A 144,179-nucleotide genomic window follows, 5' to 3' on the forward strand; every position below is an offset into this window, starting at 1 on the left:
TGCATATTTCCTTATCGCATCCTTGGGGGATAACCATAAACCATATCCAGCTTAAAAAACAAAGAGCGGGGGGGGGGGGGGAGATTGCTTTAATAAATAGCCAGATAAAAACAAAGCCTTACTCTATGATCTAGGCCTCACACATGTTTGTTCTAAGCGCCCAAACGTTATCCAGTGTTTCCTAATTGAAAGCTGCCCACACAGATACTTGGGGGAATTGAAAGAGAGTCTTGGTGCGAAAGTAGTCAAAAGGAAAGTGATCTCCAGTTCAAGCATGCTGCATTTCCCTCTTTGAATTCATTTTAAAATGTTCTCAAGCCAAATCTCCAGTCACTTTTAAAACTAAAGTTCTGTTTGGAGTTTTCATGGGGTCAGTTCTTGGGCAAGGCACTCTACAAATAAATAAATTCACCACGCGAGTGTTCAAAAAATGTGCGCACACTTCCAGTGGGGGTGGAAGCATTTTTATTTTCAACCAGGTGCTGTTTTAGAGGAATTGAAAACTTGAGGCATATGGACTATGTGCTCAGCTAACAACTGTCAAGTTCAAAGCAGCTCACCATGTCAGTAAGTATCAAAGGCCACCTCTTACAATTGCTTGCCAGACTGCATGGTAATGATATCTACTAGGATAATTCCCAAATTTTTCATAGATCAAAAGCAACTGTAACACGCTGCTTGCATTTTTTTTTAGTAACATAGGAGCCTTCTTAATTGACATGTCAACTCTACAGCTGATCAAAAGCTTTAAAGTATTTGTGTGTGTGTGTGCGGTTACAAAATAAACTGCTATCCTATGTGGAATGTAGTTTATATGATTTTCAGACTAGACTGTCCTTCGTATATTTAAATGCCTGCACTTAGGAGAGTATTCGTTTTTCCACTAGTGCAAGGATTGTTAGTGCAGGGGAATTTCTACCCCTTCTCCTTCCCTTGCATGTGCCCCATGCTAACCCCAAATCTGCTCTGGTTGGGGGAATCTGATAACGGATTTAGGAGGTGTGCAGATGAAGAAGAGATCATTCTATTGTGCAAGGAGAAATCCTGGTGCTGAACAGACAATCTGCTTAGCACCACATTGAGTTAGCCCTTATTGTACAACTTCAACTTTGATACCAAACAGTTGGCATCATGTACATAGAAATAGTCCTGATGACTCTGAAAGGTGCTTCACATAGTACAAGATCCTGGCATGTGGGATTTTACATCATTTTTGTGGTGAAGTTCTTGAGCAGGCTTGGGGAACCATTTGGGTGGAGGCAGGAATGGTACTGAAGGTCAATTTTGACAAGTGGGTGGGGCCAGCCACCAGACAATCTCCTGATTTCATAAGGACGTCAGGTTCAAGGTGTTTTGAAGTCCCAGAGATGGGACTTCAAAGCACTTTCCAAGGTGCTGCTAAAATGAAAATTATTTTCCTTTATTTTATCAGTTTTTGATGCAAACTCCTCCTTGCTAAAACAGAGGAAAACAACACTTTGAAGCATTGTCCGAAGCTGTGGTGAAGCAGCAGTCACACTACTCCAGAAATGGATGAATGATCCTTCTGTCTCGAGTGCACAAATTGGGTATTACTGTCTGGAGGGTGATTTTGTCCTCATGTTGTGCTTGTGGACTTTCCATTGGCATCTGGTTAGCCATTGTGTAAACAGAGTTCTTGACTAGATGGGACTTTGGTAGGGATTGCTTTATATGTGTATGGAAATGAACACAATCACCCAAGTGGAGATATACATTATAATGTCTCTGAGAAGTTCATAAAAATGAATTACCAAAGCTGAGAATCGGGAAAATCCGGCGCACTAATATTCTTTGGAAAGACTTCCCCATACTTCAAGCAAAGCAGAATGAATTATCTTTTATCGCAGATAGGCACTCGATGCAGTCATTCTTTCATCAAAATGTTAAATAGGCTTGTTGTAGGAAACGCTACTTGCCTTGAACATCTTTGATTTATAATATTCCTACCCGGCATATAAATTTCATTAAGCAAGACAATGTTTACTGAAGGTGCATTCCAAACGAAAGAGGAGCAGTAACCATTATGCTTGCCATTTTTATGAATGCAGGAGATTGAGCAATCACAATGCCTGAATAATTAAATGTTGTTTATGCCTTTATTTTCTCCCATCTTCTTGCCTTAGAATAAATCTCGGTATCAAGATCCCCCTGCAGGCACTTGGCCTCAACATACTTGATGAGAGCAAAACAAACAAATAAGCTTATCTTATTATACCTATCCTGAATTAGCAGATAAATTTACGTGCTGCATTATTTTGTACTCTTGCATGTCACTGAGTTACCCATCCTCCATAATATCGTGGTAACAGAGGCTGGATAAATCCATGAAAGTTAACCACCAAGCCCTGGTTCATGCATTAGCTGACTGGTGTGCCTGCTTTCCAGATGTCTTCCAATGTAGGTGGCATGCCATACTGAAATCTGAGTAGCTACTCACTTTACACAATCCTTCAAAAAGAGTTGAGATAATGTAAACTGAGTACCTGAATGACTAGGCTGAAGGAAGGAGCACAAACTTATGTGCTCTACCACTGAGGAACAGTTCCTTCTGACTCCCAGTGCCATAGGTAAAAAGAAGTGCTTTTCACCAGCTTAGTCTGGTATGCCAGTTGAAGCTCTATCTTCTCTTGCAGGAAAGCCACTGTAGCTATCCTTTTGATATGTTACACAATGGGTCCCCTTAGGATCTCCTCCTCCCCTTCCAAAATGTTAAAGGTGTCCAGTACAGAAACTCCTGGACCAGTTTGTCACTTTATCCACTCTGGAGGGATTACCATGCCTATAAACTTCATCCAGTTTGTCAAAAGGGGGAGGGAGCTGTTTTTTATTTTACCATAGTAAATGAGGTGTGTGTGTGCCTGTGTGCACACATTGCTTTGTTTCCCCAAAACTGATTTGGCCTCACAACCCAAACTAAAAAAATTCCTTCCAGTAGCACCTTAAAGACCAACTAAGTTAGTTCTTGGTATGAGCTTTCGTGTGCATGCACACTTCTTCAGATACACTGAAACAGAAGAAGAAGTGTATCTGAAGTGTGCATGCACACAAAATACCAAATACCATGCATGCTCATACCAAGAACTAACTTAGTTGGTCTTTAAGGTGCTACTGGAAGGAATTTTTTTATTTTGACTATGGCAGACCAACACGGCTACCTATCTGCAACAACAACCCAAACTGTTTTCCAAATCGCTGGATCAGAGACTGAACTGAACCTTGCGGTCAGTGCACATCCCTTGTGGTTACTTCCCATTGCATCGCTAGCCTTTGACTTAGAGTGAGTCTAGAGTGGGAAGTTACTGGTATGATATAGGAAGTAACCATACCCCAATAGCTCCTGTGCTGTTCAGTTAACATACCAACTAGAACTTGATCTACTTCCTGCACGTGTGTTTTTCTTGCCTGGGTCATTCCTACCCAATTAAACGTTTCTTCTCAGCAGCCAAGATACTGTTTTTATTACATTCGTTGTGACTGGACTGTCTGCTTTTAAATGTAATTCATTGTGCACCATCCAAAGAGCTGGCAGTCCGGGAAGAGTTCTCTCTAAATGTCTCTTGATAATGTGGCCATGATGGATTTTCCAGACTGCAAAACGAATCACACAATTACAGTAACAAGCTCTTGAACATGCCACATCATTTGCTGTGATGGGAAGATAATGGGATGTGGTTTTGTTGTAATAATTCTTAATTCCCTTTGCAGTTGTCCACAGAGTGGGAATAGGAAACTAATGCCAAGGGGCCTCAATCCAGACCCCACAGGTTTCCCATGCAGCCCTAAGTACAGCCCTCAATCCTCCCCCCGAACTACTCAGCAGTTCACTCCCATTTTCATACTTTTCATGTACAGAAGAGCAGTTGAAGTGCATATGAGAAAAGCTCTTGTCAAAGTCACTGGAACAATTATTGTGTCTTCATGTAGTGATTTAAAAAGTACTATCTTTTAGTATATGTGCTGCCAAAGCGAGCACTTTAAAAGTACTGTCTCAGTGTTTCAGAGAGCCTGAGATGGCAAATGAAGAGAGTACCTATCCAAAGTCCCTTTCTGTTGGGTAGGGAAGGGGAGGAGGATAAAGAATCCTTTCACCATCTCAGCATGTGAGGGAATGAGTGCTTAGATATAATTAATGTTTTTATTTATTAGAGGATCCTGCTTTTCATTATCTGATCCCAAAGAAGTTTCAGAATTAAACAAACAGCAGCAACACAAAACAAAGAATAAAATTACTTGCTGAGAATGTATAATCGTGACCAGAAAAATAAGGATTCTTATCCAACATGAAATTGAGTTTTGTGTACAGACACTTTGGCCTGGCAATGAGATCAAGTTCTTTCTACTTTTCAGAAGAACTCCTCCCTCCTGCTCAGAGAGGGGAGTGGGGTGGGGGAGTAATTCTGGTTCTTTATGCCTCATAGTCTTTAATTAGTGCTTTTTGTTACCCTTGAATGGGTCTGGTCAGATTTTGGTATGCGTGAATTCAATATATATGGAGCATTTGCAGATTACAATGTTGATTACCGTAACTCTGACGCCTCAGGAAGAAACAGTCTTTGTCCAATATCTATTGATCTTGCTGTGAATGAACACAACAATGTTCTCTAAATGCCTCTATGTTGGATCATCTGGACCCTATTTCCTGACATGAAAGCATTCAATCACACCTGCTTTCCTGCATATTTATGATATTACCGGGAAGTCTAACTTCTGTCAAACTGAGGTATATTTTAATTGCTAGGATTCTAAAGTCAAGCTGTGGCAACTTTCTCCCCATGCATATATCAGTGTCACTAATATTTCAGGATTGAAATATTAGGATTGAAGGCCTATCACTTTTCTCCATGTGGAATCCGCCGTATTAGTCTAGAATGTCATTGGCTGCATTAGAATCATAGAATCATAGAATCATAGAGTTGGAGGAGACCACAAGGGCCATCGAGTCCAACCCCCTGCCAAGCAGGAAACACCATCAGAGCACTCCTGACATATGGTTGTCAAGCCTCTGCTTAAAGACCTCCAAAGAAGGAGACTCCACCACACTCCTTGGCAGCAAATTCCACTGTCGAACAGCTCTTACTGTCAGGAAGTTCTTCCTAATGTTTAGGTGGAATCTTCTTTCTTGTAGTTTGGATCCATTGCTCCGTGTCCGCTTCTCTGGAGCAGCAGAAAACAACCTTTCTCCCTCCTCTATGTGACATCCTTTTATATATTTGAACATGGCTATCATATCACCCCTTAACCTCCTCTTCTCCAGGCTAAACATGCCCAGCTCCCTTAGCCGTTCCTCATAAGGCATCGTTTCCAGGCCTTTGACCGTTTTGGTTGCCCTCCTCTGGACACGTTCCAGTTTGTCAGTGTCCTTCTTGAACTATGGTGCCCAGAACTGGACACAGTACTCCAGGTGAGGTCCGACCAGAGCAGAATACAGTGGCACTATTACTTCCCTTGATCTAGATGCTATACTCCTATTGATGCAGCCCAGAATTGCATTGGCTTTTTTAGCTGCCGAATGCAGCTAAACATACCATCCACCATTAACATACCATCCAACTTTTTCCAACCCAGAGCCAGGACATGTTCCCTGGCAAGTCACATGACCTGCACCTCACTCTTGTCCAAAGGGAAAAAAGTGTGGGATATATTTGCCACACGAGATCGCAGCCCTGAAGAAAGCACTTGGGGGGAGAGCACAGTGTGAGAGCATGGCACCCAAAATGTTCAGAAGTCTCACATGAAAAAATTGAATGTCCTGTTTTTTCCAGGGCACTTGGAAGGTATGTGATCCAGACTACACTTCATTCTACCTTCATAACATTTCCTTACCTGTTCATTTTCTCATTTTATGTGATCTTTCACGACACAGTGGAATTTAGCAAAAGTTTACTGCTCATATCTGTGTTAACTGCTTCCAGAATCCCCCCCCCCAATGCCCTTCACTTGAAAAATTGTGGGAATGTATTAATTTGCAATCATTGATGCTACTGGTTTAATAGATTTGAGTTATCAACTGTTAGCTGTAAATAACACAATTGTTCATGTGATCTGTAAATTCATCTTTGGGTGCACACAGGAATTGTTTTCTGATATGGCTTAGGAAGGTTTAAAGTGTCATTATTAGATGATAAGAATTAACTTGTCTTAGTGCATTTCTGTCTAAATGTTATTTTCAATGTCTTTGTTGAATCATCTCTCTTTCTAATATTAGTTCCTGGAAGAAGTTTCTCTGTTTCTGAAATTTATGCAACACCCCTATACAAATGGATGGAGCTGTTGAATCCCTTTTATTTTTCCTCCTTAGTAATATCCAGGCTATCATGGATGGTGGTTGTTAGACATACCTACCTTGGTAATGGATTACATGGAAGTCTAGAGTAGAACATTTTGAAAGACATGCAAGCTAACTAAAATGAAGAAGACTGAAATTGCAGACACACTGAGTCACATTGATATGTATTGATACTGGCAAAGTAAAAAAACCCCAGACTGATTTCTAGAGGTGTGATTGTGTTAGTCTGTTGCACCAAAATCAGTGAAGTCTCATGTGAAACCTTGAAGACTGAGTCACCAGTTATGACTATGAATCTATGATTCTATGACACAACAATATGGGTAGTAGTAATACTAGCACTAACAGCTGGAACACCTGGGAGGCTGGGAGAACAGATGTACCATTATGTATAATGACATGTCATGGGGATGCTCAAATGGACTCCCTTGTCCAGCACCCATTCACAGAACAGGTGAGGCAGGTTATATGGACACTCCTCATGACATGGGACAAGTGAGGCTACAACTTAGTGGTGAAGCAGTTGACACAGTGCTTCCATTAGGGTGGGTCCCCAGGTATGGTCAGAAAGCAGCAGATACCACCACCTTGGTGAAGCTAAGTAGGTTTGGAACTGGTTAATACCTGCATGGGAGACTTTGTGGGAACCAGATGATGTCACCTTGAGTTCCATGCTAGAAGAAAAGTGGTATATCATTATAGGAAAATAATAAGTTATAAATAATAATACATTTTTGGTGAGAACTCTGTGTTTCCCATAACATCTAACACCAACCAAATTTGTTTAAAGATAAATATCTTTTGTTTAAAGATGGAAGCACTGGGCTTGTGTGCAAAGTCCTAGCTATGCTATCATTTTAAACACTGCAGCTCTCTCTTTCGCTGCTTTAAACATAATTAAATGTTCTTAGGACCATAGCCACATTTGGAGACATCATTGAAAACAAGATGCTGCATCTCAGGAGCTTATCTCAGCACCCACATCCTAGCGAATTAATCTTTTCAATTGCTTTTTCTCGCCTGTCAACTTTTTATGCCGGTGTTCTCTCTAAATGAGGTGTTTATATGCATCACCCTTCAGTTAGCTTTAAGCAGATGTAAAAGCTGTGTGACATTCTTTCTTCTTTTTTAAGAGACTTTGCCGGTTTGGCATCTCCATAGGAGGAGAAAGGTTTAAAATAGTGTTCCCGACAGGAGAAATGATTAATGGCAGGATCTGGAAATTGTGTTGATGTGGTTCACATCAACTGTACCATTGTGTTTACAGTGGCTATGTTAATGAGGCATCAGAAAGGTGCAGCTTGTAAAAATGTTCTACACAGTTAAAAAACTTAAGAAAGGAGGAGGGGGCTTTTCAAACTTCTAGACTCTGGAAGCTACAAGTTTAAATGCAAATGAGATAGCAAAATCCCATGTTTCATTTTCTTTCTATCAGTCCTGTAGTAACCCATTATGCACTGTAGCTCATCACCATCCAGCTCTATTAGTACACTGTGGGCATTCCAGGGGCAGGAGCCAACTAAAGAGGCCTTGCACAGATTTTCCCTGAAATTGACTCTGGGGAGGGGGGTTGTGAGAACCTCCAGAGCAGCACGGGGGGAGGGGGGGAAGAAGACAGGGAATTGTTCCACCTGGGAAGCTTAAAAGCTTGTCCTGAACGAATCATCAAGATGGTCCAACACCCCTTATGTTTACAATGATTCCTGAAGTTTTTTTTGAAGAGTCTATCCAAAGCAACTGTGGGGTCATAGAATCATAGAATCATAGAGTTGGAAGAGACCACAAGGGCCATCGAGTCCAACCCCCTGCCAAGCAGGAAACACCATCAGAGCACTCCTGACATATGGTTGTCAAGCCTCTGCTTAAAGACCTCCAAAGAAGGAGACTCCACCACACTCCTTGGCAGCAAATTCCACTGTCGAACAGCTCTTACGGTCAGGAAGTTCTTCCTAATGTTTAGGTGGAATCTTCTTTCTTGTAGTTTGGATCCATTGCTCCGTGTCCGCTTCTCTGGAGCAGCAGAAAACAACCTTTCTCCCTCCTCTATGTGACATCCTTTTATATATTTGAACATGGCTATCATATCACCCCTTAACCTCCTCTTCTCCAGGCTAAACATGCCCAGCTCCCTTAGCCGTTTCTCATAAGGCATCGTTTCCAGGCCTTTGACCATTTTGGTTGCCCTCCTCTGGACACGTTCCAGTTTGTCCGTGTCCTTCTTGAATTGTGGTGCCCAGAACTGGACACAGTACTCCAGGTGAGGTCTGACCAGAGCAGAATACAGTGGCACTATTACTTCCCTTGATCTAGATGCTATACTCCTATTGATGCAGCCCAGAATTGCATTGGCTTTTTTAGCTGCCGCGTCACACTGTTGGCTCATGTCAAGTTTGTGGTCAACCAAGACTCCTAGATCCTTTTCACATGTACTGCTCTCAAGCCAGGTGTCACCCATCTTGTATTTGTGCCTCTCATTTTTTTTGCCCAAGTGCAATACTTTACATTTCTCCCTGTTAAAATTCATCTTGTTTGTTTTTGCCCAGTTCTCTAATCTGTCAAGGTCGTTTTGAAGTGTGATCCTGTCCTCTGGGGTGTTAGCCACCCCTCCCAGTTTGGTGTCATCTGCAAATTTGATCAGGATGCCCTTGAGTCCATCATCCAAGTCGTTGATAAAGATGTTGAATAAGACCGGGCCCAAGACAGAACCCTGTGGCACCCCACTAGTCACTCTTCTCCAGTTTGAAGAGGAACCATTGATGAGCACTCTTTGGGTTCGGTCAGTCAGCCAGTTACAAATCCACTGAGTGGTAGCAGAGTCAAGACCGCATTTTACCAGCTTCTTTACAAGAATATCATGGGGCACCTTGTCAAATGCCTTGCTGAAATCAAGGTAGACTACATCCACTGCGTTCCCTTCATCTACCAGGCTTGTAATTCTGTCAAAAAACGAGATCAGGTTAGTCTGACATGACTTATTTTTCAGAAATCCATGCTGACTATTGGTGATCACAGCATTCCTTTCTAGGTGCTCAAAGAAGCTCATTAAGTTGTAAAATGGATATGAATAAGTTTAAGATGGTCATGGTTGACATTTGCACCTGAAGGACCATCTTCCCTTATATAGGCCCCACTATGCCCTTCTGTCCTATTATCTGTGATTTGGTTTATCTGTTTTAAATGGATTTATTTTTGTAAACTGCTTTAAAAGTGGTACAGAAATATTATTGTTAACACGACCATTAAAAAGGTAAAGGTACCCCTGCCCGTCAGGGCCAGTCGTGACCGACTCTAGGGTTGCGTGCTCATCTCGCTCAAGAGGCCAGGGGCCAGCGCTGTCTGAAGACACTTCCGGGTCACGTGGCCAGCATGACGAAGCTGCATCTGGCGAGCCAGCACCAGTGCTGCACACGGAAACGCCGTTTACCTTCCCGCTATACAGTGGTACCTATTCATCTACTTGCACTTTGACGTGCTTTCGAACTGCTAGGTAGGCAGGAGCTGGGACCGAACGACGGGAACTCACCCCGCCACGGGGATTCGAACCGCCAACCTTTCGATCAGCAAGTCCTAGGCTCTGTGGTTTAACCCACAGCGCTACCTGCGTCCCTAACACCACCATTATTATATGCTGTATTTGGGTTCTGGGCATAATTTTCCCTCTGGTGAGACCGTGTGGGAAATCAGTATTTTTTGAATTTATTTTATTATAGGGCTGCCATATTTCAAGAAAATTGAAATATGGCAACCCTATTGGCATCAAAGTTCTTGAGATTTTTGAGGGAAATAAACCTTTTCAGAATTCACCCAAAAAAGGCAAAGAGTGATACTCAAACACATACTTCTTGGTTCTGTTGGCAAAAACACAGACATTTTGCCAATTTTTCAAAATTCCCCCCAGACACCAATTTAGCCATTGGGATCCCGGACATGGATACCCTATTTTATCAAATCTCAGCTATTTGCTTGTGGAGGATTATGTGCATTAGGTTGTAAAGTTGGGTAGCAGTAGGTGAGCAAAATAAATCGGGGATTTTTAGTGGTTTCAACCATTTGTTAGACTTAATAGAACATTATTATGAAATTACAACATTATGGCATTTGAAACCCAAATTGCACAATCTAACAATCCTAGATGTGGTCAGGCAGGTGTATGTTGATAGGGTCTTAAGTTACTAAGCCTGTTGCATTTGACCTCACACCTTTCTTGTTGGGGAGCAAACAGCCTTTTAAATAATCTTATAAATGACACTGTGTTGTTTCAGATATGATGTTGGCAAAAGTCTGGGGGACAAAACTCCAATAGCTGTGAAGGTCAGTGTCGCTTGTAATTACATAGCTTCTTACCCATTTCAGGTCAACCTGACCTTATTGTTTATGCCACTATCTGAAAGGCTTGGTGAAGCTGCCAGACAGCTGTTTGGGAAGTGAAACTAACATGCAGGTATGTTCCAAAGTGCCACTAGAAAAGAATTTAAGCTTCTACTCTAAATATATGCGCAGATGGCATGGAAACTGCCAGTTAGAAGGGACTGTATTATAATCTGAATGATTTTTGAAGGTAGATGGTGAGTACCTGCACATTCACCATAGTCTTTACACTGGTTTACACACACACAATCACACATGAAACAATCACACATTATTTTTCCTATTTATCCCTGCCTTACCTTCCCATGCTTTCCATGTCAAATTTTAGTCTGCAGCCTTCTTGGAGCAGGGATGTGTTCGCTTACACTCTGTAATGTCATACATCCTGATGGTGATATAGCAGTAGCAGTCATAGGAAGAGAGGATATTTGTCACATGAAAGTCAATATATCAATGGTCCCCCTCAACAGAGGTGATAAATAGCCCACCATTGCTGACAGTCATGTAGATAAAATCTGGACCACTTTAGGATTAAATTGGTTCCCAGTTTCACTTGGCACGTTGTTTCCATTCTGTCCATAACTGTGTGTTTTATCTTTGCTGCATAAATACTGTAACTCAAACCAGCAATTTGTTCCAACGCCAGTTTGCTTTGTATTGGTTATTTTATGTACCTCAGATTTCCCCAGCAATTAGTTGAGGCTGGGAAAAATTTCCGTAACCTCTCATTAAAAGAGTGCAAACAAGTTAAATATTTAATTATGATGAGCACTGCTCCAAATGGCTGTGCAGTTCTTCAAATGGTTGAGTGGACACATTTTGGGATGCTGCCTAGTTGGCAAATAGTTTCTGCCTCCATGAACAAAGGGGACAGGATGCAGTGAACATCTGATGTGTTAAAATTGATTTACAGGAAAGTGTCCTATCTGGGACTGTAGGTAAGCTTTGATTTGGCAATATGCAACTCATTAAGCTACATGCTCCAGGTTGCATTACTGAGTATGTGTGAATCTAGCACAATGAATGATGCGATATCACCATTAAAATAAATCGCCTCATTCAAATACTTTTTGATATACTCATTTGACTTCCTCTCTGCTGGTCTTCTCCATCTCCTGCCTCCTCCAGATTTACCAAAAAATGTGCCAATTTCCCCTGAATATTATCTTCGTAGTCACTATGTCTATTTGTGTAATGAACCACACATCTGAGTTTTCTGAACTCTAGCGTTTTGTCTCATAATCCCGTCTACTGAAAATATAGTTTCCGCCATGGTACACCATGACTCTAGGGTAGAGGCTAAAGATTCCAAATTCAGGTGTATTACTATAAATATGTGCACAAGCACATGTGATGCTAACAAAAGGCATTGAAATGGGTCCCCACTCTAGTTCAGACTTTCAAATGCATGGGCCTTCTTTCTCCACAGAGAACCAATCAGTTATTGATATCCATTGTTTCTGAAGGTTGTATGCATTGTTTCTGAAGGTTGTATGGTTGAGAAGTAATAATACTAATACTAATGATAATAAACCATTAATAGAATCCAGCTGAACCCTAATAAATTCAAAGAGGAAGAGACCAGTGATACTGAAATGGCAGAAGGCCAGTTTCGCTTCACGCTGTTATATTGAGCAAACAGAAGACTATGTATGCTAAGCTATAATGTATGTACATGGGCATCTTTCAGATGTATGTACATGGGCATCTTTCTAATACGTAATTTATATTGTAGGGCAAAAGAAAGTCTTGTGCCTTTTAACAAGCTATGTAACATCAAGCACAGCTAGTAAGTAGTTTGACATCTGCCATAACATTTTGTCCTATGAACTGCCCAAGGTTGTTTGCTCCATGCTTTATCAAGGCAACACGTTTGGGGATTTCTGTGCTGACTTTTAATGTTAAGTGCCTGAAGGAGTTATCCATACAAAGATTTTTAAATCACGTAAGTTGAAGAGATCCAATCTGGCAAACTTTTAAGAAGGCCCTGACACAATAGAATTATGATTTTTCTACCTTGTGGTATGACCTTTATTTGAGTTTTTTTCTGGAAAATGGGAGACCATGAACTTGAAACTCATAAGAATATTGACAAGACTGGTCATCATTCAGAAGTCCTCTAAAAAAAGAGTGTCTTGTGATTTTATTGGTGTAACACACTTTCCAGTCTTTAAGGACTTTGCCCAGTCTCTAAAGATTGTTCAGTCTGCTTCCCCTACAAAGCTGTTTAGCACTGCTTACAAAAGGTTGTTGTTGTTGTTGATTAAATTTGTATTCTGCCCTTCATACGAAGATGAAGCAGGGAGGTTCTCAATATAAAAATACAAAATGAGAACATGTTGTAGTGCAACATTACTTTAAAAACAGCCTGAGGGCGGGAGTGTGGACTATGAGGCTGGAGAGGCAGCTGGGCAATAGAAATGGAGAAATCCTCTTTTTGCTTTTTGGCATTACTTTCTAAGTAACTACCCACTTCTCATGACACACACACACACACAATTTTCTGCAGGAGAAAGTCATGTTAAGATCTTAAAAGGACATTTGGGCTACACAGTTAAGGAGAAAGGATATCTGAAATGCAAATAACACCCAGAAGGCTATGGAGTTTGCAAGATGCCAACAAGTTACTATGTGGTTAAGTGTAATCTGCTGCTTCCTCCTTTTTCTGGACCTGGTCCTTTCACCTGTGCCTTGGAGCTTGAATTGCAGCCTAGGTATGATCTTGCCAAGGCTTATCTTCTAGTACTGATCTTATAAAAGTTTCAAACACCCTGACAACCTCTCAAAGATGGACAAGGCTGCCCCTACCAAAATTCCCTTTAGCGAGACAAAAACAAAAGCCCTTCCTTCTTTCCACAGACTGTGGGCGTCCTCCCCTGTTTGACATTCTACAAGACCATTCCTCCCAATTACATGACATTTTTTATGGCAACATCTCTAGTTATTGAGAAAGATTTCGTCTTATTTCTTTGCATGTGAAGGTTGGATTTTGATTGCCTGATTTATTCTTGCTTATGATTCCTAAATGGATTTTCAGAACACCATTTATGTTCATTTTTGAGCACATATATATAAAAAATATCTATGGTAAGAAACGTTAATGGGATGTTTATGTGGAATAGAGAAGAGAAATGGCTTTGTAATATAAGTCTGCTGTCAAAGTGCCACCTGATGACAAATAACTGGTCGATAGTGGGCTGTAACTTCTTTGATCTTGTCATAATTCTGGTGACATCCTGCCATATCTTTGCTTTGAATTTTTAGATATTCGTAAGTCAGCTGTGTGTTGAAAATAGAAACTTCTGGTGGTGATAAAGAACACATATATTCAAAAGCACTTGCTGTACTTTTCCATTCTCTAGACCTAAAAAAACTTAAGAGGAAGCTCAGAGCAGTGCTGAAATTAATATTAAGAAATATTCAAAATATGGTAAAGTTTCCAAATTCACTCTACAAACTTTGTGCAGCGCATTCTGAATTTGCATTTTTCAAAAGTTATTTCATTTTGTTACACATAGCAATACAGGTGTTTGAGAGTCACAGAAAGAAGGCTTGCATGTTTGACATCATATGGTCCACAAGTTAATAAAGAAAATGATGCAGAGCAGAAAAATGGTTATTGCAGGAATCTAGAAATAATCCTACAATGAATAAGATAATGATTCAATGGAAGCACAATGGAGCGGTTAATAAAAAGTCATGGGATACAAACAAATCCAGATAAAAACATACTTTTCAGGAACTTGCCAAACCTAAATTTGTCTTGTGACATAAATAATGAAAGACCACCATGTAGCTACATATTCTGTAGGTTTGTCTTTACCCCTGGGAACTCATAAAGAACGAGTATGTTTTTTCAGATATTTTGATAAATGGAGCCTTCTTAAACCAAGTAAAAAGGGAAAATGCCATGTTAGTCCTCCATCCCTGAACAATGGTTAGACAAGTGGTGACAAGCACTGCATTTTGCTTGACTTTATCCTCCCAAAATTTGAATAAGACTTACTTACTGTCATCCCTTGATCATTTTGATTTTGACCGGCTTGAAATACAGGGTCTCATAAGCTGTCAGTTCCTGAAATACTGTCAAAGACTCAATGGGTTGGATCAAACTACCCATGGATGGGACTTTACTCATGGGATGCTCTGCTGGAGGAAGGGAGGAGCAACCATTTTTATTGAGTCTCCACCCCCCTGAAATCCCCTGTCCCCACCAAAAAGGGACGCTTGGAAACATATGGGGCAAACCCCGCCCTCTCAGCGATGCTGCATATGCAAGGCACAGTCTCTGACCAATACATGATTAGCCTTATTCTAAAAAAAAAAAAAAGTCTGACTTGCTCATGTAAGGGCTTCAAAGAAAGGGGCAAGAACTCTGACCAGGCTTCCTTTCCCCATTTTGGAAATGCTGTGTGTGGGTAAGGCCTGTCATGTATGCCTTGTGTGCCTGGTTCATGTAGCATTATTGAAAGGTGGAGCTTATGCCACACATTCAAACTTGCCCTTTTGTGTGTTCAGACTGAAAACCAGAAGATGACTAGAGTTACAAACTTGCAATACTAAAGGAACAAAGCTCACATGTCACAGAAGTGGTTAACTGAATGTCAGCTCATACTCCTTCACACTGTTGTTATGAGGATAAAACAGGATAAAAATGTACTTTTACTTGCCCCAAGCCCTTGAAATAGAGTGAAAAGCTTTGAAAAGAAATGCGTGCATTCACTCCTTTAGTAGTTATGACTTATTAATATTTTGTGCAATCTACTGTAAATTCACTTAAATTAAAATTGAGCCAACTTGACCAATCCATTTCCAATTCAGGATTGCTCGCTACAATTGAATGTATATTTTAAGAGTACAGTGTTAAGGGAAATGCTACCAAACCATGATACAAAATTGGTACCATTTGTAAGATTATCACAGCAAATTCAGGAGGGGGGAAATCAGTGAAGTACCTTGAAGACATGATATTGGCACAAAAGATGTAAGATCTGAGGGAGATGATTGGTAGCCTAATGTACAAGGGATTCGTTCTTCAAAAGAAACATCTGTAAGTGGTACTCCCTCTTGCCTGGATGGCCGATCAATGAACATTTGCATTCCAATAGTCAGCTCTTGTGAAAATAAATTGAATAGCATTTTAAGAGGCTGGAAAAAATGTATTATGTAAAGGATCTTTTGTTCTCTAAGTTCAGCAAGATCAAATATGCGATGATAATAAATCTTTTAAAAATGGAGGTGGAGGGAGAACAGGGAAACGTCAGTTTTGACTAACCACTATTTTATTCAAAGTGATTTTAAGTGAAGTCTCAAGTAGATGCATTTATTTTATTATGTACCCCAGAAAATCAGCATCTTGAGATAGGCATTTTATGGTTTGTAAAGACTTCAGCCCAAATGTACAGTGGTACCTTGCGTTACATACGCTTCAGGTTACACACTCCGCTAACCTAGAAATAGTGCTTCAAGTTAAGAACTTTGCTTCAGGATAAGAACAGAAATCAGGCCTCGGCGGCACGGTGGTGGCAGGAGGCTCCATTAGCTAAAGTGGTGCTTCAGGTTAAGAACAGTTTCAGGTTAAGTACGGACCTCTGGAACAAATTAAGTACTTAACCCGAGGTACCACTGTACAAGGATGCAATTCCTTGTAAATCAGCTTCTAGAGGAGGTGTGGGGAAAGCAAAGGACACCCAGATGTTGCAGAGCTACAATACCCAGCATATCGGATCATTGGCCATGCGTGTTAAAGCTGAATAGAGTTGTACAGTAGTTCAGCAACATTTGGAGGGCCAAAGGTTCCCCACCCTTGTTCTCTAGGAAGGTGCCTCCTCCCTTCCTCCCCTCCCTTGCATCCCTATCTTTCTGGTAGAAGAAATCCTGGCATTCATCTCTTGATCACACTGGATTGCCAGTGTGGTATGCCTGCCTTTCTTTCCAATCATTTGCCCCTCCAGGTAACGGTCCATTCAATTTCCCCCACCCAGCTTTGGAGCACTCATTCTCCAAGGCTGCAGTAGGAAAGACTGTGAGGTTTGGGTCAAAATGCACCTGAGACATTTGTGATCCCACTGTTTAAGGGTATGGGTATGATCTTGGCTTCCATCTAAACAAGCTTCTCATCTGAAGCTCTTTTATTTTCCCTTTTAGTTCTTGTAATAAACTTTACTGCATATAGCCAAAGAGCTTTGAAAACCTCTCATCCATTCACGGGACGAATGAATAGTTTGCAAAATGACATGTACATTGGCAAAGTATACAAAAATGAAAACCTATGCACTGTATTTACTGCACATAAAACTCAGGTCAGTTAGTAAGTTAGAATCATTAGCAAAACTTAGCTGGTCACATAAAGTAATATGAAGCTGTTTATCTAATAATAACTGGCACATCATCTTGAGCTGTTTTATCCAAATACTATAAAATAATGCTAGATAATGAATTTCCCTTGGGTCAGCATATAGTGGGCAGAATAATAAAAAAGTGAGTTATATCTTCAATATGATTACATCCAAAAGCACATTTTCTGTCCTGCTGTGGGATGCCTTTATACTTCTCTTCAAGATAAGCAGATGGCATTACTTGGCATCTAAGTTTTATAAAGGCCCATGTAACTGGGGGGAAAGTCAATGTTTGAAATGAATGTGCCCCACTAAGATCTTTTTTGATCACAGCATTCCATTGGGAGAAGTGCAGATGATTAATGATAGCACAATCTTTCTGTGCATCATAACCAAAGAAACAATCCCTCAGGGCACAATGGCAGTCTAAGGCCAAGGAGCATTTTGGCAGCATTTAACTTGCCAATTTTTTTTTTAACACCCCTTTACATCACCTCTGAGCTTTAATTATTCCATCCAGCACAGTTTAGTAGGACTAGTAACTTACATGTCATTTAATCTGAACCAGTATCTCAAATAAATCAGGTCAGCTCTAGCTATTATAGATGGTAACCTGAGCCTAGCTGTAAGAAGATCCATTGCTGTACCTGTGGGAAATTCTGGGATGATGCTTAGGTTTTTATTTCCTGAAGAATTTCTCCTATAGAAGTCAACGAAACCTGTTTACTAGAACAGGAGAAAGTAATTACAGCTTGTACTACTAGCATAGGAAACATGGTAGAGTAGTATCAGTGGCAAGCTTTTCCTTTCAGTGATATGAAAACAACAATGCTGGAATTAATGGAGTCAAAGCTCCTGGTGTTAAGAAAATAAACCGAGTAGTTCATTTTTCATAAAGTGAAGAAGAAATACTGCTAATAGAAATGGCAGTGCTGGTTGGGAAGCCCAATGCTGAGGATTAACATAAACACACATCACTTCTTGAGGGTCACCAAACCTCCCAGACGGGCCTCAGAAACCTCTCTGTTCTCTTAGGAGTAAATAGGCTGGCATTCTCTTTCAAATCTTACCCCAAGTGGGAAATCAAGAGACTTTGACCAAATGTAGGGGAAACATTCTGAGAACAAGGAGACGATGTAACTGGATATGTAGATTACATCTATTTCTGTTAGGCAAGAAACTAATATATTACTTATACTCAAAGTGAGCTCTGCAAAATGAGGACAGCCATGGCATTCTGTCGCTCTTTGGCCCTTCTACAGCACTACAAAACCTCTCTACATCACTTCCAAATTGCCCCTTTCTGTGTGTCTAGCAGAAAATAAATTGTGCCTTAGAGTTATCTTCAGTTGCCAAATGTCTCCTTGGTGCCAGAGGCACCTCTATCTAATTTGGAATGCTCAAATCAAGCTGCTCCATTTTTCTCCAAGGGGATGGTCATGCTCTGGGTTAACTTCACATGACACACTATTTCAAAGGAGCAACTGTTTTATCATGCAGCTCTGGGCAAGCAAACTGCTTCAAGGGGGCAGAAGAAGGTGGCCAAACAGCATGCCTCAGCTATCTCTCAAGAAGTGCACATATATTAACTTCTAATTAGGCAGCTTACTGCAACTCAGCCGTCACATTGTTATTCCCAAGTATCTTAAGGATTTCAGAGGGGAAAATTGTGGCACTCAGTTGTATAGGATCCGGGGGGGGGGGGGGGAGATGGTTGCAATACAATAAAACAGTAAACCCATAGTCCAATAAAACCAGTTTAGCACAACTTCCAAAGCAGATAAAAATACAACATATCCTTAAAACTCCAATAAAGCCACAACCTGGGCTTTCCACTTGCATCAGTGCAAGTCATACGAGCTGGAAACTTGTAGAATCTTTTGGCAGACAAACTTCCACAATCAGAGGAGCTTCGTAATGTGCACACTATAAGCAGTTTGTTGTTCATTATGTGAAATTTATTTTTCTGTATGTGTTTATTTTCTTTGTTATGGACTTGTGTTTGAAGTACTGAAAATGTCTACAGTTTTTTGTAGAGTATACCATTTTTGTGTGTATAATACAACACCCCCATGCCCCACACTGTACTATGAACCTTTCAGAACTGGATGGAAAGTGTTCATGTAATTTTGAAGAAAATATTTTCTAAATGCTTTAGATGAGATTGAAGTAAGTAAATACTCAGAGAAGATGCACTGAAATCAATGGAGCTACTCTGCGTAGACTCCACTTGGAGTAGTGTGTCCAGTTCTGAGCACCACAGTTTTAAAAGAATATTGACAAGTTCGAACATGTTCAGAAGAGGGTGACTGAGAAGATAAAAAGTCTGGAAACCAAGCCTTCTGGTGTACATGTGAGGGAGTTGGGAATGTTTAGCCTGGAGAAGAGGTGATATGAAAGCATCCTTCAAGTATCTGAAGGGCTGTCACATGGAAGATGGAGCTACCTTGTTTTCTGCTGAGGCAGAGAGTAGGAGCTGAACCAATTGATTCAAATTGCAAGAAAGAAGATTCTGACTAAACATTAGGAAGAACTTTCTGATGGTAAGAACTGTTTGACAGTGGAATGGATCTCCTCAGAACGTGGTAGACTCTCCTTCACTGGAAGCTGAATGACCATCTATCAGGATTCTTTACCTGCAATTTCTGAATTGTAGGGGGTTGGACAATATGTCCCTTCCAACTCTATGCTTCTATGAGTATGACTTACTTGGATCTCAATGTTTTTTCTATACAGAAGCTTTTCACAAAGGCTTCCATGGTGAATATCATAGATTTTCTTGCTATCATGCCCTCAGTATTAAACAAATGCAAACTGTATTGAGGTTGAACTGATGTCAGAAGGTCAGAGCTCTTTCATGGGAATGTACCTTATCACTTCTCTTTCCCAATGTCTGCACAACAAGGTTGATTGTTTGCAGCTTTATCTGAGAAAAAAAGAAAAGTTCGATAATATCAACTGAGGAAGAAATAAAATTCTTTTTCCCCCAATAGAAAATCCTTGCGGTATTTGGTTTCTGTGTTCTGGAACCAATTTAGCTGTGGAAAGCCAAGGTAATGGAAACTATCTTAAAAATGGCAAATGCATCCAAGTTTAACTTCCTGTCTGCATGAATATCATTCTTATGGCTGTTTGTCCCCCCCCCAAAAAAACCCCTCTCTTGTTATCTCTGAACATAACTGTGATCTATACAATTCTCCCAGCACAAAAAGTGATGTGTTTGAGATATGCATTGGGTATGGTAGGCATTGTTCAGTAGAGTAACAAGAAATAACTGCTTTATTTGATAGCGGACACAAACAGTATCAAACTAATGGAAAGCATTCTGCTTTTGTGAATGTTTCCTGTTAGAAATCTAACAGGACAAAAATTTTCAAGCCTTTAAATCCCAGCAGCTTCTTCGGAAGTGGCCCAGCTTAATGGAGTGTGTGCCATTGACCTACCTGCAGCCCTGCTTCTCATGGCAACCTGGGTGGAAGGCGAGGGAGCAGGCAAATCGTAGCACCAATCTGAAACTGGCGTTATTGGACCCAGATTAGGCCTGGTGTCATTAAATGACAGTGGGAGACTGACTCAAGATCCGGGGAATCCCAGGCTGGCTTAGACCTTCCTCCTCTTTCCCCCTGTAATGGTTGCCTGTGTGCATCTACCCCTTCTCCCCAATGTTTGATTGAAATAATAATGAAAGCCTAGGCAAGGCTTCCAATTTGCTTTGGGGCCCAGATTCCGGCTGGTTTGGTTGCTGGTCCAATCAGGGCTGCTCCAAAGTGCTGAATCAGGAGCCACATCAGATCCGTAGGATAGAGTGTGAGGAGTACAATCCTTGTTTAAGACCCTTACTTTTGTTTTACATATTGTGTATGGCTAAGAACATGGAGTTGCAGATCTAAGGGAACAAAGCACTGTTTCAGGCAATCCAAACTTCCTTTTTGCCAAGCTGAAAAATGGTGGGGGGTGGAGGTGTTTCCCCATTCAGCCCTGCCAGCCTCTAGTGCCTGCAGAGTGATGCAGGGCCATTTCATCAGCACATATATCCCTATCCTCAGTGTAAGTTTTTTTTCTGAGGACAGCAGATGATAACAGAATAATATGGAGGAAAGCACTTCTTCATATAAGCCAGAGACCCGTGTCATGTAAGGGTTTATCTGTTAAAACTAGCACTTTCAATTGCTCCTGGAAACAAACAGGAAACTAGTGAAGATGTTTCAACACAAGCAAGATGTGATCCATTATGATGTCAGTGGCAATTTCTGAACTGCTTTCGTAGATATTGCTAAGGCATGGCTAGCAGTAGGCAAGTTATGTATATTGGCTTGAGTAGTGAAATAGTCTAGATTAGGTTTTGCTGAATTAGTTTTTCTCTGTTGTTTTCATTTGCTCCTATGGTTAATTGCTCAATCTGCTTTAAAATTAGCTTTCTTCTAATAATATATTTACAATAACAGTTTCAATTGCTGCCTTTCCAAAAACTGCTAGTAAAAGCTAAAATTATTTTCTTTTGTCTTTGCTATTCACCCCATGCTCGAATTATTCACAACACTATTCACACTTATGGAGGTTGAAGAACTGTTTATGGGAGTCAGCCTGGAAATAAAGATGCCTTCTGAGAACCAGAGGAGGAGAGGCTAGGCTTGCAGGTCTGCTCCTCATGGACCACATTGACCTACACTATTTCATCATCATCATCTTCTTTTTTTTGCTTCTTGTACAAGCAGATACTAACAGTAAGTCACAATTTGTCTATTGACAATTGAGACAAATGTTTCTACCCAACCAAACAGATACTATAAATGGAATGAGCGCATGCTGACACAGGAAGATGTATGCTTAAAATCATTGCCAAATAGTGAGCATCAGTCTTAGTCTAGGGGAGCTCTTGCATAATGTATAAATAGGCTAAGTCTTGCAATCTAGAGCACAGCATGCTACAAAATGTGCTTGAGCAGCAAGTAGCTCTAGATCGCTCAGCTGAGCCAGGCAGTACACCACAGGTAAACTGAAAACAGCTGGGATAGAAATATGCCAGCAATCACTGGGATACACTGGAAATAGTTGAAGGGAACCAGTGCGGTGCCCTGGTTACATTGTTAAACTAGGATCTGGTAGACCAGGGTTCAAATCTCCACTTAGCCCTGCAGCTCACTGGATAACTGTGGGCCAGTTACTGTCTCAAAGCCTAACCTACCTCACAGGCTTGTGAGGATAAACTATAGACCACAACTAACTCCTTGGAGAAAAGGCAGCATATACATGTAAACAATGTCGTAAAGCGCCACAAATATGCTTTGAAAGGAAAGAATTTGCAACTCGGCCTTGATGCTGAAAGCTCTGAGGACTGGGTTTTCAGGATTCTTAGCTCTGACTGAACATCTACTAAGCACTACAAACAAAAGAAATGAAAAGCAGATGAGTTTTGAAATACAAAATATCTCTGGGGTTTGGAGTTTAATTTTTTTCATCATGATCTTGTTTATAACTTGTAGAAACCATGAAACCAATTCTAGGAGTTCTCAGTGTTCAGCTGACTCAAGAATGTCTGAAAGAACTCAGGAAGAGCAATCTCACCTGCCCCCGCCTTACACTGGGTTGGGGGAGTTGGGTTAGGCAGAGGTCTCCCTCTGCCCAAATCTCCCAGCTGAGCTGAACTTACCACTGTCTTGCGACTGTGTCAGATTCACTCACCCTGTAAGCAGAAGGATTACCATTGCAGTGGTGAAACTACCACTCTGCAAATTCCCACCAGTGGGAGCAGGGAGCTTATATATACAGTGGTACCTCGGGTTACATATGCTTCAGGTTACATACGCTTCAGGTTACAGACTCCACTAACCCAGAAATAATAGGTCGGGTTAAGAACTTTGCTTCAGGATGAGAACAGAAATCGTGCAGCAGTGGCTCAGCAGCAGCAGCAACGGGAGGCCCCATTAACTAAAGTGGTGCTTCAGGTTAAGAGCAGTTTCAGGTTAAGAACAGACCTCCAGAACAAATTAAGTACTTAACCCGAGATACCACTGTATTGTGAAATCTTGCCACCATCCCTCCAACATAAGGATGTTGAAACATAGCAGTACCCATGAGGTGGGAGGCAGTAAAGATGGAGTCTTTACTGAGGGGTCTGGCTGTTGTTTGGAGCTGTCCATTGTTCTGGGTGGAATGCACAGGTTCATTTTGTGGCCAAGGACAGAACCAGTGAATTTCACTTGGAGATGGAGGCATAGTCAAGTGACAGTTGGACTTTGTACATTCAGGAAATGGATGATCGTGAGTCCGCTTCCAGTCCCAGCAGACTGGATGTGTCCTGGGGATTGTTGGCACCCAGTAGAGCAGGCTTTCAACCTCAGCCCTCCAGATGTTTTTGACCTATAACTCCCATGATCCCTAAGTAGCAGGACCAGTGGTCAGGGATGATGGGAATTGTAGTCTCAAAACATCTGGAGGGCCGAGGTTGAGGAAGCCTGTGGTAGAGGCTAATTGCATGATATCTGCCACAGGCTAATTCCATTTTGCCTGTCTCTTCAAGGAGCACATATTGCAATGTATGCTCTCACTCTCATCTCCTGTTATGCTTAACATTAATCCTGATGGAGGATTCTGAAGAACTCAGAAGTTGTCTCACTGATTTGCAATATCTTGGTTGGTCCTAATAAAGAGATCACCCTACTGGGTGATTCTTCTTGGTAGCTCAAGAAGATCACAGCTCACCTAACACATCCTTCACGACTTTCCCTCCCCCTTTTATTTTTGTCAGAGCAATAATTTAAATCCTGCTGTTCTTTATGTGCATGCGCACAAACCCTCACACACAGAGCACAAATATTTTGCTTTCCGTTAAGGTTTATCTTCCAGCTTGGAAATGTTTGTTATCTCAAAGATGTTCTAGACATTCTGTGCCATCTTGCATGGAATGCAGACAACTCAAGTACTAAAACGTCCCCCAGGACATTTCTACAATGATATTTTGTGTAGAAAAACCATGTGTGAAGCTTTCACAGGGCTGCTGCTTCCATGAATCATTCTGATTACTCAAACTAATGGTGAATAACATGCAATTAATTCTAAATGACTGCCTTTTGTGAATATTTTCTTCTCCTTTTTTCTTTTCTTTTTTTGGTGCTGCCATGCCAGTATTCCATCAATCCTGACAAAACCTGTCCACTGTTTGGATCAAATGGATGACTAATAAAAATCTAAAATTACGAATAAAAATAGCAGGGCTACTGGTAATGCACTGTATTTTTTCCCCTCAGGTGGCATTATCATTTAAATAAAGCCATCCAGCCAAGCTGACAAAAACCTGGACAGAGGTTGAAATAGACTCCTGATATGATATTGGAACAACATGTAAAAGAAATTCCCAGGGAGTAACAGCTGTAGCATTCACATAAATGTTGCCACTGTGTGATGTTTCATAAATGATAATGGTCCAGTTATGGGCTATGTTCTGGCAATTTTGTTAGGCTTGCTCTCTGCCAAGACATGCCATTGAATAAGAATGCCTCCTTAGCAGTTCTGGCAAGCAGTAAATCTGTGCCATCATGTTTGGAATAGACACAGTCATAACAAAGGGCTTCAGAATAATTTGTTTCCTAGCATGCTATCTTTCTGGGCTTCTCATACATCCTTCCCTACAGATTTTATTTGGAATAATAGCAACAATGAGGTTCAGCTGCCTGGGGCAAACTATCAATTGAATCACCTGAAAGTTGTTTTTTTATTATTATTATTATTATTATTATTATTATTATTATTATTATTATTATTATTTAAAACAAGCAGCTACCAAACTTTCCCTTGTCCCCTCAAAAGGACTGACCAACTCAGAACAAAGCCATTTGGATACAAAGCAAAAATAATGAAATCAAAATGCTAGGCAGGTATCTCAGCAGGATATTACTAACCATTAATCTAGTCCAACTAATTGGCACTTGTAGAGGGCAGGATTTTTCAGCTACCTACCTTTTGAGTTTAAAAAGAAAAGAAAGCGATGTTTTAACAGCTTGCCACTGTGGTCTGGCCACAGTGCAACGTAAAGTGAGTTTGTCATGCTTCCAGCTTTAAAAAGAAAAAGAAAAAAGAATATATGGGAATGTGAGAGCATATTTCATATGAATTGCCTTGTAAAACCTTCCCATGCAAATTGTAATAATGTCACAAATCACAGCGGGGCTTGTTAGCAGCCTTTGGGACTTCTGTCTGAGAATTGGGTGGTAAAGGGGGAAAAGACTATATACATATGGGGCTTTAAAGAAATGGGTATATAAAGGTTTATTTAATATGAGTCAGGCATCAGTGTAGGACCCATTTTCCACATTGAGGTATATGGATTATTAATAATATGAAGAAAGTACAACTGATTTGTGTGCAAAATGCTGCTTCTTTTTTTAAAGCTCTCTAACATCAAGTTGTGGTGCCAGGTCCAAATCCAGAAGTAGCATTTGTAGATATAATAGTTTAGAGATGCTGCCTTCTTTGCCAGGACTTGAATTACCCACATTACCAGACTTTTATCCTACCTGCTTGAACACAGAACACAGAGCAATGAAAATCGCAGTGAAGAGTTACATTCATGTATATGGGAATAAAATGGTGGCAGAGGTGGAGAAATGGAGTTCTGGGCAAACATCAGTTGAGGTATGGTGGGATGCTACAGCTTCACCCCTGCCTGAGGAAATTTTGATGCAACAATGTGTCTGAATACAATAAGCTGAAGAAAGATGGAGCTTATATTTATTTTGTAGTGACTAAAGCATGGGTAGGCAAACTAAGGCCCAATCGCCTTCCAAATCCGGCTCACAGACGGTCTGGCCAGCAGTATATTTTTACATGAGTAGAATGTGTGCTTTTATTTAAAATGTATCTCTGGGTTATTTGTGGGGCATATGAATTTGTTCATTCATCCCCCCCCAAAAAAAAATAGTCCGGCCCCCCACAGGGTCTGAGGAACAGTGGACCAGCCCCCTGCTGAAAAAGCTTGCTGACCCCTGCCTTAGAATAAATCTCGGTATCAAGATCCCCTTGCAGGCACTTGGTCTTCAACATACTTGATGAGAGAATGCAAAACAAACAAATGAGCTTTTCTGATTATACCTATCCTGAATTAGCAAATAAATTTACGTGCTGCATTATTTTGTACTCTTGCATGTCACTGAGTTACCCATCCTCCATAATACTGTGGTATCAGAGGCTGGATAAATCCATGAAAGTTAACCACCAAGCCCTGGTTCATGCATTAGCTGACTGGTGTGTCTGCTCTCCAGATGTCTTCCAATGTAGGTGGCATACCATACTATAGGAAGCAGATTCAAAATACCTTGATTTTCCATAATGTCCATTGCCCCCTTGGAGACCCAAGTGTGTGTTTTATGAAACAAAGACTCCTCTTCCATCTCTGCTTCTCAATAAGCAAGTGGCCACAGCCCTTTTAAATGTGGGTATTTGTCCTGCAAATATTTGTTTGTTAGAGAAGACTTTAACACATGCTTTTAACTTTCACTCCAGTCTCAGCCTCACCTAGCTGCATGATAAACTAACAAAACACTATTTTTTTTTGCCATCTTCTCATATACAGTCAGTTTGGGGGCTGTTTCAGTTTAATATCTGCCGAGCCTTTATGCCACAGATGTTTCACAGCAGTAGTAGGAATGATTAAAACAAATCAATAAAAGCACAGGAAGGAAGCTGGCGAGTAGCACTCCAATTAAATACCACCCAACTGTCAAAGGTCCCATCCCAGCAACAGAGAGTAAACTCATCCATCTGCAAGTGAGTCAACTGTTTGCAGCCAACAAAAATGGCTCTTGCTTGTTACTGCATATGCGGACAGGGCTACAAAATGGCAAAAGTCAAAAGCTTGACTATGTTATTCTTGAATTAAGTTACTCACTTGCAGTTCCTCCCCCCCCCCCCGAAATCAAGGTCAGCTGCTTTTGTACATCTCCTGCATAGAATGAATAAGAGCGAAGTGCTATAATCATGCTTTTTACTCCTGTCTCAGCAGATAAGGCCAATTCTATACTTGCTCTTCCTTTTATTAGCTTGTTGGAGTGACGTAGGATAAAAAGCATGTGGTCTCTAGATGCCTTATTCCAGTACCCTCAAGATTATCAGTTTCAAAAGAAGCAAGCAAGCAAACAAGCAAGCAAGCAAGCAAGCAAGCAAACAAACTGGTGAAATTGCTGGGGGGAAATGATGTGGTTCATACATTTGACTTTGTTTCAGAAAACTAGACATGGTTTTTCAGGGTATAATGTGGACTCCTATGGTTGTTTTGCTTTGAAGTCCCCAACATCCAACTAACTCTTGGAAGATACACTTCTTCAGCAAAAACTATAGTCTCAAGCTGGAATATGTCACAGCAAGAAAATACAGTCAGACCTCAGAAGTAGAATGGAATCTGTTCCGGAAGTCCCTTTGACTTCCGAAACATTTGGAAACCAAAGTGTGGCTTTTGATAGACTGCAGGAAGCTCCTGAAGCCAATTGGAAGCCCCGTCAGACATTCAGCTTCCAAAAGAACAAATGAAAACGTCAGACATTCAGCTTCCAAAAGAACAAATGAAAACTTCCAGTTTTTGATTGTTTGGGAGCCGAAACGTTTGACTCCCAAGGCGTTCGGGAGCTGAGGCACGACTGTAACAGATTTTGCAACATGTTTATTATACATACAAGGTAGCCATTATTATATATAATAATAGATGCTTTGTAAGGTAAGCAAGTATTATTTGTCTCCATCTTAGACTGTGAAACATTGGTTTGCTGTGGCCAGCTAGTGAGTTCAGACAGGTCCTTGGGCTGTATGCCACTGGGAATTATTTTTTAATGTTTCCTCTTTTCATATGCTCAGATATTAATATTTGCATGGGTGTTTTTTTTAAAATTGTAATGTTTTATCCTATAATTGTTGCACTTTATACAGTATGTGTACTTGGTGGACTTTTCAACTTTTGGCTGAAATGTGGTTATAAATCTGCAAACAAATGAATAAAACAATGTTACCCGAATCTCCCTACCACATTTTGCACTTAACTGTCAGCCTCCAGCATGTGGCTAAATAAACTATGTGCAGCAGACTTTAAATCAAATTTGAACACACCAGTGCCCAACCGTTCTTCTTTAAGTATTTAATTATAAAAGACATGCTTGTGCTTGGATCGGCTTTACCATTAAACAAGATTTGAGATGTAATCGTTTGATTTGCAAAGCCTAAAATAAATGACCACTTTTTCTTAATGTGAAAACAGTGTTGCAGTGCAAACAAATGTCAGCAGTAAATTTTGAATGAGTAGGAATTTATGGAGATGGTAATAATGATGAATATATAAATACGCATTTAGTTCCAACAGGCTACTAGGTGCTTTATTAGATATATGACAATCGGGCCCAGAGCCAGCAAGCTAACAGTTTCTACACACATTTCATATTGACTCATGTGCATGGAGGCATCTTTATGAAGACAGACCACTACAACCAGTGAACTGTATCAAGCTCCTTATAAGGTGATCCCATGGTCCTGCTTCCTTAGGCTAATGTCTGCATGTAACCACAGCTGGTTTGACATCCCTGTCACAGGAGAGATAAGCAGAGTTTCTCTCAGTTCACCATTCATTGTGTACACTAGTCAAAGGCCACGGTGAAAGAGAAAGAACAATGGATTCATAATGAATTAATCAAACTATCAAAAGAGCAATGGTTTTAGTTTGAAATTATTTACATTTTCATTGTAAAAATATTTTTGCAATATTAAGATGTTACAATGCAACACAGGGCATTTCCCCATAATATACAGCACTCTACTCACCTTCAAACAAATGTACACAGAAGTCATCCACAGGCCTTCCCTATATAATATGGGGTGGTCAGGGATCCACCAGCAGAAAGATGCACACAAAGATGTCAGAGCCCATGCCTCTTTGCCCCTGTTCACACCTTGACTGTTTGAATGTTTAGGAAAATGCCTGTGCAAGCTGGTAGCTGCAGTCATGTTCTTAACTGGCAGCTGAAGCAATGAGCTGCAGAAATGAAGTAGAAACAGCCACCTCATAATAACCTTGCTGCCACCATAGAGTTGAAGGCATCTAGTCCATTCCCTTGCTCAGTGCAGGACCTACAGTGTAGGATGGGACAATAGCACTGCAGACAGATAGTTGTTCAGTCTTTGCTTAAGTCGTTATAGGAAAGGACTGGCCACCACTATCTCCTGATAAGATCTGTTTAACTATTTTCCAGCTCTTATGGTTAAGAAGCTTCATTCAATATTTAGCCCAAATCTGCTTCTCTGAGATTGCCATCCATTGGTTCTTGTCTTGCCATCCAGGCCAACACAAAGCTGCTCCCATCTTCTGCATGACAGTCCTTCAGATATTTGGAGTTTGCTATCATGTCTCTCCTTAATTTTTGCTTCTCCAGGCAGGAACTAAATGTGAGCAGGAACTAAAATGATTTAGAAACGGTTATATGTTGGGGAATCAGCTCTGGGTGTGACCAGTAGGGACAAGAAGCTAAGGAACCTACTAGTTACATTTTTGTGCATGGTTTGGTAGCAGGCAGCAGTAGAGGAAGCCACACAGAACCAGTGTGGTATAGTGGTTAAGAGCGGTAGACTCGTAATCTAGTGAACCGGGTTCGCGTCTCCACTCCTCCACATGCAGCTGCTGGGTGACCTTGGGCTAGTCACACTTCTCTGAAGTCTCTCAGCCTCACTCACCTCACAGAGTGTTTGTTGTGGGGGAGGAAGGGAAAGGAGAATGTTAGCCGCTTTGAGACTCCTTAGGGTAGTGATAAAGCGGGATATCAAATCCAAACTCCTCTTCTCGGGCACCTGGGGTGGTGCGCCCAGGGGCAGGGCGAACTGCCCATAGGGGCGAGGCACGCAGTGCCCTTAGGGAAAGATAAGATGGGGTGCACAGCACCCTTAGAGAAGGACGGGGTGTGCGGTGCCCTTAGGGGTGGGGCAGGGTGTGTGGCACCCATAGGGACAGGGTGCGCTATGGGGGCTGGGGCCTCAGCCGCCCTACAGCTGGGAGGAGGCAGCGGGCGGACATTGTGGAGCCTGTGGGCAGCCAAGATGCGTGGCTCGGGCACACTGCAGGCCCTGTGGTGAGTGCCACCCGCCATTTTGTCACCCCATTCAGTGGGGCACCTGGGGCAGATCGCACCTACCGCACAGTCCACACCCCCTGGTAGCAGGATTCCTTCTAATTCAGTATCTGTGAATCATTTGTAATCTTGCAAATACTACAGAACCTATTTCTCTTCTTCAACTGTTGCTTGTCAACCCCCACAATTAGCCATGAAAAGACAGCAGAAATGCAGGTCCAATATGCAGGGCTTTCAGAAAGTTATAATGTTCTAAATAAAAATGGAATGACAAATAGATTTATCTTCCCACAAGCAAAACATCTAGTAGTAATTATGCACATTTCCTATGCATCTCCATATGTTGCTGTGTATCTGTGAAGAAAACATTTTTGTAATGAAAATATAAATAATTTCAAACTGAAACTTACTCTTTTTATGGTTTGAGTAATGCACTCAGCAAGGAATCAGCTGTTCTTTCCCTTTTCCCATGGCCTTTGACTGGTGTACACAATAAGCTTGTGAAGTATAAGAAGCTCTGCTCACAGCTTCTGTGTCAGGGAGGTCAAGCCAACTGTTGTGCCCTAAACACACACTTATGGAGATCTTCTGTTTAACAATGATCTGGAATTCGGAGGACAGAAGAAAATGCATTTCCTGGGATCCACAAGTATTGTCTGAGCACTGTAGCATCTGGAATGAGTGGATGCTGGAAACTTGAGGCTAAGGATAACTCTAGATTATTTCTACAAAGTTATGTCACTTAAATATCCCAGGAGTGACACAGCAATATGATAGTTAGTGAAAGCCAATAACTACATTTGAACTCAACATTTTGTTAAATCACAAATGAAATCACAATAGTATTTCTGGTGTACCACCACAGGCTGCTCTGTAAAACCGAGACTAAGTTCCATTACTTCCAGAGTGCTTGTTTCCTTTAAAACTGTTAGTACCCAGAACTACTTAGCAGACCAGTCAATCTCCTAAGAATGGTATTCCGACTCCAATGCTCACTCCTAATTGAGTGATAATGATGGTGTGTGGGGGTCATACACTTCAGCTTGTTATACTTCCATGTATTAATAAATCAAGGAGGAGATTAGGTGCCATTTTCTTCCATTTTTCTACCTATAAAATGCTATTAGCAAATTACAGCCTTAGCATATCAATTACCTCTTGACTGTAAAAAGTAGATTTATGGATGACCAGGGACTTTGGCCAATTTCATCATTAGCATATTCAAGATATAGAAAAAGATTTTGAGAAGTTAAGAGTACAGACATTTCAAATCAATCATTGAATGCCAGTGCTTTGAATTTGCTAAAGATGAAAAAGACCAAAGTCATTTCTCAGCCATAAATCTGCTTTAAATTATTTATTTATTCTATCCTCTTCTCAAATTTTTTGCAACAGCTGAGATTAATTTTTTAAAAAAATTAAATGAAGTGGGTTCCCAGGAAGGGCTGAATCAACTATATGAATAGGGCTATAGCCCTTTTCAAGTATTCAGCTGAACATAGGAGGGTTAAACCTTTGTAGAATAGTGAGTGGCATGCACAAAAGCCCCAGCTCAATAGTCCCACTGGCATGGGCTCTTCTCTGCATTCAGATCTCAAGGGGGCTTCTGAGCATTGTTAAGTGTTATTGTTTAATTGTACATTGAAATGGAAAACAACTCTATGTGTATTGCTAAAGATTTAACATTGTAAAATTCCATTGAGCTAAACTAAATCTCTCAGAGAGCCTAGCAGTTAAAAAATAACCAAGAATGGATCTCTGCTTGCTGCCTTTTCAGGAGGTATTTAACTTAGATGATATGGGGCATTCCATTGCAGATCAACCATTTTGAATGTGTGAGTTAGTCTTTGTTTTCAAGCCACCAAAGAGGATGGTGTGTTAATGACTCTCTTTCCAGAAGCAAACAGCCTCCAGACTAATGGAGTCTGTGTGGAGAGAAAGAGCTTTGTTTTCAGTCCTGGATACAATAATTCCATATGTCTAAGATATTGTACCTATGCTAGGCTCAGCACATTATATTATGCAATTATCTTGATGTAACATTTTATGTCTGTTTTTGGAATAAGTTCTGTTAGTAAAGATTCTATGCACAGCCTCAAAACTCACAAATAGAAAAGTATCCATAGAAATGGGACAAGAAGATGGTGAAGGTACCTTTAATGAAACTATGCTCAGTGCAGAGTCATGATCCAAATATATAAGAATTATTTAATCATCAACGTGTCTCATGAACTAATCAGAGAAGCCAGTCAAGGAATCCTCTACCGCTCTGCAGGATATAGCTGACCATGCACAAATCAACCCTGATGCTGCAGAGGTTGGAGATCACCAAAAGCCTAAACCCTTTTAGATAGTTCTACATCACCATCATTCTGACCAGCAAAACACATCAATCCTGTTTCGGACCTGGCAGGCGAGAGAGGTCAGCTATCTAATGAAGCAGACCCACATAACCTGAATTTACATGCAGACTGCCTGAAGCGCTCCAGAGAGACAAGAAAAGCTCTTGAATCAGCCTTTAATTCACTGTCCAAGATGTCTGTCAAAGGGGGTTGGAAGATGGGCTCAAGCCGCAGCAAAAACAAAAACAAAACCCTGATTTATACGGATGTCTGCATGTAGCCTAATACACCAGTGCTCACCTAGTTAAGGTTACCTGTGAAACTTTCTGCAGTCAGAGAATTAGAGAAGTGGAGCAACAGTAAGGAGGGAATTGCGTGGATATTTTTTAAAATGGATGTTTTAACATCCAAAGTGTATTTGTCTGAATGTTTGTGAATAAGAAAGGAAGATCTGAAAGCTATTTAGATTATAGCCCCCCGCCCCAGCACACACCTTAGATAGTGATATGTGGCATGTAAACTTTCTTTCAGAAGCCGCATTGCTACCTCACAGTCTTGGAGAGTGATGAGACCAAAAGCAGTAAGAAAGTGGCTCTTTTCGCAGTCGTGTTTCTGTCAGGCATTTCCAGACTGTCAGTATTTAGCGGGAGAGATTCAGGCACATATTGGAAAATTTAGGTTTATGCAATCAAAGTGGACTAAAGCACTCTTGTCACTCTGGTGCCACAAATTCACATTGAGCAACAGCAACAACAAAACTCCTGACTTTCCGTGGAAAGGAAAGTGAGGGTGAAACGCTTTGAAAAGTGTAGAAAGATTCACTGGAAGATAAACCCTCTCCAAGCAAGTCAGGATACATTCCGGACAAATGCTCTTTGTTGAATAACCTCCCTACAAACAAATCATAACAACCACCCCTAGATGAAAAACAGATTCTCTCCCTGCCCCCACCCCCAGTTCATGGACTGAGCCAAAGTGCAGTTACCTATGTGAAGCAGGCAAGGGCAGAAGCATCTTCCTAGCTCTTATCGTAACACATTGCCTGTCGAGTTAATGAAATTACCCAGGCTGCTAATTGTTTGCAGATCCTTGCTCTTAATAAAGAAGTGGTTATTAGTCTAATACCTGTTTATGTCCTTGTTCCAGGTTGTATGGACACCACATGGGAAAAGGTAAGGAGGGAGAGGAGGAAAGTACCGTACTTCATCGCACAGTGCATAGTTAAACTATGGAATCATTGACAGGAGTCAATGATTGCTAGCAATGTGAATGGCTTTATAGGAGGATTAGATAAATTCATGGGCGCTAAGACTATCAGTGGCTACTAACCATAATGACTAGGCTCTACTTCCACTGTTGGAGGCAGCATGCTTCTGAATATCAGTTGCCAGAAACACCAAGAGGAGTAAGCGCTATTGCTATTGCTCTTGAATCCTGCTTGCGGGTTCCTCTTGGGCATATCGTTGGCCACAGGATGTTGGACTAGATTGACTCTTCTTAGGCAATCTGCATTTCTGAAGATACTGCACTTCAACAAATATTATTTGCATATTTGTTCCTTGGTCTGTTTCTAAAACAGCATGTGTCAATATGCCATTTAGCCTCTCCTGGAATATATTTTGTAAGCAGAAGAGCGGGGGATGAAACATTAAACAGCGTTTTATAGGTTTTTACCCCTCAGGTAGATAAGTAGTGAAAATAATTGCTCATAGCTTGTGAGATGTTGATTGTTTCCAAGAACATTGCAAACAAAGGTGATTGTCTCCCTTATGCAAATATTTACTTGGTTTCTGTTGCTTGCCATGCCCTCCTTCTTCCAGGGAAAATGCTTTCCCAGCCCAGAAGTCAAATACTCTCTATGTTTACACTTTTACAGTTGGCACCATGTCAGCTATTGCTGCTTAAGTTAGCAACCATTGGCTACGTAGAGTAGTGGTGTTAAAGCTGACCATGAGGACTTGTAAGAACACAATGTAAGAATATATATTGACGGTACTAGGGGGAAATGAGCATGGGAGAGCAGGTTTGCAACCTGGCATCTAAGCACAGTTAGTTTACAATTAGTGCTGCTGTTTGGATATACTGTTTGAAAAGCCTATTTACAAAGGCATTATATGATCAGACTTCAGCTCAGGATTTCATACATGTGAACTCATTGAATATTGATCCAGGTTATGTTTCTGTTGGTTTATTATTCATTCAGTTTTGTCATGAATGTTTAAACTCCAGTGCTTCAAACCTACATAAGAGGACCCTTTTGGATAAGACCAAATGCCAGCATCCAGCTTCCCCCAGTGGCCAACCAGATGCCTATGGGAAGCCCAGAAGGATAACATGTGCTCCTCAGCTGTCCTATGACTTTCAGTCACCTGAAATTAAATTTTGAGAGGCAATATACTTCTGAATGGCAAATGCAGAAGGGAGTGGGCTGGTGACAAGGCACCCTGGTTGGGAGTTTCCTTAAGGAAACTGGCTATTTCAACACTGCTGAAAGCAGGATGCTTGACTAGACGAACCTTTACACCAATCAGGCATTGATATTGGGCACATTGTGCTACTTCCACCTTATGTCTCATCTAAGGCTTGTGAGCCCATGATAGGATATGGGTGGGGAGGGAGGGAGGCAGCCACTAGCATTGTGAAGCAAGGAAAGCCTGCTCAACTGCTTGTACAGCCAGCTGCTTGACTCAAAGATGTGCAGGCTTTTGAACAAGGGCATTCTCATTTTTGAGTATGCCTTTTCAAAGGCTCGCAACTTTTCTAGACTGCCTCTTCCCAGTTCACTACCCAGTGCTGCCACTGTGCTTCAGGTAGAGATAACTTAGACCAGGGTTCAGGAACCTTGGGCCTGGGGGACAAATATAGCACTCCCGGCCGAACACTGCATGAAATTGGGTTGATAGCCATCTGCGGCCGCAGATTGACCACCCCTGCTGTAGAATATGAGATGTTTTGAAAACAGCTTGAAAGCAGCCTTTAATGGCATAAACATGTGGTTTGTGAAAGAAAATAAAGATGGTCTAGTTCGCAAGCAGCTTGAAATGCTATATTTAACTTTCACTTCAGAAGACAGATAATAATTAAATGAGCTGAACTGTATAGAGCAGGTTATGTGCTTCATAAAGCACTGAGTGGCAGGTTCAGAAACAAAATGCTTCATTGTAGCCTTGATAGAATCTAAATAAAACTTGCCCCTTTTATTTTGTTTTTATTTGCTACGTCTGCCTTTAGAAATATTCCTATTTACAGGAACAAAGAGAGAAATCCTTAGGAACTAGATCATCACATTTCTAGGAACTGTTATGAGGACCTACAGAAGATGGGTCCCTGTTCTACATGATTCTGCCTTACCAATGGCCTAAATAAGTTCAGAGGCTGCAGTATGAGATACTGATTTCTGTGTATGAAAATTGGAAATTAAAATCCAAGAACTACCTACCACCGCCACCATTCAAGGGCCAGTTAGGTCACATTAGATTTATTTTATGACATTTTCCTAAAAGAGCAAGGAAAAAATAATTTGTATATGCATGAAATGCAACACCACCTCTATCTCTTTCTGTGTGATGTTGTAACTGGATACATCAAAGATCTAATCCTATTTACATATGAAGGATCACTGGAAAGGAAATTTAATATTGCATATATTTAAACCATATTCAGAGCCAGGTGAAAAGCTCAGATAATAGATAAAATTTGCCTGAAGTCACTGGAAACATTCTCTGCTTCTGACCTTCTGATATCTGCATTTCTAAAAGACTGTACTTTTGTAAATTGTATGAATCTTTGTAATGAATTTTAGAGGACTTTTTTTAATGATAAAGGAGAGAATGCTTTTTCTCCCCAGTTCCAAACCATGCACCAGAAACTATGCTTTCCATGATGAATAAATAGAATAGAGACTCAGATGTGTCCATGAGGACTAGTACATTACCAGTATTTATTCTTGGGCTTCCATTCTAATTACAGCCATATGTCACACCACTGGCACAATGTCCGACAAATAGTTTGCTGTATTTAATTAGCTTCTTTTTTGTGATATATATATTTTGACCATTAGATTATGTGGTCTGTGTATTCTTTTTATAAACAATATGTTCAGAACAAGTCTTTTTCAGGTAGGTACGGTTGTACAGATTCAATAGCAATGGCAGTAATAAACGTCTTTTGTGTGTGTGTAATATATGCGTCCTCTTTAAACATGAAATAGACAATAGGTCCCTTAAGTCCACTGTGTATTAGGACACCCAGCAAAGCAGAGCCTCAGTGGATGAGTGAGTCAGTGAGAGAATGAGGAAGTAATTCAAACACTGACAGACATCATACTGGATAAAGAGGAAGTCAGTAAGCACACTCCAGAGAGGAATAAGCTGGCAACACTGAACATAAATTCCTTTGATCTCCAAATCACGTAGGCCCAGAAGATGCGGGAGAAAAACAAAGCAAAAATAAAAATAAAAATGAGCGCTTTGCTTTTCTCTCGCAGTTTCCTGGCTGTTGAAGTAATAAGAGTAGGAAGTGCAAGATGTCAAAGCTCTTTGAATAAACTGCTGGTTTACCCTTTTCAGCAAGTGTGCCACAAGTTAAACAGAAAGCGTTTGATAGTGCCACTCTACTGTGCATTAAAGTAAATGTGGAGCATCCTTCTGCCTTAGGGCGGTTTTCCCCTCTTGCCTACTGACCTCCAGCAGTGCCGTGTGGTAGAACCAAAAAGAAGTACAGGCTTGACAATGTTCCCGTAGACAGGCCCAAGGATGAGGTTGGCCACTTAGAATCATAGAATCATAGAGTTGGAATAGACCACAAGGGCCATCGAGTCCAACCCCCTGCCAAGCAGGAAACACCATGAGAGCACTCCTGACATATGGTTGTCAAGCCTCTGCTTAAAGACCTCCAAAGAAGGAGACTCCACCACACTCCTTGGCAGCAAATTCCACTGTCGAACAGCTCTTACTGTCAGGAAGTTCTTCCTAATGTTTAGGTGGAATCTTCTTTCTTGTAGTTTGGATCCATTGCTCCGTGTCCGCTTCTCCGGAGCAGCAGAAAACAACCTTTCTCCCTCCTCTATATGACATCCTTTTATATATTTGAACATGGCTATCATATCACCCCTTAACCTCCTCTTCTCCAGGCTAAACATGCCCAGCTCCCTTAGCCGTTCCTCATAAGGCATCGTTTCCAGGCCTTTGACCATTTTGGTTGCCCTGCTCTGGACACGTTCCAGTTTGTCAGTGTCCTTCTTGAACTGTGGTGCCCAGAACTGGACACAGTACTCCAGGTGAGGTCTGACCAGAGCAGAATACAGTGGCACTATTACTTCCCTTGATCTAGATGCTATACTCCTATTGATGCAGCCCAGACTTGCATTGGCTTTTTTAGCTGCCGCGTCACACTGTTGGCTCATGTCAAGTTTGTGGTCAACCAAGACTCCTAGATCCTTTTCACATGTACTGCTCTCAAGCCAGGTGTCACCCATCTTGTATTTGTGCATCACATTGTTTTTGCCCAAGTGCAATACTTTACATTTCTCCCTGTTAAAGTTCATCTTGCTTGTTTTGGCCCAGTTCTCTAATCTGTCAAGGTTGTTTTGAAGTGTAATCCTGTCCTCTGGGGTTTTAGCCACCCCTCCCAGTTTGGTGTCATCTGCAAATTTGATCAGGATGCCCTTGAGTCCATCATCCAAGTCGTTGATAAAGATGTTGAATAAGACCGGGCCCAAGACAGAACCCTGTGGCACACCACTAGTCACTCTTCTCCAGGATGAAGAGGAACCATTGATGAGCACCCTTTGGGTTCGGTCAGTCAGCCAGCTACAAATCCACTGAGTGGTAGCATAGTCAAGACTGCATTTTACCAGCTTCTTTACAAGAATATCATGGGGCACCTTGTCAAATGCCTTGCTGAAATCAAGGTAGGCTACATCCACTGTGTTCCCTTCATCTACCAGGCTTGTAATTCTGTCAAAAAACGAGATCACTTACACATCACTAAATGACAGAACAAAAGAGGGTCAAGTTTGTGTCAAATGGGCACATAGAATTGTAGTGTTGGAAGGGACCTCAAGGATCATCTAGTCCAGGGGTCGGCAAACTAAGGGCTGCGGGCCAGATCAGGCCCAATTGCTTACAGGATTTCGGCCCACGGATTGTCTGTGGATCAGCATGGGGATTCTGTTTGTTCGGGCTGTGCCATTTCCCCCCCCAGCGCCATTCCAACCCCCCCACACACCGTGGCGGTGCTTCCTCCCTCCCTCCTCCTGGCTTCTCCAAGTGCATGGTTTCCTCTAGACTATGCAATGCATAGATGGCAGTGGAAAGTCTAGAGCTGCAGTCTCACAGATCATTAACCAACTTTGTTTTAAAATTCAGGTGGAGTGATAGAAGCACTTGTCTTGGGAGCAGGCATCAGGGGTCTTTTACAGTAATGTACAGTGGTGCCTCGCAAGACGAAATTAATTCGTTCCGTGAGTTTTTTCGTCTAGCGAATTTTTCGTCTTGCGAAGCACGGTGTCGGGAAAGTTTTGGAAAAGCTTCAAAAATCACCAAAGTCTTCAAAAACCTCAAAAAAGGCTACCACACCGCGTTCTATGAGTTGCTCCTCGAAGTCAAGTCGCAACTGTATTAACGGTGTTAAGAAAAAGGAAACAAACTTGCAAGACGTTTTCGTCTTGCGAAGCAGCTCAAAAACCACAAAACCCTTTCGTCTAGCGAGTTTTTTGTCTTGCTAGGCATTCATCTTGCAGGGCACCACTGTATTAACAAAGGAACAGGAGGCTTTATGTGTAGGCTCAGTGTGTTTCAGAACACAGGCTCCTTCTTCTGGAGCAATATTAAACCCGGCTGAACTCTACTCTGATTGAAATTAATGAACCTAATTGAACAGTCTCATTGAAATTAATGGCCTTAAGTTAGCCATGCCCATTAATTTCAATGGGTCTATTCTAAGTATAACTAATGTTGGATACAGCCCTCAAAAACTGCGGAATGGCTGAAGCAGCTTTGCACAGGTTCTGCTGCCTGCCTGGTACCATGATCATTAGTTGACTCTTTTGAGAAGTTTCTCCTTTTTGCATTTATGTATAGCATACAGCATATAGCATTACTAAAATCACAATCAAGCTATATTATCCCTCTTAACCAGGGTGGAATTTTGAGTGGGAAACTGGTGGGCAGGAAAAAGGTAACCTCTTCAGCAATCCTGGTTCTGTTTGAAGTAGCATTCTCCCATGCCTGGTCTTCAAAGAAATTAAATCATGAGAAATCCAATCATGGATGCCCAATGTCTCACCTTATTTGGCTTCCTGCACAGTACCCCTAATGGACCATGACCCAGATTTGATCAATTACTCCATAAAGGTCATCTGTCCATTGGTAATTGTTATATGTTTTTAATGAATTTACGAATTACATATAAACAATGCCTTTAGCAATTATTTATAGATATTGGAAAGCCCTATATCTGGCATTGCTCCAGAATTCTAAGAACCGCTCCAAATCAGGGCACTTTTGAAAGCTTCTGCCCACCATATTGATCCATAATGGCTTCCTATTCCACCCAAACTTTGATGAAAACCTGTTCCTTGATCTCTGCAACCATTGTGCTAAATTTAGTTATGATATCTTAACAGGCGTCCAATTGCATAGTGAATACGTTCCAGAGGAAAGGTGTGAAATTTGCTATTAATATCAGTGCCTGCTTATTACACTGAATGGGTAGGAAGTGATGAACACACTGGATCACATTCTGAAGGGGATGAGAGAAGCAAATACAATCCTTCTGGTATGCCCTGGCATTCTGTTTCCCTATTGTACTGAAAATCTCTTTTTAGTAAAAAATGGCAGCAGTAAGCACAATGTGTAGTTGGGGTAATATAATCATACAATTGCATAGCTGGAAGGGGACTTGGAGGTCCCCATTCAATGCCCTGAATGTCATCTTGTCCAATGTCCTGCTCAATGCAGGGTGTAAGCGGTGTTCCCATCCAGTTCTGCTGAAACACTTCCAAGTAAAGAAGAGCCTACAGCATCCTAAGGCGATCTGTTCCACTGTCAAACACCTCTTACCATTAGGATATTTCTCCAAAAACTTATCCCTTGAATTTCCCACCATGAGTTCTAGGCATGTCTGCCCTCTGGAGCAGCAGGGATCAAGTATGTTGCATTGTGTTGGCAGCATTCTCTAGGATAAATAGACTAAGAATAATCTTTACTTGGGTCAGTTATTTATAACAGTAGTTTCCAATTAGCTAATTACTGAGGACCCCCTATTTTTCAAAAGCCAAGCCACGGAGCCCCTACTTTTGACAATTTTTATAACTCTATGGTAGTTACCTCTGCAAAACAATTTTTTGAACAAAATGTGGGGTAGCCCCTAATAAGCAAACGATTTTAGGAATACTGGAAAACAGACCATAAAATTTGGGTACATTCCGTAGTCTCCCAGGGGTCCCCGGACCCCTAATTGGGAACCACTGGTTTATAGCCTTCATGATAAAGGTTGATTTGAAAAATGGTATACTTAAAAGGGTGCTACTGTCCATAATTACTTAACCTATGTATAACACAGGAGTTATAGTCTAGGTTCAGAAACGAGACCACCTTTCACTATTCTGCTTAAAAAGCTATTTCGTTTCAATAGGAAAATGCAATTCACAGAAAATGTAAATGTGAGTATACAAATAAAATGTTCAAATGTCCTTGAGAGGACAGGACAGGTTAAACAAGAAACAAATAAATTTGAAGAATCCTATTTGCGTCCACTTTAAAATGACAGCTGTAATCATGTTTGTTTTATTCTGAATTCTTGTTTACAGACAAGGAATGTTTGGGTTTCATTTTGGAACTGGGACAGCAAGCACGCAAACGTACTGTCTGTATAAAGAATTATGATCCTTTCCATGATATTTTTTTAACAGTACATGGTTTATTTTTAAATAAAAGAGAGGCTCAGTATCTGCCCAGGACAAGCCCCTGTTTGTGGAACTGTTTGATGGACTCTTTTTCTAATAAAAGAATAAGAACAAGAATAAGACTATCCCTGACTGCAGTCACACTACACAAAATGTGTCTAATGGGGGAAAAAAATAGTTCCTGTTTGATCATCAGAATTGTGACTTTCAGTGTGGGTGTGAGTGCACGCACAAAACAAGTTATTTATTCCCATGGGTAGGGTAGTGGTGGAAAGGTGTGAAACAAACATATATTTTTTTAAGGAAATCTTTTTCTTTTTTTTTTTTTAAATTTTTATTGGGTTTTCACATTTTTTATAGACAAAAACAAAACACATAACACCAAAACAAACATAAAAGACAACAAACATGAATAGTTCCCGAAAATCTTATTTTCTAACCCTGGTCCTTGACTTCCCCCCACCCCCTCCCTTGCATCCCTATTCCCAAGTTTGTGTCAGCAAGTTAGTATTTCTTCCGTCTTAATATTAGTCCTTTTATAAAAACAAAAATAAGTTTTCCCTAAGTTGGACCCCAGTTCTCTTCCCTCGATTTCTCATTTTTTCTTGAATAATTTTCTTATTACTAAACCCCCTGGTCTTGAGTGTTGTTTAAATTTAGATACTTCCCTCCCTCCCATCCCCGCTTGGCGTCCTTTCCCAAGACATGTCCAAAATAACAGTTTTTAGCCTGGGTTCCGCACATCCGAGGCCCTCAAATCTTTGCCAGTCCCTCTCCGCCGGTTTTGTTGGTAATCCTTTTTGTCTGTCATCGAGTCTCGAAAGATTTCCTTAACAATCAATCCAATCAGTCCATAGTCTCTTCCCATATTTAAAGGCAGCTGCTGAGGAATTTCCACTAGGCCCGAGTCTTGATGATAGTCAAAATCAAAATCAAAGTCAAAGTCTATGTGGAGGCCCCAATTATACTTCTTTATTTCGAGTTCCTGGATTCCATAAACTCCCAGGGCCTCCACTTTCATCTTCTGTGTCTTTCGTAGGTTTACACTGGATTTAATCCAATAGTCTCCTTGCTTGTATTCTCCAGATGCCGGCTTCTGGTTAGTATTTTCCCACATAACTTGTTCTCTTTCTTGTTTTGTCTTCTCCTCTTCTTTGTTTATTATTTCAAATTCAGCTGTGGGTTCTTTCTCACTCAGGTCATCATTACATTCAGCAGAGCTACTTGTTTCCAAATCCAAGGTCGTCAATTGTTTACTCATAGCTGTAGTCTGCTCCTGTAAAGCTCCCACCAGTGAAAACATCCTTTCGATTTCTCTCAGTATCTTTCCACCCACAGCCATTGTAATTCCACAGAATTCCCCCTAGAGGGAATCTGGTTGCTAAATGATCTTTTCTCCAACAATCCTCTGTCCTGTTATTGTTTCTTTGTTTCCCACAATTTTAGTTCAATTGTAACTCCTTTTAATCCGGAGAGGTCTTAAGTAGCAATTTTTTCACTATTAACAGTCCATTTGACAGCTTTGACAGCTGTCAAATTCTGCTCCTCTACACAGGCTCCAAAGCAGATCGCTCCCGGGCCCGGGAGGGAGGGTTATTTGCCACAAAACAAAGTCTCTTTCAACACTCCACTCTCCTGTTCAAATTTGCCTTTCTAAATCTTGGAAGTTGCTGTCTTTTTAAAACTCACCCTTTACAGGGTAGGCACTCCAGCTTAGCTCTTGTATCGTTGCTCTGGATCGTCTGCAAGGGGGGGGGGTGGGGACTTCCTTTTGGCTCACCCCCCGGTCGTCTCAAATTCAAAGGATAAAAATTTTTAGAGTTCAGTTCCAGATTACTCACGGGTTCTTTTTTCAGTCCAAATTTCAAGGAAGGAAGTCAGCGCTCTCCAGTTATGGCTCGCGGCTTCGCTCAGCGGCGGTAGCGATCGACTCTCAGTGTCGCGCCGTCCCCCGTATCCCCTCCGTAGCCTTTAAAAAGGCTCATTGCGAATCAGGGGGGGCACTTAAGACACCCGCCGAGTCCTCAGTCCGCAGGCTTCCGCGCCTGCGGTTTTTAAGGGTCCCCGTGTCGCCGGCACGGCAAAGACCCATCCACCGCTGAGCCGATTCCCTCCGGAGCTCGGAGGGAATCCGCCATTCCTGGATCGCGCCAACCCGGAAGTCTAAGGAAATCTTTTTCCTGTCCCCAAATCTGGCCCTCAGTTCACCTCTTCCCAGACCAGAGCTATGTGGGGCTTTCCAGTGTCCAGGGCAAATGTTTTCCCAAATCTCACTCTTTAGACATATATTGTTCCCTAATGTTTATTCATCCCAGTGTCCCACCTCCTCAAATTCTGGAGTTTGTTTTCATGATTTACAGACATTTACTAAAAGCTAAACTACTTGAAAAGTTAAATGAGCCAAATGTGCATGTGAGTAGAAGTGTCACCCATGGGATCTCCAACATAAAGTCCTGAAATGAAGCATTCCATGGGCAGGTAGGAGCTGAGCTGGCCTGGAATCTACTGGATCCTGAGCCAACCCTACTGCCTCCAGGTGATGCTGTTGGGCCTGATCCGACCTGCCTGCTCACCCCGCATTTCTCCTGGGTGCTCACGTGTGGCAGGGCTGCAGCCAGTTTTGATTTCTGAGCCACATCTGTTCCCCCAAAACATTGCTTCCAATGGAATTTTCTTCAGAACTGCAGCAGGGGAGGGGGCAGTTCAGATATCCCCCATGCCTACTGAAGTCCTGTTAATGACTAGCCCCCACTCTAGCTGATGCTCTTTACATTTTTTAAAAACTGCATTTCAATATGTCAATGTGCATTTCACAACACATTGATTTTGACTCTCTAAGGCTGAGAAACTTTTGCCTATGCTTCTTGTTCCTTCCCCTTCCTTCAGGCTTTATTTGGTCAAAAAACCACAGACCTAGGTTGGTCAACTCTGTCTAGGCCTCTAAATACATCTTGGCTATGTCTCACGGTATGATACAGTGGGCTATTACTGCAGCTGGAAGCAAGCCCAGTAGTCCAAGTACGAGCGTCACTGTTGAGAGAAGCGAATCATTTCCTCCTTGGGTGCCATATTTTGTATTTGCTGTTTTTGCAAGAGTACTCAATATTATTATTTTTCCTTGTGCACTAAACCTCAACATTTTGTGCGAATGCTTTTTTGTTTATTTTTTTGGCAGACATTCTTTCTGTTGCTTCACGTTTGCTATCATCTGCAAGTGATTTGTTTTTAAAAAGTAAGATTAAAGTTCACATACTTTCTCTTGGGTCCTGTATTAGCTCCCACCCCCGACGCCCCCTCAACCCCCGACGCCCCCTCCTTTATTAATTTGGGGGAGGAAAACACTGTCTCTTTGCCTCTAGCTAATGCTTCAGTATCTGTTGAGCCAACTCTTCTCCCGTGTCCAATACAAGTGACCTTGGACTATGGTACTAGCCTCTGATAGGAAGTCGCATTTGTGGAAAGAATGTTTCGAAAACAGCATGTGGAAAGAAACAGAGCCTGATATGCACCGTTGAGGGTGGCTGCGTGCGTTAAGAAAATGCATACGTGTGAGAGATGGGAACTAAAGATGGGAACTTCCAGTCCTCAGCACATCAAGTCTGCACTGAATCTTCACCAATTAAAATAGCTCCTGAAGCTTTCCCATCACCAAAAATTCACATCCATATTACGTGCTACCACTGTGCTGTGATCTCATCAGCTCTTTCAAAACAGAACAAATTCTGATTTCCCTATCATGGGAATGGAGTGTTTCCCAAGGAAACCTGGATGTTGCAAGGTAAGAAGGATGATGATGTGGAGGAGGACTTTCAGTTGTGCATTTGAACTTGAGGACAGATAGTCAGTGGCTGCTCTTGCATCGTGCCATGTGAAATGCTAAAAGTGTGACTACTAGCCTTTGTCTCTGTGGTCAGAGGCACTATCCTTCTGACTACCGGTTCCTGGAAACCACAAGTGGGGAGAGTTCTCCTGTGCTCAAGTCCTGCTTTCAGGCTTCCTACACGCATCTGACCGGCCACTGCGAGAACAGGATGTGCCATTGGCCGGATCCAGCAGGCTCTTCCCTTCTTAAAACTGCCTATTCAAATGGTATGTGATGTGCGTGCATGCACACACATACATGTGGGATGGAGGTTGTGTAATAACAGTGCTGTTTTATTTATTTATAAGCCTACAAAGACCATGCCAACAATGACATTCATAGAGCACTAACTTACAAAATCCTAAAACAACAGAATGAAGAGAGCAGCAATATGAAAAAAACCAAAAACCAGCCAATATCCTTAAATTGTCACAGCAGCTCATAATAAACCATTAGAACCATTAAAAGCTTTGATGAAAAGAGTATTTGTAGCCTGGAGACTCAATAGCGCTAATGTAGCTGTCTCCTTCTTGCTATTTGGGGAGGGAACACTGCTGGGTTGTTATGTGGGATCCAGAAATCTTTCTTCCCTTTAGGGCTTCAGCTTCAAAAACTGTATTTTCCCAGCACTCAGAATGCAAAATTCTATTGCTCGACCAACATGATTCTTTTTTCATGTCTGGTTCGTCAGATTTGGTAATTGCTGTAGTGCTGATTCAGTATTATCATTTATTTAAAGTTTAAACAGTACCATCAAGAATGCACAGTGCTTTGCAGGGATTCAGTAAAAAGAAGAAGACAACAAGTCCTTGTGGCCAAGGAATTTTTACACTAAATGAAACAGAGGAGAAGATAACAGAAGGAGCCCAAAGCCTAGCAGCAATGGGGATATTGAGTCAGAGGCTACAGTGCTGTACCTAAGGAGCTAGACCAGGTTCCTGACTTAGTACCTGCTGATGTTAACCAGGAAACCCCTGAACCCAGGGCTGACAAGTAGGAGTCCCCTTAACCAGATGCCATACATCAGGGCCTCTAGAAATAGCACTAGGATCCTTATGGGTAGCTTACCCTGATGAACAATATGCCCACTGTACCTTGCCAGTCCAATGGTGGAAAGAGTGTATTATGCAGGAGGCCATGGGGCACAGGAGGAGTGCCTTCAGACCAGTAGGTTGGGCACTCTTTAAGAGACTCTTAGTTTGTCATAAGGAGCACAGCCTAGGAAAGATGGACTGGAGGCTGAGGCTCAAAAGGCCTCTGCTCACTTTCAGTGGGGCCTGTAGCATGTTGTTCAGTAGGAGCTCTCCATGGTGCTGCAACTACTGATATGCCTTCAGGGCCAGACTCCTGCAGGACCACCAGCACCAGCCCAGAGCTCCCTCATCCTGGCTGCCACCTCATCAGTCCTATACTGCAAACGGCAGTACTGCTACCATGAGGAATCCACTACCACCCTAACCCAGTCACATGATGCTGCTGGTTATTTCATTAATTTGTAAAATCCCATCTAAACATGTCTATCTTTATATATCCAACAACCATGTTTAAAATCTCCCCCATATTCCTAGAGCACACCTCCAGTAGACCTCCATTCATTTTCTGATCAATTTTGTAGCACCCTCTTGTATGTATTTAGATTCTTCGGCACTTATAAGATTCCACTGATTTACTTTGGTTACAATTTGAAACACTTCCTGCCTGCTCCACCCAGCTTCAGATTTTATCATCATACTGCTGGATTTTATCAAGTATTTTATACAGTTCAGAAAGAAGTTCTATCTGTCAAAAATAAATAAATAAAATTTAAAAAAATTGTCCAGTAGCACCTTAGAGACCTACTAAGGTGCTACTGGGCAATTTTTAAATTTTTACTTATTTATTTTGACTGCGTCAGACCAGCATGGCTACCTACCTAAGTTCTATCTAAGTTCTATCTGTGTTTGTTTAAGAGAAGTAATTCTTCCAATTTAGAAGAAGCTCAAAACTTGAACATTTCTGCATTTTATACAAATATCTCTTTTTTTGGGGGGGGATTAAATCCTCTTTGCAGCAGTTCTGTAACTTACAATATTTATTTCCATTCTTGAGAAAACATTAGACACATGGCCCAGACACATGGCCCAGTGAAATCTCAAAATCGCCTAATCTACCTCCCACTTAAATTGTTACAATTAATATATGATGTTAAAGGAGAAATAGGCGGTGCTAACATCCCTTTAAGCCTATCTCATACAGAAATAATGGCAGATCATGTCTCACTTTCTTGAATGGTCCTCCAATTTACTTTTGAGAGCCACATCCATTTAGTTAATAGAAACTCTGCTCGGTGCTTGGTATTTTTTAAAAAAGGTAATGTCAACTAGATTTTTATATTCATTGCTTCAAAGAATTCAGAAGTGCCACTAGATGATATCTTATAATGTTGGGTGAAGATAATCACCCACTTTTAACATGCCTCTGAATATGAGTAACTCCAGCTTTCTTAAAGTTTACTTAAAACCTATCCATACTAGTTTGCATAGTGCTTAACTTAAGTGTAGGAGTTTTCAATAGACTGGCCGAGAAAAGAAAGATGATAACTGACCCAGACCCTACAATAATCATCTGAGGCCCTCTTCCACAAGAGGTCTAGAGGGCAGCAAAGTGAGAATAGGCCTTTTCTGCAGTGGCTCCCCATTTGTGAAACGCTTTCCTCAGGAAGGCTCACCTGGTGCCTTCATTACATATCTTTAAGCACCAAATGAAAACATTTCTCTTTAACCCAGCCTTTGTCTGATTAACATGCAACATCCTTTTAAATGTGTTTGTGGGAGGGGGATTATTGGTTTGTTCTTGTTTTTATTATGTATTTTGTGCTTTCATTTTGTATTTTTATGTTGTGAACTACCTTGTGATCTTCAGATGAAGGACAATATACAAATTTATTAATGAATAAACAAACACACAATATGAAGCACCCATCCCTAACCATGACTGAAAGCTTTGAGGCCATATTCTCACCTGATGCATGCTAACAATCAGAGTTAAAAGAGTTAAAAGAGTTCATTAAGTAGGCCATATTCTTCATTGCAATCATAACCATATATACTCAGAAATAAATCCTATTGAATTCAGTGCAGTTTATTCCCAGGTTAAGGGGGCTAAGATTGCAGCCTAACCAATGCTGGTTCCAGTCTTCTAACACATCTTCTTCCATTTTCTGTGTGTTCGACAACTTTTAGTTCTATACTTGGTGCCAACGATTTACTTTGTTGCCAGAAATCTTACTAAACATCTGCAAAACCACCATAGTTTTTTATAATGAAAGCTAAAGATCATCCGAACCATGTCACCCACATACAAACAGAACGTTTTGTCTCATTCCAGTTTGAAAACCCTGAATGTATTTTTAGCCATGTACAATGAAGTGTGAGGCTACAACTCTCATCCCTCTTTGAATCATTGCTCCTAACAAAGCTCTTTTCTGTTAACCTTTTTGCTTTGAAACCTGCATACTCCTCTTCATGAGAATTAAAATGTAAATCTCCTTTATTTTTAAGTAAAAGGATATGAGCAAGCTTATCCTCACACAATTTCCTCTATAATTTGTGTAATTATTATTTTCAGATCAGATCTTTTCAGAACTTTTATAGTAATTTGCACTATAATTAAACACATTCAGTTTGGTGATACACTTATTTATATATCCAGCTAAGGCTGTTTTGTTTCATATATTTACATAAACAGGTATTTTTATGTTTGGTTCCCTTTCATGAGCACTCCACCACCCCCATTTTTCTATCCATACACACAGCCATGTCTACCTCTCACAGTCAATGTTCTTGTACTGGTGATAATTCAGGGGAACTATAGGAAAAAACAAACTGTTATTCAATGGGCACATTCTTATTTAGAGTTTTCTACTTCTTGCATATGATTTATCTTCTTCAAGATTCCCAGAATTGAGCCTTGAGCGCTGGCAACTGTCCCTTTCTTCATACCAGGGACTCATTAGTCAACAAGCACCAATAGCGCAAGCAGGCTAATGAGTCACACTGTTGATCCCTAAACTTGCCGCAAATAGGAAACTCTTGATAACCTAGGTATACTGTATTTGCTTGAGTCATAGTCCCTGGACACTACAGTTTGTGAAGACTTCCTTTCCCAACAATCCAATGTCTGCACTGGGTTCCTTTTGACCTCTGGGGTGAAGTCAAGGTCTAAGTAATGTCTAATACAATCTTTAAAAGTTTAGGCCAACATAGCTGAAATAAGAGATCATTTTCATATTCCTTTATGACTTCTCAGGTTGACCAGAAATGCTATCTTATCTATATGATCTTTAGCATATCATCTATGCACCACATAGGACTGAACTAAACCATCAGTCCTGACTTAACACTAGAAAGGCCACCTCTAGCAATGGAATAGGGCAGCAAAATTGAACTGACCTCTTCCTAACTGCTTTTCTGGTTTGTTCTACTGCTTTGTTCTACTGTGAATCTAAATCCGCCACTAAAATGATTTTTTTTTCTTTCTCCATTGGCAAAAACAGGAAAGTTCTTGTCTTAATGGGTCATATTACTGGACCCTCTTCAAGCAGGAAAATTCCATTCATGATTATTCAGAAGCCCATCTTTAATTGGGATTTTCTAGGAAGTGTGAGCACATGATTGCAGCCTATATTCTAGTACTTCTTGGTATTGTACTAAGATGGAATGCTTTGAGTGCACTATAAATAGAGCTGTCAGAAAATTTCTAATGTTGACAGAGTTATTTTACTCCCTGCTCTTGCTGAAATCCGGCCTTCTTTCAAAGCATATAAGCATTCACTTAAGAATTCTGGAAAAAATTCGAGATCAGATATAGCAGCAATGAATGAGTCCAGGGTAAGATGTAGAGGGCTATTTCCCTTTTAGAGACCCAGGAGACCCCCGCAGGGTGGGTGGCCCAAGCCTTAACCATTAGGCCCTGGGATCACACCAGGCTGTTTTGGCCAATCGGGGAGAGCGTCGTGATTCCTGGGGCCTATAAAAGCGGCAGCGCAACATGATTGGGGCACTTGCTTTTTGCTGCCAAACACCCGCCCTCCCTCCCTAACTTTAGGTCATGCTGCTTTGGCCTTGCTTTGGATTGGGTCGCCTGCTTTGGAGCAGGGGCTGGGTAGGAATTTTTCCATTTGGCAGATTGGTTGTAGGAACCTGGTTTTCACCTACCCACTTAGCAATCGTCACTACTTTGTAAGGTTTGGTGATTAGGCATTGGCTTATTGAAGTGTGTGGGTGGGGAGGTGCGGCCATCACCTGCCCTTCCAGAAATAGGGCATTCCGGTAAAGGAAAATGGGAGTCCTGGATCTTGTCTGAAGTCTGCTTGAGGGGCTAGGGCCATGCCAGAACCACAGGAACCCCGGGGTGAGCTTCGGTTGATCTTCATCGATGTTGCTCCCTTGTTTGGTGTTTACACTTTCAGACTGCCAGTCAGAGAGGCAGGAGTTGGTTATAGTCTCTGATCAATGCCTAGGCCAATACCGCTCAATTTGTTTTGTAATCAATAAAGTTGTGGCCTAAATTTTGCCTAATAACTTAAACAAAAATTTATGTGTCAGTGTGAAGTTATTTACAGGGGCAGGGCTTGGGGGCCTCGAAGTGCAAATGTGTGTGCATGCAATAGGGTTATATTTTGATTGCTTCAGATGTGTCAGGATGACTTTTTAGCTATTTCCTGATTTGTCTGCTCACTGAGAAACTTGCTATTATTTCAAACTGGAAACTGCTTGTTCCAAGTCAGGTCCATCTGCCCTCCATATTGTCCACACTGACTTATCAGGATTTCATCTCCATCTCCTGCTGTAGCTGTAGTCCTTCCCTAGAGTTTCTGTCTTGATTTCAAGTAGTGTTTGGCAGTGCATTTGAAATAGTAGAGAAGAATGAGTCTCTCTCTCTCTCTCTCTCTCTCTCTCTCTCTCTCTCCCTCCCTCCCTCCCTTCCTCTCTCTCTTTTTCTCCATCCCCCCAACTTTCATCTTGAGTCTTTGCAATAATTATCTGTAAAAACAGTTACCTTCCATTGTTTCTAAGATGGCATTACCTATAGCATCAAGTACAAGTGAATGTTCCATGGAGATCAGGGCTGATTTACTGAGCTGCATTTTATACACAATCAACTGGGAGTAAGTTCCACTAAACACAGAAGTCCTTACTTATTTGATTGATTGACACCGGGGGTGTGTGTGTGTGTCAGGGCAGTTCACAGAATAAAATCAAGATATAAAGCCACAAAATACCTAATAAAAACAAAAACAACAAAACAATAGACATGCATAGGATTGTGTTTTCTGAATTGCTCATATTGTCGTGAATTAATTCAAGGGACTTGTCGGCTAATACTAACAACACAATAGACATGCATAGGATTGTGTTGTTAGTATTAGCCGACAAGTCCCTTGAACTAATTCACGACAATATGAGCAATTCAGAAAATTGCACTTCTGCCAAAGCTGACATGAGGGAGGGCCGGTGTGGGTGAGTGCACAAGATCTGCCCCCTGTCATTGTCACATCTCTTTACTTGAGTTGGAGGGCAGCAGTCTAAAGTGGGGAACAATTTAGTACCCAGGGTACAAGAGGCTATATTACACTGCAACTCATAAAGAGTGTCAGGTATGAGGATGGAGCTAGCATACTCATCCAACAGCCCCTTAGCACACCATCAGAATGCCTGAAGAAGGCTTTCACTTTGGTGGATGTTAAACGCAGACATAAGAATCGTGCTCAGTCAGGTCAGAGTCCCATCTAGTCCAGCATCCTTGCCAACCAGATTCCTATTAGAAGCCCTGAGTGTAACAGCACTGTCCTCACTTGTGATACCCAGCAACTGATATTCAGAAATATACTGTGGCGATAGACCTGAGAACTCATATTTCCAAGTGGAGGCACATTTCTCAAAATACTGTCTGGAACTTTCATTGCTGGGAAGGTTTCTTTATAGTTGGGAACAGTAAATATAGCAGAAAACATTAAGTTCTCCTGCTGGTACAGTAATGGGAAGTTAGTCTAATAAAGTTTTGAAGAAAGAATGTCTAGCTTCTGGGATCCATTTTATTAGTAGTAGGGAATCAGTCATGTGGAAAACTTTTGGTAGATTGTTCCAGAAAGCTAGAAAATTCACAGAAAAAGGCATGTCTTCTGATAGCTAAAAAGAATGCAGTTAGCATAAAAATAGATTTGGAAGCTAAATACGAATATCAGGAATAGATATAAGAAAGAGAGTAGGAAAACAAAGTTATAAAATCACCTGTAGAAAATAAATAGTTGGCATTTTTAAACCAATGATACCGATTATGTTTTCGGGGGGGGGGGGGACTATTTGTGAATACATCAGTACAGAATGAATGCAAAACTGACTTGAGGTTATGTGGCCGAGAAGGTTTGAATGACTCATGAAGGTAATGCTGCAACAACATATTGCAGACAATCTAAAGAAAACTATGAGGTCCAGAAAGTAGCAGCACTAATTAAGCAACTGCTGGACTCACCATATGTTGTAATACTCCACATTCAGATTGCCATGGTGACATAAACTGTGGTCTTAACTCTACTTACCTGGGAATAAGCCCTATTGAATTCAATGAGATTGACTTCAGAGTAGACATGTTTAGGATTATTCAGTTATAATTACTGATTCCACATGCCAGAAAATTGGGCATTCAATGCTGAATATGAATTTAATGATTGGAAGAAACACTTGAAAATAATAAACTGGTAGTGTTTCAGGCAGTCTATAAAAGTATATAGATTTGAAAGGTTTATCCTGAAAATCATGACTGGATTTATTATTATTATTTTTTTATTCATTCATTTATTGAATTTATATACAGCCCTATACCCGGAGGTCTCAGGGCAGTTCACAGAACAAGATCAACATCACGCATCAAAGATGCACATCAAAGAAGTGTTTCAGTTAAACACATTGCAAACTGTGTATGAGAAATTGCGTTGGTAAAAATGGAACTCCATAGTACCGTCTGGTGTCCCAGTGTTATAATGGATATAAACAAACCCTCATAAATCACTGTCCCCTTCCACTGGATCAGTTTATGGCCCCACTACCTCTTTCTCCCATTCTCTGAGCCCTGCAAGTCCCTGACATCAGTTCTCTTCAGGTCTTAAATAAATGGGGGTGGGCATAAATTGTGAAGATGGCATAGAGGCTCATGTAGCAGCTTTCTGGCTCCTGCATTCTGCGAGGAGGCTGATCTGTGGGGGGTGGGGGAAAGGGGATGTTCTTCATCCATTCTGCCAAACACACTAAGAAGCTACCTTGTGATCAGAAATGTAGTGTAATCAGGGGTCCCAATTATGGGGATGATTCTAAGTGCTTTCAGAGAAACACATGACAAATCACCTTTCAGACTTCTCCCAATCAATATGTGAAGGTCAGGGTAGAACTGGGGTGGGTGGGGATGTGTGAGGCAGCTGTGTACAGCCCCATTACCCTTCCATGGTTTACTCATGTATGGGTAAATATAGAAACTAATTAGGACTGGAGTGAACATGATAATCTTTGAAAATATCTAGATCTGTCACAAAAAGATGGAGCACAGCAGATCTCTCAGTGTCACTGAAGGCAGTACAGTGGTACCTCGGTTTAAGTACTTAATTTGTTTTGCAGGTCCGTTCTTAACCTGAAACTGTTCTTAACTTGAAGCACCACTTTAGCTAATGGGGCCTCCTGCTGCCGCCGCGCCGCCAGAGCACAATTTCTGTTCTCATCCTGAAGCAAAGTTCTTAACCCGAGGTACTATTTCTGGGTTAGCGGAGTCTGTAACCTGAAGTGTATGTAACCTGCAGCGTATGTAACCCGAGGTACCACTGTACAAGAGAAAATTCAGAACTGTACTTTCAATGTGGTGGTTAGTTATGCACTGCCAAAAGAAGAGGTTTTGCATCATCCAAAAAGAGGACAATGCCACCCCCTCTGGCTGCATTATGCTGTGGCCTAGGAGCAGCATTTTTAGCTGGTCTGTTACGGCTCCAAAGTGCCCCTCAGAGAATGGGTGAAAACTGGTCATCTGATGTCATTTTCCCACCTGCCAAACAGCCTAGCAGGCAAATATTCATCCAGCTACAGCTGGATCCAATTTCCCACCCATGGCTTAGATGAAGCATGGCATAGGCCCTCCGTCTGTAATGCCCTCATTATCCCTTGGAGGCAGTTTGGTAAAATCAGTTAAGGAATCATTATCAGAAAAGGACAAAAGGGCAATTAAAGGTCAGAGCAGCATAGTGGTTGTAGCATTGGTTTCACTCGCTGATTTGATGCTTAGAATTCTTGGGAACATTTTGTCGGTCAGCCCAATTTCTTTGCTGGGATATTGCATGGAAAAAAGAAGGCCAGAATATTCTAAATAGTAAAGGATTGCACAATTATCTATGGGGCTCATAGATACTTTTTCCATAGAGATTCACAACCAGGAAAAGGACAAACATCTGTTAGGGAATATTTAGGTGTAATAAATCTTGCCTTTGGAGAAGGAATTAAATTAGACAATCCTTAGCATTCCTTCCAGCCCTATGATTCTATATGGCTCCATAATTTAATACTCACAAGACCCACATAATTTGGTTTGCAGGAACAGTCTCCGTTGAATTCAGTCAGAACTGACAGCAGCTTTAAATAATAGATCAGTGGGGTACTAATGCATACAAATCATCATCTGTATGCATTTTTTGCAGGTTTCTTCTGTCAAAAATCCCATTAATTTCAGTAGCTTTCCCCTTTGTCCCCTCAGTGGCACAATTTAACAAGGTTGGTTTTGAGAACAAAATGCTCTCGACTGCACTTTATTAAATTATACATATGCAACCACTTAGATAAACTAACACACTGCCCTGTTTATGCTATGAGCTCCAAAAGCCATGAGTAACAAATAAGAATGCATATTTTAGCAGATAAATACATCTTGTACTTTTCATGTTCTACTGTGTCTGTGATGGTCATGGGAAACATGCCATTGTGCATGAGGTTTGTTCTACTGAATTTGCAGATATATGTTATGTTTTGAGGACTCTGGACTCAGATGGGATTTCTGGAATGTGATCTATCCAGTCACATACCTGGTCTGCACGGCTTCCTGAATGGAGACACACAGGAAGGCATCCCTATTTTCTCAGCTGAATGTTTAGGATGTTCTTCTGCAATATGCAGTCATAAAGGAATAAGTTCTAGGACACACTCAGTTTATAGTGGCTGGATGGATCAGTGAGGCTCAACATTGCCCTATAATGTACTAAATGTGCATCTTAGAGCATGCCTTAGAATCCTTTATACCGTGTGCAGGGATTCTGTGACAGACAGGTAGAATTCCCTTTGTTGTTGTTTAGTCATTTAGTCATGTCTGACTCTTCGTGACCCCCTGGACCAGAGCACGCCAGGCACTCCTGTCTTCCACTGCCTCCTGCAGTTTAGTCAAACTCACGCTGGTAGCTTCGAGAACACTATCCAACCATCTCGTCCTCTCTCGTCCCCTTCTCCTTGTGCCCTTCATCTTTCCCAACATCAGGGTCTTTTCCAGGGAGTCTTCTCTTGTCATGAGGTGGCCAAAGCATTGGAGTCTCAGCTTCAGGATCTGTCCTTCCACTCAGGGCTGATTTCCTTAAAAATGGATAGGTTTGATCTCTCAAGAGTCTCCTCCAACACCATAATTTAAAAGCATCAATTTTTCAGCGATCAGCCTTCTTTATGGTCCAGCTCTCACTCCCATACATCACTACTGGGAAAACCATAGCTTTAACTATACGGACCTTTGTTGGCAAGGTGATGTCTCTGCTTTTTAAGATGCTTTCTAGGTTTGCCATTGCAGAATTCCCTTAGCAAACATTAATATGGCCAAGGTTCTCTGAAGGAAATGGTTAGGCCACGTGTACCACTCTGTTGTCAAATAATAAACTGTGTATCATGCCAACCATCTAATGCTGCTGAATGTCACCTGTCCAGATATCAGACACTGTTTCAGACTATTGGTCCATCTAGCTCAGAACTGAAGACAGAAGTGCCTGGTGTGCTCTGGTCCATGGGGTCACAAAGAGTCGGACACGACTAAACAACTAAACAACAACAAGCTCAGAACTGTCTACTCTGATTGGCAGCAGATCATCAGGGTTTCAAGGAGGGCCTCTCTCTGAGTGCTGCCTGGGGAAGCTGGAGGTTGAACTTTATGCAAAGCTAGTTATCTACCACTGATGTATGATCCTTCTCCTTTAATCATTTAATAGTGTACAGAGTATTTATTATCGCCTTTTGATCCGAGTCGTATTTGGTGTCATGGACAGGAAGGAAGCAGAACTTCTTTTAACTGTGGTAAAGTTTTGAATTGCAGCAAAATGCAGGGGCAGGACAGAGCAGTGGCAAGGATGGAGGAGAACTGGGGGGGAGGTGGCAAGTGCAGATGGCCTTACACCTGTGCTCCCCCCCACCAACAACCTAGTGCTTCCCTTTACACTGCTTCACCCCTTCCTATTCCTTTTCCAGGAGGATGGCAGTGCGGCAGAATCCCATAGGAGAAAATGCAGAATGCTCCCACTCTCCACTTTAAGGGAGTGTAGGTGTGCTTCAGTTTTTGACTGAGAAAAAGGAGGAAACTTAGGGGAAAGTGCATTAGATCATGGGAGGTGAGCAGGTTTGTGAATGGGTGGATTTCACGGTCATAGCGAGGGCAAAAGCTGTTTGTTCTTTTGTTAAGTCCCAGCTGGGAAACCATCCTTCTGCCTCCTCTGCCAGGAACCAGTTAGTTCTTCCATCTTAATTAAACTTAAGTGGCACCCTATTTAATGCATTTCCTGGTAACATCTGCAAATTACTCTTTATAGGTACAGAACAGCAGGAACACTTAAGTGCAAGCACGTCCCACAGAGGTAAACACCTGCAGGTCAGTTAACAGTCAGAAGCTTGGTTGTTTGGGATATCTGCTTTTTTGCTACACAAAGCTGATTCGTTATATATTTTTGTTTTGCAGACATTCCTGTTTTAACTATGGACCAATAAATTCAGTACTCCAGTTCTTAAAATGCATGCAAAAGCTTATTTGCTTCTCCGGTACCCTGCTGGCTGCAGTGTAAATCAGAAGCAATGGCTTTGAAATACAAAACTGATTACAGGAGTAGGGATGCCAAGTATAATTAACTTTCTCTTGTACTTAAATGATGAATCACTTTGTTCAAAGCTGTCAATAGATTGAAGCACTGTTTTTTCTTTCAAGTCCTTTTAAATTCCGACGAATAAAATAATATTATTTGCTCTCAAGTTGTAAAAATTAAAGGTGTCGGATTTGGAATGTAGTCAGTGCTGCCAGTTAAGAAGGCAGGGCATTGTAGAACACTGAAAAATGTACACTGTGAAATGTTACTTTCTGTATTCCAAGAGGAAGTATTATGTACTGACAAAAGGTGATCCTTCGGTAATTTTTCTCATGTTTTTATCTTCGCCCTGAGATCTTCTGATGAAGGGTGGAATATAAACCCAATACAGTGGTACCTCAGGTTAAGTACTTAATTCGTTCCAAAGGTCCGTACTTAACCTGAAACTGTTCTTAACCTGAAGCACCACTTTAGCTTAAGGGGGCCTCCCACTGCTGCCGTGCCGCCGGAACATAATTTCTGTTCTCATCCTAAAGCAGAGTTCTTAACCTGAAGCACTATTTCTGGGCTAGCAGAGTCTGTAACCTGAAGCGTATGTAACCTGAAGCATATGTAACCCGAGGTACCACTGTATTTAAAAAATGAGAGGTTGCGTATCTGAACATTCAACTCTGTACTCCAGCAGAGGACTATTTGTATATCTATTTTTTATGCAGGAGGGCCAGAAACAATCACCACCATGGGCTAGAATGTGAAAGCACCAATGCAAAGATCCTTGTAGTAAGCATGTCTACACATGCTTAATTCAAAAGTCAGCTTTCAATGTGCCACAAAATGAATGGTATCCGTGTGTCTCCAAGGATGTGCTGTCATGGTTGCCAATAAGCTTGGTTATGATTACGGATTTTGAACCTCCTGTTCTCATCACACTTCATACCTACCACTGATTTGGGCTGGTGGGATACTGCAGTGGCCCTTCCAAGAGTGAGTAGGTGTGAATATTTCGCTGCTTTTGCTGGACAGCTCCTTGTGAGAGAAGGTTTTGAGATGCACAGTTGTGGTGGAATGGGGACAGGCAAAAATTCAAAGATCAGGACTTCCCTCATAACCCGGTTAGGATGTCATGATAAATAGGGCAGCTGGCCTAAGGACATTAGAGTCATGTGGAAAGCCTATTTCTCACAACCTTCAGACTCCAACATGACTCTGACTGGATGTGTATGGACTAGGAATCAGGAAGGTGGTTTGTGCTGTTTTTACAATAACTTTGTTGGAGAGGAACAAGACTTGCATATCATTTGTGTTCCTTTTACATATTTGCTTTATATTATTGCAATTTATTTATTGGCTGGTTTATATATTAATAGTTGATAACTTCAGTGATTCTGTTTAATAACATGTTTCTGAATTGTTTAATTGCTGATATGTCTATTCATTCAATCATTACTTTAATTGAATTATTGATATATATATATGTTTAGAAAATATTTTTAAATATATCTATTATATCTACAGTTGCTAGAGAAACAGAACACTGAAGCCATAACCATACCAGCTCATAACAGGGACATTTTCTTTTGTTTTAGTCTCTCCCTAGGATTGTAGTTTTCAGCTAACTTGAAAGCACATTTTCAATGAAAATTCCAACAGCTAGAGTGATTACTCTCCCCCCCCCCCGAAGCTATTGGGTGAGCAGCTGTTGACAGAACACTGAATTCTGAAATTTAGGATAAACCCCCATTAATATATTACAGGCAGGAAAAAAAGATGAGACTAATTGCAGGAGTTTCAGCCAATTATCTATTCCAAATTCTTCATTGGAGCTACCCCTGAGGTTGGTCCAGAGGCTGCAGCTGGAGGAAAAGAGGGAAGCTAAGTTGCTTGTAGAGGCAAACTGCTACCTGCCTATCACACCTAGCTTGTGAGATTTGCACTGGCTGCTAATCTGCTACTGAGCCAAGTTCAAGATGCTGGTATTAACATATAGCATCTTATGAAGCTCTCGACCAGATTTCTTGAGAGACGGCCTTATCTCTTATATACCTGGTAGGTTGCTGCAATCTGTGGGAACGTTTCTCCTTCAGTTTCCAAAGATCACAGAAGCCCTCTCCACAGTGATTCAGAGTAGGGTTTTCAGTGTGGCTGCCCATGGTCTGTGGAATAGTATTCCTGTCAAAATACAACAGGCACTCATTATCTGCACTTCCTGAAAACAAGGACTACATTTTAGTTTTGACAGATTTTCCTACTTGGATAAATGGGGCTTTGCCACGGGAGTCTATTTTTTATTTGTTTGTTTGTTTTGCTTTGTTTTAAATTCATCTGCTGTTTTTGTGTTTTTATTGTACATTGCCTTGAGATCATTTTATAGCAGGTGAATAAAAAATGAAAAATAAATAAAAAGTAATATAAGGAAACTAGTAAAAATACAAGTCTATGGATACTGTGAAGGCAAATGCAGTCTAAAATAGGTGGGTGAAATCCTTATAATATTGCTAATGAGATTTAAGGAGGGAATGGGAGGAGGAAAATAGGAGAAATGTGCCAAAAGGGGTAAACCTACCAAGAAAAGCTGGATTCTTAAGGTTTTATTCTTTACTGGCATGGAACCACATTGCCATTTTTTCTGGTGCATTTCCTCCACCGATTCAAGTAGATTTTCTCAATCATTTTGCGTTATCTAGACACAGGTTCTGCCCCCAAGGCAACCTACGATCTGAAGTCATTCTCTTCTTACCATGACTTGGAGACGGCTCAGACCAATCCTCATTTGATTTACCTTGAACTCAAATTTGAACAATTGTATGAATCGTACATAAACAGTTAACTGCAATGTAATCAGCCAGCCGATAAGCATCCAGTGAAATCTGAAAAATAAGAGCAGGGAATAGTGTGATGCACTTGTAGTGTTTAGTACGACTAATTGCATGCATTTTTTGGAACTTCCTAGGGAGTTCGTGGGATGTATTATTGTGTTTTGTGTTAGCAGTATTGGATGAATCATCCCTGGAATAATTTATTTTGCACAGCGCTAACACAAATAGCATTGGAGGGACTGAGAACAGTTGGGCCGCATTATTTTTCTGTATGATCTTTCCCTCCTCTTTCTCTCTTTCTTTTTTGGTGTGTTTGTAATACATCAATAAGTGGCTACATGTAGCTTCCTGTTGAGATATAAACAAAAGCCACAACAAAATTAAGGCAGCTCAGGGAGTCTTTCTTGTATGTTTCTGAGAAGCAGAGTGTTTATCAAACTTTTGCTTCCTCAAAACATAAAACCTTTATTTACTGATAAAATTAAATTCTGTGGGTTGTTTTTTAAAAAAATTCATTTTAAAGCAGGGCTGACTCTGGAGTGCAGTAAGCAGTGAGGGATATTTCTTGGGTACTCTTAATGTAATAAATGTTGGGAATGCTTTCTTGGGATTGTAACTGCGGCAACCCTTGGGAGAACCATATCTCCTGTGGCTCCCCCAGGCATTTGTCCACACTGCAAGCAAGCATGTTAGGATGGGACAGGGTGGAGGAAAGGGAAAAAGGCTTGCTTTTCTGCTCTCCCCTCCCAGCACATTGCAGCTGTTGATGTTCCAGCTGCCATTGCTAGAAAGGGATGTTTGTACTGCAGTATCGGTGGTGGGATGGCTTTTGGGGGTGATTGTGGAAATGGATGGGTTCAGAGCCCTTGAATTTGTTTAGAAAAGTGATCCAAAGTTTAACAGATTTTTCTTTGTAAGGACTCAGAATCTGAGTTAAACGAAAGTGAGCTCCAGAAAGGTTGCCCTCTCTGGTAAATGAAGCTCTCCAGCAGACAACAATGACCTACTAGGTATATAAGGGATAAGGCGGTCTCTCAAGTCACGTCAATGGGGTCATAGACCACACCCACCTACCCACACCTCTCCCCACAATAATATTGTAGTAGAAATGCATACCTACTGTAAATGAGTCATAAAATTGTAGAAGGGGAGCGGCAATGGGGAAGGTTAGGAAATATGTTTTCTGTTCACAAGAATCATTGCCTAGAACTTCTCCAGTTTGGTTTCTAAGCATTAACAAGATGTTGATTGCACATTTCAAAGCTCCCGCCCCCCCAAACCCATAAAAGCAACAACTGTTATACAAATGAAAGTGGAGATTTTCTATATTCAGCACTTGTGCTCCAGCCATTAAACTAGATTCAGCATGGCAAAGCATCATATAAGCCTTCCTATTTGCAGACTGCTCTCAACCAAATCATTTTCCACACGTCATTTTCTATCTATTATGTACATATTTTTCTAAATCACTTTATTGCATTTTTTTGGTGCAGCAAAAAGTGCACATTATTACTGTAAGCAAATTCTAGCAAAATACAATAGGGTTATAGAGTATAAGAATTTCACAGCAACAAAGGAGATAGGTTGCCTTAAAAGGAGCAGCATTATTGTGGTGAGGCTTTCATCTCATTACAACACATTAGTCCAGATTGAATTATGGAAATGTGAATATGGCTGGGGTAAAAAAGTCTTTCTCAAAATGCCCTCCCTTCTCCTTCTCCTTACAGGCCACAAGAAGTCTATTGTACCAACTTTTACACGGAAATATTATTTGGAAGAGCAGAGGAATCTAGCAATCTTGTGCTTTCTTTGATCTTATTAATTTCACTTCCAACACCATTAAACAAAAGTGTAATGACTTTTCCATCTGCAAGGCCATTATTATTTCATGCGTGGTGGGGGAGACACACAGATACACAATGTGCTGTAATGATGTATAATTGCCCAATGCTGTGGGTGGGTCTGGTTCAGGGCTTGCTGTCATGGGGAGTTTTTGCAGCTGCAACTATATTCTCGAGGAAAACAATATGAAAAAAAGATGAGGTGCTTGAAAATCTAGAGAGATAACACACATTTTGAATCGCAACCACAAAGCAATAGGGAAAAACTTACACATTATGTCCTTCTTTTTCTTTATGTCTTTTTTTAAAATTACTTTTTTATTCAAAATTAAAACAAAACATATTATCCAGAAACATAGCACCCTTATTTTCCCCCTTTTTTCCTCCCTCCCCCCACAGAACCCACCCACCCCACCCCCTGACTTCCCTCAGTTACAGTCTTTGATTTCTCTAAAAATGCTGTTTTCTGCATGTTACACAGTTGTATAGATCCTCAACCTATTTAAGTAATAATTATCAATAAAAATTTGTGACTGTTTATCCAACTCTTTATGTCTTGATGTACTGTGAACCCCACACACAAGTCCTCTGTGGTTGCTGCAGATATGGGATAAAACTATTGCATTATTAGCTGACATGATCTAACTCTATTGCAGAAGTTCTGGTTTAACCTTCTCATCAGAGATCTGTAGTGATTTTTTTTTTTTGCCAGAACCCCAATAATGGAGAACATTCCCTACTATGTTTGTAGGAGCATTGGAAGCTGACTTATTCCAGGTTAGTCAGTTTGTCCATCTAACCACCTATTGTCTACTCTAGCAGCAGCACTCCAGAGTCTCAGGCAGATGGTCTTTGACATGACCGGCTACCAGATTCTTTTTAAATAGAGAGAGCAGGGATTGAACTCAGAACCTTCTGCTTGCTAAACGAATGCTCCCCCACTAGTCTATGACCCCTCTTCTCGTGTACAGTTTGTTTTTTCCCTAAAGGCTATCTGATTCAGATGTTCTCTTTCTTTAAAGTTTTGGGATAAAATGATTTTACTTTATCTTCAAAAGAGATTAGTATTTTCATTTGAGTTGGACTGAGGAGGAAAAACTCATTCCCTGCAACTCATCATACTAAGCTTCTATAACAGCTGGATGATAACTGCTTTTGAAAATAAGACCCGCAGTTACTTGTCAAAATGGGAGTTGTGATATATATATATATATATTCATCAAAGAATGTACAATGCACAAAGATGACAGCTCTACCAACCAGTGACAGGAAGGTCTGAAGGATCTGTTTCAGAGTTTCAAATGAATGTGGGAAGGCAGGCCTGTAGAACAAGATCACTAAAGGGGTTAGGCTAAGGCAAATTCCACGAGATGTCAATCATCTTTTGTGTTTATTTGCATTTTGCTCTGGCTGCGACCATTCTTCCAGAATTGTAAAGCTTTGCCACGCTGGTGAACCTCTGACAATAGTAAAATATCTACTATGTCAGGAGTAAAATGCCTACCATGTTAGGAGCTGTAATTCACATTTATTATTATGTATTACTTATTGATATTTGAATAACAATAAATAGATAGATGGATTAATTAATGGCATGGCCTCAGCCTGGGAGTAGTGGGGTAGCCTTTTCATTTGCCCCAGCCAGGGCAAAAGGCAAAGGTGGTGGTTCTTTTCCTTTTTACTATGCCAAGTTCAGACTGGTGTAGCTGGGAAATCACTCAGATCCAAAGCCAAAGCAAACTCCCCCCCCATTCCCCATTTCAGGGCTTTTCTGCAAGCCACCAACTGTGGGAGAACCCAGCAGCAGCAGCTTCTCAGCCTCCCAGTTGCCGCGGCAGAGCTCTTCACACCAGCAGAACCCAGTAGAAGGTCAGCCCCACCTTATCCTAACCTTCAGTGGCATGGCTCAAAAGTTAGGTTTGCAGCTTCAGTGCTCTGCAGATTTTTAATGCTTTCTCAAAGACTCCACAGCATTTACGATTTCAAATAAAAGTGTTCCACACATTTCAAACAGGTTCAGCTTAGGTTGTGGAAAGGGATATCACTCAAACCTCCACCCCACCCCACTCCCTATCCCCACTCCACCCCAGTCCAGATGATCATGTTTCTGTATATTTATTCTTAACTTTTTAAAGAAAGTCAGAGGTCAGGGATAAGTCACCATGCAGTTTTTGATATCTCAGACTTCAACCAGATGTGCTTCCGAATCGCATGAAGAGGCCTTAATCTCTGCAATAGGGTTTAAATAAAATTTAATCTGCCTCTTTGAAATATCGCCTCCATTCAGAACAGGGCCTATTTTGATATATATTTTTCTTTGAGGAAATGCTACATTGGATGGGGCAAAGAGCCCCCCTGCCCCCCCAAAAAAACCCACAGAAAAAAGGAACAACTTTTTATCAACAATAACACAGTGACTGGCTGTTTCAGGCTGCAATGCTCTACAGACCCAATATGCTCTCATAGTACATAGGTAGCTCTTGAGATACTTCTGGACTCCAGCTCCCATCAACCCCAGTCAGTGTGGCCAATGGTCAGAGATGGTGGGAGTTATTTCCAATAACATCTGCAGAGCTAAATATTTCTCACCATTGCCTTAGAGTTTTGTCCACAAATGCAAGATGCAGGGGACATTAGGTAGCACACGTTAGTGCTTTTCAATTTATTAGAACTAGGTTTTAATTATATAATTTTGCACACTGTAGAAACTTTTTGAGGGACAAGGTGTGATGGATGGTGATTTGTCAAATCTCTAATTAAGATTAAGTCTTGAGGCTTCTGGGCCCAAGTGTGTGCTAATATCACCAAGTACCAAGTAGGTGTTTTGGAACACATATCTGTTCCAAGGTTGAAACTTTATTCTATCAGCAGGAAATTCCAGGAATTGCTTGGAGTGTGTAGCCATGCAGCAGGGAATAGAAAGTCAAATATTAACTGGAATAGTCAGTTCTTGAAAGAGAGCTCTTGAGTGCCTGTGTTTTCTTTGGGGATTTACGCTATGTGCTAGTATCTAATTTGGTATTTAGTGTTCTGTTCTTTTGCCTATTCTTTTAGAATAAGTCTGAGTCATTTGCATATCATGATCCTGATAAGTAACATAAGGACACCACGCAATTCTGCATCACTGAACCTTCATCAGAAGAAGGTCATTTAGACAAGCACGTCCTATGAGAACAAACACTTATGTGCCGTGATTTTGCACATCAAGAGATCCCAACAGGGAACAATCACAGAACTTCTTAGGAAAAAAAACCACATACTTTTTGCATACTATAGAATTGGTTTGACTAAACTGCTATATTTTATGGCTTCTGAAAGTATTTGTTCCTTGATGGAGCTCAGAGCAGCTTCAGGAAAGTGTGGAGATCTACTGTATTTAGATTAGTATTAAGTGATTGCGAAAAGTCAGTACATATGAACTATGTGTCCAGAAATGGGATCCTCCTAAATTGAGGGTCCTGGTTGCGCTCGGGCCCCTTAAGCCACCCACACGGGGTGAGTTGTTATTAGGTGTGGCCCAAGCCTTGTCAGTTGGGCCCTGGGATCGTGCCTGGCTGTTTGGGCCTATTGGGGCAAGTGGCGTGATCCCAGAATCCTACAAATGCAGCAGCATGACGTTGGTGGGGCACTTGCTTCGTGCTGCCGAACTGAGCTGAGACGGTTGTCTGGTGCATTGTTCAAGGCCGTAGCTATACCCACCATTGCCCTCATTAATTTCTCTCTTCATTAGAAAATCCTGTGCTTGCTTCCTTCTAACTCTCTCCTTAGGTTCTCGATCTCTTCTTCAGCTCCCTAAAATCAACCCCCCCCCGGACCTTCCGCAAACCTTCCTCGCTGTGTGAGCCTTCCCCTCCCCTTCTCCCACCTCCCACTTGTGGCTTCCTAGTCCTAGGTTACCTTATTCCTTCTCATTTTCTATGTGGGTGTCCCTTGCCTCCATTTAGAACTGTATTTGATATTCTCATCACCCTCCGTTGCCTTTCTGCTTCGGATATATAGTCCCATTCCCTGCCTCTTGATTGTTTCCTTTCATTGTGGGGGCTGCCCTGCCTCTGATTTGCTGGCTTCGGTCCAGTTTATTTCTCAATTTTGACGTTGATTGCTGTTAAAGTGTATTACCGTGTTGGTGTTCTTGTTGGGGGGGTAGTGAGCTGGGGGTGGTTCTTACAAGGGGTGGGGGAACCATGGGCGGCGGCGGGGGGGGGGGGTTCGGGCTGGGGGCTTTGTTATTGTCACTGCGGCTTGACTTGCGTTGGCTAGGAGTGCTTTAGGGCTTTGTTATTTTCGCAGGCACTCATTAAGGCTTGTGGAGTCGGTAGTTGCAACAAATAATGCCCGGAAGTGGGTAGACTACATGGTAGTGTGGAAGGTATTATCCCTGGTTGGCAGGGTGATACCCCACCCAGGCATTGCATTCTCTAATGCAGCCCTGTTTAGGGCTGATGGAGTGCATTTATCTGACGAAGGTGTGGTTGGCCGAAGTCTGTGATGGCTTAAAGGACTGGTTGCAAGGTGAGGGTACTGGCAGTAAGCACTAGGCTCATGTGGCGGTTAGGCATTGGTTTATAGAAATGTGCGGGAGGGGAGGTTTGGCCATCACCTGCCCCTCCAGAATTAGGGTATTCCAGTAAAGGAATCTGGGGGTCCTGGATCTCGTCCAAAGTCTCTGCTTGAGGGGCTAGGGCCATGCCAGGACCACAGGAACCTGTTGCTCCCTCGTTTGGTGTTTACCCTTTCAGACTGCCAGCCAGAGAGGCAGGAGTCAGATTCAGTCCTCTGCCAGAAGCAGAACTTTTGTGCAACGCTTCCTTCTTAAAGGGCAGTGTATTCTCATCTCCAACAGTGGACAGCTTAGATAGATGGCTGAGAATAACCATAAAGGCTGATCTGTCAATCACGCTGCATCACCTAAATCAATCCAACCTTTCTTATTTCCTTTTGCTGCTGCTTCCTAAAATAATTCTCCTGGTAGTAATTGTGACATATGAAGTGCAGGAATTTTCACCTATCCTATTTCTTTCCCTTCAAGTTATTGAGATATTTAGAATGGTAAGCCTGTCCTCTAAATGTTCAAAGGGGAAGAACAAAACAAAATAAAAAGAACCCAAGTTTTATTCTACTCACCATTTACTCATCATATTATCCTCAGATGTGAAGAAATTTGAGCCCGTCTGTCAGATATCAAGGGAGGGGTTTGCAGCTGTGAAAATGTGGGTGGAAGCAACTGGGCTTCTGCCCACTTGGTTTCCTCCTGCACCTGTAGCACACACCATTATTTCAATAATCACAAACGCTAGAAAATTACTTTAAGCAATGACGGTGGGATGGAGAGATTGCTAATTATGCAATGAAGTGGGAGGTGAAGCCAGACGTCTATACACTCTGAAGAGTCCAAAGTCATGCTATTGAGTGCCACTGCTGGCATGTAGCCCGCAAGCCATACCTTGCTCACCTGAATCTACTGTTTCAGTGATCTAGCATGAGACTGACAACAGTTGTAATGAGAATGTAAGCAATCCTAGGGCTTTTTAAAGAGATGGGTTGATGTTTCCAGATAATGTGTCATATTGTTTTGACTGGAAACGAGAGAACTGGCAAATTAGAGAACTAGTACAGGCAATTCTATTCGGAAGTAATTATATTTAGTCAAAGTCTATTTCCATTGCAAGGCTATTCATAAAGCATGTCTCTCAAAATGTGAAGAGGGAGAAATCTAGGCTGTGGCAGTGTGATAAGTTTGGAAGAATATGCACTGGGTAACTATTGCCAGGAGCTGGCAGAAACCTAGGAATTAGGAGGACAATGAGATCAGTATGGCTATACAGTCCCAGTAAGCAAGGGAAGACATTTCCTGAGTACTCTTTGGCCTTCCAAACACATGTAGCTGCATGCATACAATTTTGGATTATTATATTTTTTTTAAAAAAGACTGGCTCTAATTGCCATATAAGAAAGCAACTGCATTGGGGGGGGGGGACTGATAATGGAACTCTTTTTTTTTTAGCAACTGTGCTTGCTTTATACAGGTTTTTAATTTGGTGCTTTAGGAAAGCAGAAACTCACTAAAGCAACCATGCAGCTGTTTTACTGAATGGGGTGAAGACAAGGTGGTTACTACCAGACCTTGTGAAGGTTCACCCATAGGAGGTATTTCAGTGTTGCTGGTCAGCATGCAAAATATTGACAGCTTATGTACAGCAGGGGAGTCCTTGCATCCCACAAACCCATAACAATATTTTCTGTTGCTCATTACGCACTCACATTTGATTAGTTCAACACTGACTTTTTGCTGCTTTCTGAAAGATTTTACAGCTAGTTACCAATGGAAGGAGATAGCTTGCAATACATCTTGTGCCCTTTTATGGGCAAATTAATCTAATTAACACATGTTCTCCAGCACATTGCATATTTGTCCAACTTAGCTCCCTGCTTTTAGCATCTGCTTGCTTACCCCCGTCTTGGCAAAGCCTCTGCACAAATGAGTAGTCACACCAACTACTCTTTTGGCTTGAACATGAACATTATACAATCAAAGCTTGGCTAAATAAAAGGGTGCTTAAAGATGCAATGATCTCTTTTAGAGATCAGTGAATTTTTTCCCCACCCTTGCATGACTTCAGCTTTGCAGGCATCACTTCCTTGTCACAGATATGCTTTCCAACAGCTCCCAAGCAAACAATGAATGTTTGGACTACTATCATGTGCTTGCCATGGGACTGCATGGATCTGGACTCACTGCTTACTCTAATGCAACAGCTTGAGAAAGTTTGAAAGTGGGCAAAGCAGGAGAGTCGAGCCTCTGGAGATCTGCATATTTTGCATTTATATCTGAAGTTATACACTAAACTCTCCCACCTCAGATTGCACCTGCAGCTCATATTATTATTATTATTATTACTATTATTATTATTATTATTCGTTTATTGCATTTTCACCCTTTCTTTCTTTCCAAAGGAGCCCAGTGTGGTAAATACTAATAAAATGATAAAAACAACACACATATTTCTTTAATAATAAATCAGTAAGAATAAAACAAACCAAATATCCTCCCAACTAATATTTTTCATTTTGCCAGGAACAGCGTTTTAGCCACCAAAGACCTGGGGAGAACAAGAATGTTTTTAAATTCCACGTGAACATGAATAACGTCGGGGAGAGATGCATCTCGTCAGGAAGGGCTTCTTCTTTTTTTACAGCTGGAGGGGGAGGCAGCAGGTGGACTGTTTGGGCAGCATGGAGCCTGTGCGTGTCCAAGCCACCGTGTCTCTCCCAGGACAGACGTGTGGCTCGGGTGCACTGCAGGCCCCACGGTGAGTACCGCCCGGCATTTTGTCACCCCCCTTAGTGGTGACACCCGGGATGACCTGCACCCACCGCACCACCTTCCTCCACCCCTGACAGGATGGCACCAGCCAGTCCCTGCAGCCTACTCTTCCACCTCAGTTTGTGCTGAATTGAGGACTTGTGTGACTCTATCAATCTCATTGCAGTTAAAAAACACAACAACACAAATTAAACAATGCAGAAGGTGTGGGTTGGCCTTGGGAACACAGCACATGGTGATGGGAGGTTTAAGCCTTCCCTCCATGCCATGATATTGTGAAAATATGCCCCCCCCCCATAGTACTTTGCATTAGGAATTGAACTCCCATTGGGAAGTTCATTTGGGAACAATTTTCTTGATATAAATTATTGTGGGTGGAGGAAACGATTTTCACCAATAGTACGCACAAATCTCCCTTTACCATGCTGTGCTGGATTCCTGAGGACAATCACAGCGCATGCCACAATATGATTGCAAATTGCATCACACAATGCAGCTTGTAATCTACTGAGCTTGGAGCACTATTGAGTAACAAGTGTAGTCTGTGGTGCAGTTCTTATATCTGAGTGATTCCTTTTGTAAAACAGAAACCATATTGACTTGCCTCACTGGTTTGTTGGGATGGTGAATGAAAGGACATTCACAAACCCGACTGCAAAGTTTGCTCATCTCAAGAAACGCTATGAACATGATTAACAACAACAACAACAACAACAACAACAACAACAACAACAACAACAATGTTTTTTTTTATCTATTGGGAGCTAACTAAGGAAGATCTTAAGAATGTTAAGTTGAAGCTAGTTTTCTAGTTCCCAATTTCTGGGGACTTTCATGTATGAAATAGTAAGACTGTAAAAAAAATGCATTTAGATATTTCTGAAGTTTGTAAGATGTTGGGAAATGTAATAGCTTAGGGATAAAAACTCACTTGGGTGTTATTGTATTATGGCTAAGAGCTGTTTTTCAGTCCTCTGCAGACCAAAGTGACTTCAAAGCTGCCCCTGATCATCTTGCCTGTTAGCTGGAAGTGGGTTGGAGGCAAAATACCAGAGAATTGTCTTTTCTCCACTTCACTAAGGTTTCTCCTGGCAAACTCTCAAGGTGCACAAGACATTGAGCATTCTAGCTGGAAACCTTATTGCAATCTAAACAAGTGTACTTTAATTTGCATAAAAATAATTGGTTTCTGTGGCATCATAATTAATTTCTGTGTTACAAGATGCTGTTTACTGCCCCCTTAGGTTGTTTCACCAGGGCTGCTGCAACACGACAAGCATGGATTTATTTATGTTTAATCTCCATTTGAGAGGCCCAACTTTCTGGTAGACATGATTAGAGAGAATTTGTATCCGGCATACTTACTCAGGGAAACAGTGCTCATGAATCGACAGAGCACTTCCTTTGAGTACCTGCATCTCAAGAGATGAAAAGAAGCAAGTATATATGGCCTGGGGAATGAAGGATGAAAGTATTTGTGATTCCATATGTATTTGTACTGGGGTTGCCAATGTAGTGCCTATGGGTGCAGATTTGTGCAAGAGGTCTGCCCTGCTTCCCTGAAATTAGGCTTGAAATAAGCATTTCATGATACACTTTCCAACAGGTCGTGGTGTAGGCTGGGATGTAGCACGGGTCACAATCACCTATCCAGCTTGCACATGTGTCCATAGGCTGCAAAAGGTTGATAACTCTGAATCTATACTATAGTGCAAAAGTGAACACCACAAAATTAGTACACAGAGAGAAATAAATTCAGTTCTCAATTTCATGTGAACCAGCCTATTATCATACTTTCCAAACCAATACATGAGATGAAATGCAGCTATTCTTTGAAATTTAGATTTCTCTGCATTTTGCACTGTAAAGGTAAAGGTAAAGGTAAAGGTAAAGGTAAAGGGACCCCTGACCATTAGGTCCAGTCGTGGCCGACTCTGGGGTTGCAGCGCTCATCTCACTTTATTGGCCAAGGGAGCCGGCGTACAGCTTCCGGGTTATGTGGCCAGCATGACTAAGCTGCTTCTGGCGAACCAGAGCAGCGCATGGAAATGCCATTTACCCTCCCGCCGGAGTGGTACCTATTTATATACTTGCACTTTTGTGCTTTCAAACTGCTAGGTTGGCAGGAGCAGGGACCAAGCAATGGGAGCTCACCCTGTCATGGGGATTTGAACCGCCGACCTTCTGATCAGCAGGTCCTAGGCTCTGTGGTTTAACCCTCAGTGCCACCCACATCCCTATTTTGCACTGTAGTTCTCGCCAAACAAAAAAATCCATTAAAAAATGTATATTCGGGGAAAGTGTGCACTAAAGAACAGAAATGCATTATGATAAGGGGGAATGGCTTGTAAAAATATGCATAATAGGCAACGTTGTCTATAAAAAGTGTCTGACAGGAGGTATGTGCATGAAAATGCAAACAAATTTCTCCTCCATCCCTAGTTCCTGCAAGCACTGGGAACCCATCTCTCAGGCTAAAAGCATCAAAACCAGTTCGATGGAAGGTTCATCACATCACATGGTGAACCATAAGGGAAGTCTATTTTTAAAGAATGAAAACATTCCAAATGTCCTTCACAATGCAAAACACACGAGAGACATAGTTGCCCTTACTCTTTCTTGACATAAACTTCACTTTTCTTAAGATAATGTTGGGATGAGCATCCCCCCCCCTTGAGTGAGAAATGGGGTATGTGTTCACGTTGCCTATATCTTGTTCTCTCTTGGTTCATTAGGCATTCAGCCATTCAAAGGCTTCATAAGACAGATATTACAAGGCTATCAAAATACTCAGTTTTATTACAGTCATTAGTAGGAAGAAATGGACAGCAGTGGATATACAGATATTAGGTCTGGGCAATTAAACCTAATGTCTCACAATTTGAGCTGTATTCTGCTGGCTGTTCTCACAGTACCTCTGGGAATCTTTTCTTAAGTTTCAGGCCAGTCAAGAGAAGAAAAGGGGAATTTGCATTGAAATTCAATTTTTATGAAACTTCCAAACCTACACAGGGTTACTAGGGTGACTCCCAATGAATTCAAGAAAGCTTAATTCTGGGGAAACAATACTACATCACAATCATTTACCTGTCTAGGAACCAAATAACAGTGGGTAGGATTGCTGCTTTAGGATTAATCATGTATGTGCGATATGAATAAATAAATAAAACCAGCAACCAAGTACTATAATGAGACATTTGCATTTCTAAGCATGTCTGTGCATGAATTAAAATAGCAATATGAAATGCCATGGATTTCATTTATTCAAAATCTTTATAGGCTGTTTATTATATGGTGTTAGTCCTACAGAATGAGTGATTCAATACATTTTTAATGGACTGCAACCATCAGATGGACGACTAGTTAATCCAGAAAGTAAGAGGGATTGAGAGAGAGAAAGAGAAAAAGAAAAAGAAAAGGGGAAAAAGAAAGAAAAAGGGAGATATTTCACCCACTGTTACAGATATGATTACTATTATGTAGGGCCCGCACAGTATAGAATTGGCAAGTTAAATGAAGTGTATCAGCCTTGATTAGTTGATAGATTTTGTGCATGCAATCATGCAAATGGCTTAACTAACTTTAAAGACTCTCCTCCTGAAGAGAGGGGAGTGGTTGTGGGCGGGAGCCCGAGCCCCGCCTCTAGCAGAGGGCATTAGCCCCTGCCTCCCACTCACCTTGCTGGCGCCCATGCCCATCGGCAGGCACCCAACCAGGTGCTTCCGAGGGGTGTGTACAGCAGCCTTAATACTGCGGCGCCAGCCCCTCCTCAGCCTCACTCTTCGTCAACCCGTCGCGATTCACCCACCCTCCACTCCCTTTGAGCTCAGGGTCTTAGTTTTCCTCGGCCTTGCTATGGACCTTAGGTTGGTCGCCCTGGCTGTCCGGGGGGCCTGGTAGGAATTTTTCCATTTGGCATTAGGCTTTTTGGTTTTTTCGCCTACCTCGTAGCAATCGTCACAACTTTCGTGGTATTGGTGGGTAGGTTAGGCACTGGAATAATGTGTTGCGGTGTCAAAAGGCTAGGTGTGGCCATCGCCTATGCCTTCAATTTTTGGGTATTCCGTTAAAGGAATCTGGCGGTCGTGTATTCTGTCCGATGCCTGCTTGGCGGGAGGCCATGGCATGACCCTCGGTGACATCAGGGGAGAGCTTATAGTTGGATTAGCATCAACAGGCTCCACCTACTGGTGAATAAACCCCCCTTGTTTCAGACTCACCCCTCTCTGAGGGGGTGGAGTCAGCTGACGTAATCCAATGCCTAAGCCAATACCTTTTCACTTGCTGTAATCAATAAAGTTGTGGCCTTTTCTTGCCCATTAACCTTATATCACGTGTCCTTGTGTATTCATTCCACTTTGGGGGGCATCGGGTCCTCGAACCACAAGTCCATGTTGCTTGGTCTTAAATCAGTCATCCATTCTCTTTACCCACAGACTCAGAAATTAATAATAATAATAATAATAATAATAATAATAATAATAATAATAATAATTTATATCCCAGCAAGAACTGGGCTAAGGGAGGCTAACACCAATAAAATTACAATAAAACATAAAGGGGGGAATCCAGTTAATTAAAATACGGGTTAAAATACAATTTAAAATGCAGCCTCATTTTAATAGTAGCCCATAAATCAAAACCATAAGGGGAGGGAAACATAAGGGTCAGACTGAGTCCAAACCAAAGGCCTGGTGGAACAGCTCTGTCTTGCAGGCCCTGCGGAAAGATGTCAAGTCCTGAAAGGCCCTAGTCTCTTGTGACAGAGCGTTCCACCAAGTCGGGGCCATTACTGAAAAGGCCCTGGCCCTGGTTGAGACCAATCTAACCACCTTGCAGCTTGGGACCTTCAAAGTGTTGTTATTTGTGGACTTTAAGGTCCTCCATATTCAGTTAACTGGTAAATATATGTATGGTATGCAGTTAAAGGTAAATGTATATGCAACAATGATATATTATTATTGTTGTTATTGTTATTACATTTACATCCTCCTTTCATCCAAGGAGCTCAATACAAGACTCTCCCCACCAGTGCTTTTTTTCAGGGGGTACTCAAGGATATACAATACCAGCAGCTCTTTTTGGTTGTTGTTAAAAAGTATGGCGTTTACTGTAACAACTTCATGGTGAGTACTGGCCCCTATTTTTCTAGGAAAAAAAGCACTGCTCCCACCTTCAGTTGATCTTTATAACAATCCTTTGAGGTAGGTTAGGCTGAGAGAATATGACTGGCTCAAGGTCACCCACTGAGCTCCATGGCTGAGTGGGGACTCAAACCAGGCTCACCCCAATCCTTGTCTAATCACACTGACTGGGCCCCATTGAATCCAATTTCCTTTCATCCCTAAGCAACCAATGAAAGGGATAAACAAACACGAAGGGGAGTCCTGTTGGCACTGTTCTCCCCAGAATACCCCAAGTCAGTAATGATCTCTAGCATTTGGGAAAGACTTGGTGCCACCACAAAATATGGCACCCTCATGGGCAACCCACTGCCACTTCCAACCAGAATGATCCAGAATGACACTGTGCTGGGGTATTCTGAGCCATTGGTGTCTGCACTGCTGCCTCAACACATATTGTTTGGTCCTTAAGCCAAAACTTACCTTGGCTATTTTGCCAAGGAAAAACTAAAAACAACAGGACACCCCGCTGCAAGAGCTCTTAATTTAATCTTGCTTTGGATTGGTGACTGTTGATAGATGAGATCCATACTCTCAGGGTTCAGTTTATAAACATTGTGATAAATAGCCACTTCAGCTGAAGGACAAAAGAATGGTGATTTTTCACTCTTGAGACAGGACTTTGAATGTTTCACTTGATTCTAATGAGAAATGTCAACTTCTTGTACAGTAACACTGTAGCCACAGAAATATTTCCAGGTGCTGGGTAGTCATGATAAAAGAGATTAATTCTGTGTCCTAAAGGTTGGGAAAATGTCTCTGTACTACTAATGCCATGAGGAGGGGGGAAATGGTTAAAGTTTTCTCTGTAGTCTGTGGTTCCAGCTGGGTTGGGAATTATATTGAAAATTACAGATCTCGGGATGTTGCTTTGTGAGTTGCACAGTTGATAGACATGAGAATGTAGACTGTGCTGGCTGATGTACGGCTTGATTCTTGCTGAGATGCAAGATAATTTATGCAGCTGAAATTGGCAACATGGGGCCCTGGTGGAGATCATGCAAAAGACATCAAAAACATGCAGAGGCTGCAGTCTTGTGCACACTTACTTGGGAGTAAGTGTGCATTGACTAAAGGGACGTGGGTGGCGCTGTGGTCTAAACCACTGAGCCTCTTGGGCTTGCTGATCAGAAGGTCGGCGGTTCGAATCCCCACACTGGAGTGAGCTCCCATTGCTCTGTCCCAAACCTAGCAGTTTGAAAGCACGCCAGTGCAAGTAGATAAATAGATACTGCTGTGGCAAGAAGGTAAACAGCATTTCCGTGCGCTCTGGTTTCTGTCATGGTGTTCCGGTGCACCAGAAGTGGTTTAGTCATGCTGGCCACTTGACCCGGAAAACTGTCTGTGGACAAACACTGGCTCCCTTGGCCTGAAAGCGAGATGAGCCCCGCAGTCGCCTTTGACTGGGCTTAACTGTCCAGGGGTCCTTTACTTTTACCTTTACTGAACTAAAGATCAGATTTAGGAAAGGAGTCTTAAACTTAACTTTACCACGTTCAGAAATCGATGTGTATGTAGGCTGCTTTTTTATTTATAAATGAAATCTAATCACAAGCGTTTCAGTACAAAGTTGATCAGGATTGAATAGCCATGACAAATTTAAAAAAGTTATTCAAACGGTAGGCAGGGCAAAGTTTCAAATGAAAAAAAGGAATGGATAATTTGCCATGAGAAATAAAATGGAGACACACACACCTGCTTGAGTGTATGTCCATCCAGAGCTCTATCAAACACCACATGTATCACTTACATAAAAATATTAGGTATTCCCCAGGTTTAATTGGAAGAAAGGCACAGCAGATTGTGGGGCAACCCATGGAACAGAAATGGAACAGGATTCGCTCCCCCTTCCTTACTGCTGTCCATTTGAAATCATCTTGGCTCTCCTCTTTCTCCTGCTCTACTGAGAGAGCTTTTCATTAAACAACTAGTGAAAGCTGGTGTGAATGTCCCCTTGTGTTATTGCTTACAATTCTGATGTGATGCCAAAAAATAAGTTCTAAGGTGGGAGTCCTGTGGGATGAGAAACTGTCTTTCTGTGATCTTGCCAAGAAAATATTGAAGTTTTGTGGAGATAGTGTTGGTGGGTCTCATAAGACTCCTTAGTAATTTGTAGTGTGGCTGAGCTAGTCCCAGAGAATGAGAAAAGTAAAGTAAACAAGGCAATGCTTTCTTTTATTGAATATAATCTGTTGGCTAAAGGGCAGAAACCTTCACGATTCACAGATCTGTCCTTCAGGGAGGAATTTGTGGAGCATAAATGTTTTCACTAGAACACACACCATATATATATTACCTTTGCCTTTCTACAAGCGCATGGCTAGCCTCAGTTTAAATGTCAATGCTGCAGGTGCTATATCCCAGAGGGTTTTAGCAAGGAAAAAACTATCTCCTGTTTTATTCCTGTGGCTAGAAGGGTTTGTCAACTTTTGTTCTCTCAGTTTCTTATTTTCCCAATCCTATATTCAGCCTTCACCATTTCTGCAGCAATTTGCAACTTTTAAAAAATTCTTCATAAAAATTCTTCAGCATATTTGTGTAAATTTCTCCTAATAAACACATTTTTATTTGCAGATTTGATTAAAGTATACATTTTTAGAAGCAATTTATCCTAACAGAAGTGCATTTTGTATGCTATTTTCACTAATATATTCATTTTATTCAACCTTTCCCCTTATATATGCATTTTTCTAAAGACTGGATGTAGACGTTCATCATAAAATTGGGAGAATTGTGAATTTCGAAGAATGGCTGTGTTTCATTTCGTATATTGTTTCAGAAAGTGCGAATTTTATAGATTCACATTTACATGAAAATTGAATTGAATTTCTTCCATCCCTTGGGTTCTGCTTAGGGCTTCTCATGGGCATCTATGAGAACAGGATGCTGGACTAAATTGGCTTCTTCTTATGTTCTTACAAGTGAAACTTCATGCTCTTTCATCTTCAGTAGGTTGAATGATCCGAACATATAATTAACTCTATCAATGCTTCATTTTTACATATACACACATGCACATATATAATCCTAATGAGTCATTTTTCATTTCCATGATAAGTAAGGAGCAGAGCTGAACTGAGTAGCCCCACCACCATTGTCATATTCTCCTCCTCTAATGTCAACACTTACATTTGAATGCCGTTGCACACACAAAGGCCTCTTGAGGATTAGGGTCACAGAATTTGGAGAAGCCTTCATTTATACAAGTAGACACAAATGACCCCCTTGCCACAGACATTTGTGCTGTATGCACACCTGTCAAGAGAGGAGGGTCCAACATTTAAGGTGGAGCTACTCAGCACAGCCAAACTCATTGCTCTCATGTTATTCAACAATGGAGTGAAGGATACCTAAATAGGACTAATATCTATGGGTGCTATTCAACGGAATGTTAAATAGTGTGCATCCATTAAAATTAATGGACCAAATTTCATTAATGTAGTGGGTATACCCTATAATCTATCCACACAAGACAAAATGGTCTTCCATCTAAGGAAAGTAAATTACTAAGAAAGAAACAAATAAACATAAATTCTGTGGTATAAGTGCTTTTCAAAGCACAGTGGCCTGAACAGCAGGGGGATTTCTTCTTTTAGCATTCCCATTTCATTTCACCAAAATTGTCATCACACAGTAATATGGAAACACCATCAAGATCAACATTTGGATAAATGAGGAAAGAAACAGAAAGACTCCTATAAACACAACTTTTTCAATCAGCTATTTAAGGCTATTCTATTCATTTTTAAATTTTACTTAATGTATTTTAATGCCCCAATGTATATTACCAAGTATACAATTAAAATACAATACCATATAACAACGGTGGGGAACCTATTTATCCTGGCGGGGCAGGTTTTATCTCTTCCTGTTGGCCAACTTTGATGGGTGGGAGGAACAACCCACTTGTCAGTCATTAGGTGTCATCATGACACCTGGTGATTGACACCTGTCAAAGTCCATTGCACAGCACTTACCAAGCGCCAGAACCAGCTGGTTGTCAGGCACTTAGGAAGCACTAAACAATGGCTTTACAAGTCCTATGCTCAGCACTTGGGGATTGCCAGAGCATAGCAGGGAAAGCATTCCATAGCCTCAGGGGCCACTGCAGAAAAGGCCCTTTCTCAGGACTATTTCTGAGAGAAGGCATCACCACCCAGTTCTCTTTCATGCTCCAGACCTCTCAATCCAAACCTTTCCTTCTGTCACACACATCAGTCTGATTCTTCTCCTATATACTTCAATTGCTGATGAATTAAAAACCATAACAGAATGCCTTTGAAACAGGAAACAGTTTGTTATCTCTTAATTCTGATTTACTTTGCACGTAAACAGAGTGGAGTGAATCATATTTCATGCCAGGGAATTTATTTTCCTGTCAATAACAATCTTGTTAGCCGCATTGTGAGCAGAAATATTCACGTCTGGATCTGCAAAGTGTATGAGGCACGCTTACTTATGTACTAATCCTAAGAGGACAATGCTCAAGAGATAAGAGGCAGTGGCTGGAGTCAAGACATTGCTTGGCTCATTCAAAACATCTCAATTATGGCCAATCACGGTCAATGCCACCCACAGGGAAGAATTAGATAAGGAAACAATTCTCTCTCTCTCTCTCTAAGGGGACACTTGGGCTTACAGGATAATAATTTTGCTGACAACACGGAGGCCACTAATTCATAATGAATAATTTATTCCATGCTTTCTTCTACCTTTTGCTTCTTTCTTACTTATTCTCATTTTGCCCAATCAGACTCCCCACCTGTCCCCTCAGATTTGAACTGTAATCAGAGTTATCTGAAGAAGAAAAATCTTTCACTGAATGTACTGATGTTCAGATATAATTCATTGACGATATACTAGCAAATAACATTTGATTGGATGTGCTTTAACAAGGCAATCAATTTCTTACAGATACGTATTGCATGATGTGCTTACCTACGCTCTCAGAATGGTAAGTGCTAGGGGTGTGGATCTGTCAGGGCCGGCCCACCCATGAGGCAAGGTGAGGTGATGCCTTAGGCAGCAGGATCCACAGGGGCAGCAGATCCCCGTTGTAGCTCTTTATTCCGCCAACCCTCCCTTGTTCCTGATGCAGACCTTCACATACCCCTTCTTCTCTGATGGGGAGGGAGACACCATTTTGTGCCAAAATGTTTTGGTCTGGCGCTGAGAACTGTTCTGTGATGGGGCCAAATAACAAGGCAAATCAAGGTAATTTGAGGAGATTTTATCCCATCCTGAGTTGAACCACATTGTCACCAACCCTTCTCTCCACCCCATGGTCAGAAGAGGATCCACTGGGTGGTCTTGGGCAAGTTATTAAGCTTCAAATTATAACCACTTTGGGAACAACCACTTCACAAAGCTCTTGCAAAACGCCATCTCCATCCAAGTTATATTCTGTTTTAAAATTTCTATATAAGTGTTTAGCAGTAATCATGAAAATGCTTAAGACTGCCCAGTTTACAAATTCTGTCAGAATGCCATAGGTTTATTCACTAGAACCCTGCATTTCTAAGTAATTTAAAATCCCAATTGGAGCAAATTAGAACATATGTTATCTGCAGTGGGATGTTGTTGTTGATTTTGCAGGGTGCGGGGCAATAATTCTTTATGAAATAACTGAAGATAAAATACATGATATCTACTATTTGGTATTCTTGCTGATATTTTTACACACAGCAAGAAAAATTCTGTCTTTGCCTTGGGGACACAGCAGTAATCATTTGATTCATATTCAATGTTGGGATGTATTGTTTTTGTAGAATTATACACCATTCCTTGGTACCAACCTCCAAAGATCCTTGGCTTATGAAAAGACATGAGCAACAGAAAGGAAATCATGGTCTGAGAACAGAACTTCATGTCAGATATAGAAGACACACAGAAAGAAATAATATATGTGAACAGTCTGGTTTTCATTATTTAAACGTTATTTTGGGTGCTTCTGAGAAACCAGTGGGGTGGGGTACAAACTCAGGCTATTTTTTCTTATGTGAATTCAGGCCAGATTTATTGGCAATCTTACCATGTGAAAATATATTTTATTAAAATAATATTCTCATTTGCTAAGTCCTGCTTGCTTCCCATCCTATATGAGCTGAGGACCCATTGGCAAATGGCAACTGAACTCATAAATCAGTTATGTGGTGAAAGGCAACAGTCACTTGACAAATTGGAGACTTCTCTTTATTTTATGTCTCGGTACAGTTTACATGATGAAAATACTTGAGAAAGTGTTCAGATGGGGTAAAATTGTGTGCATTCCCTAGAAATTGTTACAGCAAAAGAGAAAAGTAAGTAATGGGAGAAAGATAACAGTCTATCTATATACATCTGTGGTTATGTGAGTTGAATGGTTAATGTGCACCAGCCATTGTGAACATTTACAAGCTGCATAATCCAGTCAATATGCAGAATCCCCAGCAGGTTTGGGAAATGTACATATCACAACGGAACTCTGTACATCTTCTGATCAATACATTAATCTCTGAGTTGAAGTAGGGTCTTTAATCATAGTATTTTTTTTCACAACTGCCTTTTCAAAAAAGCAATGACAATTTGAATGTTAAACTGACCTTGATCAAATGTGACTTCAAATGAAAAACATTTACCCAGAAAAGGAATACAGGAAGCATCCTAAAAACTAAACTTCTTGTTCCATTGAGTCCATTTCTCCCAGAATATCCTTCCAGATAGGCCACTGGTGGGTGGAATCAACTCTATTTCCACATAATTAATAGAACTAACCCAGATGGTGTAAAAATTCTGTTGTTTGGTTGTATCGATGCACTTGGATTTTAAAGGACAGTTTCTTCATTAGGGCTAAGTGCCGAAATTGCTGGGGCAAGTCCAACATTAAATCTGTTCTCAAAGACCTGCAATATTTAGCAATGGTAAGTTAGTAAGAACACACAGCTCTTTCTACAGCAAGCCCCATGTCAAGTCATCATAGATGGAGAAAAGGACCAAATTAGATTTAAATGGGACATTTTGCACATCATGTTTTCTACTTCCTTGAAAACCCATACTCATAATGTATTGAGTAATGGGCATGTTCACCACATATGAAGGTTGGATCCAAAATTCCCACACTCAGTCCAACAATTTGAATTAACCAAGCTGGTCATTTTTGCTCAACAAATGGGGATATATTATACCAATGTTGGATTACAATTGCTGCTGCATCTCACCATTTGAGCCATTCTCCAAACACTTTTGATTTGAAAATGGGCCTCTTTCACTTTTTATCTAATATTCCCTTATTAATGACATTCAGAAGTAATGCTTCCAAAACCACAAAAGGCATCCTTAGCATCGTTCAGGAAAAGACAACCCACATGATATGGATTTAAGAGTATTGCTAGGAGAAAGGATATCATTATGATAAAAATAATACCAATAATATGTTCAAAGACAGGAGGCGCCTAGAATATATTTATCACTCTCTCAAGATATAATTGAATAAAGATATATGGGTGAGTTTCAGAGAAAATCCAATTATGTAAAAATTGATAGCAACATCAGATAAAGTGGAGGGAAAAGGGCCTTTGAGAACAGCATACTAAATTCTGTAGTGGTAGTTGCTTATGCAGAGAACACGGGATATTGAAATGCTTATCTTGAATAATGGCTAATGTTCCCCAATTCCCCAAAGAGTAGGGAGCTTTTGGACAGCCAGGTCACTTTTGAGAAGATAGTCCTTGAAACTTATGGGATTGTTTGAATTCACTGGAGAATTCCGCATATCAAAGCATTTTTGTCAGTTTCTTCCTCCCTCTGCAGACCCCTCCGTGCCTTCTTCCATATCTCTCAACCTTCTGGAACAGGAGGCTTCAGGGGGAAAGGAGAACTTCTCACCTTCTGCAGGATTCATGAGCCGAAGGGTGATGTCTGATCCAACTCATGGTGCTTTTCTAATATAGGTTGGACAGAGGAAACAACTTGTGGGGCATTTCTTGTCTTGATGACAACACCAGTTTTCCCCAAAAGCAACAGCATCCATGTAAAAACACAAGAAGAAGATGCTGGATCAGGCCAATGGTCCATTTATTCCAGCAGCCTGTTCTCACAGTAGTCACCCTGTGGAGAAACTCCAGGCAAATTCTTACCAAGAGCTGCTAAACTCAAGACTGTTTCATCTAGTCACATTACAAAACTACAAAACTCTTCCTGCAGGATCAGAATTGTGATTTGCATTTCCCATGATAAGAACAGCAGCTGGTAATGAAGCAGCAACAGTGCCCCAAACCAAAAGAAACTCTTCATACCAGTGTTTTAGCCACCAATTGCAAAAACTTAAACCTCTCCTCTGAAGCTGCTATTTGCATTGGGAGGAAAACTCTAGTGACAATGCTGGATTCAGGAATATGCCTTCAAGTCATGGTGGGGACGGTCTATGCCAGCCCTGGATCTGCTGTAGTTTATTTCCTTTTGACTGTTCCCAATGTGAGGGAAATCAAGTTTTTTAAAAAAGAAAAGAAATTTGGGAATGGAGGGAGGAGAGCAAAAACACTCTGCTACCCTCCCTTCTGCCCTGCTGTACAAAACCAGCAGTGAGTTGGATGAAACTACCTTTCTACACCCAGTTCTTTCCCCACTGCTTTAGGGTTGCAGCTTAGTGTGTAGAATCAGTGAATTTGCTGGATGTATTCAATGCATGGTCAAATCAAAACTCTCCTTTCCCTAAGTGGTACCTGGCCTCACATCAGATGAAGGATGGTATATAAATCCAACAAATGGAATGGAATTAGATGAAATGGACAGTTTCCAAGGTGGGTGCCATTTTCTTTCCTCCAACATCCATCTCTCTGTACTATATAAAAAGAAGCAGAGTATTTCTTTTCAAAATAAAGATTCTCTAGGTTCAAAAATGTCAGAGCTCACATTGAGAAAAAGCAATCTGAAGAACAGAGACAGCATGGAAATCTGTGTACAGAGACAAAGAGCCATTCTGAACTTTTCTTTGATCTTGTAATACAATATCGCTCGGATGTTTTTAATCTCAAATTTCATTATCTACAGGAAGAATTCCTATTGCTTGTGGTGAGAATGGTTTCCTCTTCTTAGCCCATGGTGCTTCCATTAAAATGAACTTAATCTGTAATTTGTATCCCATGGTTCATTAAAATCACCTTGTCCCAGGGTTTAGAGGTCATTAGGAGGTTCCATTCCAAGAATCAAATTTATTCTCTTTGCCAGCTCATTCTAGAACTCTGTGTCTGAAGGGCAAAATCAGAGCAAGTGTATCAAATTAGAGCTGGTCTGTCCACAGTTCTAACTTCTTCAGCATTCCATTGTAAAACAATAGTGCAGAGCTAGAAACAAACAAACGTCTGATCAAATCTATCCTTTCAGAAAATGGGTACAGCAACAATAGCAATGAGTGGAAATAAAGATCTGATGAAAGTTGCTGTACATTTAGTCCTTGGGGTAGTCTGATCTAGAAGAAATGTTCCTAAACCATGTTAGGATGAAGGCAGCCCTGTACTGGGAGGTTTGATGTTTTATTGTGTTTTTATATATGCTGTAAGCCATCCAGAGTGGTTGGGGAAACACAGCCAGATGGATTAGGGTATAAACAATAAAAGTATTATTATAATTATTATTATTATATCCTCAAATAATGACTATCAAGAGTTAGTCATGAAGACCGATGAGTTTATTTGGATGGCAGTATTTAGGGTTAGGGTTTCAATAAAACGAAACTCTGATGTAATGCACTTTTTCGACTGATACTTGCTTAGAACAGGGATGGGAAACCCATAGCCTTCTTGATGCTGTAGGACTTCTGCTCCAATCAGCCCCTGCCAGCATGGCCAATGGTCAGGGGTAGTGGTGTTTACTTCTGAAGAACATCAGAAGGAAGCACCACTGACCCTGACAATAAGCCAGGTTGGCAGAAGCTGCTGGAGTTCAACAATACTTGGAGGAGCCATTTGCAATTGTTTTAACTGTTTTAATTTATATTGTAATTCAGCATGGTATGTGATTCATAAGTGAAATGAAAGAATGATAATAACAACACTGGGCTGGATTCAAGTGAGTCCCTCTAGTGTAAGTCCACACAAGGACTTCTGTTAGCACAGTGGAACTTTTCCCACTCTTTTTCCCTGCCTTCCTCCAGATTGGCTTGGGGGTGGGTGGAAAACCCCCCACAACAGCTTATAGGGAAGGAAAGGGGGGGATTGTTCCATCTGGCAAGCTGACTACAACTCTCATTATGTTTTATCATTGGCCATGCAGGTTGGGCTGATGGGAGTTGTAGTCCACAACATTTGAGGACACTATGTTGACCATCCCTGAGCTAGGGTAAACAATGCATGAGACTCCTGCATACAATTCAACCTATGATTTTCCTGGACTATTTAGCCAAAAGTGCAAAGAGCTGAAGTACCAGGACGTAGAATCATAGAACTGTAGAGTTGGAAGGGACCCCAAGGGTCATCTAGTCTAACCCCCTGCAATGTAGGAATCTCAGCTACATCATCCATGACAGATGGCCATCCAATGTCTGCTTAAAAACCTCAAGTGAAAACCTCCACTAGCTCCCAAGCGAGACTCTTCTACTCTCAAACAACTTTTATTGTCAGAAAGTTCTTCCTGATGTTTAGTCAGAATCTCCTTTCTTTTAACTTGAAGCCATTGGTTCGAGTCCTACCCTCCAGAACAGGAAAAAAACAAGCTTACTCCATCTTCCATGTGACAGCCCTTCAGTTATCATATCTCCTCTCAGTCTCGTCTTTTCCTGCTAAACATACCCAGCTTTTTCAACCATTCATCATAAGGCTTGGCTTCCAGACCCTTGATCATCTTGGTTTTCCTCCTTTGCACATGTTCCCGCTTGTCAACATCCTTCCTAGATTGTGGTGACCAGAATTGGACTCAGTATTCCAGGTGTGGTCTGACCAAGGCAGAATAGAGTGGTACTATTACTTCCCTTGATCTGGACACTATACTTCTGTTGCTGCAGTCTAGAATAGAATTAGTTCCTTTTTTTTGCTGCTGCTGCATCACACTGTTGACTCATGTTAAACTTGTGATCCACTAAGACCCCCCCCCAAGATCCTTTTCACATGTACTACTGGTAATCCAGGTTTCCCCCATCTTATGTTTATGCAGCTGGTTCTTCCTGCCTAAGTGTAGAACGTTACATTTGTCCCTGTCGAAATTCATTTTGTTATAGTTGTGGGGAATCTGATATAGCAGCATTATGAATGTTAAGTAAGCCTGGCTGGGTCTAGTAAGTGGCTGGTTGCCAGACACAATTCACTGGAGTGAGGTTCTTTGTTGTCTCTGTCAGTGATTCAATTTCAGTTGTAAGCTCCTTGGGGCAGAATTTTATTTTATTTTTTCTTGGCTCACATTACTTCATAAAGCACCATAAACATCAATGGCTATATAATATAAATCCTCCCATATATACATCATCTGCAGCATATCTATTTGGAGAGGAAAATTTTCTGATAGGCACAATTCCTCCCCGCCCCCATTTGTTTATGGAAATGCTGAGTAGTTACTCTTTACATATGCTTTCCATTAAGCATCCTCTTCTGGTTGTTTGAGTAGGAATGTAAAAACAACTTTCTTGTTTATGAAAGCACAGACTCACTCTCCTTTCATTTTATTATTAGGGCATCCAAAGGGCAGGGTGCTTTAAAGACCCACATCAGCTCCTAAGCCCTTTCAAAAGATAATGTGGAATTAAGCAACGAGTTTATGTTTGTTGCCTTGGCTACAATGCAAAGCACATCTACCTGTGTTTATACTCCATTGTATTCAATGGGTTTACCCTTGAGTAAACGTGCAGAATATTGGGTTGCAAAGTGTAATCTAACCTCCATAAAAGGCCATGGTGAATTAACCAGCAACCTTGTTCACTTCTGCCTTGCTTATATTTTAAAAAGAAATTTGAATGGCATCTTTGATTGTACTCGCAACTCTTTTTCTCCGGTGCTGTCTCGTCATTTATTATTATTATTATTATTATTATTATTATTATTATTATTATTATTATTATTTAATACAGAGAGGGGAAAAACCACATCCCACATTCCCTTCTCTCCACCCTCCAGTTGTACAACTTTCATATCAATCTTGACATACAACTAAATACCTGGTGACTTCCCTTCCACCCTTTTCCTGGTTTCTTTATTTTTCTTTTAAATGTTTCTTCATTTTAATGTAGGGCATTGACATTTGAAATCATCTTTAATCTCCAGGTGTTAAGAAATAGAAGCAGACATAAGTATATAAACCCTAATGGGGAAAATGGATGGCTTTATAAGAAAGACCTTCCCAGTGGGAAGCCTGCAAGAGATCTGAGGAGTGGAAGATGTTACGAAAGTGATGGTTTGGGATGGAAGCAGAGTTTTCTCAAAAACTTTGCATGAAGGTGTATCATATTTCACCACTTTTTTACCGGTTTCCCTAAGGTCCAACAATTCTAATAACAAATGTTAAATTATGCAGAAGCGGTTTCTCTGCTGAACAGAGTGTTCTCAATAATGAATGTAACTCTTACGCAAGAAATTGTGAAATTTCCCTTAAAAGTAAAATGATCTCCTTGAGGATAGTCACATTCACTGGGACTTCTCTCACACACATCCTTTACAAGGTAGTTCCCATAATTTATTGGCACTTCCAGGTTCTTCGAAGGAGATTATGGACACTTCCTTGAGATTCCAACTGTGCTTCCAACACAGATTGGGTATTGCCACTTTCTCACTCCCACCAAATTGAAGCACCTCTTTATCTTATCTTATTTGTATTACAAGATGAGTGAAAGTCACCAACACTGTGAGATTTAGAGCAGGGACAGAAAATCTGTGGGCCTCAAGGTGTCGTGGAGCTACAGCTCCCACCATTGCCCATATGGGAGATGGAGTACAACAACAACTGGACTTTCAGATTTAGAGGAAAAGGTAAGTAAGAGGTGACATGATGGAAGTCTATAAAATTATTCATGGCATCTGGAAAGTGGCTAGAGAAATGTTTTTCTCCCTGTCTCATAAATAGGGTTCTCCTCACAGAGAGAACACATTGCGGTGAGATCACCACAACCACTTGCTGATTGGTGGGGTGGGTATGTTTGGATAGCCACAACTACCTGAATGGTCCCTCAGAGGCATGGGACTACTTCTGATCAATGGGTGCTTAAATTAGCATCTGGGGGACTTTTATATACCGCTGCACGATTGCATTGAGCCTCCTCTTTTTCGCTTCGTGCACTGGATCACCTGCCCACCCTTCCCTATATTTTGGGTTTGATTGACCTTGCTTATACTTTCGTGGGTTGTCTGCTCTTGGGGCAGGGGCCCAGTAGGAATTTTTCTACTTGGTCGATTGGCAGTGCCATTTGGCCTACCTTGTAGCAAATCATCACAACTTTGTAAGGTTTGAGGTTAGGCATTGGTTAATGTGTGATGGAGGGGACTAGGTGTGGCTGTGGCCTGTCTCTCCAATGGTTGCTGTGTGGGTATTCCATTAAAGGAATCCAGGGGCTCACCATGCTTTTGTCCGACCCCTGAAAGGGGGATAGGGCCACGCAAGAGCCCCTGGGAGCATTCTGGGTGTGATCTTGGGATCTGCTCCCATCCCAATCGATCTCCCAGGGAGCTTACCTTCGCTGACCTCTGCACTGCCAGTTGTCATTTCTGTTCCTGTCCAGGACAGTCTTGGACAGGTTCAGATAGTCTGAACCAATGCCTAAGCAAACCAATCACAGTCTGTAATCAATAAAGTTGTGGCCAAAATTATGCCAAAACCTCAAACTAAAATTTGAGTCCTGTGTGAATTTATTGGGATCTTTACACGCAATACTGGAAATCATGGATATGCAATGAATGTTAGAAGATTCAGGACAGAGAAAAGGAAGTACTTGTTCAAGCATAGTTAAACAATGGACTTGCTCCCACAGGAGACAGTGATGACTACCAACTTAGATGGCTTTAAAAAAGGATTAGATAAATTTGTGGAGAAGAGGGCTATCAATGGCTACTAGGCCACTCAAGATCCAACTAGTTATTTTACCAGATCATTTATATTTAAGAAGCCTTTCCTTTTTCCTGACATACTGAATATTAAAGATTATCAAAATGGAGAAAAATGAATGCTCTAAGCTTCTGTCTCCTGCAAGGAAATATATATATATATTACTGCTAGACTTTCTCCATCTGCACTATCTCAAAGTAGTTTACCAGACATCAGGCATTAATCCACTGTCCCCCATTTTTAACTGGTTGTATTTGTGTGTTTCAGCTGAAGTTGTATTTGTTGTATGGCAAGCCTAACCATGAGTGTCTTGTAAGTGTTTTCCTAATTCAATGGATGATCAGAATACCATCAAACAGTTTGTTTTAAAAAGTTCTGAGGGAATGGGTAAGTCAGGCCCCAATTGCCAGTACTAGTATACTTCATCAAAACCTTGTAGTCCCTCCGTCAGCCCCAGTCAGCTGTAATATAAATCAACATCTCATTTTGACTACTGTCAATGACAGAATGATAGTCTTGACTGTCTGCTGGTCAGATTTAATATGACATTTCTTATATTTTTACTTTCTCTGCTCTGTGGCTATAATTGTTCAACTCAAGAACACTCTGCAAATACCTAGAACTGGAACTGTGTTTGTTACAGTCTCATGGAACATTTTTATTGATTTGTACACCAAGGAGCTGAACATATATACCCCTGTACCAAAGAACTGTCTTTTTCTGTCAGAAAGAAAGGGAATTGTTCTGAGTTTCACAAGCCTATTCAATGGTAACATAATGTTAATGATTCTGAAGGACTGGGGATTCTTCCTGAATGGGAAGCAGCACAGACCAAGTTCAATATATTAAGTATGTGAGAATGAGTCACCATTCAGCGAAGAAGGGAGAAAATGACACTTGTGTTTTCTTTAAAGAAAATGTGAGCTGGTGTGGCTCAGCCTAGCCAGGGCAACTACAGTAGTACCTCAGGTTAAGTACTTAATTCATTACGGAGGTCCGTACTTAACCTGAAACTGTTCTTAACCTGAAGCACCACTTTAGCTAATGGGGCCTCCCACTGCTGCCGCACCGCGGGAGCCCGATTTCTGTTCTCATCCTGAAGCAAAGTTCTTAACCTGAAGCACTATTTCTGGGTTACCGGAGACTGTAACCTGAAGCGTATGTAACCTGAAGCATATGTAACCTGAGGTACCACTGTAGAAACATTTCTTAAATCAAAATCTGGAGCAGCCCAACTGTCTAAGGAGAAACATAACCAAGCAGGCCTGGAGCAGAAACTTAGAGCAACCAAAAAGCAGGATCGGGAGGCTGTGTAAGACTGGAAGAGGTGAAAGCACCATTTGATCCACAGCTAACAAGAAGATCCAGGGCCCCAGCTGCAGAGCCACCAGTTGGCGGTGGCTGAGGAGGGCCTTGAGTTGACACACTTGTGCTGTGGAGTACTGCAGTCAGTAGTTGAGAAGGGCTTTATCTAAGCTGGAGCCTATCAGAAGCAATGATTAGAGTGGAAAGCTAGAGAAAAAACTTCTGGAACTGGAGAACATCTGGGAAGAGAAAAAGCAGCCGAGGTTGGAAATGTGTGAAATGGATGAGGACAGGCTGCAGACTGAAGCTATGATTAAGGACAAGTCCCTTATGGTTAAGGACTTCACCTCTTATGAATCTCATAAAGGCCCAGCACCCACCCCACCTCAGAAAGAGGCTGCTGCAGTGGGAGTTTTTCAGAGTTCTGCGAGCAATGCACGGCAAAGTAAACTGGGACACTCATCTGCCTGAGTTTAAGATTGTGCTTTCTACACTGGAATAACTGGAATGTTATACACAAGAAGGGACTTGCAAGTGACTGGCTTGAGTGTATTAATATGACAGAAGAATATAGACCTGGATAAGGACTTGTAGGTGGTAGGCCTTGAGCTGCAGTTTTGGCTAAAGCATTAGATTGGGTCAGTAGCCATTTAAGGAAGACCAAGGAGAAGAAAGAAAAATAATTTGTTTTGAACTTAACAAACAAAAAACAAAACAAAAACCTTCTGGGAAATATGCTGAAAGATCCTTTGCCATGCATCCAAAATCACTACATAAATGGAACTCTACTCAATTCCAGGACAAAGAGACTCCTAAATGATTAAAGGAAATGCTGTTGGTTTTAGAACTGTGTTGATAATTTCCTGGTTGCCTAGTGTTGAATGTGTTTCAAGTTTAAATGTTGAGCTGGGGGGGGGGCAGAGGGAGAAAATGCATACCTGCCTGTTATCTTCATGTAAACATAAATGTACCTGGGAGAGGGCCAATAGCTTCAGTTAACGCTTTTCTTTCTTTCTTTCTTTTGCAAGGTAAATATTGTCATGTTGTACTGATAGTAGTGATTATCTAAATGGAAATTACCAAGGGAATTGTTTTATAGTCTGGAGAGGAAACATGCTTTACAGAGAACATTCCTTTATTTGAAGGAGACCTCTGTGTGAAGGGCTGTCCAGTCTCAGCCCCACTGAAAGATTTAAAAAAAACCAAAACCTTAAGAAAGGAGAGCAGGAGGGACATTGAAGTTGCCCATCAACATTTAGCATCTGGAATGCAGACAGACCTCTCATTATGGCCACATTCACACCATAAATGTGAAGCACTGCCATAAACAGTCATGGCTTCCCTCAAAGAATTCTGTGAGCTGTAGTTTGTTAAGGGTGCTGAGAGTTGTTAGGAGGGTCCTATTTCCCTTCCAGAGCTATAATTCCCAGAGTTCCCTGTGAAGAGGGGTTGACTGTTTAAACACTCTGAGAAATGTAGCTCTGGGAGGGGAATAGGTGACGCCTAACAACTCTCAGCACCCTTAAGAAACTACAGTTCCCAGGATTCTTTTGAGGAAGCCACAGCTGTCTATAGCACTTTAAATGTATGGTGTGAATGTGGGCTGCATCTCACCATAGTGAGAAAAGACATGACCAGACACAGGTGACCAGGTCAGTCTCCCCGCCTCCCAGTGGTGGGATGTATTATATTTCTATTTAGATTATAGTGATTGTTTCTAAATTTGCATGTGTGCATTATTTCAGAGGCAATATGGCACTGTATACTATTTGATGGGCAATGGCACAAAAGGGCTATTGCCTTCCTGTTGGCTTTCTATAGGCATATGGACTAGAAAAACCAGTGATCTAATCCAACAGGGTTCTTTTTGTACTTATGACTGCTAAAGTGGGATCGCTTCTGCTGGTACAAGAAGGGCCAGTTTTGCCTCCACTTACACTTCTTTTGCATATTTGTAAATGTAGCAAACTTCACAAAGAAATCACCCATCTTTCATCTAGAGGAAATTAAGCTGAGTAGTGCTGCCTCTGGAACATGCCCCTGCTTATGGAATTGTGGACTGCTGAATATTGCTGAAATGTACGATCGGAGAGTTGCTGGAACTGAGTGGAAGCATTTGTATGACAAATGTTCATTACTCCTTTGCAAAGAAAATAAGCAGAAATTTACATTGGCAACACAGCTAAGAACTTATTGAGAGCCTGTTGTCTTGGCGAATGACAGGTGCTTAACGTTTGGGCTTGACATTATTTTGTGCATTTTACGCACCATTGGTTATAATTAAAATACAAAAACATAATAAATGCCTGGCATTTGCCTGTATCCCCCCCCCACTTTCATCTATAGATGTTCCTGACCATGTAAAGTATCCTCAATATCTGCCAAAAAGATGTGCCAATTGTATTTTATGGATGTGTGGCTGTTGCCCAGGGTATTTTGAAAGCTTTAAATAGTTTTATGAACTAGAACTTAAGTCAAGGGATTTTCTGTAATAAAAAACTCCATCTTTGCCTTTGTCGATTCTAAGAGTGAATGTTGCTACAAATGCCATTGTGGAGGGGAATTCTAATCACTTTTATTAAACATGCTTTGCATAATAATAGAACATCCAAGAAGCAATAATACAACATTGCAGTGAGCTTAATGACTCCGTCTTGCTCATCTCTGTAGTGATTAATGAAATAGCATTAATATAAGGCAAACATCACACTCAAGGTTCTGCTTGGCCTGGGACTTGAGAAGAATTAGGCTATGTGCCATGAATAATTCAAAGACATTCTTAAGGCAATGTCACTTTCCCCTCTTTTGACATGCACAAAAGCTTCTTTCCTGACTTGACACTTTTCACGGAGGAAGGCAACACAAAGTGAACAAGATAGAAAGATGAGTCCTTTCTAACGTGTTGAGAGTGCACTGTGCCACCAGATCTTCAGTAATTTAAAAAAGAGATTAAAAATGAATTCAGCAGCTTGAGAAGGAGGAAAAGCAGAGCATTGCTTCTTAATCCCTGTTCCTGAGCATTGCAATGATTCAATGATCTTCCACCTCCTCCTACTTATTATTTTGACAGGAAATCTGTTGCAGGGTTAGCCTCTTGGGCTGCTTTCCTTGCTGCCTTTATCACATAAGCTTCATGTGGACATCCCCTGATCTTCTAATGATGAGGGGTGGGCCTTGCTCCTCTGTACCTGTTCATTTGTGATTGTGGATATAATAATTTAAAGGTTGGGTCAAACCAGTTCACAGCCCAGTAAATCAAGCTGCAAAAATATGTCCCCAACCTGTCTACTCAGAAGTAAGCTCCACTGGATTCAATGCTGTTTATTCTTGGCAACTGGTGTTTTTTAAAACAAACAAGCAAACAATCAAACAGGCATATCTGTTTAACAACAAGCTATTCTGAATCTTTTCTTAGCAGCCAGATTAAAGTGGGGTGGGGAATGATGAATATTTCTTACAAGTCTTACATCATAATCCCCAAACCTGCTTGCTCAGAATCCAGTGCAACGTACTCCTGGGCAAGTAGCATATTTGTTAAACAACACTGCTAGAGCCTTTACCAAGCAACCAGATTAAGGGGGAGAAGAAAGATGAGATTTAAAAATTCCTTTCTTTTTTGTGGGTGGAACAACAAAACATGCTCTGGGTTCAAGGACAGTTGTTTCCATATGAAAGAAGTTTTATTTTATTTTTTAAAAAATAGTATTGATGACTAATTCAGGGCTCTTGCAGGGGAGACAGCAGGGGAGACAGCAGGTGTGCAAACTAAAGTCGGGTTCACTCTTTTATTCACTTTTCAGGAGCTTCATTCCCATACCTACTCATGACAGTTAAAAGGACTTTCATTACAGTCAAGTTATTAGTTGTGTGCTGCATCTTCAGCCAGATGTTGCATACATCAGGTGCATCCATCCCAAAAGGGCTATGCTTTCCAGGCTGCTACCCTTCAATCAGAAACTTTGATCAGAACACCAACTCAGTACAGACATGAAAGAATGTTGCTCCCTAGTCATCCACCATTTCATCCCTTAATTTTATCCCACACTTTTTGAATATAATCTACATTTTTCTAGGGCTGTCGCTCAATTAAATGAAGCTGATCAACAGTGCATGTTTTAGTTGATTGATCTGCCAATTCAATCTGCATGAGTGTGTATATAGTTTCTAAAGAAAAATACCATGCTTCCGCTTGCTTGTAAAGGATGCATATGTATGTTAAAGAAGGCATTCCCCTTTCTTTGTCACAAAGGATAGAATATAAGGGATGACTCTTTTAAGATGGTGCTTACCACCTTAGGTTTTTATAAATACTTCAATTGAAATTGTTGTTTTTTTTAAAAAAAATCTGCTGACCAACTAATCACAGCTCAGACTTCACCAGGTGTAGAGTAGGCCCATTGAAATAATGACTTACACTGTAATCCAAACCTTCTGCACCAGCTGAGGTGTGTGTGGATCGGCTAGAGTCATTTTTCTTCATAAATAGTAGTTCAGGACTGGGAGGTGGAAGGGAGACAGTGAGAAGAAAACCGACTTTTCCAGTGTTTTATAACAAAGGTAAAATTGCCTAGCACAAGAGCTTCTCTAGAATAATTTATCTGATTTTTTCAGGTATCTTACACAGGGGCACATTCAGCATGGCCCAGTTTTCAAAGTATTTGGTCACAGAAAGTAGAGAACACAGCGCAAAACCCCCTGAATAGATCTATCTGAAATTCAGTAGCTATAACCTACTTCAGGGGTACTTTCTTGCCTGCAAATTTTATCCATTTGTGTGTGGGGAAAAAAGTTATGGCCATTTCTAGATTCCCTGTTATAGGCAATGGGGACAAAACAGATATTCAGATTTAACAGATTTGAGCTAGATTAACAAATCTAATTGGAATGAAGCAGAGTGGATTCAAAACAGATTGGGCTGCTTCCAAATGTTACAGATACAGATTCAATGCAGGTCATGTGGTCAACGTAAATTTATTTACTTTCCACTAGCAACTGACAAAAAATAGAATAGAATATGAACGATTTACAAAGCAATCTAAATGCCCCTTGTACTGAGCTGGAAGAGTTGAATTGGATGGAGGTGTTCCTCTGCTCAGCTTTGCCTGCTAAGCCAGCCTCTGACTAACCACCACTGATGGAGTGATGCAGCTGTCACTCCATTGGCACCAACCTCTCCCTTCAGCCTACGGAACATGCAGGTAGGCCACTGGCATGTCCTCACTGGCAGCAGTCAGCAAGAAAGCCATTGGATCCCAAACTGGTTTCACTGCCATTGCTTGATGGCATCAGACCCAATCTTGGCCCAGTAACTGCAATTACGCACCAGCTCACACTACACTTTAATCTTCCTGGATGACCTTATACCCACCTGAATAATTCTGACAGATATCCCGTTTTATCATGGCTGTATATGTTTGAAAACTTGAGATGCATTAATACTGTATGACATGGGAAAATGAAAGGTAGGTGCTAATGTACAATATTGGCAGGGTAGTTGAGGAGCCCAGAGCATTTGCTGCATTTCTAACTCAATATTTTTTGCATGCCAACAGAGGAAATGTATTTACTTGCCTCTTATCTCTGCCTTGTTTCTGTGATATGTATTGTGGGAACAAACTATATATTTTGGGCTTCAGCTTCAAAATGTTACAAGTTATTTTCCAACCTCAAGAAACTTGACAAATCAATCACAAGACAATCTCCTTCTCGGAAGAGAGGCTTCACTTGAAATATTTCTTACAGTCGAGGCAAGAGAGCAACATGAAACAGTTTCCTTTAGCTTCCTTGGAGGTAAACAGGAAAACAAAAATCCAGATGCTCTCCATCAACAGCTTTTCTGTTTGCCTATTGAACAATTCAAACGATTTGGCTTCTGACAACAGACCCTTTACCATTCAGTGTTGATTTGGGAAATCTAACATTAATATTTGATTTGCTACCTTTTGGCTGACAAATTAAGCAAAAAGGCAGGTCATGACATTGTTTTCATAAAAGAGATGCAACCTGTTGCTAACAAACTTAGAGGTTGTAAGCGGTGCATATATAATAGGAGCTATGGAGTCTTCTGGGATCAGAAATCACAGATGTGCAGGATGGCTGGAGGCAAAGTCAATGAAACAGGATAAAAGCTCAAGCAAAGGAGAGTGGGCCATCTGATCCCAACAGCTTGACAGGGCTCTGTGTTGTACATCCCTGAGCTCATGTGGTGTTTAAAGAAGAGGGCTGCACATATATTAAATCCAAATCTCTCTTTTTTGCTTCCATGTGTTGGACTGAATAGATGAACAGTCTAGCACACTGAAACTTTGCCTTTGTTTCCCTAATCCAGCCAAGGACTAGGGATGTTGAAGGAATCAACGGAAAACAAATTGTATGTCAAGGTTCCATAACCCCTTTGCTTTCTAATTATGAAATAACCAAACCAGACAGAAGATATATAGATTGGGTTCAATTAGGCCACAACAGATGTGAACGGTTTTGGCTTAGGCATTGGGTAAAGCCATATTCTGCCCAGTCCATTTGCTGGAAGTGCAGCTAAGAGCAAACCACCACGTGTGAGCCCTAATGACCCACATCAAATAGGGGTACCCCCAAGGGGTCCTTGTTGGAGGAATGCTATGGCCCTTGCTCTCGCCTGGGCATTCGGACAGAAGCATATCCTCCCAGATCATTTTACTGAGATCCTCCTTTAACCAAGGAGGAGCAAGCAGAGGCTACAACCTTCCCTCAAACCAAGATAAGGCTTCTGTCCGCCCATTCAGCCCCCATTGTCACACTGACTTTTTCTATGAAAGGTATCCATCTTAGTTCAATAACAATTACTTTTCATTTAAAACGTCAAATAAAACAGATTGTTCATAGTAATAATGACAAGTGGGGCCTGCTGAACAAACATAATGATGGATACTGCATGTATCCTTTTAGGAGGATGGCTTTAAAAGAGGGTTGGACAAATTCATGGAGGAAATGGCCATCAGTGGCTACGAGCCACAATGATTAGCCACAATGGCTATGCTCTTCCTTCGCGTTAAGAGGCAGTAATTTTTCTGAATACTAGTTGCTGGAAACCACAGGAGGGGAGAGTACTCTTGTATCCGGGTCCTGCTGGAGGGTTTCCCACAGCCATCTGGGTAGCCATGAGGAGAACAGGATGCTGGACTAGACAGGTCATTAACTTATCCAGAGGGGTCGTTCTTATGAGGATCTGATCCCTTCATAAGATGCATGCAACACACAAGTACAGCAAAACTCCAGCAGAAGGATGGCCATTTATGAAAATTGATACAAAACTCTCTCCTGGCAACACCGTCACAGCAATTGGTGAGCAATAGAAGTCAATTCTTCCCTCAGTCAATTCTTCCACAGCAATAGCATCAGGAATCCCTGTAAAGCTCACATTGCAGTATTATTATTATTATTATTATTATTATTATTATTATTATTATTATCTGCTCCAGATATTCCCCAGTCTTGCCAATTCCCTGCTGTTTGTCACTCTTTCTGTAGTAAACAATAAAAAATGACATGTTTATTAGCATGTGCATTCCTTTGTTTTGATGGATTGCTGAACAACAATGTAATAGCTCCATGAATGGTGTATATTTTCACAAAGGATTCAGATTTAATTGCAATAGTTAATCATTTTCAAAATCTTCCCATATTTATTAAGAGCACCCTGTCATACACTGACTTAATGCTGAAGGTTTTGTAAATAATGCGTCATCATTCTGTGTGCAGAGTCTCTGGTGCACAGCTAAAGTCTATGTTCTGGAAGAAAACAAAAACAAAAATGTTTGTAGCTTACCATAAGTCAGAAAAGCCCCCCACCAAAGGGGGAGGCAGCCTAAATGTGTACTGTTTCACTTCATAGGGGACTTTGCACAATTCCTTCCATGGGTTGAAATAAGGTGTCAAGAGAGGGGGTTGCATGACCAAGACTCACCCCCTGCCGTTTCTAGGACCCCCCCCCCCAATTGCTGCATGATCAAGCTAAGGCAGAAGATGGGTGGTGGTGGCCACCAATTTGGATGCCTTTAAAAGCAGATTAGACAGATTCATGGAGGATAAGAGGTAAAATTTTCAGCAGGGGTGGAATTTAGTCTTTCAAATTTCAGTGGTGCCCTGCAGAAACTCAAAGGTTGGCACCCCTCATTCACCTCTCACCTTCCATTTTTCTCACTATGTCATGGTTGCGATGCCTTATGGCGCCCCGTAGGCTCGGTGCCCAGAGCAACAGAATCAGTAGCTCTGCCCTAAATCTGGTTTTCAGTGGTTACCATCCCTGATGACTGTGTTCTACTTCTGCTTCCAGAAGAAGGACAGAAGAATTATCTTGTGCTGAGGTCCTCCCATAATGATAATAATAACAGTAATAACTCAGAAATTCCTGAGTTTGGTGGGGCTTGTTTACAGGTAACTGGGTATTCAACTGCACTCTTCTTATCTCCATCACCTCATACCAGCTATCAAAATGATGGCATTTCAAAAGTTACTGGGCTGCTAAAAAAATGTTGTAGCCAATGCTGTGATTTCAGTTGAACTAGATTGGTTTTTTATTTATGTTCTGCAACAATGACTTAATTGGGCACAATTCTGACAGGCATTTTCAGGGTACAGTTGTTTGTGACCTCCCTACCCCCAGTCTTCCCTCATTTGCAGATCTGCTAAAAGAAAAAATCTTATGGGGGTTGGACAGAAAACTGATGTCTGAAGGATGAAAGAAATAAATGACTGAAGAGGACTGAGCTTCAGTTGCTTTAAATGTCTTAGTGGCTGCAAAGTTCAAACACAAAATCTTATTAATTATGACATTTCAAATACTCTTTTGGAGCTAAAATGCTTTAATAGAAAGGCACCATAATCCATATGGAGTAAAGTAGAAAGAAAGAAAGAAAGAAAGAAAGAAAGAAAGATCGCTTCCCAGAGAGATTATTTTTATTCATTAGGATCAGCTAAATGAGATTAAGCTCGCTGTTTTTAACAGTGCTAGAGGCAAGGACTGTGTTTAGATTTGCCAGATGTCAAGAGTTTGGCATGGGGCACTCAGATTTATACCAGTTTTCCAACTCTGAAAACCTACCAACAGGATTGGATCTATAATTAAGAACAAAACTGTGAATTCAGTGAAGTCTATCAGATGACATATTGAATTAAATAAATAAATAAATAAATAAATAAATAAATAAATAACCCTGGAGCTGTATCCAACTATGTTATTTTCAGAGTAGACCCATTAGAATTTAGTGGTGGTGTTAAGCTAGGTTTTGCTCCGAGTACAACCACTGAAATTAATGGACATGGCTAAGTTAGGTCCATTAATTCCAATGAGTCTAATTTGAGCAATATTCATTGAATTCTACCTAAGTTTGTCAAGTCCATTAATTTCAATAGGTCTGCTGTGAATAGTACTGACATTGGATACAACCCCTGGGATTTAGGTGTCATATTTTTATTCACATATTCAAACACTGGTTATTTCAACAACCCTACTAAGATCATGTGTGAGAACTAAAAGAGAAACTTGATTGTTGCTTCACTACAAAAGATAAAGGCTTGCTAATATATTTATAGAGGATTCAAAATTATAGATAGCATTGCTAAAAAATCTTAAAGTCCTTTACCACACCCTGGTGAATGCCTCCTATCTAAATGGATAATGTGCTTGGATCAGTCAGGGTGACCGCTTGCCCTCTGCTCCCTTGTGCCTCTGGCTGATAAAAACTATCTGGGAGAGGACAGCTGGCTGGACCAAGGAGGTGGTTAATGTCTGTTTATGAGAGGGGGTGGTCCCTGCCTGCTTGAAGGAGGCAGCAGTAAAACTGCTGCTTAAGAAACTCTCTCTGGAAAATCTAACTAACTGCTGGCCAGTTGCTAATCTCCCTTTCCTGGGCAAGGTTCCAGAGTGGGTGGTTGTGGACCACACCCAAGTGCTCTTGGATGAAACTGATTTTCTAGATCCATTTCAATCGGGGTTTAGGCCCAGTTTTGGCACAGAAACTGCTTTGGTTGCTCTTTATTATGACTTCTGTCATAATAAAGAGAGGAAGGAGAAGCGTTTCCCTGTTAATTCTCCTTGACCTCTCAACGACTTTTAACGACTTAAAAGCAGTTGGATTTCAGTACCACCAACCATTGTATCCTTCTGGAGCGGCTGTCCGAGTTAGGGGTGGGTGGCACTGCTTTGCTGTGGTTCTGGTCCTACTTTGGTGGTCGTTCCCAGAGGGTGTTGCTTGGAGGAGTGTTTTCCAGCCCCATGGAGCAATCAACAAGGTTTGATTTTATCCCCCCTGAGGTCTATGGGTATACTAAATAAATAAATAAGTAAAGAAAGAAAGTTTGAGACTGGTCCAGAAATGGAAGCCAGTGCAGAACACTATAGCCAAGTTGTTGAGTTGAGCACCTGAATGTGTGGATATTGCACCTGTGTTAAGCAGACTGCACTGGCTGCTCTCAACCACTGGGCCATGTTCAGTGTCTTGTAACTAACATATAAAGCTCATAAGAGAACTAGGCAATGTTCAAGGGAAAGTTGTTTCTGTCTGTCTCTGAAAACCCTTCCTTACCAGATAAAATGTGAAGGAGATGTTTATAAAGAGTGCACCAAAATTAGACATCACCTTTTCAAATAATATAGCCTTTAGGTGTTGTGATCTTCCTGGCTTCCAGTCTGTTTATCTACGTGCTTAGATTTCCTGTTGTAAGAAAACCAGTGTTTAAAGGTGGTTTACACAGATCATGCTTTGCTGCCTGTGGTTTTTGGTTTATTGGTTTAACAATCAACTTCTCTGTCCCAGCAGCAAAGGTTGTTAACCTTTCTCTTTCTCATGACAAATGTTCCTATTGTGCATGTTTTCTTGCCTTTGGCTTAGTAAACAAAACTCCTATAGACAAAAAGAGACTTCATTAATTTCACTTAAAAGCAGTTGGATTTCATCATTGTTTGTCTTGATTATGGTCTGAAAGCTAAATACCAAGAAAGGTGGCATGGTATGATTTAGGAATAAAACCAAATCTCCTAGTCGAGCATAGCAGAGGAATTTAGTGTTATGAAACACTATTTAGTGTTGTAAAAGTTAATGCTGTCATGTCCCCAAAACAAAAGACATAAACATGGAAGGAGAGTCCTGCTGGATCCGACCCTAGCAACCTGTTGGCTGCAATGGCCAACCAGGTGCCAGCAGAAGCTCACAAGGAGGACATGAGTGCAATAGATCTCTCCCAGTTGTGATCCACGACAAATGGATTTCAGAGGCATACTGCTGATAGGTAAAAGTAAAGGTACCCCTGCCCGTACAGGCCAGTCGTGTCTGACTCTGGGGTTGCGCGCCCATCTCGCTTAAGAGGCCGGGGGCCAGCGCTGTCCGGAGACACTTCCGGGTCACATGGCCACCGTGACGAAGCTGCTCTGGCGAGCCAGCACCAGCGCAGCACACGGAAACGCCGTTTACCTTCCCGCTATAAAGCGGTACCTATTTATCTACTTGCACTTAAGAGTGCTTTCGAACTGCTAGGTGGGCAGGAGCTGGGACCGAACGATGGGAGTTCACCCCGCCGCGGGGATTCGAACCGCCGACCATACGATCGGCAAGTCCTAGGCGCTGAGGTTTTACCCACAGCGCCAGCCGCGTCCCATTGCTGATACTGGAGACAATATATAGCCATTGTTATTAGTAGCTATTGATAGCTTTATCCACCAGGAATTTGTCTAAGTTGGTGGGTGGAGAATTTCATAATGTGAAAAAGTACTTCTTTTTGTCTGTCCTGAGTTTCTCTCCAGTTACCTTTTAAAAGTTATTGCCATAATAACTGAACAGATAAAAATAAAATAAACTCAAAATCTAAAATGATAGATTATTGAACTGGCTCTGCCCATTCACAAGATCCCTATAACTCACTAAGGGGGAAGGAAGTGTCCCAGCTTATTATTTTGAAATCACTAACTAAGCTAATGGCCTCCAATCTGGTCTTAATTCATAATAATCAATTCTTTTATTCAAGACTACAAACCCTGAAATGCTAGAGCATGCTTCTTTTCTCTTTTCTTTTCTTTTCTTTTCTTTTCTTTTCACAATGAACGTAGCCATTTCTGGTATAGTCAGCCTTTGGTGAGTATGCCATCATCTGTTATGTTGATAAAAACCAATGTGATTCTTTCATGCCAATTTATGCTTCCTTTTCATGATTGTTTACCATTCAAACAGCAAAACACTGTCTTGAATGACGTCACGGCATCTGAATGGATAGAACTGAATGGAGAGTGTGACTATTTATTAGATGTTCCTGCACAGATAAATGTTTCCCAGGGCTGGAGCTCACATTACATGAGGAACATGTGACCAGCATTAGAATTTTTACAGCCTTTTTTAATAGGCCCAGAGAGTTCTCTTTATGTGAGTTCTGTGCTGACAACTTGGAATATCTTAGGTAACTGATGATGGCATTAAAGATAAAGGAAATAAGACTTAAAAAGTAGTTAGCAACTACTTGGCTCTGATTCTTTATGCATGAGAAACTATATTGTGGAACATTAATCAGTGGGTCGTTCCTGCACAAGCGGCTGGGATGGTTGATTTCTGCTTGCAACTGCTGGGCCTAATGAATATCGAAATGAAAGATTTTCAGATGGCAACCTTAACTAAGGTGGTAGTGGATAGTGGGATGAGGTGGCACCACACACTTGACTACTAGTCAGTTGTGCTGCTGTTTCTTACCAAGAGATAAAAGTTTGGGGTGGCAGCAATGTGCAAATGGTGGCACTGCTGCTGGTGTGTTTGCACCATGCTGACCTCACCACTGCCTCTACCTTCTTGTAAGCAGTAGCTAGGCAATGGGCCAGAGGTCTTCCAGAGAAAAATGTCAAGATGGAAGGAACCCAAAAAGAGCTCAATGAGGACTAAGTTTGATCAATGGCCACGGAACACTGGCAGGCTGGTGGGGGGGCATGTAACACTGGAAGGGAGGAGGAATGGAATGGAATATCCTGCAAAAGGGCATTGCTGACTGACTGGAACACTCAGCACGAGTACTTCATGCTACAACATTTTGTTGGCGGTCCGATTTCTAACTTTTAAAATTACTTTTGAAAATGTACCTGTCTTTTGTGCTGAATAGGCATAACAAGCTTAATATTTAGTATGCACTTAAAAGCAAAATCTGCTGCCTTGTGAGCCAGGTCTTTCTTTATGCATCACCTTTTCATTGAAATTCAAATGAAGTTTCACATTATACAGCTGGCAAATTTTCAGCTTGGTTGCCTACCTTGTGCCTGTCAGGGATAGGGAAACGAGATGGGTTTCCATCCAGATTCCAGGTGCAATACACTTCAGTCTTGGTGCGCTGCCACATGGGGATACATTTTAGCCTATACTTTTCATTCATCTGTCAAGAAAATAAAGAGCTGCTTTTTTGCCATGTCCACTTTAAATTCATACCTGAGTGGAAGCAGACTTGGAGCACAGTCAGTACGTACCCAGCAGCTTGGCACTTCTTTCAAATAGCTGTCTTGGTCCTATAATTCTAGATGTTTGGTTTTTAAATGCTTCTTACATAGTGTTGTATGCATCCCAGTCCCCCAGTGATAAGAGACTCCAGAAGTGTTAGCACTCATTCAATGGAGTCTGTAGTGTCTTTAGGATACATGGTTTTATCTGCATGTATATACAACGTGAGTATAGGATGGAAGGGCTCTCACAGCATTAACACTCCAACAGATCTTTCCTTCCCATTAGTTTTCAGGGGAATGGTGCCCCCAAATCCATAGATGGGATCCTCCTAATAGAGGGTCCTGGTTGTGCGTGGGGCCCCAGGGATCTCCCCTTACAGGGTTAAATTGCGGGGGAGTAGCTAGATGTCCTGGCCATAGCCCTGGGATCACGCCAGGCTGTTTTAGCCAATTGCCGGAGGGTGGCGTGATCCCAGGGGCTTTAAAACCAGCAGCGAGACACAAGTAGGGGCACTTGCTTCTCGCTGCCGAACACCCGCCCACCCTCCCTAGATTTAGGCAGAGTCGCTTGGCCTTGCTTTGGTTTGGGTCGCCTGTTTTGGAACGGGCTGGGTAGGAATTTTTTCCCATTTGGCAGATTGGCTTTAGCCACTTGGTTTTTGCCTACCCCTTGGCAATCGTCACAACTTGTAAGGTGGCGGTTAGGCAGTGACTCAGTTGGATTGTGGGGAGGGGAGGTGCGACCATCACCTGCCCCTCCAGGAACTGGGTATTCCGTTAAAGGAATCTGGGGGTCCTGGATCTTGTCTAAAGTCCTCTTGAGGGGCTAGGGCCATGCCAGAACCACAGGAAGCCTAGGGTGAGCTTTGGTTGGTCCTCATCGACCTTGCTTGGTTTGGTTTACCCCATTGGACTATCACCCAGAGAGGTGGAGTCAGTTATAGTCGGGAGTCAATGCATAAGCCAATACTGCTCACATGGTTGTATTTCAATAAAGTTGTGGCCAAAATTTGCCCAAAAACTTAAACTAAAATAAGTGTCCGTGTGAAGTTATTTTGGGGGTGGGTCCTGGGGATCTTGGGGTGCAACTTTGGATTCAGTACAGAACAGCTGACACCATTAAGCTAGGAAAAAAACTAGTTTGGCCAATTCAGCAGGTTCCTCTGCCAAAAGTCACAGTTTGGGAATAATAATTGTTCATGTGGAAATCTCATGCAAAGTAAAATACACAGTTACGAGTATTGTACAACCACATCATTTTGTTCAGTGGTCTTATACTAATTTCTGCAATGTAATATCAAAATATACCGAGAAGTCAGACTAATTAGCAACAGATACCTTTAATTAATCACACTTGTGACAAATATCCCGTTTGGTCACTGTCCAAACTGTCAGCTGTTCATATAAGGTGATGAAATATTCTTTCCAATTAGTGACCCTAATCTAATTAGAGTTCACAGTTGTACAGCACTTCCAAGTGTTCAAAGCATTTCACATGCATTATCTAGCAGTAGTCCTTACAAACAACTTGTAAGGTAAGTCAGTATTATTATCTCCCATATTGCAGATGGATGGTAGTGGATAACTGTGGCTTGGCAGGGAGTAGTTTACCTGCAGTGACCTACGAATTCATGCCAGAAGCAAGATTTGAAGAAGGAACTTCCTGATCCACAGGTCAGTTTTCTACTTGCTACTTCTCATGTGTGCCCCTGAATGGATATCCCTACCTTGGTGCAGATGTCTGCAAGGAGTAAGCCTTATGAGCAGCCTTCATAGAATCATAGAATTTTAGAGTTCAGGTCCCAGCCTCCAGAGCAGGAGAAAACAAGTTTGCTCCATCTTCTATGTGACAGCCCTTCAGATATTTGAAGATGACTATCCTCTCAGTCTCCTCTTTTCCAGGCTAAACATACCCCTCCTCAACCGTGCCTCATAAAGTTTGGTTTCCAGACCATTGATCATCTTGGTTGCCCTCCTATGCACACATTCCAGCTTGTCAATATGCTTCTTAAACTGTGGTGCCCAGAAGTGGACACAGTACTCCAGGTGTAGACCAAAAGCAGAATAGAGTGGTACTATTACTTCCCTTGACCAGGATGCTATCCTTCTGTTGAATAGCATTAGCTATTTTATTTTATCACAGACTGACTTCATAAGCCATGTAAGCAGCTTATGAAGCCCAACTATTCTTCCTGCCCCAATTCTCTACAAGTGCATTATTTGCAGGAATCACTTTATGACTTTGTATTTCACGTTTTGCAGCAATAGCATTAAACACCTCTGCTATGTCATACTTGCAAATGTTTTATATGGAAAACTGATATTGGTAATGACAAGTTTGTCAACCCTTCACAGTAAAGGCTAAAACCAGTAATCAGCCATCTTGTCTATTCTGATTTTCCTTTTGACACACCTCCCATTTTCCTCAAGACAGCACACGAGAAATAATTCACACATCTTTGTCTTTGTTTTAAAAACAAAACAAAATTATAACAGATCATATTGTGTTCCTGCATTTTTACACTATTTGTTTTATAGTGCATGGGAACCATTAAGAAACCTATTGGTTTATAATGTACTCTCTAAATACATATTTATAGCTAGTTTTATGGTAATGAATATTGCTGACTATAATCATAAAACTAAGGGATAGGTACTGTACGTCTGGTAAACCATGATAGCTGTTTACAATGGTTGCATTCAAATAGTCATCCATTGTACACTCTGTGCTCATTCTGTCTTTTTTTTTTTTTTTTTTTTAGTTTTAAAAAGATTTTATTGTAGTCCATCATTTAAAAAAAAAGCGTATACATAATGAAACATAAAAAACAGAAACAATATAGTAGTTCAAAAATCAGCATACAATCTTTACATTCTTTGACTTCCCACCACCACGACGTGACCGCTATCTCAACGATATGTACAGCAGTGTCTTTATTAATTGTCTTGTTCTACCTCGTAGTTTTTATACTACACCTACTGCGATTTTGGTGTTGCCCAATGTTGTCTCCATGTATGAAAAAAATTTGTTCCAATCATTAATAAATTTAGTGTTTTTCTGCTGCCTAATCTTCTGCGTCATTATTGCTAAGTCGATATATTCAATTAGTTTGTTTTGCCAGTCCGTGATTGAAGGGATGCTGGTTTTTTTCCAATTCTGCGCCAGCAGTACCCTAGCGGCTACTGTTGCGTACTGAAAGAGGGTTTGGTCATCCTTATTGATCTCACTACCCGCCATACCCAAAAGGAATGCCTCGGGTTTTTTTGGGAAGGTGTATTTTAGCATTTTTTTAAGTTCGTCATAAACGGATCCCCAGAATTTCTTTACTAGATCACAGGACCACCACATATGAAAGAAGTCACCCTCTTTCTTTTTACATTTCCAACAGGTCTTATCTCCGGTTTTGTACATTTTAGCTAACTTTGTTGGGGTGATGTACCAGCGGTACATCATCTTTTCCATGTTTTCCCGGAGGCCAACACATGCTGAAAATTTCATGTCTTTGGTCCATAGTTTTTTCCATTTTTCGTATTCTAGGGGGTGTCCTATGTCTATGGCCCACTTGATCATAACCTCTTTGACTTCCTCATCCATAGTATCCCAGTCTAATAGTTGGTTATACATTTTGGTTAGGAGCTTGGACTTCCCTTCTATTATTTCTAGGTGGAATTTAGATTTATTTTTACTTATTCCGGCTTTTTTATGTACGTTCCATAAAGAATTAATTTGGTGGTATTGAATCCACCCATCCAGTTTATCTTTCAGCTCTTCATAGGGTCTAATTTCCCAACCTTTCTCAGATCTTATCAGGAGTTCGGCATACGTCCATCTTCTACCTTCCATATTCACCTTTTTAATTGCCAGGATATCTATGGGTGACAGCCATGGTGGAGTATCTTTTTCTACCAAGTTCTTACATCTATTCCACACTTCCAACAGTGCTCCTCTTATAATATGATTAGAAAAACTTTTGTGTACTCTTCCCTTATCTTGCCACAGGTAAGCATGCCACCCAAATCTGGCATTGAAACCCTCCAGGTCCAGCAAGTCGGTGTTATCCAGGACTATCCAATCCTTTACCCAGCATAAACACGAGGCTTCATAATATAGTTGTAAATTCGGGAGCGCAAACCCACCTCTGTCTCTTTTATCAGTGAGCAACTTGTATTTGATTCTGGCCCTTTTACCCTGCCAGATAAATCTGGAAAGGGTCCTTTGCCAGTTCTTAAACATAGTTATGCCCCTGATCACCGGGATGTTTTGAAATAGGAATATCATTTTAGGGAGAATGTTCATCTTAATAGCCGCCATTCTCCCCTCCCATGAGAGGTGTAATCTACTCCAGCTGTCTAGATCTCTTTTGCATTCTCTCCACATCCTGTTGTAGTTGTCCTCAACCAAATTTATATTTTTCGTTGAAAGCCAGATACCCAAATACTTAACCTTTTTTGATATTTTAATCCCAGATTCTAATTCCATTCTATTTTTTGATTGTTCGTCTAAGTTCTTTACCATCATTTTTGTTTTTATTTTGTTCAATTTGAACCCAGATAGCTTCCCAAATTCCTCCATCACATCGATAACTGTATTTATCCTTTCTAGAGGTTCTTCTATTGATATTACTAGATCGTCAGCGTAGGCCTTGACTTTATATTCTTTTTTTCCTATCTTAATCCCTCTTATATCCGAAGTTCCTCTAATCTTGTTCAGTATAACCTCCAAGACCATAATGAATAGTAGGGGTGATAGTGGGCACCCCTGCCTTGTACCTTTAGTAATCTTAAAAGAGGTTGTTAAATTGCCATTAATGATAAGTTTCGCTTTTTGGTTTGAATAGATTGCTCTAATTCCTTCCAGAAATGGCCCTCTTATTCCTATCCTCTCCATACATTTAATAAGGAATTGCCAGGAAACATTATCAAAGGCCTTTTCGGCGTCTATAAAGATTAGGGCGGCAGGGATGTCGATCTTCAAGTCCAAATATTCGATTATATTAACTACATGCCTCACATTCTCCTTTATCTGCCTGCCAGGCAGGAATCCGGCTTGGTCTTTGTGGATTACTCTACTCAAGTATTTCTTTAATCTATTTGCCATTATTCCTGCAAAGATCTTGTAATCATTATTGAGCAATGATATTGGTCTGTAGTTTGATATGTTAAGCGTATCTGAGCCTACTTTAGGTATTAAAGTGATGTGAGCCTCTCTCCATGAATCAGGCATTTCTCCTCCTTGTAATATGTTGTTAATTACACTACAAAGTACCGGGGTCAGATGTTCCTCTAAGGTTTTATAATATTTTTGGGAGAGGCCATCTGGGCCGGGGGCTTTTCCAGGTTTCATTTTCCTGATTGCTTCTCTGACCTCGTCCATAGTTACTGGTTCGTTTAACGCTATCTTTTCCTCGTCTGACAGGTTTTCTTTCCCATTCCTTTCTAAATACCTTCCTATCTCATTTGCATCTTCTGCCTCCTTCCTTTTGTACAGATTTTCATAGTATTGGAGGAACTTTGCTTTAATCTTACTGGGATCCTCTATTATTTGATCTTCGAATTTAATTTTATTGATCACCTTTTGTTTTTTCTTTTTCCTCAGCTGCCACGCTAGCAATTTGCCAGTTTTATTTGCTGATTCGAAGAACTTTTGTTTCATTGTCTTTATTCCCCATTCTATTTCGTGATTCAACAGGGTTGAGTATTGGGTTTGTAGTAGTTTGTAGATCTGGTTATACCTCTCATCCCCAGGGTTTGTTGTTAATTTGTCCTCTACTTCTTTTATTTGTTTAACTAGCTCTTCCTTCTTTACTTCTCTCAGATTCTTCCTGTATTTATTCTGTTGGATCAAAAAACCTCTGAGGACTGCTTTGCTAGCGTCCCAGACCACATTGATTTTAGTTTCGTTATGTAGGTTATGGACAAAGTACTCTTTCAACACCTTCTTTGCCTTATCAGTGATCTCGTCCTGTTCCAATAAATAATCGTTCATCCTCCATCTATACGGGCCTGATGGGGTGCTTTTTATTTCCAGAAGGGTTGAATTATGATCCGATAATGTTCTGGGTTCTATTATACACCTCTCCGCTCTCAACGTGAGCTCCCTGGAGACCCAGATCTGGTCTATTCTGCCCCAGCTCTGGTGTACCCCAGAGAAATGGGTAAATTGTTTACCGGTAGGGTTTTTATATCTCCAGATATCTATTAGATCTAAATTTTCTTGGAGATCGTCAAAGGTTTTTGGTAGTTTCCCCTGCTTCCCTTTCCTTCTTTTTTCACTTCTGTCAATATTGGGTTCAGGGACTCCGTTCAGATCCCCTAATAAAATTAATTTATAATTTTCCAATTCTAATAAGATTTGTTCCAGTTTTTTAAAGAACTCGGATTTATTTGTGTTAGGGGCGTATATCGATACTACGTTAAACCTTTCCCCTTGATGAGTAATTTGGATCCCTAGGGTTGTGCTCATTCTGTCTTTAGCAACTGGAATGTACTTAGCATTTAGAACTTTCTTTAGGGGGCAGCTAAGTGGCTGCAATCACATGTAATACTCCTGTCTTCATAGTATTCTAAGCTGCTTAACAACCGTCTGCTATATAAAACAGACATCTGTACATTAGTACATGCAACTGCCATGATAAAAGAGGAGAAAGAAATGTACCTCTTTAGTCATAGCAGTCATATGTATTTTGGTTCCCATAGCACACCCACATGCTTCCAGGATAATGCATACATGGCTGAATTAAAAGTGCATAAGACAATAGGCAATCCCATGGAGACCGCAAATGACTTCCATGAAGAACTCACCATTAGAGAAAACCAAGTGCATGAAATCAGATTAGTTTATGCTTTACGGTCACCTTGCGGAAACTCCTTTCAACGGCCTCACGTTGGAACACATTTGTGTGCTGTCCTTCACAATGCAGATTAGGAGTGTTCACCACTGCAAAATTCCTTCTCCCCCCCCAAAAAAAAAGTGTATAGCTGATGTGGTAATGTTGTTTGGAAGCCTAGTTTAAGCGGAACTGCTTTTGTTCAGAAACTCTACTACTACAGGCAAACCATTCCGTGGGAGCACAGCAGTCATTTGAATGACGGACATGCAAAGTGTGAAGCCTTGGAATCTCTGAATTAGTACCTGGACTGCAGTTTAATACTTCATGGGGAATACCCCTTATTATATGAGCAGAGAAGAGAGCTTTGTAAGTGGATGCTGAATATTTTGTGGCTATTTCAAATGCCTTTATCTATCCTCAAATCCTCTGTCAATCAAGAAATTATGTTTGGCAGATAGCAGGGACCTCGGGCCATTTGGCTGTTGCGAAATATTTTCCCTGTTCTACATTTAAACAAATCAGGTTTAATTATATTTTAAAAATGCAAATGTCTTTTAAGTGTCTTCAACTCCAGATAAGGAAAGCTGCTTCCCCTGTTCACAGCTCTATACTGTGAACCCATGTGAAAGTCATTTTCTAAGCTGAGTGAGACAAAGATTGCAAAGTCTTTGTAGTCATTAGGAGAAAGAATCAGAGTGGTGGACAGGCAGGAACTTAGTAATACACAGCACAAATTTCAAGTGCATGATCTTCCAGAATGTCTAGTTCAGCTTTTGTCAACCTGGTGCCTCCAGATGTTTTTAACTCATAACTCAATCAGTCCTTTCCAGTATGGCCAATTGACAGGAGGGCACCAGTTTGGGGATTGTTGTCCCAGTAAGAAAAATTTTCAGAGGAACTAGAAAAAAGATTCCTGAGATTCCAAAGGTGGAAGTGGGTGGGCATGAGCACAATTTCACCAGGTAAAACAGCGTCTTTGGTTTCTTGATTGATTAAATCAATGGTGAAATCAGAGGGTGTATCCTTAGAAAAATTTTCAAATGCAGAAGCTAACAGCGGAGGGCTTTCTATTTGTCCTGGCCCGAGAGCAGGGCCCCTATGGAGTTTCCCGAACTCCTGCACTGATTTTCCCAATGATAGCCTTTTCCGCATTTCGGGCATTTTTTGGAAGGCTTGGCCTTATTGGCATCACCATTCCTGTTTGCTCCCCCGCCAGGGGCTCTGCATTGTTTAGCAAAATGACCTGGGCGTTTGCAATTAAAGCAATTGCCTGTAGGCTTATTGCCAGCCTGGATTGCACCGGCAAGCAAAGACATCGCATGGCTCGGCTGCCAACATCTGCACAGCTTTGAATCATATCGGCCAGGTCATATTTAGGGCGATGTATGATTGACTGCAAAGCCTTCTTGCAATCGGTGTTTGCATTTTCAAAAGCCAATTTTTTCATCAATTCATTTTGAGCTGTAGGGTCATCAATCTGCCTAGTGATTGATTCTTTCAATCTATCTATAAATTGATGGTAAGGCTCCGAATGTTGTTGCTTAATATTAACGAAGGAGCTCAGCGGTTGCCCTGAGACAGGGACTTTCCGAAAGGTGCGTTGTACACAGGTTGCGGTGCGACTGAAATGTAAAGGTGTCAATTGCGCCTGGGCTGGTATATTATCATATGGACCAGCACCAAAAAGTTGATTGGCTGAATGCTGTGGATCAGCCAGGGCTGCTGCGCTATGCTTAAATTCACTTTCAAAAACCACATACTGAGCCAGAGATAAAAGCATGTGCATCAGATCTTTCCAATCTTGAGGTAGCATTGTGTAACCATTTGTGATCCCCTCCAGCATCCCTAGCACATAAGAAGATTTTAGACCAGAATCAGTAATGGCTTTCCTTAATTCTCTCAGAACAGAATAAGGAAGTGCCTCATACATAATCTGTTGTTGTGCAGTGCTGGGGTTTGCATAGGAGATAGGGAAAGCAGATGGCAGTTTGCCGGCCCATCCAGCCTCTTCCTCTAAGGAGAGGAGCCCTTGTTGCCTAGCTTGAGAAAGCGCGGCACGCACAGCTCTTGTAGGAGAGCGCGCAGGGGCTGAGGCAGGCGAAGGAGGGATGGGGGGTGGATGTGGGCTGAGGCGTAGGGAGGGAGGTTGGCAAGGTTGTGATGGAGGCAGAAGCTTTGGGTAAGGTGGGGGATTGTCTGCTGCGGCTAAAAGAGCAGGGGCTGCCGGAGATGCCTGTGGTCCTAATTTAGTGACGGCATCTGCACATTTCTGCCAAGTGAGCAGACAATGAATCGGAGCCCTCGGTTCTGCGAAGAGGGTTTTTCCGATCTTTTGCCAAGCTTCTGATCCCAGAGAGCCTGACTCTGGGTAGCAGGGGCACTGGCAAGCAATCTCACATAACAATTGTTCAATTTCTCTCAAAGAAATATGAGCACCCGCCACCCGCTGTCTAACGAGATGAAGCAGCTCCTTGGCATGCTCCTGTTGGAACTTTGTCAGTCCCCCCCCCCATACTCACGAAGTAGCGCGCTGAGACTTTTCCAGTTGAGTGAAGTACGGAGGCTGCGTGAAGGGATCTGGCACGTCGAGGGTCACCAGATGTTGGGTTGAAATAAACGACAGACGAATGGCAAGTGTCATATGGGAGGCATCTCCCGGGCATGTCTCGGGGAGTCCCTTTTATTGAATATTACAGCATTGCCACGTATGTGCTTGTTGCTGATTGGTTAACACAAATACATTGCAAGGGTTGCATATAAGACATTAATCATCAATAGATTAAAGGTTGGGAAAAGGAACACAGAGTTGGACAGGCGTGAAGACCTCATATTAAACAATTACTAGTGATTGATATAGCAGACTTAAACTATAACTAATGATTGATAGTAGATGTGGTCAACCATGCTTTAAGAACAGGTCAGGATATGATGTTTCATGAACTCAATGTGAAGTGAACATTCCAGGGTGGTGAGAAAAGAATGTACAGAAAGAAAACTTCCCATCAGTTAACATCAATTGATAGAGTTTACTTATATTCCACTTTTCTACAATGAGCTGTGCCCAAAGCAGCTTACAGCAAACATTCAAAGCATCAAAATACAGAGCGTTAGCAATTCAAACATACAAATTACAGGCCAGTAAATTAAAAAAATGTCAAGAATCAACCATTTGGCATACAGAAGCAAAATAAGAGTTAATCAACAAGAAAGTTTCTGGAACTTGTATTGCTGCACTCCAAATACAGTTCAGAGATGAGGGGTAGATGACATATGGCTGACATACAGGCTGGATAACATACAGCTGGCTCTTCCATCTCTCATCCAGAGGAGACTGACAACAGCAAAAGGCAAATGTTGAGGAGGACAAATTGCCACAATGATGGTAAGTCTTTTCTCCAGAGATCTGGTAGTACTAACTGCTGGTGCAGGCCTTATTGTTCTTAATGTGGACCATTGGTATGACTCGTTATAAAAAAAGTCCCTTCTGCCCTTCCTCCCCTTTTTCTGTTTTTTCCAGAATGGCTATTGGAAAAATATCATGCTTAACTGTTTGTTCGCTAAGGCTGCATACACACTAAGCTTTTGAAGGACATTTGAAACACATTTCCCCCCTCAAAGAATTCTGGGCACTGTAGTTGTCAGATGCTGGGAATTGTAACTCTGTGAGGGGTAAGCTCCTGTGCCCAGAAATCTCTGAGGGAAAGAAGATGCTTCAAATGTGCTTTAAAGGTATAGCATGTACACAGCCCATTTCCCCCCTTTTTTCTACAAACACATTTGCTGCAGGGGCTTCAACCTGTCCCTGCAACTCTTCAGTTTCAGGATACTATCATTTAATTTGATTATATGTCATTATAGGAGCAGCTTAATCTGTTTAAAGATGTTGGGTGGTTCCTGGCCATTACATGAGATTAAAATGGATGACTTTTGAAGGTCCTTCCGATTCTAGACTTCCAAATTTCTTTAAGAAATAAAGTACTAGGGAAAGAAGATGTGAGCGCTACAATTAATTGCACAAATTCCAAACGCTAGAGCTACTTACAAAAGAGTTTTTGCTCTTTGTGCACCATAATTAGGGCTTCAATTACTTCAAGATTGTGCATTTTTTTTTAAAAAAGATCTTTTGCTTCAACACAAAAGGGTTCCATTAATTAATATAATGTATAGACTGCCAACATGTTTGTAAATGAACTATGAGCATGCAGCATAAAATTGACCCAAGTAAAATGAAATTCTTGCAAGTTTATATTTCTAGCATTCCCTCCCTCGCTGCACAATGAGCATGTAAGTTTGTCAGGAATTCTTTCTCTTTTTTGAAGCTTACATCTGTTGGTAATGGGTCATGAAAGTGAAGGTAAACCAGCAGGAAGTCACAGGCCATAAAACAGTGTCATGACATCCTGACCACCTTTCCATACAATGTTCTGGAATCCTGAACAATCAGTTACACATTTTAGTCTCTGTGTTCCAAAGATTGCAATTAAAAATGGCAACTGTTATGTATTCTGTGGTCTGAGCCCCTGTGTTCTGATTCGATACATGATATCCAATCACAGAAAATTTCAGGATTTGGGCCTCTGCCATTGGCCCTTAAACTCTGAGTCATGATTTGCAGCTTGGAAGTTTAGACAGCCAATCATGTTGGGAGTGGGAGTGGCCCAGGCCTTCAGAAATGTATATAAGCAGTTCTTTGCCCCTGTTGTCCAGTCCTGTTCGTTCAAAAAAGGTTCCTGCTGTTACCACTGTGTCTTGCCTCATGGGAACCCACCTACACTTCAGCAACACTCTGTGCTTTTGAGGCTGTCAGGAATGCATGAGACTATAGAACAAAAGGAAGTCCCTCTGAGTGAGCAGAGATCTATTCTGATCATGTGCACATGTGATATACACATGTGTGAATTAGCCTCCAGTTGTGGAATTCTGCACTCTGGTGCAGGCATAGGCAAACTTGGCCCTCCAGATGTTTTGGGACTACAACTCCCATCATCCCTAGCTAACAGGACCAGTGGTCAGGGTTGTTGGTAGTTGTAGTCCCAAAACATCTGGAGGGCCGAGTTTGCCAATGCCTGCACTGGTGCTACTCTCAAGGAACTTAATTTGGCAGAGGGAAAGAGAGGAGTGGCTATGTGCTGTGGGTATCAGTGCAGGAGAATGACAAAGTAAAAAAACCCAATTAAATGGGGAGGTGCCATTAGGAATAGTCAGCTGCTATATTTCTGACTGCAAGTTCCTAGTGATTTTGGATGTGACTAGCTGAAAAGCAGATAGGGTGTGTTCTTAGATTGGGTCCAAATGCTATCTTTAAAAAGTATTACCCTGAAATAGGTATCTACAACAGGCAGTGCATGTATAGTAGTCTTCTGATATATTATCCACAGGGAATTCTCTTGACTTACACTGGAAGCTGACAAAGAAATGTTGATTTTACACCATCTGTTTAAAGCAAGTGAAGACAGCTGTGAGGAAAACAAAAGGTTCAAAGGGAGGAAAGACAGATGGGTACAAAAGATATACTTTGGCTGGTACTACATGGTACCTGATGGCGTCAATAACTGTTTTTCCTTTGCTTTAAAATTTTCCAAAAGTGTTGGGAAACATGGTCTAAATGCTCTTACAAAGGATTAGCGCTTTGGAGAACTTAGCAGGATCAGAACTATCAAAGTGGAGCCTTGTAACCCCCTGTGGGCTGTTGTCCGAAGCATATATGAGAGTGAAATTAATACCCATATCAGAGCATATTCAGGCATACACTTTTGAGTAGTGCAGTCAGAAAGGATGTCCAATAACCTGACTTTGATAACTAGCTGGTAGCTCTCCAGCTAATGTTCAGAGAGATCCCCTACCAACCTGCATAAGCTTCTGAAGTACCACAGATGGAAAGCTCAGGCATTAGCTCATTATCCCTCAAAATCTTAACTTCAATGTCATATTTAAATCTCCATTCTCTATAATCATAAGCCAAAGTCTTCTGAAATACATGGCAACTCTTGCCATGCTCCCCATTGGAGGTTTAGCTCAGTCTGCAGTTGGACAGAATCTGAGTAGAGCAGAATTCAACTAAACTAATTGGGAAAATATTAGGATTACTGAAATATGTCTGGCCTGCTAAACATATGTGGTGTATAGAGGAGGTTATTCTGCTGAGGGCTGGAGGGGTACTCATAGCTTATAGCACTGGCACCTTTTTTTGCTCTCTTGATTTTTTAGTCTCTCTCATTTGCTCTGATTTTCAGGGCTTTCCTAAATTGTTTCTTGGTGACCGTGCATCTAATCCCCAAATGACGGTGCCAACTTACAATCAACCCCTCCAGGGGCAATCTCAGTTCAGTTGGTCCACCAGAGGTTCCACATACAGTCATACCTTGGATCCTCAATGCCTTGTGACTCAAACATTTTGGCTCCGGAACGCCACAAACCTGGAAGTGAGTGTTCCGGTTTCCGAATGTTCTTTGGAACCCAAACATCCGACGAGGGTTCCGCGGGTTCCGACTGCATGCAGGAAGCTCCTGCAGCCAATCAGAAACAGGGCTTTGGTTGTCGAACATTTTCAGAAGTCGAACGGACTTCTAGAACAGATTCCATTTGACAACCAAGGTACAACTGTACTGCAAAAATGGATTGTGTAAGAAATTATATCATCAATAATTATGAACCAATGACTTTTCCAAAGCTACTTAGTGATGTCAGGGACTTATAGCTCATAGCTCACACACTTAACCAAGTACTTCTTACAACCTTGCACCAGTGCCTCTGTTGTCCACACTCCCTGTTCTCTTTCAATGTTGGGTAACAGCAGCGGCAGAGAGGTGATCAGCATTAGACAAAGTTGTTATTGCATGTGCATCATGGAAGACTGACACACACTGCACAGTTTCTCCCCTTCAAAGCCACCATCTGGACACACCTAAGGGCTGTCTCTTCTTCAATGATTGCATCTGCTTGATGTGACACTTCAGGCCTCAGTTGCTGGTTTCTCTCTCTGTTCTTCGTATCCCCAAAGCTGGAGAATACAGATGCCAGTGGCAATTTGAGCAGAAAATAATCTGCCTGCAATAGCATCTCATAAGGATGGAGGGGGATTTGGTGACTTTGTTTTCTTTTAGTAAATAAAATATTTGCAGCCCATAGAGAAATAGGGGACTCAGTGATTCCCTACCAGACAGACATTCACAGCTTAGAACAGCTGCTGAAGAAACTGCTCTTTCCCCCTCTGTGTTTCAGAAAGGTAGCAGTAGGAAAATCAACATTTTCAAGATATCATGTGCTCACTGCTGAAATGACACAGATTTTTCTGTGTGCTTGTAAATACACACACTTTAATAGCGCAAGTTGGCCATTCCGAACCTGGCGCACAGCAGATGTTGATGGATTCTAGCTCCCATCAGCCCCAACCGGCATGATGAGAGTTGTAGTCTAAAACATCTGGAGGACGCCAGAGTGAGGAAGCCTAGTGTAAGCAATCTTTATTGCACATGTTTATTTGTACATTGTATTTAGTGTAAATCTCTAGTAAACCCGGTGAAAGTACATCACTATTTGCTTAGTCCAAAAAGTGTATGTATAAGACAAGGGGATGGCAATGATCAGTAGCATGTTTTGTATGGGAAACTGCCTCAGTTTCAAGCTATGCCTACTCAGTTTCAAACTATGCACACATTCCTTGACATTTCAAAGATGTTCAGATTATGTTCTTTATGATTTAAGAAGGATGGAACATTCTGCACTTGGAACGTATGCCCAAATTTGTTCTGTGAATCCACATAGGAGAAAGCAGAAAAACAATAGATTAGTGTAAGCACCTGCCTAGGGAAGACAACCTGCCCATTGGCAATAAGGGATGCATCCTCCTTACTCCCAGGGAAGAGTGTTAAGACTGCACTGAAACTCACTAGGTTGAATCCAACAAAACCATTGTGGAAGTTGAATGACTTCTGTTCACACATTGGAACATCCTCCCACTCTCTTCCCTCTGTGTATAATTTTGTGTGTGAGGTGGAGAGAGGGCAGGGAAGTTCCTGGATTTCTTTGTGAATGATTCTAAAATTCCTTTTGGTTTAACTGATCACAACCTTGTGCATAACACAACTATATCTGCTGTCTTTCAAAATATGCCACTGAAGAATTTGACCAGTACCCCTTTACCAGAGTTCAAGGTTTCAGACTGAAATAACTCTGTGACGGGACATGCAGTTTGGGAACAGAAACATGTTAAGTCTGTGCCACACCTATTCAATAAAGAATGGATTACATATATGGACAGAGAATTAAGGCAGGAAAGGCTCTCCTTTTCTGGGTCATCAGTTTAAAACCAACCAGGTCGGTAAATACTGGGTGTTATTACAATTATAAGTTGTTTTCAAACCGATAATTTCCTTCATGAAAAGTTGATGGGTTGAACCTATCTTACAGTTTAGTCTTGTTTCCTTCTCAGAACAGACAGACCTTCCACCCTGCCCACCTGTGATCTAATGTAGAAAAGAATGACTCAATGTAATTGAGCTCTAATTTGAAACTTCCCCAATATGGCTGGGGCAAAATGCCTAAAAGCTTTAAGTAATGCTTGGGGTGGGTGTGTCTGTCCCTGTGTGTGAATAGAATTTTATCACAATATGTGATGTGCCCAATGTGTTTTGACATACACAGTTTCACGGACAACAAAAACAAATGTAATTTTTTGGGGAGTGTACAGTCGATCCTATTGGAACAAGTCACTGCAAGATTTTATTTCTGTTTGCTCTTTGAAAAACTGTATGCTGCCATATGTTGCCTACCTCACTCGTTTGAAATTTTGTATATCTCTCATTTTGACTTGTCAGCCTTTTTAGTTCTAATGCTTCCAACATCTTGATGTTTGTTGTTCTATTTTATAAAATCTGTCTTACGAAACAGTTGGAGGCGGCAAGTCAGGTGATGACAGGTCTTAGGTCAAAGGTCAGCAATTATGGGCAAAAAGGCCAACAGCAGAAAGAGGTACAAAGACTCAAGTCACCTCCACAGTTTTTTTTTACCTTTCAAATTATTTACGCATCCTAAATGAGAGCTCTTTCCTGGTCTTATTTGGGATGTGTAAATGCATATAATTTGAAAGGTTAAAATACTGTAGATGCAGGCTCATCACATTTTGTTCAGATGCAAAATCTTCTTTTGACAAAAAATACATTTAAATATGAATATTTAGATAACTATTTAACTGATGTGTGTTTTTAAAAATTTGTTACGTTGATTAATGTAGAAACAGGACAAAACAGGATTTCTACATGAACACACACACAAAAAAAAAGAGACTGGAAATAAATTTATTTGGATGACGGTGGACCAACTGGGAAGCATGTTTTCATCGGCCTGATTTACTTCTTAGGTTGCCGGTTGTATAAGATTACTGTGTTGGGGTATATCTTGCCTTCTGTTCCCTGCCTGGTGGTTAGGGTTTTCAGGGGAAGATTTCCTACAAGCCTGCCACCCTTCCTTTGCCAACCTCATACAATTCAAAGACAACGCATCAAGCAATTTGTTCAATAACCAAAAGAAACAAAGAAGCGTTTCACGATCAGAGCACTTCTTGAGAGCAGCAAGCTCAACGGAAAGAAATAGCTCATTGGTATCTATTCCGTATTGCAGAACCATAGGCGGCATTTGCTCAGTGCGTCAGTGTGACATCCACAAAGTAAAGTATTATCTTCATAAAGCTGACTTGATTGCGTAACTCGTCAGTGTAATGTGAGCCCGGAGTGGGTAATGTACAGAAATTATGACATAAAAAGAGAGAGAGAAATGAGGACAATAGCCCCAGAGAAATGAGTGAGTCATTGGCAAATACCACTGACTGGCCTGCAATCTTGAAACCACTAACTCAGAAGCACTCCCACTGGACTCAATCAGCACCCTGATCCAGAACCCCACAGACACTCTAATATACACACAGAGAGAAAGATGATCTTGCTCTCAGGGGCTAACTCACATTTTGCAATTTTTACATGCAAAGGGATGTTTATGCTGATCTGATTCCTCCCTTGAAATAAGTGGAACAGTACTTGTGGGAGATGGAACACCATGATCACTCTGGAGCTCCTGTGCCAGTAAGAAATTGCTTGTTCGTGAATGACTTTGATTACTCACAGATATTTCAGACTATTTCATTTCTGACTTTTGTTTGATTTCTAACATATACCCCACCTTTCTTCTAAGATGGAACTCAAGGCAGTGTATATGTGGTTCTCAGGTGACCTCCCAAACCAGGAACTGATCAGACCCAGACCTGCTTAGCTTCAGTAAGGTGGTAGCCTCATGTATCTTCAAACCATACCCTGGAGAAGAGACAGGTTGAATTGGAGAAACAAGAACTTGAAATGAGAACTAGGGAAGGGTTTTCCTGCTTAACAGTGTTTTGTAAATAACCAGGTTGGGATAATCATCACACACAATATCACACAACATCAGCACTGCATCATTTTACTCGATCTAGAAAGCCCACCTAATAATCTATGTAGGACTAGTTTTTTGATGCATAAAACCCATCTCAAATTTCAACAGCCCTGTGGACTTTAGAGGTTGCTAAAGAATTCTCTAAGCATGACATTTCAGCCTCACATCTTCACTATATGAAAAGTTTCAGTTTAGCCTGAAGGACAAACACTTCCAACTAAGAACCAAAAGGCCTCACCAGAAGAATACAACAGCAGAAAACAAAACAGAACACTGTCCTAGGCCACAATTCTATGCACATTTACCTTGGAGTAAGGATCAATGAACTGAATGGATCATACTTCTGAACAAATATATAGGGTGGCACTGTTAAATAGATTTCTAGTAAGCTATTTCTGTGCTTGCATTTCTCTAAATGTAATTTGAAAGTAAAAATATACAGGTGCTTTCTGATGGGAATGTAGCATGCAGATACCATACCCTCCGACATTTCTCCAATGAAAATAGGGACGTCCTATTCCATAGTAATAATTATAATGATAATTTTATTATTTACACCCCACCCATCTGACTGGGTTGCTCCAGCCACTCTGAGCGGCTTCCAATATATATATAAACATAATAAAACATTAAACATTAAAAAACTTCCCTATACAGAGCTACCTTCAGATGTCTTCTAAAGGCTGTATAGTTACTTATCTCCTTGGCTTGGGAGTCACATAACTCCATACCCTTCACCATTTGTCCGATGAAAATAGGGATGTCCTAAGGAAAAGCGGGACATTCTGGGATCAAATCAGAGGCCGGGACAGCTTCTGTAAATCTGGGACTGTCCCTGAAAAATAGAGACACTTGGAGGATCTGACCTTTTCTGCTCTAATGTTATTTAACATAGTGGCTGTATAGTAGTTTGAAGACCTGAAGACATGTGGATTAACTCTTAAAAATTAAAAAAACAACCAATAACTTAAATATTGGACATTAAATAAATGGAAAATATCAAAGTATCCATGGGAGTTGTAACCATGAAAATTTTCTTTCATCCTCTTCTGAGAAATGCCCATTGACAGCTGCATCATAGACAGGAAAATAATGGCCTCCTATAGAATACTTCAAAGCAATGTTGATAATTCAAAACCCCCGCAGCAATTCTTTTGGTTTGGCTACCACTGAGATTTTGTTTAAAGAAAAAACCTCTATTTCTAAATGCTTTGATTGACTTCCTGCAGAGCTGTGATGAGACATCAAAACCCAACAGGTAGTACTGCCATCAGGCTGTCCCCCCCCCCAATCTTTTCTTCTTTGTCAATACAGAAATGAACCTGACACACTTTTCACCTTCTGAGAGTCGTGGCAATCTTCAAGACAATCATGTCTGTTCTCTGGAGAATATTGAATAATCAGGTTTCTATTCAGATATGGCTATGTATATGTCCTTGATATAGTAATATGTAGGCTGTATATTATTGTTTTTCTGGAGAGAATAAACAGTCTCAAATTTAAGTAACTGCAGCACTTGTGGTTGTACATTATGGCCACAACCACATCTTAGTGGTTGTGCAACCACTAGGTGCAACCACTTTTCAGTTATACCCATCTCAATGGGAATGAGTTAAGAACATGCTTATGAGATAGAGCTTATTTGGCCCTACAACTGTATCCAATATGGTGCCTTCCAGAGGTTGTTGGACTCCAACTCTTATCAGCCCAAGGCAGTAATGCCAATGGTCAGGGATAATGAGTGTTGTATTCCAAAAACATCTTGAAGGCACCACGTTGGCTACTGCCTATATCTAAAAATACAGTCATTATTCACAGATCTCAGCGCGTCCTGGAGAGAGAGGTCATAACTGTCAGAATTTCATGCTAATTGGTAACAGTTTTTGTCCTTTCACAAAGGCCTGCACTGCCTCAAGATCATCAAGGGAATAGAAATCCCAGGAGCAATATTATCCACAAAGCCCAAAAATCTTTCTTAAGGAATGCTGTGAAAAACAAGAGAAATAGCAGAACGCCTCTCTCCATTGGCCAATAACATTTTTTTGGGTATGCTGTTATAAACAGAAGTATATGACTTATATCTTATGATCAAGACTGGTCATTTGGGAGCTGGAACACAGATATACTGCTGAATCCACAGTTTAATATATTTTGTAGCTGTTTACCTTGTCTTTCAACATAGATGCCCTTGCAAGACAGCTTACATATACAGTAATACAACATAACTACAAATTATTAATAGAACAATAAATAACAAAAAAAAACCTCACCCACACAAATTCATCAGTGTCAATGTAATACATTCTTAACATTCCCAGGTAAAGGTGGGGAAGATCAAGTGATAGCCAACTGTGGTTGCCTTCTTGTGCCACAGACAAACATGAGTTCCCCTTCCTCTTCTTCCTTGCAGAAATCTTGCACACCCAAAATCTGCTCTGGAGAGTTAAGTGATTGCTGGCATTGGCTGGGGCAATTTTGGATATTGTCCATGGGGTATAAAATGAATAAGGGTGTCAGGGTCCACCCTCTGTCAATTGTATTTCAACTCCATGGTTTTACCAGTCTGGTTCACACATCACAGGAAACATACCCTCCAAGTGCCCTGAAAATACCTCAGCCATCCCAAAAGCCCTCTAGCCATCATGGCTTCATACTGTGTCATGGAGAGTCCCAAATTCCCAAGGGGCCTTCCCTTCAGTACAGCATTTCAACATGCTACTGGAAGTTCATCCCTCTCACCCCTTTTGCTCTTCCCTAGTCCTTTTAGCTCAGCATGGCATGGCAGCTAAGCCAGGGTTTAATATCAAGTGCAAAATCAGCTCTGCTGCTAATCCATAGCAGTGGTCTGGGGAAAACTTGCTTTTAGTGATGGCAGAAACAAACACATGGATCAGAAGTACAGTAGACTATGGAAGCAAGCAAAAAATTCTCCATGGGATATACCTATCATGTTCCCCTTGATGGACCTTTAATAGGAGCATATTTTTTGTTATGGTCAAAGTGACATACACCATAACTGGAAGTTTTGCTTGATTCTTTATATTCAACAAGTAATTATAAGTTATAACTTCCTAGTTAGCCAGCCATGACGGATAACAGCAAGGTGTTTGTGCTGAGCATGAATCATCTTGGGGGGCAGAAAGTTCACGTAGCTGAGATGTTGCAGATGAATGAATGGCTCTTAACTAGCTCTGCCACAAGGAGTAAATTGCAATTTCTTGGAAAGCAACGGTACAGTGAAATTATTTAATGGAGCTGAATCTTGATTTCTAGCAGACATTTATCAGGCAAGGCACTTGCATTTCCAGGCAGGAGTCTGTCAAAATCTAGTTCATATTAAAACTAGAGGCCAAAGATTAAAACTAGAGGCCAAAACTACTAGCCAAAGATTAAGTTGGGGTTAAGGGAAGTACATAAAATTACATGTCTCACTGAATCAGAGAACTTCATATGTGAAGAAGATCTAGTACTGTCCAATGGTAATTCTAGATCCCATGTATCTGAGAGTCTCTAACCACGTTAAGGGAAGAGTTTTATCACCTTTCCCTAACTGAATCAGAGGCTGTTTCAACATCCAATAATGGAAGCTTTCCAATTTGACAAGGGAAAGAGTTAAAAAAATGTTTCCTGTCTGAACCAAAGATTTTGGAATCGTGAGAGTCTAGCATAAGCCCTGTTCCGTGCCCAATAAGCATAGGATGCCTTTGTCTGGCGGTACTGTGGCCCATAGATTTCAGAAAAATGCTGGGCAAGGTTTTTGCCCAGTGTCTTCTCTGTGTGATGGGCTCATGGGAAAAAAGCTGTCCTAAGAGTCCTTGTTGCAGAGCGGAGGAGAAGCCTACATAAGACAGTTTTCCCTGGAGCTCACAGACATTTCGCTTTGATAACCTCCTGCATGCCCACCCTTGGGTTAGAGCAGGCCTGGCCAAACTTGGCCCTCCAGCTGTTTTGGGACTACAACTCCCACCATCCCTAGCTAACAGGACCAGTGGTCAGGGATGATGGGAATTGTAGTCCCAAAACAGCTGGAGGGCCAAGTTTGACCATGCCTGGGTTAGAGGCTTTACTGAGCAATTTTGGGTCATGGGTTGACAGGGACAGAAAGGATTTTTTTTCTCTTTCAACCTGATTGGCACTTGGTTGAAATTTTTTTTGGCCTTTCCCTCAGTGCAATTATGGCTTTCCTTTGTTAGGCGGAATAACATTGTTTGTATGAGGGCGGGAATGGCATTGGTCTGGATCAACATAGTATACCCCCCCATAAGGGGCCTGAGGGGAGGATTGACCACAGCAAACCCAGGCATGGATTCAGTATCTGCCTGGTTGGAATCTGCACCCCCACTGAGATCGTTCTTGCTTGGCTTGCACCACGGAAAGGTTCAATACTGACCAACTCCCATGGTACATGTTTGGAGTGATCCAAATCCAGCGGATCCATTCCATCAATGTGGGGCTTGTGGAATGATGAACCGATCCTGGGACCCAATGCCATGCCAACTCTTGCCTGCCTGTTGCTGTCAATAAAGATTTGGCCTGATTTTACCCCATCACCATTGTACATTCTGGTTATTTTGCTGCTCTCATGGGCCACATAATGCATCTGCCTGAGCAACCCAAGAGCCCTTGTGCTCCAAATAGAATGCCCAAAGTTTTCTGGTGTTTTCTCCTGTTGTTTCCAGCAATTAATTCCTCCTCCTCCTCCTCCTCTTCCTCCTCCTCCTCTTCTTCTTCTTCAATAGTCTTATCCTCCATTATTTTGTTCAATCCTCTTTTAAAGTCATCCAAGTTGGTGGCCATCACCGTCTCCTGTGGGTGAGTTCCACAGTTTAACTATGAACCATGTGGAGAAGTACTTTCTTGTAGCTGTCCTGAATCTTTCAACAAGAAGGCTGGAACATAAGTAGCACTACAAAGTAATAATTTAGATTGTCCACCTTCACTTAGATCAACAGCTTCTCCACACAATCTCTCCCAATATGAGATTGATGTTTTTTACCCAATTCTCTAGCAAACAAAAGCCTCAATATAGACTTTTCAGTTTTTGTAACTTCCTTGTAACTCAGCTGGGTACACTTTTCTTTGGGCTGACAATTATCTGAGAAATTACCCATCAAGAAAAGCAAGAAGGAATAATCCGGCTTAAATCATTCTTGGTTTCTGCACAAGATTTCCCAACCCGCTGTGTATTTTTGAGCAGGGAAAAGGAGCAATCAGCTTCCTAATAACAGCTCTTTCAATTGCTTCTGTGTAGAGAATAGTTAACATACAAGAACAAAACAAAACAAAAAAAGATTTGCAAAATATACGTAGACAAGGACAATAGGACCCAGAACGAAACCATGAAAATACCAAAAAGGGGGAAGATTGTTCATGTACACATAACTGAATTAGAATTATACCGTGTCAAATATAAACAAGATTTCCCAGAGATTTCTTGGAAATATGAGTTCACTGTGTTCAAAGGGGCTGGATAACATCACACATCCTTTGTCCTGGCTTCCTGGAAAATCTGTTTGATGATCCAAACCCATAATTTTCCTTACATTCAAAAGTCTCTGCAGTCAGTGGGGTGAACATCCTTTGCACTAGATTTCCCAAACATGAGGTTTGATTTCAATTATTCCGGTCTTACAGTAAAAGTTTGCTGTTCTTTCTGAGCTGCAAAAGGTTACATGTCAAGGACTCCTATCAAGATTTGAATCTAGGAACATCTGGTGGTAAAAACCAATTCATACAACTCTGTTAGATCAGCAGGATGTGATGGAACTAAATTTATTTTGAATTGCCTAATTGCTTCAATGGGTGGTTAGTGTCACCAGACTACCACTCATGCAACTTACAGAAGTTTTGTGATGACGCAATGAATGTGTCTGGGGCAGTATACATGATGACGAAGCAATCAAATGTCTAGTTCAGTGCTGATTTAGTGGTTCTACATGAACTCAGCAGCACGTACCTGTAATAGTGGCTTTATACTCACATCAATCCCTTTTGCTACTTCCTTGTCAGTGTAAACTGCATGTAAGTTAGAAGCAGTGGCAGATTTCGGTGTCTCAAAACTCTGCAGACTGCAACAGATGCACATCATGAGTTGGATGGCTGAAGTAGGCTATATCCTGCCTCTTCTCAGAAATACCTTACAAGGGACCTTTAGAAAATGCCTTGCTGGTGCCCAAGCCCTTTTCATAATTTCCCGACTTTTAACACACCATTTATTCATACATTAATGATAATAATAATAATAATAATAATAATAATAATAATAATAATAATACTTTCTTTATACCCTGCCCATCTGGCTGGGTTTCCCCAGACACTCTGGGTGGCTCCCAACAGAATATTAAAAACACAACAAAACATCAAACATTAAAAACTTTCCTAAACAGGGCTGCCTTCAGATGTCTTCTAAAAGTCAGTTGTTTATTTCTTTGACATTTGGTGGGAGGGCATTCCACAGGATGGGCGCCACTACCGAGAAGGCCCTCTGCCTGGTTCCCTGTAACCTCACTTCTCACAGTGAGAGAACTGCCAGAAGGAGGTTTATTTGAATAGATGAGGCGAGATAGATTTATACTAGGGAAGGTACATGTAATGGTTCTAGGGGTTGCTCGTGCGTAAGCCTGTGCCAACACCTGGCTGGGTTGCCTGAGTGAACCTTTCCTGTCCGGACAGCCACTCACCCGTGGCTGTCTCAATCGCTGGCAGAATCCGTCAGTGGGCGTTTCTTAAACTTCTTCCAGCAAAGAAGTTCTTTGACGCCCAGTCTCCTCCTACTCTCCCTGCGCGGAAGCCTTCTGCACAAGGAGGGCGTAGGAAGTGGAAGACCCTTCCTCTCCCCGCTGGTCCCCAGCAAGGAGTCATGTGACCGCCTCTCTGATTCCCCCATCTGCCCCTCTTCTCCACTGGAGCTAAGCTGATTCCCTTCCCCAGAAGATGGGCTGCCTCTCCCAATCCAGGGACGCTCTCTGGGATCCCTCTGGAGCTTGCTCTCTCCCTCCGGCACTGATGGCAGTTCCCTGACAGTACACTCCAATAGTTTTTGACCATTAGCCAAGCTAGCTGGGGCAGATGAGAGTTCAGAATCCAGCATCATCTGGAGGGCCACAGGTTCTCTGAACCTGTTTTAGGGTGCATTCATTCATACTCCTGTGATTTTCCAGGTTAAGAGGGCTGAGAGCAGATTTTTTCTGGAATCAAATAACATGGACATGAGCACTAAATATACTCTAAATTTCTGAATGTGATTTTTATGTCATATGAAACCTCTTGTATAATGCAGAAATTAACAGTTAGGGAAACATCAGGGAAATGGAACAAACTGCTGTGTGAATGCATCTAGTAGACACTCACAGTTGTATTACTACCTACCTAGGTACACCCTGAAGCCGAATGCAGACAAGGTGCTATGGAACATTGTTAGTTTATCTTTCTTGATCATAGAATCATAGAAATGTGGAGTTGGATGTCCCACCCACACCCTCAATTAGAATTCTTCTGATTATATACAGTTTCTCTCCAGGGATACTTCCCAAACTAACTGCCACTGAGCAGTCAAAGTGTGGCAAGTAGAGCTATGAATGACTGACACATTTTTGCACTATCTTTTTCTGGAAGTTGACAGTCCATGAAAGCAATTCACTTCACTTTTCCATGTGATAACTCATCTGTTTTCCTTTCTATTTCTTTCCCAAGAGCTGTCTGTATTTTGCTTCAAGACTGGTCCCTCAGCAAAGAAAGTAAATGACATTAGCAATCTGTAGAGGAAGGAAGTTGTGGCTGGGAGTTTACCAGCAATCAGAGCTCACTGTCAAAATGGTGGAAGAAAACACTTGGCTGTACCCAATAGTCAAAAACACCATCAAGCCCTGAGGCACTCAATCGATCCTCATCAGTTCTAACTCACTTCCATTTTGACTCTAGGAAATGATTAAGGAGAGAATCCAGTACAGTTGTTGTTGTTATTGTTGTTGTTGTTGTTGTTGTTGTTGTTGTTGTTGTTGTTGTTGTTGTTGTTGTTATTCAAAAAACTATACCCAAAAGAAAACAACAACAATAATGGGTTAGAAATCAACAAAATGCATTTCAATAGAGATAAATGTAAGGTTCTCCACTTAGGCAGGAAGAACCAGCTGCACAAGTATGAGGTGTGGGACACTTGGCTTGCCCATAGTACATTTGAAAAGAATCTATGGGCCTAAGCAGATCATTTAACATGAGTCAACAGTGTGATTCTGCAGCAAAAAAGCTAATGCTATTCTAAGTTGCATATAAGGTTGCACACACACCAGTGTATAAAGCTGTGTTCTGCTGAGTCCACATGAGGTGGGCAACCTGTTGCCCTACAGGTGATCTTAGCCTCCAACTCTTATTTGCCCCAGCCAGCATGCCCAACAGTCATCCTCAGGAATGATCAGAGTTGTAGTCCAGGAATCACTTGAGGACCATTCAACCAGGGACAACATGGAATATACTATTCATCCATCTAGCCAAGTATTGTGTACTCTGTAGGTCTCACAGGCAAGGGACTCTGCCACCCCTGCTAACATGAGATCATTTTAATAGCAGCTGAAGCACAGGACCTTCTGCTCTACCGCTGATTTATGGCCCCTACTGATCTCTCATAAGATGTCCGCTCAGCTCAAGCACTAGATCTCGTTTCTTCACTGCACATGCAGCTCCATAATGATTCATGGTGAACTGAAGTCACAGCACTGTCTCTTTCATGTTTTGTCATTCTCCTAGCATTTGCTGGAATTTCATTGCAGGATTAATAAAGTGATCTTCTTCCGGTTTATTGTGTTGAGTCTGTGTTTGCCTGTGATAAAGACTTGGACACATTAAAAGCCTCATTTTTTAATTGAAGAACTAGGGCAATGTGTTTACTCAGCTGCAAAATCTCGGTAGGAAAAGGAACCAATTGATCCCTTGATCAATGCACAACTGTTTCTTAGAAGTTGATTCACATATCCATATGGACGGTTACTTCAATTTAGCGAATCCTTAGCATATCTTGTCCTTCATACTGAGAAGGATTAGAACTGCAGACTCTTTTATCCTCCTTTGATCAGAAAAGGACCCATTTCCTGCATGGTAAAGAGAGGGATATCCTATCTATAAAGCACAATGAAGAACTCTGGAATATCATCTCATGATTTGAACATGGTTTGCTTTGTGTGTGAAAAGTGAATATAGTCCTGTACATAAAATATATATGGACAATATATAAATATGAGACCCTTAATCTCAGGGTTGTGGGTTCGGGTCCCTGTTGGGCAGAAGATTCCTGCATTGCAAGGGGTTTTACTAGATTCCTTTTGGGGGCCCTTTCCAACTCTTCACTTCTATGATTCTATGAAAACATGTCCTCCTAGAAAATTTCTGTAGGAAGACCTGATGCTATTTGCCTTTGTTAAGGTGAATATTTTATTTCAAAATTAGCATTTATTACAATTACTATTTTAGATGAATTTGGCAACTAATAGCTAAAAAGCATTAACAGTTTGGGAATGGATTATTTTGTAAACTAAGATATGCTTTGGGAATAGTTCAAAATATGCAGTGTATTCTATGAATAAATCAATGAACTGAAATAATGGAAATAAAAAAGATAGAACTATAACAGCAACTCCAAATCCATATACTGGGTCTTGAATTCCTAATAAGTAGAATAAGAGCTTTTAAGATTAACCTAGGTCTGGTTTTCACTAAATTTAGTACAATGATCATTAGTTCCTTCCTTTCCCAAGATTTGATTTATCATGTAACAGTAGGACAGAAGCCAAACAACCCTGTTGTTTCCTCATATGGCTATGGCTGTAGTAATTAAGAACACATGGAAGGCAGTAGCATAGAAATAAATATTAGAAGAATGAGTTTCACAATAATCAGTTGTCCCATTGCCAAAGCTTACAAACAGTGTTACTTTTTTCTATTAGACTTTGAATAAAATCACGTTAATGTCAGCGTTCTGATCCTTACCACAACATGCTAAAATCCTCACTCACAGAGATCGCCTTGTACATAATTCCAAGTAAACTAAATGTATGGAACTAAAAGTTGCTTTAAATTTGGGTCCCCCTGCCTTCACTTTGCTGCTTTAATTTCATGAGAACTCATCCAGAAGTAATGTGTGCTCCCAGGGTGTTTCTGCTTCAGTGATAATGCCAACCTCATCTAAATGACATGCTCATAGGAAAGGAGCCACCGCATAACCCAAGCCTGCTAATCAGCCTGTCACATCTGCCCTCCTTTGTAGACCTGCCACATTTCTGTCCTGCTTAGGAGAGTATCATACCTCTAGGATTTCGATAACACTAAGTTATCAGCTAACTAGGCAGCATAAGATCTCCTAAAATGGAAGTGTACCTGATGAAGCTTCATTGTGGGTTCTGACAGGATCCACACAGATAAAATATGTTTAAATCAGAAAGACTTGAGAGAAGCTTTCGATTTAAAAAAAGCCCACCTAGTTTACTTCAAGATATACAATAATATTTACACATGAACAAGATATAGTATGAGAGCACAGGGTATAGACAAAAACACAATATAATGATTATAGTAAGCAAAAAAGGAAAACAATTGAAGAGTTTTCTTAAGTATCATAAAGCAGTGCTGCTAGAATCCTACCCAAAATTATCTTTCCAAGCTGTCCCAATAGATAAGAGAAAAAGCAGTACAAGTCAAACCTCGGTTTCTGAACATCTCGGCTTCCGAACATTTTGGAAGCCGAATACCAAAAACCCGGAAGTGAATGCTTCTGCTTTCGAACACGCCTCGGAAGTCAAACTGCTTCTGAGGCGCGTTTCTCAATTTTCCCCATTGAAATTGCTGACAGCCTTGTTTTTCGAACGTTTCGGGAGTTGAACAGACTTCCGGAACAGATTACGTTTGAAAAACGAGGTTGCACTGTACTGTACTGTGATAGTAAGACATTTTCATGAATCCAAAACCAGAGAGGTTCTAGTAGAAAGAACTTAATTTACTTTATGAATGTCTCTCTAAGTACAGATATTTTTTTGACGGACTAATGCATGAAAGCATTCTTTAAGAATTAACTATTAATTTTATGAGTATACCCAGCTATCACCTGGGAGTAATATTCAATTCCCAGAATTTCCTTAACTTTTGGATCATGTTTGAGTTCCTTTCTTTTCACCTCACAGTATATGGGCCATCCTTTCTATGAACTGCTTTGAATTCTATGCACTTCCAAAAAAATCCAACCTCATCTTCATTCATCATGAGTATAAAATATTAACAATATTTCGTAACACCAACAGCACTTTTATCAAGATAACAGTACAAGCACCTCTCCCCCCCCCCCAAAGAACCATCCATAAGTGTATGTGACTAAACAAATCTGACATGGACCCAAAGACTGCTTAGCTAAAAAACCAAACTGTTATTCTACAAAACACACACAAAAAACAACAACAGGAGATTGAATCAAGCCTAAGGGGAGAATAAATCTATTCCATCTTTTGAATGCATACTATTACAAGAGACAGGCAAACAGTAATAAATACAGGCTGTTTAAACATCAACAGTCTTTCAAGGTTCAGGAAAGCACAAAGTGGCCACAATCAGAATGCTTAAGCAAGAATGCAAAGACTTTTGGGACTAAAATGAACCTATTTATTTATATCTATATCTATTTATAAAAGTATTTATACACTATCCTCTTGCAAAAGTTCAGAGCAGTGTACAACAAAATAAAAAACATTTAACAGCAATATGAATACATATCCATGACATACCAGCATCTGGTCTTTCATTATAGTTTGGGAATTCATAGAATCCTAGAATTGTAATACAGCAGAACCTCTATTTGTGGTTCGAGGACCCGACCCCGGTGAAGTGAAATGAAGACACAAGGACACGTGATATAAGGTTAATGGGCTAGGAAAGGCCACAACTTTATTGGTTACAGCATTTGAAAAGGTATTGGCTTAGGCATTGGATAGAAACAAGTGGGTTCTTCACCAGTAGGTGGAGCCTGTCGATGCTGATCCGACTATAGGCTCACCCCTGCTGTCACCGAGGGTCGTGCCAAGGCCTCCCGCCAAGCAGGCATCGGACGGAATACACGGCCCCCAGATTCCTTTAACGGAATACCCCTAAAAATTGAAGGCATAGGCGATGGCCACACCTAGCACTTCCACACAGCGCAACACATTATTCCAATGCCTAACCTACCCACCAATACCACAAAAGTTGTGACGATTGCTACGAGGTAGGCGAAAAAACCAATTAGCCTAGAGCCAAATGGAAAAACTCCTACCAGGCCCCCCAGCCAACCAGGGCGACCAACCTAAGGTCCATAGCAAGGCCGAAAAACCTGAGCCCTAACTAAAGGGAGTGGAGGGTGGGTGACTCGCGAGGGGCAAAGGAAGGAAGAATGAGGCCGGGAGAAGGCTGGCGCTGCAGCAAAATGCTGCTGAACACGCCCCCACCGTGGCCCCCGGTTGGATGGCCACCGAGGGGGCGTGAGCGCCAGCCAGGTGAGTGGGCAGCAGGGGGCCACGCCCCCTGCTAGCCGGGGCTCGAGCCCCGACCACAACCCCTCCCCTCCCCTTCGGGGAGGAGAGTCTTTGTGGTTCGAGGACCCGACCCCGGTGAAGTGAAATGAAGACACAAGGACACGTGATATAAGGTTAATGGGCTAGGAAAGGCCACAACTTTATTGGTTACAGCATTTGAAAAGGTATTGGCTTAGGCATTGGATAGAAACAAGTGGGTTCTTCACCAGTAGGTGGAGCCTGTCGATGCTGATCCGACTATAGGCTCACCCCTGCTGTCACCGAGGGTCGTGCCAAGGCCTCCCGCCAAGCAGGCATCGGACGGAATACACGGCCCCCAGATTCCTTTAACGGAATACCCCTAAAAATTGAAGGCATAGGCGATGGCCACACCTAGCACTTCCACACAGCGCAACACATTATTCCAATGCCTAACCGCCACCCGAGCCAAAGGCTCGCCGCCAATACCCTCAAAGCTGCAACCAATCCCAGATGTTTTTAATGACACTAGCTAACCAAAAATCATTCCCCAGATCCGATAGGTGGACACCGTCATCCCGGTATAAAGCCTTGTCGCTAATCCGGATACGGTCATGATAAATCACTTGGCCATCTGTAAAGCGCACCCAACGGGCTACCGCCTGATTTACGAGTTTCCTGGTTCTTTCAATGGCCATCAAGTTTTGCGCACCGCGCCACACAGTTCTTTTCATTAAGGAGGACCAGAATACTGTCGTTCTGGGACACAAGGCAGCGAATGCATTCAAGTCTCTTTTTATGCTTGACAACAAGTCCACACTCCTTTTGTTGACGAGGTCATTCTCCCCTAAATGAATCACCAGGACGTCGGGAGAGCCGAGCTTGGCTATTTTCTCCCGCAGCAAAGGCATCAGCTCTTCCCAACGCATGCCTCTTCTCGAAAACCAGGAAACTCGAACATCTCGTGGCAGACCGAGGTTGGGTGCCAGGCCGCAGCTCACCGCTCGCACGCGGGCCCAATGGACTATACTGTGGCCGCAAATCCACACGCTTCTTCCGGGCATAGCTGAGGGGCAAAGGAAGGAAGAATGAGGCCGGGAGAAGGCTGGCGCTGCAGCAAAATGCTGCTGAACACGCCCCCACCGTGGCCCCCGGTTGGATGGCCACCGAGGGGGCGTGAGCGCCAGCCAGGTGAGTGGGCAGCAGGGGGCCACGCCCCCTGCTAGCCGGGGCTCGAGCCCCGACCACAACCCCTCCCCTCCCCTTCGGGGAGGAGAGTCTTTGTGGTTCGAGGACCCGACCCCGGTGAAGTGAAATGAAGACACAAGGACACGTGATATAAGGTTAATGGGCTAGGAAAGGCCACAACTTTATTGGTTACAGCATTTGAAAAGGTATTGGCTTAGGCATTGGATAGAAACAAGTGGGTTCTTCACCAGTAGGTGGAGCCTGTCGATGCTGATCCGACTATAGGCTCACCCCTGCTGTCACCGAGGGTCGTGCCAAGGCCTCCCGCCAAGCAGGCATCGGACGGAATACACGGCCCCCAGATTCCTTTAACGGAATACCCCTAAAAATTGAAGGCATAGGCGATGGCCACACCTAGCACTTCCACACAGCGCAACACATTATTCCAATGCCTAACCGCCACCCGAGCCAAAGGCTCGCCGCCAATACCCTCAAAGCTGCAACCAATCCCAGATGTTTTTAATGACACTAGCTAACCAAAAATCATTCCCCAGATCCGATAGGTGGACACCGTCATCCCGGTATAAAGCCTTGTCGCTAATCCGGATACGGTCATGATAAATCACTTGGCCATCTGTAAAGCGCACCCAACGGGCTACCGCCTGATTTACGAGTTTCCTGGTTCTTTCAATGGCCATCAAGTTTTGCGCACCGCGCCACACAGTTCTTTTCATTAAGGAGGACCAGAATACTGTCGTTCTGGGACACAAGGCAGCGAATGCATTCAAGTCTCTTTTTATGCTTGACAACAAGTCCACACTCCTTTTGTTGACGAGGTCATTCTCCCCTAAATGAATCACCAGGACGTCGGGAGAGCCGAGCTTGGCTATTTTCTCCCGCAGCAAAGGCATCAGCTCTTCCCAACGCATGCCTCTTCTCGAAAACCAGGAAACTCGAACATCTCGTGGCAGACCGAGGTTGGGTGCCAGGCCGCAGCTCACCGCTCGCACGCGGGCCCAATGGACTATACTGTGGCCGCAAATCCACACGCTTCTTCCGGGCATAGCTGAGGGGCAAAGGAAGGAAGAATGAGGCCGGGAGAAGGCTGGCGCTGCAGCAAAATGCTGCTGAACACGCCCCCACCGTGGCCCCCGGTTGGATGGCCACCGAGGGGGCGTGAGCGCCAGCCAGGTGAGTGGGCAGCAGGGGGCCACGCCCCCTGCTAGCCGGGGCTCGAGCCCCGACCACAACCCCTCCCCTCCCCTTCGGGGAGGAGAGTCTTTACAACTGCCTCCACTCGTGGACGTTCAAAGTTGTGACCATGGCAAACACAGAAGTAACTGGCGGGTTTGCCGCCGTCCACGCATGTGCAGAAGCTTGCAATCACCACCTGTGCCTGCGCACAATGGCACCTCTCCCATCGACCCGTTTCACCATAAGGACGGGCCTCCGGAACGGATTGTGGTCGTGAGTAGAGGTTCCACTGTAGTTGGAAGGGACCCTCAAGGTTCATCTAGTCCAAACCACTGCAATGCAGGAATCTCAACTAGATCATACAAGACAGCCATCCAACCTCTGTTTAAAAACCTCCCAGAAAGCAGAGTCCACCACCTTCCAAGGGAGTCTGTGAACAACTCTTAATGTCAGAAAGTTCTTCATGCTGTCTGGTCAGAATCTCATTTCTTGTAACTTGAATCCATGGGCTTGGGTCGTACCTTCTGGAGCAGAAGCAAACAAACTTCCTCCATCTTCCATGTACTTTAGATATTTGAAGATGGCTCCTCTCAATCTTTTTTCAAGGCTAAACATACTCAACTCCTTCAACTGTTCCTCATAAGGCTTGGTTTCCAGACCCTTGATCATCTTGGTTGCCCTCCTCTGCACACATTCCAGTTTGTTAATATCCTTCTTAAATTGTGGTGCCCAAAACTGGACACGGTACTCTATCTGTGATCTGACCAAGGCAGAATAGAGTGGTACTATTACTTCCCTCCATCGGGACACTATATTTCTTTGGTGCAGCCTAGAATAGCATTCAGCTTTTTTTGTTGCTGCATCACACTGTTGACTCATGTTAAGCTTATGTTCTACGACACGTAGATCCTGGCAATGCAGAAGACCCCCATCTTGTATTTGTGCACTTGGTTCCTCTTGCCTAAGTGTAGAACCTTACATTTGTACCTATTGTAATTAATTTTGTTGGTTTTGGCCCAGTTCTCCAATCTGACTCAGACAGGGCTTTTTTTTCCCAGCCAGAACTCACCAGAACTCAGTTCCGGCACCTCTCAGGTATGCTCCATTTCCACTTTAAGAGAATGAGGGAGGTGTTCATAGTGAGTTCCAGCACCACTTTTTTCTAGAAAACCAGCACTGCTAAAGACAAATATAATATAGATAAGGAACTTGCATCACTGTAAACATGCTGCTGTCTCTTGTTTTAGATTCATATCTGTATCGATCATATCAGCAAATTGAACTGAGAAAGGAACAGTCTAACCATTGCACATCTAAAGCAGCCAGCTGTGGGGAGTTTTGTTTCCTAGGGAGAAGATGAGGAGGAAAAGAAAACAGCAGTTGCGATTGGGCAGGCAAGACTGATATAGTGTTCAATTAGCCAGCATCCTAGAGACAGGCATTAATATAAAGAGAGAGCTGACAGTACATTCACAACTCTGTTCTTGCCCAAGTGAAAGTGATTGTGCGCTCATATTGCTATAAAGAACGAACTGACAGTAAGCCCACAGCACTGCAAGTCTCCTCTTTTTTATATTACACCTGTCTCCAGCTTTAGTAAGCAGGCATTTCACAGTTTAAGGATGAATTAGTCTTCTAAACAGCCCATTTTCTCATGCAATTTTACGGCTGCGCAAGGCACTTGTTAGAAAGTTCTGTGGGTGAAAACAAATTACCCAAGTTGTACATATTAGCTATTATCTACATAATTATCCCTTAGAAATGTAACTGCTGTAATCATATTCCCACCACATTAGCAACGGGTAATCAAATATAATGTAATTACACACATTCTGCTAGTTATATGTATTACATCATCTAACAGTGCAAACTACACTTGTGGGTAAGTTAGCCCTTCACATAACATATAAACATTCAAATGCAATAACAGCTAAGCACTTCAGATATGTGTGCTGAGTAATCAAAGGCTTGAAATGACTGCATGTTCGCCATGCACAGTGTACCATGGAGTTTTCTGACATGAGCATATTGCACTATGGAATGTGGCAATATCGCTTTAGTTATTTAACCCAAAATCTGCATTCCTGATGAGCTAACTTCTTTTATTTATTTCTTTTAAATACATGGAGCCTTTCTACCCTTCATGATCAGTGACAAAGCATTGGTGGAAATAAAATTGGTGTTTCCTGCTTGGCAGGGGGTTGGACTCGATGGCCCTTGTGGTCTCTTCCAACTCTATGATTCTGTGATTCTATGAAAACCAATAAAGAACTTTCAGTTGTTAGCAGACCATGCAGCTTGGGTGAATTAGACTGAGGACATCATTTACAGTTTCTGGAGTTCAAAGACTTTATTCATGCAGGAACTATTTACATGATGAGTGAAGACAGAAGGAGAGGAATAGCAGACATTTTGTCAGGAGATAACAGCAAACAAGATGGCTCAGCTTTTAAGGGCAGTGTTAACTTAGACAAAGATGCTTACAAGCAAGTGCTTGCTATTTTACTACAGAAACAGTGCAATGGTGTGGTTTAACTACACATGCAAGAAAAGGAAATGCATTGCTTTTCTTCAGCATCAGTGACCTGGACATCAGTGACAGTGTCCTGTTCCTTGGAGACTCCCTCTGAATCTATGATTCTGTGGTCTCCTATCCTAAGCCTCTATTTCTCTCTGCATATTTCTCTTTGTTCCTTGCCTCCTAGCTTCACCTTTCATAATTCCACTGTATTTATTCTGAGCATGTGATTCACGGGATACAGATTTCATATCATCATCATTTTCATCGCCATCAACCTGCCCTTCACCCTAATGGCTCAGGGCAGATAACAACATTTAAACACAATATTAAAACAGTTTTAAACAATTTACAATCACAGACATAAGGGGGTCCTAAAAATACAGTGGTTCACTCAAATTACAAATTGTGGTAGCCCATTCTGATTTCAGACTTCAGGTTAGACCAAGTACTGTTGTTAGACAACCCTTCTCTCCACACAGAGCTACAACTTCAGAGTTATGGAACAATAATTCCATCTTTCCACTGAACTCTTGGAATTGTATTTCTGTGAGCAGAATAGGGGTCACCCAACAGCTCTCAGGACCCTTCACAAACTATAGTTACCATAATTCTTTCAGGGAAGCCATGGCTGCTTTGAAGTGGCATGATAATGCATGGGCCTTAGAATGATTACTCCTACTGTAGTCTGCAGAAGACTCAGTGCCTTCTTCTCTGACATGATCCCAGGCCAATGACTAATTCTGATTAAGCTCAGCTTTGGGTTTTCTATGAAATGTATTGGGTGAGACATTGTTGTAATGTTCGGGGACCTAGCCCCTTACAAGAACCTAAAGCAGTTCCACTCCAGGTCTTACACCAAACTGTAGAGAACAGGCTCTGAGAAAGTTGGAGACATAGATTTCTGGTGAGGTTTTCAGATGCCTAATGCTTGTTTTTGTTCCAAATTGTTTTGGTCACCATCATTTATGCAGTCGTGTCCATGGCCTAACTGGGAAGCCTTTCTTCTGGAACCGTTGTGATAATCAAAAAAGAAAAAAGGAAACAAGGAGACTACTTTCCATAGAGAGCAGCCTGTTTTGCATTCTGCACATGTTTAAGGCCAGTATGCATAACTGAACTTCATTAAACCCAGAGTAGATTCAATTGGGCTTTGTGCACGGAAAACAGACCACTTTTGAGCTGGGAGATGCTCCAATCCAGTATAAATTATGAATTGTCTGTTTATCAAGTGAGAGGAAACTCTAATGGTTTAGAGGTTTGTTTTCTTCAGCAGGAGCTCGTTTGCTTGCATATTCCTACTGCCTTTTGGCCTCCTCTCTCTTTTTACTCTCTGCCTCTTCTCAAATTGAGTAATTGAGCTTGAAGGATCATACAAATCATGTAATTAAGAAACAATGCACACAAAGAGAGAGTCCTGGCAGTATCAATTTGTTAGTTAATATCCTGAGGCAAAGCGCCCAGGCCAGATAAGAGTCCTTCGCCACACTGACAAACTGATCATTATGCTTCAAGCATGGCTTGGGAGAAGATTATTCCATCACAGGCAATACACAAGGAACAAATGCAGTGGGGTGGGGTGGGGTGGGGTGGATGAGGAGCCAAAGAGGTGGGTACTGGGGCTGAGGCAGAAAATGGCTACCAAAATTTTACCAAGCCCAGAATGGATCCATTCATCACACCAGGATAGAAACAAACAAAGAGCCATTCACAAATATAAATATATATATATATATATATATATATATATATATATATATATATATATATATGCTTTCGTAGATTTTCACGGGTACAGGAATGCAGGTTTTGGTGTCTTCGGGTGTCTTCCCGTGTAAGAGTTGGGGTGTCTGGGCGACGTTTCGACGAGGTCTCACTCGTCATCTTCAGGCTGGTGCTTTCGGCTTCTTGTTACTAGAACAGAGCAGGATCTCTGCTAAGTGGTACTCAGAATATCACTCAAGAAATCACTCAAGATATCCCTCAAGTAATTAAGGAACAAAAAGAAGAAAAGGCACACTAATCTGGGAACTCCCTCTCTGCCCAGAACGTTGGAGGCTATACACCACACCCCCTCAACAGTATTTATAGGAACTCAAACACTGAGATCCTGCTCTGTTCTAGTAACAAGAAGCCGAAAGCACCAGCCTGAAGATGACGAGTGAGACCTCGTCGAAACGTCGCCTAGACACCCCAACTCTTACACGGGAAGACACCCGAAGACACCAAAACCTGCATATATATATATATATATATATACTGCTGTGTATACAGTGCCATTTTTCTAGAAAAAAAGGGTGTTGGAGCTCGCCATGAACTTCTCCCTTGTTCTCTTAGAATGGCAATGGTGCCTATCTGACCTGAGAGGTGCTGGAGCCAAGCTCCTGTGAACTCCAGCTGAAAAAAAGCCCTGAGTGTTTCTATCAAAATAATTTGTCTTTTGGTTAAGACGGTACTAGGTGCATGTTTCAATAGAGTCCGGGCTGGGTATTATGCTGTTCAAATTTGCTTTCCTACAGTTTCAGTATGCCTCATCCATTTATATTACATATCCTGAATGGAAGGTTTTCAAACATGTAAGTTAAAAATTGAAAATGCTGTCTATGCATTGCAAAACTGAATAAATAGCCACCAGATTTAAGGGATTATTGCTTCTGACAATCAAACAGCCAAAGTGTCCTACTTTTGGGAAAACTTACTAGATCTCATCCCCAGCTCTACTCTCAAGCTGGTTTGGGAATCCTTGTTATTTTCATGCTTCGAGTCAGTTCCATGGGGACCACAATAAAGCTATTATCTCACAGCTCTACAGAGGTGCAGGAAGCCTGAGCGGTTCTCCTGCACTTAAAGAGTACTGAGCTATCACCAGTAAGGTTCTTCTTTTTTAGGCCTAACAATAGTAGAAAAGAGGTGAAAAATGCTGCCTTGTTACCGGACAATGATGGTGATGGGTCACTATGGTAACATGTCTTCGTGTACTCAGCAGATAAAAATGCTCCTCATTAAAACAGAACATAATAGGTGTAGCTATTGATAAGAGGGTATGGTTTTAGAAAAGATGAAGAGTCTGAAATCGAGTTCAGCCAAGGAGCAGAATTTCCTCCATTTTGTACTGACTATCCTGGACAGCAATACCAGTGCCTTACGAGAGGCATATATGAAAAGAGATTGAAGTCACCAGTCAGATGGGGGAAAGGAAGAGGAACACGAATACAACAGTGAGTGTTTTGTTTGATGACAGAGAACAAACTAGAGCACAAATGTCCAAGTACCTTCATTCCAGCTCGATTCTATTTTCCATGGCTTTTCATTCTCTAGAGCATGCATGTCCAAAGTCTGGCCTGGCCCCCAGGCTGGTTTCAAATGGCCTCCCAGGCAATTTTGAAAAAACAATCTCTTGCGGCTCCCGAGCACCTGCCCACCAAAGCCATTTCCTTTTTGTGGGCTCGTCATGAGCTCTCCCCTCTGCACAGGGGGCATAGCTAGCCCCGTGCCATTAAGGAGTCCCCGGTAGCATCACTCCTCAGGTCGACCAATCTGGTCGGCTGGGGGGGGCATGGCTAAATGAATAAATACTACAGTACACGTTTGGGACAATGATGCTGCAGTGATGGCAGTAGCAGAGGGGCGGCCACCGCCTTGACCCAGTGCTGGATTTATGTATAGGCTAAGTAGGCTCAAGCCTAGGGCCTCTAAATCTAGGGGGCCTCACCAGTGGGCAGTCTTCCCTCTCCCAAAATTGCAAACCCAAGACTTTATTCAAGGGCAGTGCAACTCGGGTCTCTAAGTGTAGGGGGCCTCACCAGCCTGCCCTCTCCCCAGTGTTATGTGCAAAATGGCCCAGAGTGTTTAAATTTTCACTGTGATTGTCACAGTGGAGGTCTGGTTGTGAAGGCTGGTCTTGGAGTAGGTTAGTTTGGGTCTCTTGCAATTCTGCAATTTGCTACAAATCCACACTAGATCTGTGGATGTTATTGGTTAATGAGCACTCACATTTTACATTGTGGGTGCCCTTTGCGGGATTGCGTGTGGTGCTACAGTACCCAGGGAGGTTACTGGCAAACAGGGGCTGGCTTGCCTCTCAGTGTTAATTTTTGGAGGTTCATGCCCAGCCCCAGTAATCAAGTTTCTTGCTGGGAGGTGGGACTAGCCCCATTTATAAATAGGGGGTGGAGCAGACAGTAGCCAGGCAGTTGGCTCAGGAGATTCACCCTCCCTACCCTCCCTTAGTTTAATGTTTCCTTGTTTGCAGGTTAACTTTTTTCCTGTTTAGTGGGTGCTGCTACAGTCTTTGACTGGTTGCTATAAGGGCCGGGAAGAAATTTTCCTGTATTGGCAGGTTTTGTCTTCCCCGTAGCAATTTGTCACAACTTTGGCGGTTATGGCCTTGGGGGGAATCCTTTAGTCTTTTCTTCCCTATGGGGGGGGGGAGATGTTATGACTCATCACCCTGCGGCGGGGGTTCCAGGGTCCCCCTCTTAAAGGGGTTATATATGTGGGTGTCACTGGCCATACACTGAAAGGTAGTCAGTGAACTACCCTGCGTGTGGGGATATGGGCTTGGCTGCCTGCTACACTTACGTCTCGCAGAGCACCCCCATATCCCATTTACCCTGATGAGCCCCTGTTTCCCCTGGCTGGGGGGCTGGGAGGGATACACGCCCAAGGCCTAAGCCAAGGTCTTCCTACATTAATAAAGTTGTGGCCTAATTTTAATTCCATATAACATTGTCAGAGTCTGTATTCCTTCCTTATGATCCCTAGGTACTGGGGCTGACACCGCCTGGTCACGCAAAGGGACACAACTGCTTACGGTGCAACATTGCCAGGAAAGAGAAACACTGGGTCAGTGGTGAGGTCATCACCTAGTGACAATGGTTATGCCTTTGCTGCCCTTTGAGATTATGGGTGGACTTCAGTGTAGTGCTAGGTGCGATATGCACATGGGGAACAAACTCCACACACGCTGTGGGGCTTCCCCTTGCATGCACTCACTTGTTCTGGATTTCCCCCCAACCATTTGGAGCAGATTTAGCGGGTGTGGGGGAGGAGTGTGTGGGAATTCCTGTTGCGCAAGGGGACCTTGTTCTGTGCATGAAACAACTTAGTTGAATCCTGCCCTATGTGTAGTTGGTTGTGGGAACTAATCTGGCATACATTCAGAATTAGAAGTAGCACCCAGAAAGCACTGAGAAATGTATGTTGCAATTACATCTTCATTGTTCTCTCTTTAAAAGATACTCACTCTCTAGGAAATATGATCGATTCTCTATACAGTGAACCATTAAGAACAAATAATTAAGAAAATGGTGGCTTCTACAATCACTTTTAATCAGCACTTAATTGCCCCCGTTGCAAGGAGGTAGCTACACTTAAACTTCAATTACAGGTAAATTTAAAAATCAATTGCAAATAAAATGTTCAGCAGATGATGCTAAAGAGATTAGAAAGATAGCATAAGAGGCAAGGCTTGTCAGCACAGTTGTAGCAAAAAGCTACCATAATGTAGGTAATTCCGCAGTAATGCAATAGAAAGGACATTATCAAATCTAAGTCTGGTTGGTTAAGAGATGCCAACATTGTTGGAGTCTCAAAAGGCAGGTGTTCCTTAGCAGATTGTCTTTTGAAAATAATTGAACTAGGGTTGCCTCAGAGGGTGATTTTTGCTCTTGAAACAGAAGCTTCATTCAATACCACCCCATCCTCAGAGTATAGTTTAAATATACACATATGTGGGTTCCGCGCTTTTTATATTTCATTGGACCTGCAGATGATAATGATGATGAGGATGATGATAACTTTTTTTATACCCTGTCCATCTGGCTGGGTTTCCCCAGCCACTCCGAGCGGCTCCAAACAGAATATTAAAAACACAATAAAACATCGAACATTAAAACTTCCCTAAATAGGGCTGCCTTCAGATGTTATAGGAGTACAACTCCCATCTACTCCAGCCAACATGGCCATTGGTCAGGGATGATGGGCTCTGTAGTCCACACCATCTGGAAGTCACCAGGTGGAGCAAGGCTTCCTTTGATAAATGCTAAATATTATTAATTCTGCATGTTCATACAAGACTTAACAATAGCAGGCAACATGGAAACATTCTTCTTATTAATTTCAGTCACAGACTGTTAAGAGACCCACTCTTTTTTTCATTGTCTTATCTTAGGCATCCATTTCAGCCTCTACTTTTGCCACCTCCAGAAGACTTAGATAAATCCATCAAGAACCCCAAACCAGAGATAATAACATTATACATTGCAATAAGTACAAATTATAGTGGTGGCA

At 41.6% G+C, this 144,179-nt stretch overlaps 1 protein-coding gene and 1 long non-coding RNA gene across 2 annotated transcripts; one reads left to right on the plus strand and one right to left on the minus strand.

The window, feature by feature from the left end:
* Window positions 1-6,663: 6,663 nt before the first annotated feature.
* Window positions 6,664-65,142, plus strand: LOC308586118 (uncharacterized protein; the record flags this gene model as incomplete). The annotated part of the gene is made up of 6 exons (XM_081192394.1): window positions 6,664-6,761; window positions 10,570-10,618; window positions 33,596-33,621; window positions 61,875-62,042; window positions 63,753-63,857; window positions 65,043-65,142. The coding sequence occupies exons 1-6, from the start codon at window positions 6,712-6,714 to the stop codon at window positions 65,140-65,142; spliced, it is 498 nt and encodes a 165-aa protein (XP_081048520.1). The 5' UTR covers window positions 6,664-6,711.
* Window positions 65,143-101,820: 36,678 nt separating this feature from the next.
* Window positions 101,821-103,158, minus strand: LOC308584569. The gene is made up of 2 exons (XR_014006927.1): window positions 103,053-103,158; window positions 101,821-101,915 (listed from the first exon to the last, which is right to left on the minus strand). It is a non-coding gene; the product is annotated as an uncharacterized lncRNA (long non-coding RNA).
* Window positions 103,159-144,179: the final 41,021 nt, after the last annotated feature.

The sequence above is a fragment of the Podarcis bocagei genome (genome assembly GCF_964188305.1).
Source record: "Podarcis bocagei genome assembly, chromosome: 4".
NCBI classification, from domain to species: Eukaryota; Metazoa; Chordata; class Lepidosauria; order Squamata; family Lacertidae; genus Podarcis; species Podarcis bocagei.